The 135,807-nt window shown below is 55.9% G+C and overlaps 8 protein-coding genes and 1 pseudogene across 15 annotated transcripts in view; 4 read left to right on the top strand and 5 right to left on the bottom strand.

The window, feature by feature from the left end:
- The first annotated feature begins 30,647 nt into the window (after positions 1-30,647).
- LOC133262049 (olfactory receptor 14C36-like) lies at positions 30,648-31,758 on the top strand (annotated as a pseudogene).
- Positions 31,759-38,890: 7,132 nt separating this feature from the next.
- On the bottom strand, positions 38,891-40,924 carry PPIA (peptidylprolyl isomerase A). Its single transcript, XM_061440929.1, has 5 exons — positions 40,771-40,924; positions 39,888-39,918; positions 39,693-39,781; positions 39,320-39,492; positions 38,891-39,207 (listed from the first exon to the last, which is right to left on the bottom strand). Exons 1-5 carry the CDS (start codon positions 40,837-40,839, stop codon positions 39,072-39,074), a joined length of 498 nt encoding a protein of 165 aa, XP_061296913.1. The 5' UTR covers positions 40,840-40,924; the 3' UTR covers positions 38,891-39,071.
- Positions 40,925-41,378: 454 nt separating this feature from the next.
- On the bottom strand, positions 41,379-47,520 carry ZMIZ2 (zinc finger MIZ-type containing 2). 5 transcript variants are annotated; one of them, XM_061440918.1, is made up of 18 exons: positions 47,411-47,520; positions 46,679-46,803; positions 46,488-46,602; positions 46,176-46,378; positions 45,897-46,089; positions 45,559-45,813; positions 45,301-45,474; positions 45,145-45,210; positions 44,897-45,068; positions 44,269-44,413; positions 43,744-43,954; positions 43,558-43,663; positions 43,241-43,398; positions 43,088-43,155; positions 42,935-43,003; positions 42,577-42,821; positions 42,322-42,497; positions 41,379-42,217 (listed from the first exon to the last, which is right to left on the bottom strand). In XM_061440918.1, the coding sequence occupies exons 2-18, from the start codon at positions 46,726-46,728 to the stop codon at positions 41,774-41,776; spliced, it is 2,850 nt and encodes a 949-aa protein (XP_061296902.1). In that variant the 5' UTR covers positions 46,729-46,803; positions 47,411-47,520; the 3' UTR covers positions 41,379-41,773. The 5 variants fall into 5 exon arrangements, with proteins under 5 accessions (XP_061296902.1, XP_061296905.1, XP_061296903.1 ...); XM_061440921.1 differs by lacking the exon at positions 47,411-47,520 and having other exon boundaries at positions 41,379-41,881; positions 41,999-42,217; positions 46,679-46,923; XM_061440919.1 differs by lacking the exon at positions 47,411-47,520 and having other exon boundaries at positions 42,604-42,821; positions 46,679-46,930.
- A 695-nt stretch (positions 47,521-48,215) lies between these two features.
- On the bottom strand, positions 48,216-80,808 carry OGDH (oxoglutarate dehydrogenase). 4 transcript variants are annotated; one of them, XM_061440922.1, is made up of 24 exons: positions 80,696-80,808; positions 76,759-77,007; positions 70,064-70,252; positions 66,072-66,174; positions 61,774-61,818; positions 59,427-59,542; positions 58,080-58,234; positions 57,612-57,758; positions 57,105-57,195; positions 56,098-56,277; positions 54,916-55,044; positions 54,196-54,375; positions 53,506-53,658; positions 52,777-52,879; positions 52,432-52,560; positions 51,385-51,535; positions 51,168-51,295; positions 50,912-51,090; positions 50,668-50,739; positions 50,105-50,227; positions 49,524-49,596; positions 48,787-48,950; positions 48,556-48,710; positions 48,216-48,462 (listed from the first exon to the last, which is right to left on the bottom strand). In XM_061440922.1, exons 2-24 carry the CDS (start codon positions 76,978-76,980, stop codon positions 48,342-48,344), a joined length of 3,108 nt encoding a protein of 1,035 aa, XP_061296906.1. In that variant the 5' UTR covers positions 76,981-77,007; positions 80,696-80,808; the 3' UTR covers positions 48,216-48,341. The 4 variants fall into 4 exon arrangements, with proteins under 4 accessions (XP_061296906.1, XP_061296907.1, XP_061296908.1 ...); XM_061440923.1 differs by lacking the exon at positions 66,072-66,174 and adding an exon at positions 66,304-66,394; XM_061440924.1 differs by lacking the exon at positions 61,774-61,818.
- A 1,006-nt stretch (positions 80,809-81,814) lies between these two features.
- LOC133262048 (interleukin-1 receptor antagonist protein-like) lies at positions 81,815-84,068 on the top strand. Its single transcript, XM_061440930.1, has 6 exons — positions 81,815-82,541; positions 82,627-82,675; positions 82,756-82,933; positions 83,026-83,196; positions 83,318-83,463; positions 83,554-84,068. The coding sequence occupies exons 1-6, from the start codon at positions 82,501-82,503 to the stop codon at positions 83,764-83,766; spliced, it is 798 nt and encodes a 265-aa protein (XP_061296914.1). The 5' UTR covers positions 81,815-82,500; the 3' UTR covers positions 83,767-84,068.
- Positions 84,069-86,247: 2,179 nt separating this feature from the next.
- CKAP2L (cytoskeleton associated protein 2 like) lies at positions 86,248-92,655 on the top strand. Its single transcript, XM_061440931.1, has 9 exons — positions 86,248-86,353; positions 86,603-86,798; positions 88,631-88,697; positions 88,906-89,906; positions 90,232-90,424; positions 91,055-91,210; positions 91,671-91,734; positions 92,046-92,184; positions 92,276-92,655. Exons 1-9 carry the CDS (start codon positions 86,248-86,250, stop codon positions 92,517-92,519), a joined length of 2,166 nt encoding a protein of 721 aa, XP_061296915.1. The 3' UTR covers positions 92,520-92,655.
- Positions 92,656-93,889: 1,234 nt separating this feature from the next.
- On the bottom strand, positions 93,890-97,574 carry LOC133262046 (cytosolic purine 5'-nucleotidase-like). The gene is made up of 18 exons (XM_061440928.1): positions 97,427-97,574; positions 97,026-97,099; positions 96,825-96,942; positions 96,652-96,747; positions 96,479-96,570; positions 96,331-96,388; positions 96,118-96,211; positions 95,932-95,985; positions 95,777-95,860; positions 95,612-95,653; positions 95,427-95,534; positions 95,269-95,335; positions 95,027-95,197; positions 94,821-94,872; positions 94,671-94,731; positions 94,414-94,590; positions 94,196-94,285; positions 93,890-94,113 (listed from the first exon to the last, which is right to left on the bottom strand). Exons 1-18 carry the CDS (start codon positions 97,495-97,497, stop codon positions 94,054-94,056), a joined length of 1,569 nt encoding a protein of 522 aa, XP_061296912.1. The 5' UTR covers positions 97,498-97,574; the 3' UTR covers positions 93,890-94,053.
- An 840-nt stretch (positions 97,575-98,414) lies between these two features.
- On the bottom strand, positions 98,415-106,564 carry SLC20A1 (solute carrier family 20 member 1). The gene is made up of 11 exons (XM_061440932.1): positions 106,513-106,564; positions 105,895-106,359; positions 105,675-105,815; positions 105,506-105,591; positions 104,106-104,202; positions 102,406-102,525; positions 100,700-100,948; positions 100,067-100,616; positions 99,800-99,985; positions 99,453-99,537; positions 98,415-99,079 (listed from the first exon to the last, which is right to left on the bottom strand). The coding sequence occupies exons 2-11, from the start codon at positions 106,211-106,213 to the stop codon at positions 98,918-98,920; spliced, it is 1,995 nt and encodes a 664-aa protein (XP_061296916.1). The 5' UTR covers positions 106,214-106,359; positions 106,513-106,564; the 3' UTR covers positions 98,415-98,917.
- Positions 106,565-124,699: 18,135 nt separating this feature from the next.
- The window catches only part of NUDCD3 (NudC domain containing 3), a 25,988-nt gene continuing 14,880 nt past the window's right edge, over positions 124,700-135,807 (top strand). Inside the window, exons 1-2 of the mRNA XM_061440927.1 lie at positions 124,700-124,964; positions 126,355-126,632. Of these exons, the coding sequence (XP_061296911.1) occupies positions 124,767-124,964; positions 126,355-126,632 (476 nt within the window). The 5' untranslated portion in view covers positions 124,700-124,766. The remainder of the gene's footprint in view (positions 124,965-126,354; positions 126,633-135,807) is intronic.

Below are 135,807 nucleotides of genomic sequence, written 5' to 3' on the forward strand. Positions count from 1 at the left end.
CTCGTTCTTTCCAGATGGCACCATGCGCATGGACCACACCAAATGCATATTTAGAATCAGTCTTTCAAATCTGGTCTAATAGTTGATGGATTGAAAAAAAAACTATTAAAGAGATAACCAGTGGGCTTCTTTCTGTTCCAGGAATGCTGATACAACACAGGACACTAGTACAGTAATTTTTGTCCCAAGGTAAATATGCGGGCCTCTTCAATATTCATGACAACAGCTGCCACAGCTCTTAGGCATCCAGGCCATCCTTTGCTCACTTCATTTAGCTGTTTTGAAAAATACACCACTGTTCTCTTACAGGGTCCTAGTTTCTGAGTAAGGACCACCAAAGCTATTCTCTGTTCTTCATAGGAATATAGCCAAACGGATTTAGACACATCCAGAAGTCAGAGCTGCAGCTCTCATTAGCTCTGCTTTTAAATTTCTAAAGCCCTCCTCTGCTGAATCAGTCCATTCCAAAGAGAGAGGGGTTTCTTTTAACAGTTCATATAGGGGTCTTACCAGAACACCATAATCATGCATCCAAAGTCTGCATCATCCAGTCATTCCCAGGAACATCTGGAGCTCCTTGATGGTTGACAGTCGTGGAGTTTGACAAATGGCCTCTTTTCTAGCAGTTCCAAGTTTTCTCTGTCATCCTAGGTAGGAAACTCGGTTTTGGATTTGGCCTTTTGTCTGGTTACCCAATAACCATTCAGTCCCAGAAAATTCAATAATTCCACCATTCACTGGACACATTCTTTCTTTGTTTCTGTCGAAATAGGTCATCCACATATTGTAACAGAGTCCCTGCCTGAGTGGGTGGTTTCATGATCCTAGTTCCAGTGTTAACTGATTTCCAAAAATCGTTGGATTGTTTTAAACCCTTGAGGTAATACTGTCCAAGTTAATTGAGTTTTCCTTACTGTGTCAGGATGTTCCCATTCAAAAGCAAATAAATTCTGGTTTTCTTTGGCCAATGGTAAGCAAAAGAAAGAGTCCTTTAAATCCAAGATGGCAAATCATTTTTGATTAGATTTAGTCAATACGGATTAGCTATTACTGAATATCCTCCACAAATTTGTTGATTCCTGAGATCTTGAACCAATCTGCAACTTTTCTTTACTGGCAAGGTAGGAGTATTATATTCCAATTCGCATTCAATTAAGAATTTATATTTCAAAATTTATTAATGATTTTTTTTAATTCCCTTTCCTGCAATTTTAGGGGCTATTGTTTTATTTTAATTGGGCAGGCCCCCCTTTTTATTTCTACTTACTTTAACAGGTAAAGCATTTTTCGCTTTACCTGAAGCTTCAGATGTCTATATTCCCAGATATACCTGGATTAAGGATTTCTTCTATTTCAGGGAGGTCCTCCTGTTCACTTTTTCTGTTGAATTAAACATAAACTCAAAACTGCAATTAATTGATCCATCAATTTGATGGATGGACCACTCGGTGGATAAAGAACTGGCTGGATGGCCGCACACAAAGAGTTGTGGTCAATGGCTCAATGTCCAGCTGGAGACCAGTAACAAGTGGTGTCCCTCAGGGATCGGTGTTGGGACCGGTCTTGTTTAACATCTTTGTAGGTGACATGGACAGTGGGATTGAGTGTGCCCTCAGCAAGTTTGCTGATGACACCAAGCTGTGTGGTTCGGTTGATACACTGGAGGGAAGGCATGCCATCCAGAGGGACCTTGACACACTTGTGAGGTGGGCTGATGCCAGCCTCATGAGGTTTAACCATGCCAAGTGCAAGGTCCTACACCTGGGTCGGAGCAATCCCAGGCACAGCTACAGGTTGGACAGAGAAAAGATTCAGAGCAGCCCTGCGGAGAAGGATTTGGGGGTGCTGGTTGATGAGAAAATGAACGTGAGCCGGCAGTGTGCGCTCGCAGCCCAGAAAGCCAACCGTATCCTGGGCTGCATTAAAAGGAGCGTGACCAGCAGGTCAAAGGAGGTGATCCTGCCCCTCTACTCTGCTCTTGTGAGACCTCACCTGGAGTATTGTGTGCAGTTCTGGTGTCCTCAACATAAAAAGGACATGGAACTGTTGGAACAAGTCCAGAGAAGGGCCACGAGGATGATCAGGGGACTGAAGCACCTCCCCTATGAAGACAGGCTGAGGAAGTTGGGGCTGTTCAGCCTGGAGAAGAGAAGGCTGCATGGAGACCTCATAGCAGCCTTCCAGTATCTGAAGGGGGCCTATAGGGATGCTGGAGAAGGACTCTTCATTAGAGACTGTAGTGACAGGACAAGGGGTAACAGGTTAAAAATTAAACAGGGGAAGTTTAGGTCGCATATAAGAAGGAAATTCTTTCCTGTTAGGGTGGTGAGGCACTGGAATGGGTTGCCCAGGGAGGTTGAGAATGCTCCATCCCTGGCAGTGTTCAAGGCCAGGTTGGACGAGGCCTTGGGTGATATTATTTAGCGTTAGGTGTCCCTGCCCATGGCAGGGGGGTTGGAACTAGATGATCATAAGGACCTTTCAAACCCTAATGATTCTATGATTCTATGATACTCACTGTACTGCTGGGGAGCCGAGAGCAGGCTCTGGAGAGGTTGCATTCAAATGCACTTTTAGGTTTGAAAGCTAGGAGTGACAGCACTGATGGTTACACCAATGCAAAGCTGACTATGTGCTGAAGACTCCCAGCACCAGCTTTCCCTCCAGGCTCTTGGGGTGTGGGAGCAGAGTCCAAGCGCTCGTTCTCTACTAACTGTGCTGCTGGGCAGATGAGAGGGACCGCAAGGGAAGTTGGATTCAAATGGACTTTTAGGTATGAAACCAAGGAGAGACTTCAATGATGGTGACAACGTTGCAAAGCTGAGTGTGTTCTGAAGTTCCTCAGCACCAGCTTTCCCTCCTGGCTCTTCAGATGTGGGAGTACAGGCCAAAGGATTGTGCTCTATTCACTGTGCTGCTTGGCCCCCTAGTGCAAGCTCTGGAGAGGTACTATTCAAATGGACTTTTAGGCATGAAAGTGAGGAGCGACAGGCACGATGGTGACACCATTGCAAAGCTGACTCTGTGCTGAAGTTGCCCAGTACTAGCTTTCCCTCGTGGCTCTTCGGCTGTAGGAGCAGAGGCCAAACATTCGTGCTCTGCTCACTTTTACTGCTGGTCATTAGAGTGGAAGCTCCTGAGAGGTTTCATTCAAATGGAGTTTTAGGTATGAAACAGAGGAGAGACTGCAATGATGGTGACACTGTTGCAAAGCTGACTGTGTGCTGAAGAGGCCAAGAAGCAGCTTTCCCTCCTAGCTCTTCAGCTGTTGGAGAAGAGGCCAAAAATTCATGCTCTGCTGACTTTTACTTCTGGGCAGCAGAGGGCAAGATCCGGAGAGGTTGCATTCAAATGGACTTTTATATATGAAAGTGAGTAGCGACAGCAATGATGGAGGCACTGTTGAAAAGCTGACTGTGTCCTGAAGATTCTGAGCACGAGCTTTCCCTCCTGGGTCTTCAGCTGTGGGAGCAGATACGAAACGTTTGTATTCTACTCACTGTGCCGCTCAGCAGCAGAGAGCAAGCTCCGGAGAGGCTACATTCAAATGGATTTTTAGGTATGAAATTGAGGAATGACAGCAATGATGTAGGCACCGTTGAAAAGCTGGCTGTGTGCAGAAGTTGCCCAGCACCAGCTATCTCTGCTGGCTCTTCGGCTTTCAAAGCAGAGGACAAACATTCGTGATCTATTCACTGTGCGGCTGGGCCCCCTAGAGCAAGCTTCGGACAGGTACAATTCAAATGGACTGTTAGGCATGAAACCGTGGAGTGACAGGAATGATGGTGACACCATTGCAAAGCTGACTGTGTGCTGAAGAGCCCCAGCACCAGCTTTACCTCCTGGCTCTTAGGCTGTGGGAGCAGAGGCCAAACGTTCTTGCTCTACCACTGTGCTGCTGGGCAGAAGAGAGCAAGCTCTGGATAAGTTGCATTTAAATGGACTTTCAGGTATGAAAGTGAGGAGCGACAGGAATGCTGGAGACACCGTTGCAAAGCTGACTGTGTGCTGAAGAATCCCAGCACCAGCTTTCCCTCCTGGCTCTTCAGCTGTGGAAGCAGAGGGCAAACGTTCATACCCTCCTCGCTGTACTGCTGGGCCCCCTAGAGCAAGCACCGGAGAGGTACAATTCAAATGGATTTTACGTCTGAAAGTGAGCAGTGACAGGAATGATGGTGACATCGTTGTAAAGCTGACCGTGTGCTGAAGAATCCCAGCACCATCTTTCTTTCCTGGCTCTTCTGCTGTGGGAGCAGAGGCCAAATGTTCATGCTCTGCTCAATGTGTTGCTGGGCAGCATAGTGGAGGCTCCAGAGGGATTGCATTCAAATGCACTTTCATGTATGAAAGTGAGCAGTGAAAGCCATGATATAAGCACCGTTGCAAAGCTGACTGTGTGCTGAAGAGGCCCAGAATAAGCTTTCCCTCCTGGCTCTTCGGCTGTGGTAATAGAGGTCAAAATTTCATGTTCTGCTCACTTTTACTGCTCGGCAGCAGAGAGCGAGTTCTCAAGATGTTGCATTGAAATTGACTTTTAGGTATAAAACTGAGGCGCAACAGCAATGGTGGAGGCATTGTTATAAAGCTGGCTGTGTGCTGAAGAGGCCCAGAACAACCTTTCCCACCTGGCTCTTCAGCTGTGGGAGCAGAGGCCAAACATTCTTGCTCTACTCACTGTGCTGCTGGGCAGCAGAGAGCACACTCCGGAGAGGTTACATTCAAATGGAAGTTCAGGTATGAAACTGAGGAGAGACTACAATGATGGTGACACCATTGCAAAGCTGACTGTGTGCTGAAGAGGCCCCGCACCAGCTTTCCCTAATGGCTCTTCGGCTGTGGGAGCACAGGCCAAAAGTTCGTGCTCTACTCAGTACTTTGAATCATGTACAATTCAAAGGGACTTCTAGGCATGAAACCGAGGAGAGATAGGAATGATGGTGACACCGTTGCAAAGCTGACTGTGTGCTGAAGATTCCCAGGACCAGCTTTCGCTCCTGGCTCTTCGCATGTGGGAGCAGAGGCCAAACATTCGTTCTCTACACACTGTGCTGCTGGGCAGGCAAGAGGAAGCTTCGGAGCGATTGTATTCAAATGAAGTTTCAGGTATGAAAGCGACGAGCGACAGCAATGATGGAGGCACCGTTGAAAAGCTGTCTGTGTGCCTAAAGAGGACCACCACCAGCTTTCTTTCTGGCTCTTCTGCTGTGGGAGCAGAGGCCAAACGTTCATGCTCTACTGACATTGCTGCATGTCAGAAGACAGAGAGGTGTGGAGAGGTACGTTTGAAATGGACTTTTAGTTATGAAACCAAGGAGCGACAACCCTTATGGTGACACCGTTGCAAAGATAACTGTGTGCTGAAGATGCCCAGCACCAGCTTTCCATCCTGCCTCTTCGGCTGTGGGAGAAGAGCCCAAACGTTCATGCTCTGCTCACTTCTACTGCTTGAGAGTTGAGAGCAGGCTCCGGAGGTGTATGATTCAAATGGACTTCTAGTTATGAAACCGAGGAGCATCAGCACTGATGGTGACACCGTTGCAAAGCTGACTGTGTGCTGAAGAGGCCCAGAACCAGCTTTCCCTCCTGGCTTTTCCGCTGTGAGAGCAGAGGCCAAACGTTCGTGTTCTACACACTGTGCTGCTGGGCCCCCAAGAGCAAGCTCTGGAGAGGCTGCATTCAAATGGACTTCTAGGCATGAAACCAAGGATTGCCATCTCTAATGGTGACACTGTTGCAAAGCTGACTGTTTTCTGAAGAGGCCCGGAACAAACTTTCCCTCCTGGCTCTTCGGCTTTGGGAGCAGAGGCCAAACGTTCGTGCTCTACTCACGGTGCTGCTTGGCCCCCTGGAGCAAGTTCCAGATTAGTTGCATTCAAATGGACTTTTAGGCATGAAAACGAGGTGCGACAGCACTGATGGTGACACTGTTGCAAAGCTGACTGTGTGCTGAAGATTCCCAGCACCAGCTTTCCCTCCTGGCTCTTCGGCTGCGGGAGCAGAGGCTAAAAGTTCATGCGCTGCTCAGTTTTACTGCTCGGTAGAAGAGAGCAAGCTCTGGAGAGGTACGATTCAAATGGACTTTTAGGTATGAAACCGAGGAGTGGCAGCACTGATAGTGACACCGTTGCAAAGCTGACTGTGTGCTTAAGAGGCTCAGAACCAGCTTTGCCTCCTGGCTCTTCTCTGTGGGAGCAGAGGCCAAACGCTCGTGCTCTACTCACTGTGCTTCTGGGCAGGCAAGAATAAACTCCGGAGAGGTTGTATTCAAATGCACTTTTAGGTATGAAAGTGAGCAGTGACTGCAATGATGGAGGCACCATTGCAAAGCTGACTATGCTGGAGAGGCCCATCACCAGCTTTCCCTCCTGCCTCTTCGGCTGTGAGAGCAGAGGCCAAACGTTCGTGCTCTACACACTGTGCTGCTGGGCAGGTGAGAGCAAGCTGCGGAGAGGTTGCACTCAAATGGGCGTTTAGTTATGAAACCGAGATGCAGCAGTAATGATGGAGGCACCATTGCAAAGCCGACAATGTGCTGAATAGGCCCAGCACCAGTTTTCCGTCTTGGCTCTTCGGCTGTGGGAGCAGAGGCCAAACGTTCGTGCTCTACTCACTGTGCTGCTGGGCAGCCTAGAGCAAGTACCATAGAGGTTCCATTCAAACGAACTTTTAGGTATGAAACCGAGGAGCGACAGCAATGATGGTGACAAAAGATGCAAAGCTTTCAAGTTGTCTTTTAGGTATGTAAGTGAGGAGCAACAGCAAAGATGAAGGTACCGTTGCAAAGGTGACTCTGTGCTGAAGATGCCCAGCACCAGCTTTCCCTCCTGGCTCTTCAGCTGTGGGAGAAGAGGCCAAACGTTCATGCACTACTCACTGTGCTGCTGGACAGCCTAGAGCAAGTACCATAGAGGTTCCATTCAAACGAACTTTTAGGTATGAAACCGAGGAGCGACAGCAATGATGGTGACAAAAGATGCAAAGCTGACTGTGTGCTGAAGAGGCCCAGCACCAGCTTTCCATCCTGGTTCTTCGGCTTTGGGAGCAGAGGCCAAAAGTTCATGCTCTACCCACTGTGCTGCTGGGCCCCCAAGAGAAAGATCTGGAGAAGTACTATTCAAATGGACTTCCTGGCATGAAACTGAGGAGTGGCATCACTGATGGTGACACCATTGCAAAGCTGACTGTGTGCTGAAGATGCCCAGCACCATCTTTCCCTCCTGGCTCTTCGGCTGTAGGAGAAGTGACCAAACTTTCATGCTCTCCCACTGTGCTGCTAGGCAGCAGAGAGCAATCCCGGAGAGGTTGCATTAAAATGGACTTTAAGGTATGAAACCGAGGAGTGATAGCAAAGGTGGTGACACCGTTGCAAAGCTGACTTTGTACTGAAGATGCCCAGCACCAGCTTTCTATCCTGGCTCTTCGACTGTAGGAGCAGAGGCCAAACATTCATGCTCTTCTCACTGTGCTGCTGGGCAGCCGAGAGCGAGTACCGTAGAGGTTCCATTAAAATGAACTTTTAGGTATAAAACCGAGGATCGACAGCAATGAATGTCAAAATGTTGCAAGGCTGACTGTGTGCTGAAGATTCCCAGCACCAGCTTTCCCTCCTGGCTATTCAGCTGTGGGAGTAAAGGTGAAACGTTCATGCTCTACTCACTCTGCTGCTGGGCAGCCTAGAGCAAGCTCCGGAGAGATTGCATTCAAGTGGCATTTTATGAAAGTGAGGCGCGACAGAAATGATGGTGACACCATTGCAAAGCTGACTGTATTCTGAAGTTGCCCAGTACCAGCGTTCCCTCGTGGCTCTTCGGCTGTAGGAGCAGAGGCCAAATGTTCTTGCTCTACTCAACGTGATGTTGGTCATCCAAGAGCAAGGTCCGGAGAGGTATGATTCAAATGGACTTTTAGGTATCAAACTGAGGAGTGACACTCTGCTGCTTGGTAGCCGAGAGCGACCATGAGAGGTTGGATTCAAATGGACTTTTAGGTGGGAAAGCACGGAGCGACAGCAATGCAGGTGACACCATTGCAAAGCTCACTGTGTGCTGAAGATGCCCAGCACCATATTTCTTTCCAGGTTCTTCAGCTCTGGGAGCAGAAGCCGAACGTTTCTCCTATATCTCACTCTGCTTCTGGGCAACCGAGAGCAAGCACTGAAGGAGTTTGTATTCAAATGGACTTTTATGTTGTAGATGCCCAGCACCAGTTTTCCCTCCTGGCTCTTTGGGTGTGGGAGCATAGGCCGAATGTTCATGCTCTATTTACTCTGCTCCTGGTCAGCCAAGATTGAACATGGAAGGAGTTTGGATTCAAACAGACTTTTAGGTGGGAAAACAAGGAGGAACAGCAATGTTTGTGGCACCATTGCAAAGCTTACTCTGAGTTGAAGATACCAGGTACCAATATTCCCTCCTGACTCTTCTGCTGTGGGAGCAGAGGTCAATTGTTTGTGCTCTCCTCACTCTGCTGCTGGACAGCCGAGAGAGAACACCAAAGGTGTTTGGATTCGAATGGACTTTTAGGTGGGAAACTGAGGAGCCACAGCAATGTGGATGGCACCGTTGCAAAGCTCAGTGTGAGCTGAAGTTACCAAGCACCAGATTTTTACCCTGGTTCTTTGGCTGTGGTAGCAGAAGCCAAACATTCGTGCCCTAATCTGCTGCTGGGCAGCCGAGAGAGACCACCGGAGAGGTTGGATTCAAATGGACTTTTAGGTGGGAAAGCGAGGAGCAACAGCAATGTGGGTGGCACTGTTGCAAACCTCACTGTGTGTTGAGGATACCAGGTACCAATACTCCATCCTGGTTCTTTGGGTGTGGGAGCAGAGGCCAAACGTTCCTGCTCTACTTACTCTGCTGCTGGGCAGCCGAGAGCGAACACCAAAGGAGTTTGTATTCAAATGGACTTTTATGTAGGAGAACGAGGAGCCACAAAAATGTGGATGGCACCATTGCAAAGCTCAGTGTGTGCTGAAAATGCCAAGCACCCATTTTCCCTCCTTGGTCTTTGACTGTATGAGGAGTTGCCAAATGTTCATGCTCTACTCACTCTGCGGCTTGACAGCCAAGAGCCAAAGCTGAAAGAGTTTGCATTCAAATGAACATTTATGTGGGAAAGCGAGGAGCGACAGGAACGAGGGTGCCACAGCTGCAAAGCTCACTGTGTGTTGAAGATCCCCAGCAACAGCTTTCTTACCAGGTACTTCGGCTGTGAGAACAGAGGCCAAACATTTATGCTCTAGTCGCTCTGCTGCCAGGCAGCCTGGAGCGACCACGAGGGAGCTTGGATTCAAATGGATATTGATGTGGGAAAGCGAGGAGCGACAGCAAGGTAGGTGACACTATTGCAAAGCTCACTGTGTGTTGAAGATGCCAGTCACCAGTTTTCCATCCTGGTTCTTTTGCTGAGGGAGCAGATGTCAAACATTCGTGCTCGACTCCCTCTGCTGCTGGACAGCTGAGAGCGAGCACTGAAGAGGTTGGATTCAAATGGTCTTTTAGGTGGGAAAGAGAGGAGCGAGAACAATGCAGGTGGCACCATTGCAAAGCTTACTGTATGTTTTAGATGCCCAGAACCAGTTTTCCCTCCTGGCTCTTAGACTGTGGGAGCAGAGGCCAATCGTTCATGCTCTATTTGCTCTGCTGTTGAGCAGCTGGGAGAGAACACCAAAGTAGTTTGCATTCAAATGGACTTTTATGTGGGAAAACAAGGAGCCACAGCAATGTGGATGGCACCATTGCAAAGCTCCAGTGTGAGCTGAAGATACCAAGCACCAGATTTTCACCCTGGTTCTTTGGCTGTGGGAGAAGAAACCAAACATTCGTGCTCTAATCTGCTGCTTGTCAGATGAGAGCGACCACCGGAGAGGCTGGATTCAAATGGACTTTTAGGTGGGAAAACAAGGAGTGACAGCAATGCAAGTGGCACTGTTGCAAACCTCACTGTGTGTTGCACATACCAGGTAGCAATATTCCATCCTGGTTCTTTGGCTGTGGGAGCAGAGGCCAAACATTCATGCTCTACTCACTGTGCTGCTGGGCAGCCGAGAGCAAACACCAAAGGAGTTTGTATTCAAATGGACATTTAGGTGGGAAAATGAGGAGAAACAGCAATGCAGGTCTCACTTTGCAAAGCTCACTGTGTGCTGAAGATACCCAGCACCAGTTTTCCCTCCTCGGCCTTCAGCTGTGGGAGCAGAAGGCAAACGTTTGTGCTCTACTCTCTCTGCTGCTGGGCTGCTGAGATCGACACCAAAGGATGTTGGATTCAAATGGACTTTTAGGTGGGAAGGCAAGGAGTGACAACAATGTCGCTGACAAAGTTGGAAAGCTGACTGTGTGCTGAAGATTCCCAGCTCATGCTTTCCCTCCTGACTCTTCGGCTGTGCGAGCAGAGGCCAAACATTAGTGCTCACCTCACTGTACTGCTGTGCAGGAGAGAGCAAGCTCCAGAGAGGTAGGATTGAAATGTACTTTTAGGCATGAAACCGAGGAGCGACAGAAATGATGGTTACCCTATTACAAAGCTGACTGTGTGCTGATGTTCGTGCTCTACTCGCTCTGATGCTGGACAGCTGAGAGCGACCCACACAGAGGTTGGATTCAAATGGACTTTTAAGTGGGAAAGCATGGAGCAACAACAATGCGGGTGGCACTGTTACAAAGCTCACTGTGTGTTGAAGATGCCAGGAACCAGCTTTCCCTCTTGGTTCTTCAGATGTGGGAGCAGAGGCCAAACATTTGTGCTCTACTCACTCTCCTTCTGAGCAGCTGAGAGCGAACACCAAAGGTGTTTGGATTCAAATGGACTTTTATGTGGGAAAACAAGGAGCGATAGCAATGTGAATGGCACCGTTGCAAAGCTCAGTCTGAGCTGAAGTTACCAAACATCACCTTTCAATCCTGGTTCTTTGCTGTGGAGCAGAAGCCAAAAGTTCGTGCTCTACTCTGCTTCTGGGCAGTTGACAGCGACCACAGGAGAGGCTGGATTCAAATGGACTTCTAGGTGGGAAAGCAAGGAGTGACAGCAATGCGGGTGGCACTGTTGCAAAGCTCACTGTGTGTTGAAGATGCCAGACACCAGTTTTCAATCCTGGTTCTTTGGCTCCAGAGGGGTTGCATTCAAATAGATCTGGCCTGTTTTTCCCTTGCCTTGCCTCCCTTTGTCTTCCATTGCTTTGCCTTGCCTTGACTTGCTTTTCCTTGCCTTGCTTCGCCTTGCCTGGCCTAGCTTTGCCTTGCCTTTTCCTGGCCTGGCATTTCATTGCTTTGTCTTGCCTTGCTTGGCCTTGCCTGGCCTAGCTTTGCCTTGCCTTGCCTGGCGTGTCCTTTCCTTGCCTTGCATTGCCTTGCGTGGACTTTCTTGGCCTTGAATCAGATTCCCTTGCCTCACCTTTCCTTTCCTAGCCTTTCCTTGCCTGGCCTGGTCTGGTCTTGCCTGGCCTTGCTTTTCCTCGCCTGGCCTGGACTTGCCTTGCTTGGAGTGGCCTTGCCTTGCCTGTCCTTGCCTAGCCTGCCCTTGCCTGGAGTGGCCCAGCCTGCCCTTGCCTGGTCTGGCCTAGCCTGCCCTTGCCTGCCCTGGCCTAGCCTGGCCTTTCCTGGCCTAGCATATGCTAGCCTTGCCTGGCCTTTCCTGAGCTGGCCTGGCCTTGCCTTCCCTTGCTTTGCCTTGCCTTGCCTGACTTTGCCTGGCCTGGCCTTGCCTTGCCTTGCCTTGCCTAGTCTTGCCTTGTCTGGGCTTGCCATGCCTATCCTTGCTTTACCTTGACTCCCTTGGTCTTGACTTGCTTAACCTAGCATTTCCTGACCTTGTATTGCCTGGTCTTGCATTGCATGACCTGGTCTTGCCTTGCTTTGTGTGGCATGACCTGGCCTGGCCTTGCCTTGCCTGGCTTTTCCTTGCCTAGCCTTGCCTGGCCTGGATTGGCCTGACCTTTCCTGGCCTTCTCTGGCCTGGATTGGCCTGACCTTTCCTGGCGTTCCCTGGCCTTCCCTGACGTGGTGTTATCTGGCCCTGCCTAGCCTGCCCATGCATTGCCTGGCCTTTCCTTTACATGACCTGACCTGAAATGCCTTATCAGTCCTGGCCGTACCTTGCCTTGCCTTGCCTCGCCTTGACTGGCCTTGCCTGGCCTTGCCTGGCCTGGCCTCTCCTGGTCTTGCCTTACCTGGCCTGGCTTGGCCTGTCCTTGTCTTGCCTGGCTTTGTATTGTCTGTCCTGGCCTTGCATTGCCTTGCATTGCCTGGCCTGGACTGGCTTGACCTCTCCCAGCAGGCCCTTCCCTTACCTGACCTTGCCTAGCCTGGCCTTGCCTTGCATGGACTAGCCTGGCCTTGCCTTGCCTGGCCTAGGCTTGCCTAGCCTTGAATTTCCTGGCCTGGGCTTGCTTGGCTTTGCCTTGCCTGGCCTTGCCTGGCCTTTCCTAGCCTTGCCTGACCTGGCCTGGCCTTGCCTTGCCATGCCTTGCTTTGCTTTGCCAGGCCTGGCCTGGATTTATCTTGACCTGACGTGACCTGAACCGCCTTATCCTTCCTGGACATGCCTTGCCTTGCCTTGCTTTGCCTTGACATGCCTTGCCTTATTTTGCCTGGCCTGGCCTGGCCTGGCCTGACCTGGCCTTTCCTTGCCTGGCCTTGCCGGCCCTGGCCTTGCCTGGCCTAGCCTGGCCTGGCCTGCCCTGGCATTTCCTATCCTGGCCTTGCCGTGCTTTGCACTGCCTTGCCTTGATTGCCCTTGCCTGGCCTGGCCTTGACTTTCCTGGCCTTGCCTTGCCTAGCCTGGCCTGGCCTTGCCTGGCCTGGCCTTTCCTTGCCTGGGCTTGCCTGGCCTGGCCTGCTCTTGCATTGCCTGGCCTGGTCTTGCCTTGCCTTGCCTTGCATGGCCTTGCATGGCCTTGCCTTGCCTTGCCTTTCATTGCCTGGCCTCCCTGGCCTGGCCTTTCCTGGCCTTGCTTGGCCTGGTCTGGCTTACTTTGCATTGCCTGGACTTGCCTGGCTTTTCCTTGAACTGACTGGACCTGAACTGCCTTATCCGTCTTGGCCGTGTGTTGCCTTGTCTTGCCTTGCCTGGCATTGCCTGGCCATGCCTTGTCTTGTCATTCCTTGCCTTTCCTTGCCTTGTCTTGCGTGGCATGGCCTAGCCTTGCCCTGCATTGCCTTGCCTTCCCTTGCCTTGCCTTGCCTGGCCTGCTCTAGACTTGCCTTGCTTTGCCTTGCCTTGCCTAGCCTGTCCTTACCTCTCCTGTCCTTGCCTGGCTTGGCCTGGTTTGGCCTTGCCTTGCCTTACGTTCCCTTCCCTTGTCTTGCCTTGCATTTCCTAGCCTTTCCTGGAATGGCCTTGACTTGCCTGGAATGGCCTTGCCTTGCTTTGCATTGCCTTGCCTTGCCTGGCCTGGCCTGGATTGCCCTGGATTTGCCTTGCCTTGCCTTGTCTTGCCTTACCTTGCCTTGCTTTCCATTGCAATGCCTTGCCCTGCATGGCCTGGCCTGACCTTGCCTTTTCCAGCCTTGCATTACTTGGCCTGGCCTTCTTTCCCCTGGCCTGGACTTTCATTGCATTGCAGTGTCTTGGCTGGCCTGGCCTTGCCTTGCCTTGCCTGTCTTTTCTTTGCCTTGCCTTACCTGACCTTACCTGGCCTTGCATTGCCTGTCCTGGACAGGGCTTGCCTTGCATTGCCTTACCTGGCCTAGCATTGCCTGTCCTGGAGTGGCCTTGAATTGCCTTGCCATGCCTTGACTTGCCTTGCCTGGCTTTGCATTTCCTTGCCTGGGCTTGCATGGCCTGGCCTTGCATGGTCTGGACTTGTCTTGCCTGGCCTTCCTTGCCTGGCCTGGCCTTGCCTTGCCTGTCTTGCCTTGCCTGGCCTTGCCTGGCCTAGACTATGGATGGCCTTGATTGGCCTCCCCTTGCGTACACTTTCCTGTCCTGGGCTGGTCTGCCTTTCCTTACCTGGTATTACTTGGCCTGCACTGCCTTTCCTGGACAGGCCTTTCCTTCCCTTCCCTTGCCTTGCCTTGCCTTGCTGGCCTTCCCTGGCCTTGCCTGACCTTGCCTTAGCTGGCCTTAGCTGGCCTTACCTGGCCTTACCTGTCCTTGCATAAACTGGCAAGTCCTGGACTGGCCTTGCCTTGCCTAGCCTTACCTTGCCTTTCCTGGCCTTGCCTTGCCTTGCCTGGACTGGGCTGGCCTTTCTGGCATGGCCTGGCCAGGCCTTGCGTTCCCTTGCCTTGTCTTGCCTTGCCTTGCCTGGCCTTTCCTTGCCTTACTTTACCTTGCCTTACCTGGCTTGCCTGGCCTGTCCTGGACTGTCCTTGCCTTGCTTTGCCTTGCCTGGCCTTACCTGACCTAGCATTGCCTGTCCTGGAGTGGCCTTGCATTGCCTTGCCTTGCCATCCCTTGCCTTGACTTGCCTTGCCTTGCCTGGCCTGGCCCTGCATTGGCTGGCCTTGATTGGCCTGGCCTTGCCTGGCCTTGCCTGGCCTGGGCTCGCCTGGCCTTGCCTTACCTGGCCTTACCTGGCCTGCATTGTCTCCTGGATGGGCCACACCTTGCCTTGCCTCGCTTTTCCTTCCCTTGCTGGCCTTCCCTGGCCTTGCCTGACCTGGCCTTACCCGGCCTTACCTGGCCTTGCATGCACTGGTGAGTGCTGGAATGGCCCTGCCTTGCCTAGCCTGACCTTGCCTTTCCTTTCCTGGCCTGCCTTGCCTTGCCTTGCCTTGCATTTACTGTAATGGACTGGCCTTGCCTTGCATTGCCTTGCCTGGCCTTACCTGGCCTAGCATTCCCTGCTCTGGGCTGGCCTTGCATTGCCTTGCCTTACCTGGCCTGGCCTTCCCTTGCCTTGCATTGCCTGTCCTGCACTGGATTTGCCTTGCACTGTCTTACCTGGCTTTACCTGGCCTAGCATTGCCTGTCCTAGAGTGTCCTTGCATTGACTTGACTTGCCCTGCCTTGCCTTGCCGTACCTTGCTTTGGCTTGCCTTGCCTTGCCTGGCCTGGCATAGCCTGGCCTGGCATGGCCTATCCTGTTCTTGCCTTCCCTGGCCTGCTTGACCTGGCCTTTCCTGCCCTGGCGTGGCCTTGCATTCCCTGTCCTTTCCTGGCCTTGTATTGCCTTGATTCGCATGGCCTGGACTGTCCTGGCTTGGCCTTGTCTGGCCTGGCCTGCTGTGGCCCTCACCTGCCTGGCCTTGCCTTGCCTGACCATGCCTGGCATAGCCTGACCATGCCTCACGTGGCCTGGCATTGCCTTGCTTTGCCTTTCCTTGCCTTGCCTGGAGTTGTATGGCCTGGCCTTGCCTAGAATGGCCTTACCTTGCCTGGCCTGGCCTGGCCTGCCCTTGCATTGGCTGGCCTTGATTGGCCTGGCCTTGCCTGACCTGGGCTCGCCTGGCCTTGCCTTACCTGGCCTTACCTGGCCTGCGTTGCCTCTCCTGGATGGGCCACACCTTGCCTTGCCTTGCTTTTCCTTCCCTTGCTGGCCTTCCCTGGCCTTGCCTGACCTGGCCTTACCCAGCCTTACCTGGCCTTGCATGCACTGGTGAGCGCTGGAATGGCCCTGCCTTGCCTAGCCTTACCTTGCCTTTCCTTTCCTGGCCTGCCTTGCCTTGCCTTGCCTTGCATTTACTGTAATGGACTGGCCTTGCCTTGCATTGACTTGCCTGTCCTTACCTGGCCTAGCATTGCCTGTTCTGGGCTGGCCTTGCATTGCCTTGACTTGCCCTGCCTTTCCTTGCCTTGCCATACCTTGCTTTGACTTGCCTTGCCTTGCCTGGCCTGGCCTGGCATGGCCTATCCTGTTCTTGCCTTCCCTGGCCTTGCCTGACCTAGCCTTTCCTGCCTTGGCGTGCCCTTGCCTTCTCTGTCCTTTCCTGGCCTTGCATTGCCTTGATTGGCCTGGCCTGGCCTGGCCTAGCTTGGCCTTGCCTGGACTTGCCTTGCCTGGCCATGCCTGGCATAGCCTGACCATGCGTGATGTGGCCTGGCATTGCCTTGCCTGGATTTGTATGGCCTGGAATTGCCTAGCATGGCCTTACTGTGCCTGGCCTAGCCTGGCCTTGCCTGACCTCGCCTTGCATTACCTTGCCTTGAATTTCTAGGCCTTGCCTTGCCTGGCCTGACCTGGCTTAGCTTTGCATTACCTTGCCTTGCCTTGCCTTGCCTGGCCTATCCTGGCCTGGCCTTGCCTGGCGTGGCCTTGCCTGGCCTTTCCTTGCCTGTCTTTGCCTTGCCTTGCCTTGCCTTGCCTTGCCTTCCCTTCCCCTCCCCTCCCCTCTCTTCCCTTCCCTTCCCTTCCCTTCCCTTCCCTTCCCTTCCCTTCCCTTCCCTTCCCTTCCCTTCCCTTCCCTTCCCTTCCCTTCCCTTCCCTTCCCTGGCCTTGCCTTGCCTTGCCTTGCTTGCCTGGCCTGGTCTGGCCTGGCCTGGCCTCTCCTTGCCTGGCCTTGCATTGCCTTGCCTGGCCTGGACTTGCCTTGCATGGTCTTGCTTTGCCTTGCCTGGCCTTGCCTAGCATGCCCCTTCCTGGCCTGGCCTGGCCTATCCTATCCTAGCCCTGCCTTGCCTCTCCTTTCCTTGCCTTGCCTTTCCTTGCCTGGCCTTGCTTTGCCTTTACTCCCCTGGCCTTGACTTGCCTTGCCTTGCTTTGCAAGGAGTGACTTGGAGATGGCCGAGCCTGCTGGCTCCCCTTTAGTGCCCGCCAGCCATCCCCAAGGCCACAGATGCATCCAGCACCAGGTTACCGGGGACCTGGGGCTGTTCATTGGCTGTCCCTGCTCTGGTGCCCTGGTGCTGGGGCCAGGGCTTGGGAGGAAAGGCATCTGGGCTCTGCCAGTCTTACTTGGTCTTGGCAATGACCAGGGTGTCTGAAGAGGAGGAGGTCCCTCCTCTTCCTTGGCCACGGCCCTGGGTCACCTGCACACGTTCCCGGAGCATCCCTTTCCCTTGTTCTCCTGCCGTGCTCCTGCTCATACAGCCCACGATGCTGCTGTCCTCCCTTGCTCCCAAGGCACACGCTGCCTCCTGGCCATTTCCTGCCCACGGAGATCTTTCCCATGGGCTGCTCCCAGCCAGGCAGCCCCAGCCTGTGCCATTGCAGGGGAGTCTCCTGCAGGGACCCCTGTGTCGCCTGCTCTGCTGCCCAGGACACTCTGAGAGGTCTGCATCCCTCCCCATGCCATCCCATCTGCCCACACCAGCACAACATCCCCAGCCCCTGGGTTTCTCAAGAGCTCTTCCTGCTCTGGGCACGGAGCAGGCATCCCAGAGCTGGAGCAGCCAGAAAGCTGCTTTAATTCCCCTTCATTCTTGCCATGTGAGGACACATCACAGAGAATGAGGAAGAAGCACCTGGGGGTGTGGAAGTGCTGGTCACAGGCTGTGCTGGTGATGATGAGGCCGCTGCCCAGGAGCACAGGCAGCGAGATGCCCAGGAATAGCCATAAGTGCCAGAGCTGCAGATCCCGCGTGTCTGCGAATGGGAGGAGGAGCTGGGTGATGGAGCTGCCATTGGGCATTTTCTGCCTCTTGTTAGGGAGCAATGCTGAAGGAGGAACAGGCAGTGACAAGATACAGAAACATACTCAGCATGGCCTCAGAATCATTTTGACTGTGCTGTTTCTTTACTGGCATAACACTGCTGAGGGTTTTATTTGGGATATAAACCATTCTTTGTATGACTGAAAACCTGACCAATATTGACGCAGGGAGAAGTTCTCAGCTCTGTAGCTCGGTGCAGAGCCAGGAGAGCTGCAGTGTCCGTCACTCCTGCCCCATGTGCCCTGTGCTTGCGCTTGCGCTGCCCGTAAATTGCCTTCACGCCCAAACTAAGCTCAACCCCCGCCTCAAACGCGAGCTCCGCGCCGCCCGCCCGGACGCAGCGATAACGCAGCGCTGCCGCCGCTTCGCTGGGCTCACGAGAGCCACCCGCCCGCCTCCCTCTGGCGGGGCGGGCCCGGCGAGGAGCGCCGCTCGTGCTCGGGACCGGATGGGCGGGCGGATGCGGCACCGCCTCTCCCCTGCCGCGCCCCGCACGATCGCGGTGCGCCCGCCCTGCTTCTGGGCCAGGGTTTCGCACGGAGCGGGGCAGCTCCCTCGCTGCGCTCAGCTGAGAGCCAGCTCTCGGCACAAGCTGTTGTCGCGCTGCCGGGGGCAGAAGCGCTCCGGGCCACCCGGCCGGGCTCCGCTCCTTCCTTCCTCCGCTCGGCGAGAGGGGCGCGCTGGAGCGCTCCTGCTCTCTCCCTCCCTCCTTGCCGTTCGGCGCGGCGAGTGCTGGGTTCGTCTGATTTCCGGGGACCTGCGGGGCCTCTCGGCTCTTCCAGCACTTACACAGGGTTTTGGATTCCTGCTCCTTTATGAAAGTCCCCGCTGGCTCATCCAGAAAGGCCAGGCTCAGAGAGCATGGAGAATTCTGTCTCAAATGAGTGGCAACCAGGCAATTGAGGAGGAATATGACAGTACTAAAAACAACCTTGAAGAAATTGGAGCAAGTAGGTTAAATGCTGAATGCTTGTTGAACTCTCTGCCTGTCAATGATGACATAAAACTCAGAAGGAATGTTGAAGGCGTAGCCTGTGGGAACTTGACGTTTCGCTTTTACATGTCTGGTTTGCTGTTGTTTGAAATATTTCATATCCATGTAGCTTCAAAAATGAAAAGATGTTTCTATGATCCTGCGGTTTTAAATTAGGCTCTGATTTCCAAGTGAGGAAGAAGTTGCGTAAGAGTCTAAATTTATACCAGCTATGCTTCTGTGAGAACTGCTCTCAGGAAATACTCACCTTGAAGAGTGGAAATAATTGGAATAGAGTTTGGTTTCTTTTATTAGTGGAAAAGGCCAAACAGACACTGGGGAAGTCCGAAGGCATTTTACATGCCTGAAATACCCAGAGGCCATATCCTGGCCGACTGGATTCTAGACAAGCAGCGTTTGGAAAGATTCAGAAAACTAGGCATGCAATATAGAAATTATTTTTCAGTAAAGGCAGCTTCTGAAAGCCCTTCTGGACTTCCCCCAGGAAAATAAGGCATCTAAATCAAATCGGGGGGTAATTCTTTTTTTTTTTTTTTTTTTTTTAATTCTTATGCCATTAATTGCTGAAAACTTACGTATGTACCAGTGCGGGCACTTCTAAAGCAAGGTTACCATTCTGTCGACTTTCTCTCCTCTACATATTTTTCCTTTGCTTTGTATTCAGAGTGTTATAGTGGGAATCTATAGTGGGAATCTTAAGTAAGACTCGTCTTAATTCTTACTTCCTTAAACATTGATGGGAAAAATGCTGTAACTTCTCAGCGCTGGTGGAAAGACCAATGCAAGTTATCTGCCATCTGTGTAAACTGAGATTGAACATCTTATAGCGCCACTTCTCGTTGCCTCATTGAGTTTGGCTTTGAGTGTTCCAATAATTCAATACCTGGAAAAAGTTCTTTGACACATGCTACTTGTAATGTGTGGGGTTTGTTCATCAAGAAGTTTAAAGGGAAAGAAACTCTCTGTAACTGTCACTGTGTGGAGCCATATTCCTTTTTTTTGTTTGTTTTTTGTTTGTTTTGTAACTATTTGTGAGGGGAAGTCAGTTGTATTATTACACAAGATTATGAGAAGGAAAAGAGGGGGGTTAGGTAGTTCAAAGTTATATCTTGTTGCAACATATAAGGGATGGAGGTTGCGATAATAATGAGGCTGGTAATGGATGCTTCTCGAAACCTCTGGGAACTTCTCGAAACTTCTCGACGATGAGGCCCCAGCAACAAAGGGAAGCAATGGAGAAGAGCCACGTCAACATCTGAGCGAAAAGAAACAGCAGAATTGGCTGAAGCCTTGAACCGAGAAGTATAAAGGACAACCTCCCAGAGACCCGATGTGTGTCTTAGGTGGAGCGGAGGACTCCCTGGCGCACCCAGCGCTGTTTTTTTTTTATCTGCTATCACTTGCTCAATTTAATCAAATTTATGTTTTAAAACGAGATTGGCTCTCTCATTGGTAACACTACTGAAGGGATTTTCAAAATATTTACTGCTGTGAAGCAGGATTTTTTTTCCTCCCAATACGGTTTTGAGTCTTTCACTGCTTTTTTCCAGTTGTTGGGACGTGGGGGGCAGGGGAAATGAAGTTCGTTGAAGCTGCTTCAATAAAAAGCTGAAGCGGATATTCACTTGGGCGAGGCCGCAGAGAAAAGGGCTCAAGTGAGGAACAGGCTCCCCGCGGATGGCTCGGACGGAGCCGCCGCGGTCCCAGCGCCTCGGTTCGGCCGCGGGGATGCTGCGGCAGGCCGGGGAGCGCACGACCTCGCTTCCGGGGCTGGGCAGGGCCCGCTCCGCCGTTCCACGGGCTCCCGCGGCCGCGAGGTCCCCCCGGCGACCGCTCTTTCCGGGGGCAGCGGGCGCTCGGGGCTCAGAGGAGCACAGGCCGCAGCGGCAGCAGCAGCACCAGGCGCGGCGGAAGCTCGGGGCGGTACGGAGCCCTCCCTCCGCCACTCCCCGCGATGCTGCCCCCGCCTTCCCCCAGCCCTCGGGCCCTCCTCCCGGCCGCCCCGCCGGGGCTCGCGGGGCCGCTCGGGTCTACCGCTCCCGGCTGTGGCGGCGCTGGTGATTTACGGAACAGAACTTCACAACTCTCAGAGAGTTCTATAGCAGGTATGTTTATTGCGGCTCCCGGTGCTAGGGTGATCTCTCCTCCTAACTCAAAAAGCTGGATATTTATTATGCACATACATACTCACTAGGTTCCCGAAAGTTTGGCGGGGATATTACAGTTAGTTTAGGTACTCGTTATCATAAGTCTCCTCACTTTTGGTGCTTGCCCTCCAATGGTCGTGGGCAGGGGTCTTCAAGATGAAGTAAGCGGTCTTCCTCACGGTGCACTTTTCACCCTTAGCAATGTTTCCCCACCTGGCAACCTCAACTCTTACAGAAACTAGTTGAAACAAATTCCTGTCAGACATTCATCTTCTTGAGGGAAGGGTCTCTGATTTTAAACAATGTGTTTCGGCTACCTATTCTATTCTGGGTTATAGTTTAACTGGCAAGAACAAGAACATACCTGTTCCCTAGTCTAAGTTAAGACAATGTATAGTTTGAAGAAAACTCTTAGCTCTTTCCTTAGTCCGTTACTATTCCTCGCATCACTGGGCGAGCAGCGCCGCCGGGTCTGGAGAAGCAGCGCCGCCCCCTGGCGCTTCCCGGCGCGCACCCAGCCCCGCTCCCGCAGGGGTCGGCGGCAGCCGCCGCCACAGACGGGAACCCGGCGCTGAGCGGAGCAGCGGGTCCACGACCACTCCCTCCCCGCCCCGCAGCCGCCTGGCAGCCGAGATCCGCGGAACCGGCAAGGTGACCGTGGTGCTCCTGACCCGCATTGACCCGTCCGCCTCTCTGCGCTCCGGGACCGGCGGGGAGCGGCACGCCGCGGAGCCTCGCCCGGGAAAGGCCGGGAATGAACCGGCTCCGCTCAGCCCGAAGTAAACCGTGGGGGCCGGCGGGGGCTCCGCCCGCAGCGGTAGCGGCTGCGTCTGGCGTGCGGGGAAGGAGAAGGAGCCGCTGGAGCGGCTTTACCGAATGGGGCCGGTGCTGGGGAGCGACGGCTTCGGGTCCTTGTGCTCGGGAGTCCGCCTGTCCGACAGCGCCCCGGTAAGTGGCGGGGCCGGCGGAGGGGCGGGGAGGCGGCGGGACAGAGGCCAGCTCAGCTCAGCCCAACGCTGCCCTTGGCTTGCAGGTGGCGAGCAAGCACTAGGCTCGGGAGCGCATCTCCTCGTGGGGCGAGCGGGTGAGTGCGGGACCACCGGGACAGCGCAGGGCAGGGCGGGCGGGAGTGAGATGGTGGGGCCGGGAGGGGGGAAACCGGGACAGCGCGAGGGGAGCGGGTGTGGAGTCACCAGGGGATGTGGAGCATCGCAGGCAAGGAGGCACCGGTACTGGTGGGGCCAGGCACAGGAGTACCAGAGCATCTCCGCGGTAAGGTGGTCACCTGGTCCTCTGGGTCCAGGCAGGGGGGCACCATGCTGCTCTCCTCCAAAAGGGACCATGGAGCAGGAGGTTTGGGTGCAGCTCTGAGCACACCCAGGCCTGGGCACTGTGGACAGTGGCACAAGGTGGGCAGGACCCTCCTGCGACTGAACAGCGGTTTCCGGATTCTCCCCAGAATGCCAGCACCTCATCAGGTGGTGCTTGTCCATGAGAGCTCGCGACAGAGCATCCCTGGAGGATGTGTTCAACCACCCTTGGCTGCAAACATCCACTGCCCCTGAAGACAGCCGCCCTCCACCTGCACAGCCTGAGCCAGCAGCCGGGCAAGGAAGCAGGGGGTGATTTTTGGGTGTGTGTGGTGGTTGAGGGGTTTGGGAAGTTGGGTATTTTGGGTGGGATCTGGGCTTCTGGAAAGTTAGGATGGAATTTTGGGGGGTTGGGGGTTTTTTGGAGACTTTGAGATTTTGGGGGTTGGAAGTTTTTAAGGACTGCGGGTTTTGTGGAGAGTTGGTTTTGGGGGTTTTGGGCTTTTTGGAGTTTTGTGAGGTTGGACATTTATTGGGGGATTGGGTGTTTTGGGGGACTTTTGGGGTTTTGAGGGAGCTGCGGGGGTTGGTTTTTGGAGTCTTTGGAAGGCAATAGGTGTCACAGGGACACCTCATGAGAGTTCATTCTCCTCCCTGTAGCTGGGGCACTGTTGACATTGGGCTTTAGTCTAACACTGGTAACACACCCATGTTTTTAGATGTTGCTAAGTAGCACTTACCCTGAGCAAGGCTGAATCAGTTTCTCGTGCTCTGCAATGAGGAGGAGCACAAGAAGCTGGAGGAGCAGAGACAGGATCTGATGTCAAAGCAACACACAATGCAGCTACTCCAACGCCCACCACAAGCACTGTGGCTGCTCCAGCCATGGCAACAGGCCCTGTGGCTACTCCAACATCAGGGACTTTCACTGCAGCTCCTAGAACTCCAGTGACATGCACTGCTGGTATTCCAACCACGGCAAAAAGCACTGCGCCTACTATAACCCCAGCAACAGGCACTGCGGGTACTCCAAACACAGCAACAAGCACTGCAGCTACTCCAAACATAGCAACAAGCACTGCAGCTAATCCACCGCCCCTTTTCAGCTCTGCAGCTACTCCAGCTCTGGCAAGGAGCACTGCCACTACTCCAAGGCCTGCAATGTATACAGTGGCTACATCAACCCCAGCCACAAGCTCTGCATCTACTCCAGTGACGGCCAGAAGCCCTGCAATGCCAATGACACACACTGCTGCTACTCCAACCCCATCAACAAACAGTGAGGCTTCTCCAAACCAAGCCGTAAGAACGATGCCTACTCCAACCAGCGTGACAGGCACATCAGTAACTCCAACACAGACAGGCGCAGAGGCTACTACAACTCCAGCGACATGCACTGCAGGTATTTCAACACCAGCTACAAGCACTGTGGCTGCTCTAACCCCAGGGACAGGGACTGTGGCTACTACATGCCAACAACAGGCATAAACACAGCAGCTATTCCAAAAACTGCAACAAGCAGAGCAGCTACTTCAGTGCCACCCACAGCAATGCAGCTACTCCAGTGTCTGAGACAGAAACTGCAGCTGCTCCAACCCCAGTGACAAGGAGTGAGGCTTCTCCAAGGCGAAGACAATGAGTTTGCCTTCCAGTGCCTAAGGGGATGCTTACAAGAGAGGTGGAGGGGGTGTGTAGTGATAGGACAAGGGGGAACGGCTTTAACCTGACAGAGAGGGGAGATGAGATGAGCTCTTAGGCAGAAGCTCTTCCCTGTGAGGGTGCTGAGGCGCTGGCACAGGGAGATGCCCACATCGCTGTTGAGATGCCCATTGTGACGGGGCCCCCACGGTGAGCATGGGCTGTTTAAGGAGTGAGAGCCCTGCAGTAACCAGTGCAGAGGAGACCCCTCCCTCGGGAGGCAGCATCTCCCGTGGCTGCCCTGCGCATCCAGGTCCGTGTTCTTTGACTTTGCAATCCTGTTTTAGTGTTGGCTTGAAACACATTGTGGGTGCGTGCTGTGAAGGGAGGAGAAGCTGTCAGGAGCTGTGCTGGTGCCATCCCAGCTGTAGGAGCAGGGCATGGGTGAGGAGGAGGCACTGGGATTGTTCATGTGCTTGGAGCTCAGCTCTGCCTGCAGAGGTGCTGGGGGCGAAGCAGGAGCCTTCTGTGTGTAGGAGCTGCTGGTGTCAGAGGTGCTGAGAAGGTGTCAGTGCAGGAGCAGCCCCTGGGCAGTGCAGCTGCTGGTGCTGTCCCTGGGAGCTCAGCACAAGGGGACCTGCCTGGCTCCCACAAGGCCCGCGCAAGCCCACTGGGCATTGTTGAAGGCAGGAGGGGTGCTGGTGAGCTCTGGGAAAGGCCAGGCCAGCGCCGGGCATTGCGCAAGGCTCCAGTGCTCTGCTGGGCTCTGGCAATGCGTTCCGGAAGGTGACAAAGGCCCTGGCAGGCGCAGGCACAGCCCAGAAGCCCAGCGGGCATTGCACAAGGTGGGAAGGAGCTGGTGGGCTCTGGGCACACGTGAGCAATCCTGACTGCAGCAATGCCCGTGGGAGCCCCTGTGCTCCCCTGGCAACAGGGCCAGGACAGGAGCTGTTGCTGGGTCCTACCTTCCATTGTTAAGCACTAGAGCTGCCGCAAAATTGGCCAAGAGGCAAAAGTGGGGAGGCAAGTGTGGGGTACCCCAGAATGAGGGAAACTGGGGACACCTAAAAATGGGTGCAAGACAGAAGTGAGAGGCACACAATAACTGAGGAACACCCCAAAAATAGGAACCCCAAAACTGAGGGGCATCCCATTAATGTGGGTTTACCCTATAAATGGGGTCAGCCAGAAAGTGGGGTCACCCTCAGAGAGGTTATGCAATGCCCCCAGAATTTGGTGGAGGGGGAGAGGATGAACCCTCTTTAATGGCTGCTGGGGCAGCCCTGGTCCTCACCAAGAACCAAGCCCTGGGGTTGCCCCTCCCAACACCAAAAGACCCCTGAAAAGGGGGTCTATATAATACGCGGGTAGATTCCACAACTCATTAAAAGTTGAAAGCAGGTATGCTTTTTATTCAGCTCTGAGACGCACAGGGATAATTCCTCAAATTCATGCGTACCTCAGTGTTGTTTCCCTCTACCTTTATTCTCTAAAGTTACATGTTTTCATAAGGTTGCACAATACGCCTATACATATTCATGTCCTATCCCCGCTTCGTATTATAATGAGCTAGGAGGTCCTTTGCTCCTGCAAAGTGCCCCCTGTGGTCGTGCTCAGGGGTCTCAAGATGAAGTAAATGAGTCTTCCTCTCCTTGAACTTTTCACCTTTTAGTTTTCATGTATGGCCTTAGGGGTTTGGTCTGTGTCCCAGCCATAAACCATCTGCTTCTCCCCTTTTTCAGTAGATTCAGGCATCTGCTTTTCCTTATCAATAGCTGCTTATCAGTAGAATCAGTCTGCTTTTCCTTGTCAATAGAACCAGGTGTCTGCTTTTCCTTATCAATGGTTAGTGCCTTTGTTCTGCTTAGTAGGCATGATAGGTACAGACAATACTTTTGTTTAAGCAAGTGAATTCCTTAACCCCCTTGTACAACCCCCCTTGTACAACCCCCTTGTACATTGGTCAAACCTCTGCATCATATACACAAAGTGCTGCTGCTGTGAAGACAGGAGTCCAGGTCTACCCAGGCTGACTGCCCCAAACCCGCAGCCAAGGCAATGAGAGTCCAGGTCTACCCAGAGTGGCTGCCCCAGGGCTAAAATGGCTGGGGGAGTCACAGCTATTTCTGGGGACTGCTGAACCCCTCTTCTACCTCCCTGTCAGAGCCTGGGGGAGCACACGGGTCACCCCAGCCCCCAGGGACACCCCCACCCCAGTTTCTTCCCTCCCAGGCAGAAGGATGAGCTCATCACCAGCATCATCACAAGTAAGATTTAGGGGAGACCCCTCAGCTGCACCCCAAAACCTGGCAGGGTTCCCCCATATCTCCCCCCTCCCCAGTGATCTGTGGGGTGGTCTCTGGTGGCTGTAGCCCCTGTTTGAGGGCTCCATTGGTCCCCCAAATTACTCTGCCCCTGCAGAGCTTGGGCACATTCCCATGAACCTCCACCCCCCCCCCCCCCCTCCAGTTCCCTTCTGAACCCAAAATCCCCCCATTTACTGCCATGGGCCAACAGGGGCACTGAAGAGTCAGGGTACACTGGGACAAATGTAACACCTAGTTTTGGGACATTGGGTGTTCCCCAAATCCCTGCACCACCCTGGGGAGCTTTGGGGATCTCCCCCAATGCCCAAATCCCCTCTGAACCCCCAAACTCTTCCCCTCAACACATCTCCACTCTGGGGGAATGTTGCTCACCCAAGAGCGACTCAGGGTGCCCTGGGACCCAGGTACCCCCTGTTTTTGGCACATGGGAGATCCCCCAATATAATCTGCCTCCTACAGTGAGTTTTGGGGAAACCCGCCAGAACCCCCAAATGTTCCTTGAACCCCCAAATCCCTCCTTGAACCCCCCAGATTCCTCCTATTTGTGGCAACAGGGCTCCCTAGGGCATCCGATGAGATTTGGCTGCCCTGGGATTGATGGACCACCCGTTTTCAGGAGGCAGGGAGTCCCCCAAATAACTGAGCCACCCCGAGAAGTTTTGGGGACCAGCCTGAATCCCAAAAATCTCCCCGGGGTCCCCCAGTATCCCCCCAAACCCAAAGTCACCCCGGCTCAGCACAATGGCACAGAGCCCACTAAAAAAGGGGTGTCCTGAAAAGTGGGGTCCCCCCAGCACCGGCCCTGGGGGTCACTCAAGGTGCTCCCCCCCGAAAGCCACCAGCCCCAAAACCCTCGTTGCTACAAAACCACACCCCATGGGGCACCCCAAACCCCCCCGCAGTATCAGGGAGCCAGCCGGCAGCCCCAGAGTGATGGGGTGCTTAATTTGGGGTGTGTCCCAAAAAAAGAGCATCAACAAGGAGATCAGGTGGGGGATGAGCAGGAGCACCTGCGGCAGGGACTGGGAACACTGGGGGGGACTGGGAAGGACTGAGAGGGACTGGGAGCACCTGCAGCAGGTAGTGGGAGCACTGGGAGGGATTGGGAGTTGAGCATGGCTGCAAGTGGGAAAACCTGCAGCAGGGACTGGAGCACTGGGATATTGGAACCCCAACAGTATCTGGGGCCATAGTGGCCTATATTGGTCTGTACTGGTGCAAACTGGTCTGTACTGCTCCATACCAGGATGTGTAAATTTGTAGACAACACCAAGCCAGGTAGGAGCACTGATCTGCTGGAGGGTAGGAAACTGCAAAGGGATCTGGATCCATGGGCTGTGGCCAATGGGATGATGAGGTTCAAGAAGGCAAAGTGCCGGGTCCTGCACTTGGGCCACAACAACTCCCTGCAACGCTCCAGGCTTGGGGAAGAGCTGGAAACTGCTCACAGGAAAGGAGCTGGGGATGCTGATTGATGGAGCTGAACATGAGCAGCTTGTGCCCAGGCAGCCCCCAGCATCCTGGCCTGGATCAGCACCAGTGCGGCAGCAGGTCCAGGGCAGTGGTTGTGCCCCTGCGCTGGGCACTGGTGAGGCCGCACCTTGAATCCTGGGTTCAGCTCTGGGCCCCTCACTGGAGGAGAGACATTGAGGTGCTGGAGGGGGGCCAGAGAAGGGCAATGGAGCTGGTGCAGGGCCTGGAGCACAAGTATGATGGGGAACGGCTGAGAGACCTAGGGGGGTCAGAGGGAGAAGAGAAGGCTCAGGGGGGACCTGATTGCTCCCTACAACTGCCTGAGAGGAGGATGGAGCCAGGAGGGGCTGGGCTCTGCTCCCAAGGAACAAGGGATGGGACAAGAAGAAACGGCCTCAAGCTGCACCAGGGCAGGTTTAGATGGAGCTGAGGAGAATTCCTTCCCCAGAGGGTGCTCAGGCATTGGAACAGGCTGCCCAGGGCAGGGCTGCAGTCACCATCCCTGCAAGTGTTCACACAGAGTGGAGACAAGGCCTCAGTGCCATGGGTCAGTGGTGGACTTGACAGTCCCAAGTTAAAGGTTGGACTGGATGATTTTAAAGCTCTTTTCCAACCTAGTTGATTCTATGATTCTATGATTGTTTTTGCTGAGGCATCAGTGAACCAAGTTATCGTGGTTTAGTCCAGCTGGTAACCCAGGACCATGCATCCTCTCTCTCACTCCCTCCCTTCTTCCTCCCCCTGCTCCCAGAGGGATCAGGAGGAGAATTGGAAGAATGTAACTCCCACGGGTTGAGATAAGAGCAGTTCAGTAACTAAGGTATAACACAAACCACTACTGCTACCACCAGTAATAATGATAAGGGAAATAACAAGGGAAGAGAATACAACTACTCGCCACCCGCCGAACGATACCCAGCCTGACCCAAGCAGCGATCTGAGCCTCCTAGCTGACTGCCCCCAGTTTCTATACTGGGCATGATGTGCTGTGGTATGGAATACCTCTTTGACTAATTTGGGTCAGGTGTCCTGTCTCTGATTCCTCCCAGCTTTCCCTCCTGCCTGGCAAGCATGAGACTCAGAAAGTCCTTGGTCAGAGTAAACATTACTGAGCAACAACTAATCGGTGCTATCAGCGCTGTTCCCAGGCTGAAAGTTGAAAACACAGCACTGCATCAGCTACTAAGAAGGAGAAAAATGTCTGCTACTGCTAAACCCTGGGCACAGGTATTTTCTGTTGGAGTTTGCTCCATAAAGGGAGATGCTTCTAAACCTGGTGGGAGTTTGAAAGGTTGTTGTAACGCTGATGGCTCTGCATTTACAGGCATCTGTAGTATTTGGAAACTTTATTTTAGGCACTCCCTCAGTGCCGAGAGTGGGCACCAGAGGGACAGTACACAGATGGAGTTTTAGGTGGTAAAGGGAGGGTGGATTGCTATGTAAGTGGCACTGTTGCGGAGCTCACCCTGTGTAGGTGATGCCCAGCACCAACTTTCTGTCCTAGATCCTTGGCTGTGGAAGCAGGGGCTGGACGTTTGCACTGTGAGCTATGCTACAGGATACCTGAGAGCAGGCACCATACAGACAATACACAGATGGAGTTTTAGGCGGCAAAGCTATGACGGATTGCCGTGCTGGTGGTACCATTGCAGTGCTCACCATGAGTAGGTGATGCCCAGAACCAGCTTTCTGTTCTAGATCCTCAGCTGTGGGATCTGGGCCGAGACTTTCTCATGCTCTGGGTTGAGCTCCAGGACACCCGAGAGCAGGCACCAGAGAGAAAGTATGCAGTTGGAATTTTAGGTGGCGAAGCAAGTGCTGGTTGCCGTGTAGGTGGCACTGTTGCACTGCTCACCATGCGTAGGCGCTGTCTAGCACCGGCTTTCAGTCCTAGATCCTTGGCTGTAAGAGCAGGGGCTGGACGTTCACTCTCTGTGAGCTGAGCTTTTGGACGCCCAAGACCGGGCATCAGAGTGGAGAGGCAGTAAGCAGATTTAGGTGGCAAAGTGAGGGTGGATTGCCACGTTGGTGTCACTGTTGGGAAGCTCACTGTGTGTAGGTGATGCCCAGCAAAAGCTTTCTGTCCTGGCTCTTCTGCACTGGGACAAGGGGTGGACGTTCAAACTCTGTGAGCTGTACTCCAGGGTACCCAAGAGTGGGCACCAGAGAGACAGTACGCAGATGGAGTTTTAGGTGGCAAAGAGGATAGGTTGCAACGTTGGCTGCACCATTGAGAAGCTCACTGTAGGTGATGCCCAGCACTAGCCTTCTGTCCTGGCTCCTCGGCTGTGCTAGCAGGACATGCTCGTTCGACACTCTGAGCTGTGCTCCAGGGCGCCCAAGACAGGACACCAAAGAGAGCACGCAGATGGAGTTTTAGGTGGCAAAGCGAGGGTGAACTGCCATGTAGGTGGCACTGTTGCAGCGCTCACCCTGTGTAGGTGAGGCCCAGCACCGGCTTTCTATCTGGGCTCTTCCGCTGTGGAGCAGGGGCTGGGCATTCGCACTCTGTGAGCCATGCACCAGGACAGCCAAGTGCGGGCACCAGAGAGACAGGGCGTAGATGGGAGTTTTAGGTGGTAAAGCGAGGGTGGATTGCCAGACCGGGACAGCTCTCCCATAGGGTCCTCAGGAGTGTGGAACCTTACCTTGAGGTTTGGCACTCTGCACTCAAGAGTCCTTTGCACACATTCTTCTGCTGTTCTCCTAACTTTGCACTGAAGCAAAAACAGCAAAGCCCTTTTATCTGTCCTGAGACTCTTCACATTTCAGTGACAAAAATTAGAATCCTAAATCTGAAAAAAGAGTTTGTCAGATATGAATGTAGGGAAGGGGAAAAAAAAAAAAAAACACCACCACCAAAAAAAAGCCCAAACCCAGATAACCAGATAAAATTCTGATAAAGGCATGCAGAGCCTCTCCTCCACAGCCCATGGGTGTTCAGAGTCAGGAGTGCAGACACTGAAATTTTACTTACATGTGACATCCGCAGTGAATGTTGGAGCTTTCACAGAGCAGCTTCGTGAACCCCTGCAGCAGCGCAGAGCTGGTTCCTTGGGAACCACAGTGCTTCTGCCAGCACACTCAGCCACCAGCACCAGGAACAGGAAAATGGATTTGAACTTGGGGGGTGGCAGAAAATTGATGGATTCTGCTCTGAGAAGTCTGTTCTATCTTGTCACTGCCTGTTCCTCCTTCAGCAGTGCTCCCTAACAAGAGGCAGAAAATGCCCAATGGCAGCTCCATCACCCAGCTCCTCCTCCCATTTGCAGCCACCCGGGATCTGCAGCTCTGGCACTTCTGGCTCTTCCTGGGCATCTTGCTGCCTGTGCTCCTGGGCAACGGCCTCATCATCACCAGCACAGCCTGCAACCAGCACCTCCACACCCCCAGGTACTTCTTCCTCCTCAACCTCTCCCTGGGCTGCATCTTCCCACATCCATCGCCAATCCCCTCTGGGACAACGGAGCCATTTGCTGTCTGGGTGTGCTGTCCAGGTCTTACATTCTTCTTGTTTGGAGCAGAGTTTTCTCTCCTCACTGTCACATCCTACAACCACTACCTGGCCATCTGCGAGCCCTGTACTAAGGGACCCTCCCGGGGAGCAGAGCTTGTGTCCACATGGCAGCTGCTGCCCGGGGCACTGGGTTTCTCACTGCTGTGCTGCACACAGCCAATATATTTTCGCTACCCTCTGCCAAGGCAATGCTGTGGAGCAGTTCTTCTCTGAAATCCCCCAGATCCTCAAGCTCTCCTGCTCACATTCCTACCTCAGGGAAGTTGGGCTTCTTGTGGTCGGTGCCTGTTTATCATGTGGGTGTTTTGTGTTCATTGTGGGGTCCTGTGTGCAGGTCTTCAGGGCTGTGCTGAGGATCCCCTCTGGGCAGGGACGACACAAACCCTTTTCCATGTGCTTCCCTCACCTGGCCGTGCTCTCCCTGCTTGTCAGCATTGCAGCATTTGCCTACCTGAAGTCCCCTTCCGTCTCCTCCCCACCCCTAGATCTGTTTATGGTGGTGCTGTACTCAGTGTTGTCTCCAGCAGTGAACCCTCTCATCTACAGCCTGAGGAACCAGGAGCTCAAGGATGCTCTGAGGAAGCTGGTGCCTGGATGTGTTTCAGCAGCCATACACTGCCTGCTGTCCTCTGCAAAGGGCTCCCAGTGTAGGTCATGGCAGGCCACATATGTCTTTGCTGCTTTTGCACTTGTGATGTTTTTGTCTACAAAGACACGTCAGTTTTCATCCCCTGCTACTTCAGTATCTGCCTGTCCTGTGATCCACAAATTTTGTGTCAACTGGGGGGGGTTCCTCATTGTATTTAAGGGAAATAAATAATCCTGCAGCAACTTCTTCTCTGTGATATGTCCTCAGCGGGGTCGTGCAAGTCAAGGCGTGACAAGACAATGCAGGGTTGGGTGGGGCAAGGCAGGGCACGACAAAACCATTCACCCTTGTGCCTGCAGCCACTGGGCAACCGGCACGCAGTGAGCCTCCTTCAGCCGGGAGGCTGGACACGACCAGACAATTCCGAGAGGTCCCTTCAAAGCTCGCAGCCCCAGGCACCACAGCTCCGAGGCATGGCCAGAGGAGAGATCCCCAGCCTGACTGCAGAGCTCCTGTGCGGCATTGCAGAGAGCCTCACGTTCCTCGTCCTGCATGTGGAAAGGAGAGCAGGGGCTCAGTGTCTGCAGCCCCAGGTGCCATGGACCAGGAGCTGCTCCACACATACCCTCTGCTGCAGCAGCTCTTTGCTGACTGCCAGTTGTGCAGGGCTCTGCACAGACTCTGCTGGCTCCTGCACTGGCACCCCTTTCCCTCACCCTTTCAGGTTGCAGTCCTGAGCAATGGACTGGGTGACCCTGCTTGCACAGGGGCATTGGACCAGACCAGATGATCTCTAGAGCTCACTTTCAACCTCGGCCAGTCTGTCTCTGTGAACTCTCCACTGCACACCTACACAGAACAGCAGAAGCTCCTTGCACCTTTCTGGCTCTGCAGAACAGTGGTCAGGTGCTCCTGGAGCAGGCAGAGTGCCTGCTTCACTTCTGCCTCCATAGCAGTGTGTGAGAGGAGGAGCACCAACCCTCCTCTCTCACACTGGGGCCCTTCCACAGCACAGCAGACACAGCACAGGTCATTGGTGAGCAGTGAGGGCTCCCCAGGGCCAGGGGGAATCTGGCCCCTTGTGTTGACAACACAATTCCCCTTGGATTGTAATCAAAAGGACACATCACGGCCATGGTCCCAAGCTTATGTTAAACATACAGGAAGTGTTAGGATGCCATCTGCAAGTAAGGCCAACCTGAATCTTGCTGTTGTGGTTGTACATAAAGATGAATTATATCTCACAAATGAGTAGGAATGGAAAAAAAACCATGATGGAATGGGAATTAACATCATGCATGACAACCGTGACACTTCTGAAATATTGGCACTCCAAGCAATGCCTGGAGAAAAAATAAAAACAGAAGTCCGAGCAATCAGTGAGTCTGCTCACAGAAAGCCCACTGACATTAGAATGTGTTGTACTGACGTTACTAAAGCAAGTAACAATGAGAAATCCTGTCAGCAGGCATTCAAATTGCATTGTTGGTACAATTTTACTTTTACATGACCCATGCTTGTATTTTGATTTTACACAGGGGGTGCAGAGCTATCATTTGATTTCCTAAGTGTAAAATGCAAATTGTGGAATTTGGGTATGACGGGGTGGCCATGGATAGAAGAATATGTGTTTCCAAATGTACCTATGCCTGGCCTAAACTTGTCTGCGGTAGCACTGCACAACAACATCCTCTTTTATAGGCAAGAGTGGATCAGTTTGGGTTGGAAAGGACCTTAAGATCATCCAGTTCCAACCCCCCCTGCCATGGGCAGGGACACCTCACACTAAACCATCTCACCCAAGGCTCTGTCCAATCTGGCCTTGAACACCGTCAGGGATGGAGCATTCACAACTTCCCTGGGCAACCCATTCCAGTGCCTCACCACCCTCACAGGGAATAACTTCTTCCTTATCTCCAACCTAAACTTTCCATCACAAATGATGACAGGAATCAACACATTCCAACTCTAAAGGGAATGAAAAGAGACGTCATTTCGATAGGATGCCGAATTTGAAACAATACTGAATGCATGACAACAGTCTTACATGCTGTAGCAAGCTATGTCAAGGGAGAGGGTGTTGTAAACTATGCTGAAGGGAAAAACAACATACACACCTGCCCTTTTAAACATGAGTGCTGGCATATCTTATCCAATGCTTATAATGTCTCCTCACATCCATAACATTGGCCCCTATTTTAGTCAAAAACACAGATTCACAGCAAATGTTATTTAATTCATCATGGTGCCTCAAACGACTGGAATTGTCAATGCAATCCAATCAGCTTGTTCATCATTTTGGGGAACTTCTTATGCAGGATGGACAACACGGGTGTGTAAAAGAACCTTATTTTCTCAAAAGGGAGCAAAAAGAGTTGTGACTGGAATTCTGGGAGCAGGATTTGGAGTTTTAAATAGTACAGACTCTGAGGTATTAATTAACACACTAACCACAACAACCAATGATTTGAGCAATTTGAGACATCTGCTATGATCTTCCCCTTTGGCTCTGAGAATGAACTAATGGCTTCTTTCAGATATATTGCCTCAATGGGCAGAAAAGAATTAAAAAGACCATCAGGTGATCATAGATGCACCTAGTGTAGTACAAAACAGTGTTTCTCTAGCTCTCAGTTGTATCCAGGCTCAACTATGGATGCAATCAATGTCAGCTGCAGTCATAAGAGAAGGTGAAGAAGGTACCTTACCCACTGAGATCTGAAAGTGATCTGGGATAACACAACTGAATTTGAAAAGAAATTCCAGTCCTGGTGATATTTAGTCAGTTTTACCTATGACCCTAACAACAGCACAGCCAAGCTTTTGTTTTGACTATACTCAATGCTTTGGTATGTGCAGTATAGTCAATCATTGAGTTAGGATTAAACCGTAACAGGACTATATTCTATCCCCTGGATCAGACAGTATGAGCCTGGAAGGATAGAAATAAATGGCAAACTGTTGATGTTGATGCATGCGTTGTGCGAGAGCAAAAGGGGTTCATTTGTTATAGTAATGCCACCAAAGCTCAAGACATTTGTCTTGACTCTGACCAGAATGTCTGCTATTTCAAAATACATCCTCATGACAACTCGGAAACTGTACTCTACACTGGAAAAGGATGTGCCTGCATGAGAACTTTTTGTGACTTTAGATGTGTGGATAACCTCACTGTAGATACAAGTAACCATTCTAATACTGGTGTTTGTAATTTTGTTGAGGTTATAGGATGTGATTTTACTTATTCAGCTCCGTTGCATCTTATCAGTTGCTACAACCTAACTATGCACTGATCCAAGACCTGCAGCCTACCCCTGCTGGAATGAGTTACACCTTGATAGGAAGACTATTACAGCATGAAGACCTGAGATGATTGCTGAAGCACTTTATATTTGTTAGCAGCTACATCTTTGAATGAGGAGAGAATTTTACACCAATCAATAATAAAAGAATGTGTGACTGGAGTCACTGAAGCTGCACCTGAGAGGGAAAAACAGCATAAAAGTGAAGGGTGGGGGGAGACAGGGAAGACTCCATCCTAAATTCTGGGATCAGTCAACTGTCTGACCCTGTCTTCTCCCCCATAGGGATGCCTATTGGGTAAGAACCTGACCTTGTGTGAGCTCCATAACTAACTCATGGCAGCTGCTACTAGTGATTATAGTTGGGTTGTTTGTAGCTTCAAGCTTGTTTTTACAGACAGTCAGCAGCAATCACAAACCTTAATTTGTCAGGATTTGATTTTAATAGTGTTATTCTGTAAACCGTCAGCGTTGGTCCTTTGTGGGCACCAGCAGCCACCGGGAGCAGGTAACACATTTGAATGAAGTGGGCAGAGCAGCTGTGGGTTCCCCCTGATGCTGTTGGCACATTTCCATGACCAAGGCAGTGGAATCTTCCTCCGACCCAGCAAGACTCTTCAGTGAAGGGTCCCTATAACAAGACGCTGACAGACTGGTCGGGCACACAGGTCTTGGCTTTCCTGGGGCGCTGATGGATAGATCAAACACTAGGGACCAAAAAATATCTCCTCCTTTCACATGATACCCTCTTTGTCTCTTCTTCTTCCTGTCTCTTTCCCTGTGTGACCCCCAGCCTGGAGCTTGAGCTCCGTGATGCGGGAGATGTAGAAAGGAGGGGTCTCCTGTGATGCCACTGAGATATGGAGAAGGAGAAAACATTGAGGGGGTCGAGAACACACCCTCATCTCCCTCGCCCCTGTGCTTCAAGACTTTCTGCCACGCTGACCCAGTGCAACACCCACAGGCTTTCCCCTGCGCTGCCTCACGGCAGCGCAGAACTGGAAACAAGGTGCCAGGACAGAAAGCTGTTGCTGGACCTCGGCTTCCCCTGGCAAGCACTCTAACAGTTCAAATACTGAGGCTTTGTGCTTTCAGACTTTGAATCGTCTTTCAAACTCTGTTGCGTCTCCCAGAGCCCAGCTCCCAAAGTGAAACATCCAGCCCCTGCTCCCACAGCAAAGGTGCCAGGGCAGAAAGCTGGTGCTGGGCATCACCTTCCCTGTGGAAGCACCCTGAACTTTGCTAGAGCTTCTTGGCTGGTCACAGCAGACAAGGAGAAGGTTGAGCTACTCAATAGCTTTTTTACCTCAGTCTTAACACACCTCTCAGAACGCTGGGGTAGCAAAGTGGGGTAGCAAACTCCCCTATAAGAGAACATGGGGTTCTAGAACACGTGAGGAACCTGAACATGCCTAAGTCCATGGGACCTTACAAAACACATGCCAGGGTCCTCAGGGGATTGGCTGATGTAGTTGTAAAGTGCCTGTGTGTGCTATATGAAAAGTCCTGGCATCAGGTGAAGTCCATTGTGGCTGGAAATAGGAAACCTTGCACCCCTTTTTAAAAAGGGTTGGAATCAGGGCCCTGGGAGCAGCTCAACTGTCAGCCTCACCTCTGTGACCAGGAAGGTCATTGAACAGATCCTCCTAGAAGTTATGCTAAGGCACATGGAGGACAGGGAGGTGATCCAAGAAGCCAGCATCACCAAGGGCAGTTCTTGCCTGACCAAATTAGTGGCCTTCTATGACAGAGTGACTACATCAGAGGACAAGGGAAGAGCTATGGATATCATCTATCATCTGGACTGGCCTTTGACACAAACCAGCCTCTTCTCTAAATTGGAGAGATACAGATTTGAGGGATGGACTGTTCGGTGGGTAAGGAATTTGCTGGACAGCCATGGACTCCAGAGGGTAGTAGTCAACAGCCCAATGTCTGGATGGAAATCAATGTTGAGTGGTATCCCTCAGGGGCTCTGCACTGGGACCTGCACTGCTTAATATTTTCATCAGCCACACAGTGGAATCGCTTGCACTCTCAGGACATGTGGAGAGGACACCAAGCTGGGTGGTGTGGCTGAGGGACGGGATGGGATGACATCCAGAAGGACCCAAGCTTGCTTAGGAACCTCATGAGGTTCAACAAGGCCAAGTGCAAGGTGCTGCATCTGGGTCAGGGCACACCCCCCACACACCCCCCACACCCCCGGTGGTGCCAGGACTTAGGAGTACTGGTGGGGAATGATGCTCCAATTGACTGGATGGCCGCATGCAGAGTTACAGTCAGCAGCTCAATGTCCACCTGGAGAACGGTGACAAGCGGGGTTCCTTGGGGTTGGTGTTGGGATCAATCCTGTTCAATTTCTTTGTCGGTGACATGGACAGCTGGATTGAGCACCCTCAGCAAGTTTGTGCTGACACTGAGCTGTGTGGTGCCATGACACACTGGAGTGAAGGGATGGGATCCAGAGGGACCTGGACAGGCTGGAGAGGTGGGACCTCTCCAGGTTCAACTTAAAAGGTTCAACAAGTCCAAGGCAAGGTCCTGCCCCTGGGTCAGGGCAATCCCAGGCACAGACACAAGTTGGGTGGAGGACTGAGAGCAGCCTGAGAAGGACTTGGAGGTGTTGTGTGAGAAGCTCCCCATGACCCAGCTTCAGTGTGCGCTTGAGCCCAGAACCCCCCTAGTGCTGGGCTGCACCCCCAGAGCGTGAGCAGCAGCTCAGGGAGGGGATCCTGCCCCTCTGCTGGGCTCTGGGGAGACCCCCCCTGCAGCCCTGTGTGCAGTGCTGGGGTCCCCAACATAAGAAGGACATGGAGCTGGTGGAGCAAGTCCAGAGGAGGCCATGAGGATGCTCAGGGGCTGGAGCAGCTCCCGCATGGAGCCAGGCTGAGAACATTGGAGCGGTTCAGCCTGGAGAAGAGAAGCTGCATGGAGACCTCAGAGCAGCTTCCAGTGTGTGAAGGGGGCTACAAGGATGCAGGAGAGGGGCTCTTCATCAGGGACTGGAGTGATGGGACAAGGGGTGATGGGTTCAAACTGAAATGGGAAGTTCAGGTTAGAGATAAGTAAGAAATTCTTCCCTGTGAGGGTGCTGAGGCGCTGGCACAGGGTGCCCAAAGAAGCTGTGGCTGCCCCATCCCTGGCAGTGTTCAAGGCCAGGTTGGACACGGGGGCTTGCAGCAAGCTGCTCCAGTAAAAGGTGTTCCTGCCTGTGGCAGGGGTTTAGACCAAGCAACCTTAAAAGGTCCAACCCAAACCATTTTAAGGCTCTCTGAAGAGCTCAGGTGCACACTGCACACCCACCTCAGGCTGCTCCACAGAAGGTGCCACGACAGAAAGCTGCAGCTGTTGCTCACCCGGCCCAGCGCTCACTCAAGACACCTCACTCTCATTCAAACCAAAGCCCAGCTCCAAACAGACCCCATTATGCAATGTAACAGGGTAATGCAGGCAGCAGGGTGCAGCTCCCAACGCATGAAGGTGCAGGCAGGCTGTGGTGCAGCCCATGGCGTGCTGGAGAACACTCCCGCCCAATCACTCTCAAACTGGAAGCACTAGGATGGTCCTAGAGCTGGGCACCCTTGAAATAGGAACCACCCCAAACCAGAACCCTGAACAGAGCTGGGCACCCCCAAACTAGATCCACTAGGATCCCCCAGAGCTCCCCACTAACTGCACTGCTTAAACTGGGAGCACTTGCATCCTCCTTTACACTCCCAGCACAGCCCAGACCACCAATCCCCTATGCCTCCTACTGACACTGATCCACAGGGCACTCAGGGCAGAGGGCATCATCCCACCATGTCAGAGGGGTGTTGCTGCAGCCCCACAGCTGCAGCGCAGCCCTGGCAATCCATGGAGAAGGGTGGGAGGGTCCCTTCCCTACTTGCTCAGAAGCCCCCAAGAAACACATCTGTGCCAGGACCAGCTGCCTGCATCTGTTCACCCCAGACCCTACTGAGGACCACACTGCAAGTTGTCTTCATACCTCCCCCAGCATTTCCCCCTCCACCATCCCCACACTCCCCACCCCCGCAAGGAGGAGAGAAGGGCACCACTGTGGTTTAACTCGTTTTATTTAGACTCAGAAAGGTAACTGCAACTCAGCTGGACCATGCACACATTAGGCTGAGACCCAGTAGAAACGCAGTAAGTCAGGAGTGGGGTGGGACAGGGTGAGCTGCAGCAGGGAACAGCATCCAGGCTGCCAAAGGAATGGTCAGTCGTTAAGAGGAAGGTTTACGAGAGCTGCCCGCAGTCGGTAATGGTGATCTTCTTGCTTGTTTTGCCATCTTTGGAGCCACAGCGCTCCATGGCCTCCACCACATTCATCCCCTCCTTGACACAGCCGAAGACAACATGTTTGCCATCCAACCTGCAGAAGAACAGGTCACAACTGGCACCTGCAGTCTCCACACAGGGACCTCAGCACCAGGCCTCATATGCCATCTCCCTGCCCAGCTGGGTGCTGGGGTCCCCTGACTTACCATTCGGTCTTGGCAGTGCAGATGAAGAACTGGGACCCATTCGTGTTGGGGCCAGCATTGGCCATGGAAAGGATACCAGGGCCTGTGTGCTTCAGGATGAAGTTCTCATCAGCAAACTTCTCCCCATAGATGGATTTGCCACCAGTGCCATTGTGGCGCGTGAAGTCACCACCCTGCAAAGAGGCAACATTTCAGGTCATAGGTGCAGAAAACTCTCAAACCAGGCTGAGGCCCCCCAGAGGCTGCAGGCAGGAGGCAGAGCTGCCCTCCCACCCCAAACCTGCCAACACCAAACTCCAAAACCCACGCAAGCACCCGATCTCCTCACCCACCCACCCACCCACCTCCCTGCTGCAGTGAGAGCACCACGCACCTGGCACATGAACCCAGGAATGATTCTGTGGAAGCAGGACCCCTTGTAGCCAAATCCCTTCTCACCAGTGCTCAGGGCACGGAAGTTCTCTGCAAAGGAAGAGGAAAAGCACCATGAGCTGCTCATTTTGTCCATAACTGGGGATAACATTAGAGTTTGGTGCAGCTGCAGCATTGCCAATACCACTTCACCTACCTGCTGTCTTAGGGACCTTGTCTGCAAACAGCTGCAAAGAGAAGAGAGTGTCAAAGTCAGGTTGAGGTGAAGACCAGCCGCCTGCTCCCCAGGGGGCATCCCAAGCCGTGGGGATCCCCTGCCTCTCTGAGGCCAGGGGCTTCGTCCAGGAGATGGATCCCAACCGTGCCTGCAGCTGCAGAGCACTCCCCACCTCGTGGCTTTCATCTGGAAGCATCTGGAAACTCTGAACTAACAGACTTGGCATCCGAACGAGGTGAACTATGCCACACGTCTCTCACGAGCACGGAGGGCATCGTCCACCCTGCCCAATGGGGATGAATTAAAAGCCTTTCCGGCTCCAGGCTCCGCGGGGTGCACGCTCCCGACCCCTCCGGGAGGATCCCGAGGCGCAGCCGTGCAGGAGCGCGCACCGCAGCAGCCGCAGCGGCTCCGGAGCGCGGTGCGCCCGTGCCAGAGATGCCTCACCCAGGCTGCGGCTCCGCGGGGCGACAAATGCTTCCCTTTGGCAGCGACAGCGCCGCGGCCGCCGCCCCGGAGCATCGTCGGGGAGCGGCTTCGTTGCGCTGCGCCCCAGGGCAGCCGCCGAGCGCGGCCCCGACGCGGGGGGAACTGGCACAAAATGGCGGCGCGGGCAGCGCGGCCCCGATCCCGCAACGGGGGAAACGCCGCCGCCTTTCCCTCCCTCTTACCCCACCCGAGCCTCCCCCGGGGCGGAGCGGAGCGCAGCAGCCCCAGCGCGGGCACGGCGGTAACGGGGCTCGCACCCGCCGCCGCTCCCCAGCCGAGGCCTTTGTTCCCCTCGGGGCCGCAGCCACATGGAGGCAGCGCGGTGCCCCCCCCCCCACCCCGCGCGGGGAGCAGCGCTGCTGCCCGCCCCCACCTCGAAGGTGACGCGGCCCAAGGGCTCGCCGTTGGCGGCGATGTCGAAGAACACGACGGGGTTGGCCATGGCGGGGCTGAGAGGGGCGGCGGCGGCGGCAGCGGCGGCGGCGACTCCACACGGCGGGCGCGGCGCGGCGCAGCAGAAGGAGCGCACCTCCCCGCCGCCCCTTATATAGGGCCAGGGGAGAGCCCGCCCCTCCCTGAAGAGCAGGCCAATAGCCACTGGAGCTCTGGCGGAGCGGCGGGGCCGCTGACCAATCAGCCATCGCACGTTAAAATGAGGAGGGGGGGTAGAGGGGGCGCGGGACGCGCGGGTCCGCGGCGGGTTAGGGCGGGGCGCGCATGCGCAGTGCAGGCACGGGGTGGCGGGGAAAGCGCCGCCGCGGTGGGGCTGACGGGGGCAGGGCCGCGGTGCGGGACCGGGAGCTGCGGGCTCCATCCCAGGCGGCCTCCCGCAATGACCACTGTGTTGGGCACGGGACGCAGCCCATCCTTCCCCTCGGGATCCCCCGGCCCGGGGTAGATGTGGGGCAGCCCCACGGCGGGGTGACAGGACGGAGGAAGGAGGCCGCGCGGGGCCGCTCCCAGCCCGGCGACACGCGTGAGCCCCGCCAAAACGAAATCCTTTAATAGGCAGCGATACGGAGACGGTACAAGGATGCGCGGCGGCGGAGGGGGGGGGGGGGGGGCGCGGGGCAGCTGCGGGGGCCGAGCCCCACACACCGCACACCCCCCTCCCGCCAGGGCGTGTTACAAGGGGAAGCGGCGTATGCACATTGATAGAGGGCCCGCACGACGCGCTTGCCTTTAAATACGGGGGGGCAGTAGTGTTTCTACACTATGTACAGCCTTGTGCTTCTGGCAGGGCTGAGCCCATCCCTCCGTCCATCCCATCACATCTCTCCCAGGAAAGCCCCCTTGTTAGGGAGTGTCCCGGCTCTGCGGCAGGCAGAGGCACACCAGTACTGTCCCCCAGTCCCATACTGGGGTGTGAGGCTGGCTCAGTTGTTCTCGAAGAGGGAGAGGAGGTCATCGTTGCTGCTGCTGGGGAGGTCGGGGGGGCCCAGGTAGGAAAGCAGCTCATCAGGGTTCGTCAGCTCGGGCAGGAGCTGGGGGCGCAAGCGTGTGATGACCGGCTCCCCCGCAGCTCCTCCCCACCCGCCCCATGGCAGCCGGGGTCCCAAACCGGCAGCGGGACCCCCAGCGACCCCGCCTGGGGTACTCACGTCGAGGGCAGGCTCGGACCCATCACCCGTCCCGGCCATGCCGGGCGCGGGGGGGAAGGAGAGGTCGGTGGCATGTGCCGGGCGGGAGGGGCCCAGGGGAGGCCGTGCCGGTGCGTTCCGGTGGTGCAGCGGCTGTGCTGGCTGGCTGCCTGGAGCAGGGTTGTGCAGTCCTGGTTGCACTGGTGGGTGGGACGGCTCCATCCGTCCCGGTGGGGGCAGCTGCGGGGAGGAGAGCACAGCTGTGAGACCCTCCCTCCACAGGAACAGCCCCTGGTCCCTCTATGGGGGACTGGGGGGAGACCCCCACCTGCAGTCCAGCTGACCTGTGTGGGGAGAGGGGGTCCAGGGGGCTTCTCAGGGGCCAGGAGGCCACCAGGGATGTTGGACTGGTAGGAAATGGGGGGGGGTCCCGGTGTGAAGTCACTCAGCGTTGGTGTGCCTGGGGGGCCAGGAGGAGGGAATGGCTCTGGGAAGCCCCCAGGTCCTGGAAAACTGGAACCTACAGGAGGAAAGCAGTTGACTGAGGGTCAAACAATGTAGATAGGGTTTGTCCCTTTTCTCTATTAGCCCTGCCATACCTGGGGCACCATAGTCGGCAGCAGCACCTGCCGGCGTTGGCGGCAGTGCCGGGAAGGGTGCAGAGCTGGGTCCCAGGGCCGCAATCATCTCCATGATGCTGGGCAGCACCATGTGCGTGGGACTGAGAGTCCGGCACCGCTTCAGCACTGGCCCCTCTGGCTCCTCCTTGACATGGATGTCAGGTTTAACTGGGACGGGTTTCCAGCTGCAGGTCGGGTCGATTGTGATCTCCTCGTGCTCCGAGCTGGTGACAACAGGATGGCGGGGAGGGCTCAGACTGGGGTAGAGGGTGACCACATGGCTGCCAGGTCTGGCACCATGACACCCCATCCAGACAGATGGAGTGGCGACACTTACTTCTGGATATAGATCAGGATGCCCAGCATATACTGGTCTACCTCCAGCCCCTCCAGCAGAGCCGTTTTACTGCAGGCAGGGAGAGGCAAGGTAAGGGGAGGGAACCACCCCAGCAGGCAGGGAAACAAAGGCTCCACCAGGGCCCCCACTCACTTGCAGACAGGACACCGCCATGTCCCCCTCTCACAGTTGAGCTGCAGGTAGGACTCCAGGTCGAAGCACTGGGGGGAGAGCAACGGCTGAGTTGGCAGAGGGGGAACACAGGCTGGGGGACACCCCCCAGCCCCCTGCCACCGATACCCCTACCTGTATGTGCCGGCAGTCATGGCCCCTGGCTGGGAGCTGAATCCTCCGGAAGGTGATGGGACACTTGAGGGACACCTTGATGGCCGTCTGCTCCACACCATCCTCGCCATTTGGTCCCGGGGTCCCAGGGATTGTCCCGCTGCTGAAGTTGCGCTTGACTGTGGGGGAAGTGAGGGGCACTGAGGGTCAGAACTCGGATGCCGCGATTGGGGCAGCACTGTCGTGTGGTGCCCATCACCCCCGTCAAGCTGCAGCCCCCAACCAGGGTGTCACCCCCAGCCCACCCAGAACACCAGGGTGCTGGCTGCAGCACTCACTTTTGGTGATGCAGTGCTCAGCAGGGAGCAGGCGCTTCTTGATGAGACCCTGCAGCACTGAGCGCACCGAGGGCCGGTGCACCAGCTGCAGGACAAAGAGGTGGGACTGCAGAGAAAGAGAGGAGCTGAGCCGCGGTGCCAGCGGCCCCCACCCTGTCACAGGGACAACACCCCCCAACAACTCACACAGCAGCAGGCGGTGACGGTGATCTGGATGGTGTTCCTGCCAGGCTGGCAGACGTGCTTCAGGTAGAGCGGCTTGTGGGAGGTCTTGTTGTCACCGCGCTCAATAGTGAGCGGGGTGGCGTTGACGCTCACCTGCACAGAGGCTGGCCAGTTGGTGTTCATCTGCCGGTCCTCATGGTGGTAGCACTTGAACTGCAGCTCCAGGTCAGGCCTGGCAGGACACGCAGGAGAGTGGGCAGGGGTGTAGGCAGGGATTTGCCCACACACAAGCCACTACAGCAGGTACCACCACACCATACTGGACGACGCCAAATACCACCATGCCGTACCCCGCTGCATGCTGTGCTGCTATACAACACTGTGCCAAGCCACACCATGTACCATCTACGCATTGCCCCACCACACCACGGCGCACAGCACCATGCCATGGCGTGAGGCACTGCTCTGTGCAGCCCTGTGCCAAGCAGCACCGTGCTGCTGGGTGCCACATATCATGCCGTGCTTTGCCTGCCCCACCGCTCACACCTCATCATGAGGGTCTTGTAGACGGAGTCGCGCAGCTGGAAGACATGGTTGCTGACGGCCAGGTTGTGCTGCAGGCGGAAGGGCTCCAGCACCACGCCATCCCGCACCGGGAACGTCAGCCGCAGCTCCTCGCCGGGCGCCGGCCCTACCCGGGACACTGTCAGCGGGATCCCGCACCCGGCCACGCCCCCCACAAGCCCCGCCCACTGCCTATCGAACCACCCTGCGAGAGGCCCCGCCCAGAGACCACGCTTCCCCATGCAGGAAGCTCCTCCCACCATATGGCAGAAGCCCCGCCCACCACAGCCCCGATTAAGCCCCACCCCTCTCACAAGCCACTCCCCCTACCTATAGCCCCGCCCCTATGCAAGATGAGCACCGCCTCACTCAGCCCTCATTGGGCAGCGCCTTAGAGGCCCCGCCTGCAGCCCCTGGCAGTGGACACGCCTCCTGCGCTGAAGCCCCTCCCTTTGCCTTAGATGCCTCCCTGCAGCACCTTGCTCTTAAGGGGGCAATGCCGCTGCTGCGGCAGCGCGGCCCACACAATGGCCCTGGGGGCAGGGGGTCTCTGCAATGTGGCTATCCCACCCCAAGGCAGCGCTCCTCCCTCCCCGCCAGCGGCACCTACCAGAGGGGGACGGGTGCAGGGAGGTGACGCTGGGCTTCATGTCTGGCAGGAAGGGTGACTTGACGTCCTGACCGGGGGACACATAGGGAGGCATGCCGCTGCCCGGTGTCATGGGTGGTGTGGGGTTCCCGGCCAGCGGCGAGCTGGGGTACCCCGGCATAGACCGGCCCGGCTGTGGAGGCACCGCGCACCCTCAGCGCCCGACCGGGCCGGCACAGTCCCCCACCCCACCCGATGCCAGGACTCACCCCGTTGACGGCTGCCTGGCTGTAGGTGCCAAAGCCAGCATTCTGCCCGTTGAACTGGTCAGCTGGCTGCGGGAAGAGCAAGGTCCTGGTGGCTGGCACCAGGGGATGGCAGACACCCGGCCTCCCACCCTGCATCCACTGTGTTCCTTGTGGTACCTTGTAATAGGGTCCAGCGCTGCCCGAGGCGGAGAGGTACTGGCTCATGCCCTGCTGCAGCCTGTGGCCGGGGTAGGAGGGTGACGGAGCAGAGGGCTGGGGGGCGCTGGGCGCATACTGGGCCCCAGCTGCAGCATACTGCCCACCCTGGAGGTACTGCTGGGCCGGGTACCCCTGCGGGGCCGAGGGGTCAGTGCCAGTGGGGAGTTGTGGAGAAAGGTCCCGGCGCACCATAGCCCCACCAGTACGTATGCTCACCTCATTGGAGTACGCCCGCTTGAGGCCCTGGCGGGGGAGCTGCTGGCTCGGGGTGGGACCAGGGTAACTGTGCTGGGGGACCCGCTGCCCTCCATAAAGGACACTAGCACCAGGTGCCCGTGCAGGGCTCATGCTCACAGGGGAGATGCCAGAGGAAGCCATGACACCTGCCATGCTAGCCGGGCTCATGCCGGCAGGGCCACGGGGTCCGGCATGAGGCAGGAACTGGCTGCTGAAGGGCTGCCCAGCACCCATCTGCAGTGGTGAAAAGAGGGGGTCACAACAAGGTGGGGGGGGGCACCGCCAGCTTCCCAGCTCTGTTGCGGGTGGGCTCTTACCGCACCGTACTGGCTCAGCTCCTGGCTCTGCTTCTCCTGCAGTGCTGCCACCGTTGCTGTAGCTGTGGCTGTGGCGGTGGCAGCAGCGGCGGCCACGGCAGCAGCAGCAGCTGCCTGGGTGAAATCGGCGGGGGGCCGGCTGGCGTGCGAGGGGAGCCCCATCCCACCGGGGCCACCAGGGCTGCCAGCGTAGCTGGAGGAGAGAGAAGCAGGAAAGGGGCGTGCAGCGGCCCCACAGTGGCCATGTGCCAGGACAGGGGAGTGCAGAGATGGCCTTACCCAGCAGCGAAGCCTGGCCCGCCAGGGTAGGCGCTGCGGCTGTAGACGCCCGGCTGCACGTAGCCCTTCCCAGGTGCCCCCTCAGCAAAGGGCTGCTGAGGCAGGAATGGCGGCGAGCTCATACCTGAGCCGGTGCCGGCCATACCAGGCAGCAGCGGGGTGCTGGAGCTGCTTCCCCCAGGACCCATGGGGTTGCCGAAAACCTGGGCAGGGGACGGTGCAGTAGATGAGGCTGGGGTAGCAGGTGAGGCCATGGCAGCCATGCCCATCTCTAGGGTGTCCCCGTGTGGGCAGTGGGGATGCAGTAGGTACCTGGCTTTGGGAGGTGTTGCTGACACCCCAGACGGTGGTTACCACGGAGAGGGATCCCGCCGGCTGATTGGTGCTCGGTTGCCAAGGAACAGCCTCATATGCAAATGAACCATCACTATAAGTAAAAACAAATTAATTAAAAGCGGATGGAGGGAGGGATGGAGGGGCCAGAGCACCCGGGCCAAGCTCACCCGTGGGGCGCGGGCGGCAGGGAGGGTTTCATGGGGTTCATGGGGTTCATCGGCGGAGGTCGGGTGCAGGCTGGGTCTTCTGAGGCCGGGGCGGGAGCTGCTGGATGGTGTCACCGTCACAGGGGCTGCGGGGGTTAGAGGGAACAGTGGGTGAGGGGTGAGAAGCCCAGAGCCTGCGTAACGTCCCCCCCACTCCCCGGCACCACCGGGACCTGGCGCCCTGCCCGGGGCTGGCAGCGGGAGCCGCCGGCACGGGCCCCGCCCCGCAACTCCCCCGTCCGTCCGTCCCCCCGTGCTGGTTTCCCCCAAAAACCCCCGCGGACGCAGCCCGCCCCCTCCCCCCCCCCCCCCCCGCCGCGGGCTTCCCCGCACGCTGCAGGCGGGGGAATCGGCGGGGACTCCTGGGGCGAGCCCCGAAGGATGAGGGGGGAAGCGGCCTCCCCTGCATCGCCCCCCGCCCCCGGCCCGGAGCCTCCCGGGGTATTCCCAGCCCAGCCCGGGTCACGCCGGCGCCTTCGGTTCCTTCGCGGCCCCCCGGGAGGTGCCACCCGCGCAGAGGCCGTGACAGCCTCTCCCTCGCCCCCCCCCCGCCGCGGGCCCGGTGGTACCGGGACCTCCCACGCCGTTGCCATGGCAACCGGCGCCCCCGGGCACGGCGGACCGAGGGAGGGGGGCGCGGGGCCATTTTCGGCCGCGGCGCGGAGGGACCCGCCCGGCGCTGCCCGCACTCACCGTCGCGAGCGGCCCAAAATGGCCTTTGGCGGCGCCGGGCGCGCGCGGCTGCGCGGAAGCTGCGCGGGACTTTCAGCCCGCGCGCGAACCCGGCTCCATGGCGGCGGCGGCGGCGGCGCGGAGGGAACGGGGCGGGGCGGGGCCGGGCCGAACCGAACCGAGCCGGGCCGGGCCGGGCGCGCGCCGCCGCCGCCGCCGCGCACAATGGGGCCGCGAGCGCATCAGTATGCACGGCCCGCCCCGCGCCGCCCCGCCCCGCCAGGCGCGGGCAGCCGAGCGCCGAACGGGGGGCCCCGCGCGATGACACTGGGGGGGGGGGGGAGTCGTGCGTGAGCGGATGCGGCAGCGCGCGGGGCGGAGCGCCCGTGGCACCGTGACAGGCGGCTGCGACACCAGAGCGCGCCCGCGTGACACCCGCACGAGCGGGGCTCGCACACGCGTGTGAACCCAGCCGTGCCGTGCGCGAGTGTGCGCTGCACTGCACCCCCACACCCCCCCCCCCCCCCCCGCGCACGGCTGAAGGAGACCCCCGCGGTTACGAGGGAGGCCGAACGCGAGTCCCGTCACCTCCACGCGGGACCCCACCGGAGGCAGAGCGGCCTCAAGAGAGAGTGCTCGCGGGACGGACACACGCGGCAGCCATCTAACTCCCAGCACCGGGCCGGGGAAAACGGGAGGAGACTGGACCCACCGCGCTGGACAGCCCCGATGTGCTCTGGAGCAGCCCCTTCGCGGAGAAGGGAACCGAGGGTCCCACCCGCCACGGCTGCAATAACGGCGGCCCCAACACGAGCCAGACAAGGACTCCAGGCGCTCGCGTTGGGGTTTGACAAGGTCTGTAGTTAAGGAGCTGGGGGGAGGCGAGCGAAGGACAGACAGATGGACAGACAGTCAGACAGACAGGAGCATGCTGCGGCAGCCGGGCTGGCGCCTAGGACAGGTCCTTGAAGGCGTCGAGGTTGAAGGCCGTGTCCAGGAGCCGCTGCAGCTCCGTCAGGTGGGTTTTCTTGTTGCCGGTGGCAGGGGCAGCTGCTGGCTCCCGCCCTGCATACCTGCGGGGGACACAGTGGGGATGAGGGGGGTCTGGACCCCTCAGGCTCCCCCCCAGCATCACAGCCATACCCCCACTCCCCCCGAGCCCCTACCAGACAGGCTTGGCGCGGTTAATGGTGGTGCGGAGCCGGGGTTTGACGTAGTCATAGTAGCCCTGGTTCTTGTGCTCCTCCTGGCACCACACCAGCTCAGCAGCTGGGTACTTCTCGGCTTCCCGCTGGAGAAGATCGAAGGGGAACGGGGAGAGCTGTGGGGGACACGGAGCAACGTCACAGTGGTATCACGATGGCCACAGCATGCCCAGTCTGCAGGACTGTGCTCACCTGCTCCACCCTGGTGATGGCCACATCGGCCTCCATCTGCCGGGCCTTGCGCTCGCGCGTCAGGTCGTAGTAGACCTTGCCAGTGCAGAAGAGCACCCGCTTTACCTGCTCGGGGTTCTGCGCTGCTGGGCCGCTGTCAGGGATGACGCGGAGGAAGTGGGTGCCTGACAAGGGACAGGATGGCACCATCAGCCACAGCAGCACAGGGCAGGGTGCCGGCATCCAAATCCCGCACCAGGCCCTTTGGGACCCCAGCCTTAGCGAGCGAAGCAGAGAGGCAGGGTCAGACCAGCCAGTACTGGGTCCAGCTCCCAGTACAAACCATCACGACTCAGGGCTGCCAAATCCCAGCTGCATCGCTCCAGTAGGAAGCAGCTGTTGAAGGAAGAAGCACCATGGCAAACACTGGGAAGCTGAGCTGTGTCACCCTGGGGTGCCGGACTTGGCACCAACAAGGGGTGGCTCCAATTTGCTGGGTAGATGTCAGCAGCCAGCACACCCTGACCACGTCTGGGCGAGCACAGGAGGAAGGCAGCCTGGTGCCACACCGGCGCAGAGCTCCTGCATGGGCTGTCTGCGGTGCCCTCATGCCAGTGGCATGAGCCTCACTTGCTGCTCTTTGGCATAGAGAGGCTGCTGCCAGGCGGACTTTACCCAGGGCTGCTGGCTCCTGCCCTTCACCCTTCATCCCGTGGCACGGGGTGGGGGGGAAATGGACACCTCCGCAGTGCTTGTACCTGGCAGCATGTCATCGAAGCTGGAGCGAGCTTCGGGGTGACGCAGCAGAGACTTTGGAGTGAAGATTATCAGCTGGAGTGGGGAGAAGAGGCAGAGTGAGGTGGTCAGCCTCACCAGAAATACCAACCTGCCCATCCTCCCCACCCCTGAGCTCAAGGAGCAGCCACAAGAGATTTGCTCCTCCCTCGGCTGCTGTGCCCTCCCAGACTGGGCACCAGTTTCTGATAGCACCGGCTTTCCCAGTCTGTGTTTCCCCTGGGGAAACGGCTGAAGTGCTGCTGTGGATGTGCCAGCCCCATGGCCAGAGCCGAGGGCAAGTGGCTGGACTGGGTTATTTATTGATGTCCACTGCCCCAATGTCTCTGTCCCTGCCATGAAACACAAGAAAGGATGGCAGCCACCCAGGCTGCACGAGCTGGCTGGCTGCATGCCATGTACCAAGCCAGCCCTGAGCACTAGGAGGTCCTTGGCCCGGACAGGGGCAAACTGCCCATGTTTGCTGCACCAGGAGGTAAAAGAACAAGCCCACCCCAATCGCTACCCCCAGACTGGGCAGGGACACGGGACTGCCAGCACTGACCGGTTTGCGGAAGGGCAGGAGAATCTGGCGCCGGAGGACGTGGAAGAAGTTGGCAGGAGTAGAGCAGTTCACAACGATCCAGTTGCAGTCATAGAGCTGGCGCACGTCAAAGTCATCCAGTTTCTGCCTCGGTGAGCACAGTTCAGGGGATTTCAGGAAACACAAGGTGCATCTTGGCCTCGCAGCTCCAGCAGTGGGGAGAAAAGCAGCACCCAGCCCTCCCTCCCTCCTCACCCCCTCTGAAGAGACTTTGGAGGGGCTGCAGTTCTGTGCTTCTCATCTTGGGGCAACCCGCTCCTAGGCCTCCCTCTGGCCACCTCTGCCTTGAACTGTGCAGCAGCCCCAGGTGTGGTGGAGGTGCAGCCTGGGCACCAGGTTCAGCCCCTTTCCCCAAACCCTCCCAGCTGCAGTGCAAGCCCAGGGCACCCCACACCTCCTGCTACACCCGACCCGACCACAGCACCATGCTGAGCCCACCCAGGTGTCGTTGCCCCCCTCCCCAGCTGAAGGCAGCAGTCAGATCCAGGATGCAGGAGGCTGAGCTCAGCGCAGTTGCCACTCACGGGGAAGACATCGGGATCATCATTGCACATCTGCAAGAATCGCTCTGGCCGGGCGGAGGAGTGCTCAGGACCCTGCAGGGACCAGCAGGGGACAAGGTAAGCAGGAGGCAAGGCTGGTGCTAAACCCCGGTGCCGGGCACTGCCACGCTGCAAACAGTGCTACCTGCTACTGCTGCCCTTGGCTCTGCATCTGGTGCAGCCAGGCAGTGGCACCCTGGGGTACCCGCGAGCTGGGGGTCCTTACCATGCCCTCCATGCCGTGGGGAAGCAGCAGGACGATGCCATTCTGCCTGACCCACTTGGCTTGCCCAGGACAGATGAACTGGTCAATTATGCACTGAGCAGTGTTGTGGAAGTCCCCGAACTGGGCTTCCCAAAGCACCAGGGCATTGGGGCTGGCCATGGCGAAGCCCAGCTCGAACCCTGAGGGATGGGAGAAAAGCAAGGGGTTATCCTCCTGGAGCACCTACCCCCCATCTGCCAGTACAGACCTCACTCACCAAGGACTCCATACTCCGACAGGGAGCTGTTGCAGACGGTGTAAGGAGCCTGGTTGGGCCAGAGGTGGTTCATGGGGATACAAGTCCTCTTGTCCACATTCTGGTCATGCAGGACGTGGTGGCGATGGCTGGAAGAGGGGAAAGCATTACTCCATTGCCACCCTTCGGATCCCTTCCAGGAAGGCTGGAATTGCCTTTACCAAGAGCATGGCTTTACCTGAATGTCCCCCTCTCCACATCCTGGCCGCTCAAGCGGATGTGGATGCCATCTTTGAGCAGGGAGCCAAACGCCATGTACTCTGCCAGGGCCCAGTCCACCGTCCGGTTCTTCACCATCTCCCCACGGGTTTTCAGAATACGGCTCAAACCTGCCAGGATAGAAGCTGGTTTGTAGACAGGATGGGAGGGAGCTCCAGCAACACCGTATTTGTCCCATAACCTGCCCACGGACTGCCTGACTGCAAACACCCAGAGGCAGTGGAACAGACCCACCCCTGCCAAAGGGATGAACCAGGGATGAGAAATTGGAACTGCAGGAAAAGGATCAGCTCTGAAGAAGAGTTACTCCTCGCTTCACTTCCCATAGCCACAGGTCCCTCATGAACTAATCCTCAGACTCACAGAAAGGTTTTGGTTGGAAGGGACCTTCACAGGTCACACCTTCCACTATGGCAGCTTGCTCCAAGCCCTGGCCAACCTGGCCTTGAACACTGCCAGGGATGGGGCAGCCACAGCTTCTCTGGACACCCTGTGCCAGCGCCTCAGCACCCTCAGTATAAAATAGCTTCTTCCTTATGTCCAATCTAAGCCTACCCTCTTTCACTTTAAAACCGCTGTCCCTTCTTCTGTCACTACAGACCCCGGTAAAAAGTCTCTCTGTGCCTTTCTCATAAGCCTGCTTTATATACCAGAAGGCTACAGTAAGGTCTTCCAGAAGCCTTCTCATTTCCAGGCCAAACACCCTGAGCTCTCTCAGCCTTTCAGCACAGGAGAGGTGTTCCAGCCCTGGGATCCTTTTGGAGGCCTCCTCTGGAGCCTTTCCAACAGATCCACATCATTGTGCTGGGACCCCAGAGCTGGATGCAGTGCTCCAGGTGGAGGTCTCAGGAAAGCAGAGTAGAGGGGGAGAATCCCTTCCCTACACCTGCCAGCCACACGTACTGAAGCACTGTAACATCCCTTCCTTCCAGGCCATGTTCCAGCCCTATCCTACATCTTCTCTGGAACAAAACCCCAGTGTGGCATAGCTTCTGCAAGCTCCTACCTCCATGGATAGTGAAATCCTCCACTGGCACTGAGCTGGCCACTTGACCAATGTGTGTCAAGTCCTCTTCATTCAGACCAGTGGAAGGGCAGGTCATGCTCCGGGGCTGGCCATCCAGAGTGAAGAAACCTGCAGAGGAGGAACAGCCCAAGTGTTGTGGGAGCCATGCCCAGCTCCGTGTGAAAAGCTCAGGTCACGGACACCCTCAAGCAAGGGTGAGGGCACCAGGAGCAGAGAGCACCATCCCACCTCCCCACCAGGCTGATTTACTAGAAAAGAGCTGCCACAGCTCTAGAGAAGCCAGACTCTTCGCTAGGGACCTCCAGGATGTTGCTAGGCACTTACCAGGCCAGGGCGAGTCCAGCCAGTGCTTGATGTGCAAAATCTTTTCATCCTTGGATCTTGCATGGGCCTCCTCACAGATCTTATCGTACTTGGCAATTTCCTCCTGAAAGGCAGAACCAGGAGGTGGAAAAGCATTAGCAAGGTCCCCCCAGACAAGGGTGCTGAGCCTGGGGGCCCTGGCACAAGCTTCAAGGGTGTCAGAAGGCACAGCTGGTCCCCAAAGCAGGGGAGCCTTTGACAGCAAAACTGCACCCCAAGGGCAGCTCTGCTAACTGACAACTCTTACTCAGCCCTAAGGATGCTGCAGAGTGGCACCAGGAGAAAGAGAAGCTGGCAGAGCTGCTGCTGCACTTGCTTCCAGAGGGACCTGCACCAGTAAGCCCCAGGCCGCAGCAAGCCTGAGTGCTGCAGAGCCCAAATGTCTCATGGGTCCCTGCTGTGCCGCAGTGGCCCAGCACCACATGGCCTGTGCTGCACTGATCACGGGGGCAATCCTTGATCTAGATGTTCCTGTGCTGTTCAGAGCTGGCACAGTCCAAGGACGAGCCTTGGCTCCTAACCCTGTCACTGCCAGCTCTGCAGCACTCGCCCAAACCTAGCGCAGCTCTGCCACCTTTAGGTGACAAGTACAAGCAGAAACGGGCCCTATCACATCACTGACACGCAGGTCTGTACCAAACACATAGTGTTCCACCCGGGGTTTTCCTCCCAGGCCCCACAGGACCATACCTCATACTCTGGCTGATTTACCACCCCCTGGGAAATCAGCAGCTCTGCATATTTCTGCAGCACTGGCTTCTGCTTCCGGATTTGTTTGTACATCAGGGGCTGCGTGAACATGGGTTCGTCCATCTCATTGTGACCATTGCGCCTGTAACAAACCTGCCAGGAACAGAAAGAGCCTTTAAGAACTGCTGCTTGCGACCCAGAACTCCACAGTCACAGGTACCTGGGTTGCTGTGCTAGGAAGGGTCCTAAACAGGAGGGACCCAGTGCAGGAGTGAGGGTAGGCTCCATACAGAATGTCACCTCTCCAAGTGCACAGCCGCATTACCCCCCTTTACACCACCTCCTCCTTCCCCTTATGTCCAAAGGGTCAGACAAGCCCTGAAGAGGCTTGTCACAGAACCACTGTGAGGGTGGTGCACTGGCACTGGTTGGCCAAAGAAGCTGTGAATGCTCCACCCCTGGCAGTGTTCAAGGCCAGGCTGGACAGAGCCTTGGGCGACATGACCTAGTGGAAGGTGTCCCCGCCCATGGCAGGGGGTTGGAATTAGATGATCTTAGGGTCCTTTCCAGCTCAAACCATTCTCCAATTTATGAACAGAAATCTCACCTTTTAAAAAACATCCCAAGGGCAAGCAAGCACCCACAGCAGAGCCACAGCTTTAGCATAAAGCCTTGAGCCACGTTTCTTACCAAATCCACCACCACATCCTTATGGAAGGTGCTTCGCCACTCTGCTGCCACATTGCACACATACACAACAGCCTCTGGGTCATCCGCGTTGACGTGGAAAATGGGCGCGTTCACCACGCGGGCGACATCGGTCGGGTACGGGGAGGAACGAGCCATGCGGGGGTCTGTTGTGAAGCCGATCTGCAGTGGGTGAGAGGGAACAGGTCCAGCACAATGGTAGGGATCTGGAACACGGCTCCTTTATGGGACACCAATGGTGAAGCTGCCGTGGGGCAGCTGCATTGGATTGGCTCAGGAAAGCACCAGGAGCTGCTGTGGCTGAGCTGGGGATTCCCCCATGGCTGCACTGCTCCGTTGCAGCACAACCTGCACGCCAGGCACTGCAGCCCATCCCGGTTCCTATGCCTGGGACATCATCCCATGGGGATGGGCTGGTCACAGCAAAACGTCTCTGGTTTGCATGGGGCAGAACAGAGCAGCCCTGCCTGATCCTGCATGCCGAGCATTGGATCACACCACCTCTGCACCAGGCTGGACGCACAAGCCGCTACCGCGGAGCAGCTGGGTTTAACATGCCCCTTGCTGATCCCAGGACTATGGCTCACGCCAGGAATGTTGGCTGGGAAACAGTTACTGCTTGCTGCCAGCCACCACCCAGAGTTGAGCCTGCAGAGGCTGGCCTGCAAGGCACCCCATGGACACAGGGGATTTGCTCCTCACCTGGTTGTTCACCACAACGTGGACAGTGCCATGCGTGGTGTAGGAGGGCAGGTCACTCAGGTGGAACGTCTCGTACACGATGCCCTGCCCAGCAAATGCAGCGTCCCCATGCAGGAGGATGGACATCACCTGGGAGAGATGAAGCCACAGCAGTCAGCAGGGGCTCTGCCAGGACAGTCACCAGGAAAGGGAACACGTCTCATCCCTGTGAGCCTTCAGCATCCCAGAAAGGACACAGAACAGCTCATCAATGCATCCAACACTTTCTCAGGGGATGGGAGCAGTGCCAGCTGTGGCTGGCGCAGCTACAGGAGCAGGCTGTGGCCACCAGCTTCCCCCTGAACAAGAGCAACACACTCGGGGGACAGCAGCCGATGCACAGGGGCTGGGAGGCGCATCCCGTTCCCAAACACACACCTCAAAGCAAAGCCTTTAACTGGGGGAAAACAAAAAAATTGCCTCTTTTCACCACGCTTTATCTCCAGAAGAGCTTTGGGCAGAAGCCATTTGGGCAATGGCTTACTCCAGCTCCGGTGACATTACTTTTGCTCTGGTACCCAGAGGCTGGCTGAGGACACTGCTTGCCAGACGAGGACAGAACTTGTCTATTTATATCCAGCCCTTGGGGTGGCCCTTGGGGTGTAGGAGGAAGGGAAGCTCTTTTGATCTCACCTTTCCACTTCTTGGTGTTGAAGACAGGTCTGTGATGAATCAGACCACAAATAACCCCCCACCACCACCTTCCCTGGGTGCAGAGCTGCCTCCTGCTGCCAGCTCCAGCTTCCCCAGCCTCAGGAATGGTTATCCCTGGTCACGTTGAGATCTTTCAGCTTGAGGTTCCTACTGCAGAGTCCCCCAGGATGTGATACTCAGGTTGGCTTTTGGACGCACCCCTCATTTCCATTTTCCAACCAGGGGTTTGGGCGTTTGCCACTCCCCGCAGCAGAGCTGAGCTCAGCATTGGAGGAGGCGGCGATGGAAGCTCAGGATGGGTGAGCCCTTACCAAAGTTATCCCCAAAGACAGTGGGGAAGGATGGGGGAGCAAAGTCAGGGTGATGGCAGGGAAAGGGGCACAGCAACCAAACCCAGCTGGGTTTTTTTTCACTTTCCCTCTAGCCTGCCTCCAACCAAACCCCATCCAGCCCAGGCCACTTCACTGTGGGTGCTTCAGCACCACTCACCTTCTTGCCTTCCGTGTCCCCACAGTAAAACTGCTCTGCTTTTGTCTTGCCTTGAACAACGGGATCAGCTGCTTCCAGGTGAGAAGGATTGGCCACCAAGGAAAGGGTAATGTTCCTGTCAGTGACGCGGTTAATCCGACGGTGGTACATTCCCAGGTGGTACTTCACATCACCAGAGCCCTGATGGACAGGAGAGGAGTCACCCCCAGGAACATAAGTGGCTTTTGGGGCATGGAAGGAGACCTCAAACAGTGTAGCACTGACCCCAGGGGCTGGAAAAAGGGACCTTTCCTGGAGGTCCTGGCAGAAAGCAGCAGGCACTCACTTCAGGAGCTGACCTGGCACCCAGCAAAGCAAAAGGAGCTCATTCCAGGTGCCAGGCCACCAACAAACCTCAGACATGCATCAAGCCTATCTAGGTAAGGTCAAAGGTACAGGGCAAGAAGTGTGGTGCACTGGGGAAGACACTGGAAAACAGGTAACTCTCCCCCCAGCTCTGCCCACACTGTGGCAGTACAGCCAGCACTGGTACCACTCGCAGTATTGCTGCTGTTCCCAGTCAAGGCACCTCGACACCCCAGGCTGCTGCTTTCTCACCTCAAAACCCCACCTGAAGGGCACAGCAGGATGAAGTCAGCTCAGGCCAGTTTTCCAAAAGCCAAATTATACCAGCTTACAATGCTGGAAGCTTTGGGATATGAATGCACTGCAGTCACAGACCCTGCAGCACAAGTGATTTGAGCACTGGGGCTTTTGGAGCTGCTTTAGAGCCCAAGGGTACAAGTCAGCCTCTGCTCCTGGCCACCTTCCCCTCATCCTGTTGCACTGTTTTATGCCTATGGAGAGCTGCTGGAGACACCAGCAGCAGCCAGGGCACACGTCACACCCAGGACAGGCAAGGACAGACCAGTGCTGGCACCGACAATCCAGCTCACTCTGCAGTCATAGCCCCTGGGGACCACACAGGGCCAGGCGACAGCAAATCCCTATGGGCAGAGGAGACTCACTTCATCAGCAGCTTCCAGCTTGGAGTCAAACTGGCAGAAGATCTGCTCCAGCTCTTTCCTTATCACATTGGCAAGAACATTGAGGCGGCCCCTGCAAAAGCAAGACTGTTGTTGGCAACCAGCAGTGCCAGCCTGGTACCAAATGCTGACAGTGATCTGTCATCACATGGAGGCTGTGTCACAGTTCTAGGGTCACTGGAGGAGGGGATTCCCGAGGTGGGGACTGCAGACCCCTCAGCTCAGGGCTGGACCAGCCACCAAACACTGCATGAACACAGCACTGCTGCTCGAGCCACCGCCCCCCTCCAGAGAAGGTGATAAACAAGCTGAAGCTGAAACCACCACGATGAGCAGAGAGAAGGCAAGCCCTGAGCTCTCCAGCTGAGGGTCACCACCAGCAAGACCAGTTCAGTAATGGCAGAAACCAGTGTGCCCCCCAGTACCGAACCCTGGCAGCGGCCCCCTCTTCAGTGCCTCAAGCACAGCTGTGAAGAAAGGCAGGGTTACCTGTGGGGCATCCCCATGATAACATAATCCACTCCCTTCTCACTCGACTTATCAATAATGGTCTTTAAGGCTGGGATCAGCACTTCACAGCCCTCCAGGCCAAAACGTTTCTCTGAAGACCATTTCCGATGGAGGAACTCCTCAAACCTGGAGGCAAAGGGACAGAGGGTTCAGTGCCAGGGCTACAGGGCAGAAACCAGGGAAAGGACAGGGACTGCACCAAGGGAGCCACAGCACCAAGTGATGCTTAAGCAGGCCTGCCCATCCCCCCACCCTGTGCTGCACTTAAACCTTATTTTTAGACCTTTTCTTCCAGGGTCAGCCTGCCAGCCCCAGCAGCTCGCTGGCGTCATCCTGCTGAGCAAGCCAACCATGACAGGCGACGTCAAGACGTGACTCAGGCGGTGACCACATTGCTCCAGCTGGGAGCAAGGGAAGATAAAGAGAAGGTGAAGCCCCCCCGGGTACCTGGTGGAGCGGACCAGCCTGGCCAGCAGCGTGCGCTTCTCTTCGTTGGTGAACTGCATGATGCCCGGAGTCTCAAACTTCCGCCGGATCCACTGGCACTGCTCCAGGTCGTTGATAAACATGAACTCCACGCCAATGTGCTGGCAGTAGGCCATCTGCGCCACAGAAGGAGAAGGGCTGTGAGAGAACAGCCAGAGCTTTAGTGCCAACTCACCCCCTGCAAAAACAGGCACGTGGGGCATTGTATCAGGCCACGGGGCCACGGACTCCTTCATTCCACTCTTTAACCTTTCAGCAAGACAAAGCCTCCTGCACCAGTGGGGACATGAACCCTCTGCCTGGCATCCACAAGGAGCTGCCCCAACACCAGTGAGTGCTGCCTGGGACAGCAGCCGGGGGGGACCCTGGCACCCAGCCTGGGTATTAGCCCTGTTTGGGGAGCCTGGTTTGAGCTGTTTTCCCAGGAAGGGGGATACTGCAGGGGACATCCTGGGGTACTGTGGGGCTGCTCGGACCTTACACATGACCCAGCATCAAAATGTTTAATTCCCTTTCCCCAGGGGGCCCTGGATCAGACCCTCAAGTCCTTTACATCCACATCAGAAGCGAGATTTTTCCTTCTCAGTGGCATCAGCTATAACCAGGTCCAGAACTTCAATTCATATGGCAGAAACAGAATCAGCAAAACCTCCCCCAACAAATAAGTAGCCTGTTCTTGTAGCTTATCTAACATGTTGATGCAGCTTTTCTTCTCCCAAGGTCAACCTGTCTCAGCAGAGACCATGTGAGTAAGCCTGCAGCTTGTCTGGGAGCAGTCTGTGCTTGCAGACCTGTCAGAGCAGGCTATGGAATTTGGCAAGAAAGGGGAAACTGGCTGCAAGACCTGGAAGCCCCAGCACCAGGGTGGAGCTGCTCCTGCCCCAAGCCCCTCTAAGGGGCCACCATGGAGGGCAGCAGAACTACTGCAGCATATGGAGGGGTAGTATCCCTGCTTCCAGCCGCTTCTGTGCTCTACCAGCACCATTTGCTGTGTTCAACTGGAAAACACAGCTGGAGAGGTTGCCAAAAATGCAGTATTGAGTGTCCTGGGCTTTGCTCCACCTTGGGTAGACCAAACATGTGGCCCCAATGCAGCATGAAGCTGCAGGTGATCACAGATGAGCAGGTAACACTGGGCAGCTGCTACGAGTGGGGCAAGTGCTGAGGAACAGCTCCCAGCCTGCAAAGCTCAACATGTGCCGGTTGGCGCAGGCTGTGGGCAGCAGCAGGGCCCAGGACCTTCAAAAAGCAACTGCTCTGCCCCGGTACAAACAGGTCCCACACAGACCCCCCGCCAGGCCTCCTCACCTCCAGCCGACGGATGATTTCCCGGAGTGGAAGAGCCGATTCATTTCCCCCGATGAAAGTGGTTGTGGGCAGGTGGAATACCTTGTCGAGGTCAGATTCATCCAGCCCGTAAAAGCCTGCAGGGTTTTCCATAGGTGGGACAAGCAAAAGCAAGAGAGAGAAGGAAGGAAGGGGGATGGGGGGACACCATCACACAGGTACCAGGTGCAATTGGGAGAGGTGGGGAAGGGACAAAAAAAAAGCAGCATAAAACCAAAAATAAGCATGAAGGAGGTTTATATGGATAAAAAGCCGTAATTAAACCAAAAGACATTAAGCACAGAACCACAAAATTATTATGAAAGGTAATGCAGGAAACAAAACACAAAGCAATATATATATGCATGTAAATCAGCAATTAAAATCCAGGGTGAGAGTCAGGAAGTTTTGTAGCCCCAAGAACAGAAAAAATACACCACAAATTATAACAGAAAGGAAGAGAAAAGAAACAGGAATTGAGGAGGCACCGAACACAACGGAGGTGTCGCCACATGGTGGGAATTAAAAAGGAAGAGTCAACATGGAGAAGGAAACAGTTAAAACAGACAAACCCCAAAGAGGGAGAGAAAGAGAAGCGAGAGAAAGAACGCGGCATCAGGGTTCTGCAACGGACTCTCCTGAATAGCTCACTGGGAGCAGGGCAGCCAGCCGGCCCCGCGGGCATTCTGCTGCCCAAATACTTCTTCACCCCAATTAACAGCCTTTTAATTAGGGGTTTAACCTAGCTCTGTTCAGCAAACCCCATCCTTTTTGGGGTTGTCACCTTGTGGTTCATAGGCGGCTCCTGCTCATGGCACACGGCACTGTGGGAGACGGGCTGTGCCTGGAGCAGGACACAGAGCGCAACATCAGGGTCTGGAGCTGCAGATGAGCCCCAGCACCATCACCCACAGCTGGTCCCTGTCAGGGCCCGGCACAGCTCCATGGTCCCCCAGAGCCATTGGAGGTGCCTCAGCGCCCACCAAAACTCAGGATTGTCTCTGGGGAAACTGAGGCATGGAGGAGGAGGGACCCTGAGCTCACTGAACCAATGCAGTGAGGCAAAAGCAGAGCTGGGCAGGAGACTGGGAAGTCCCAAGACCCTCCTGCAGCAGGAGCTGGGCTGGAAGGGGGGTGGATGCGCAGAGCTGCCTCTCGGGCTCCTGTTCATCCCTCCCAAACTCTCAATGGAGCCAGGGCTCAAGGTGTTTCCTAACCCAGGGCAGGAGCCACAGAGGAGGCAGCCACCACTGCTCCTCCAGCTCCCCTAAACCAGCCCAAATGCCCCAGCTGGGGTCTCTTTATGGGAGAGTACAGGGGATACCAGCCCTTAAACACTGCAAGGCAGCAGAACCCACCTTCCTCTGGGCAAAGGGAGGCAAAACCTGGCCCCTCCAGAACTGGCCCTCCTTGAACTTAATCTTAAAAGACTCTGTCCCTTGCTCTGTCAAAAACAGAGGATGAGCTGGAGATGGAGCTGTCCATGTCCTGTCCCTGTGCAGCCTGGAGGACGGTGCTTGCTGGAGCCTGGGAACAGCCACGGCAAGCCTGGAGTGGAGGTTTCCCTGGTTGCTGCTGCCATCCATCCATCCTTCGCCCAGTATCACCCTCCTGCACGCTGCTAGTCGCAGGGGAAGGAATTAAAGCATGCCGTGGGGAGCTCAACTCTGGAGCCGTGCCTGGGAGCACTGAACTGCAGTGGCAGGAGCTGAGCGATTGGCCCCATGTCTCCAGGACTTCTCTGCAGTTCCAACCCAAACAAGTCCTGGAGAGAGGCAGCATTAGCATGGCGCATCCCAGGTAAACGGCTTGGCTGGAGGTTTCAGGGAAGCCTCAGGAATTTGCTGTGGCTCCCAGCGCCACGGCACAGGGCTTCAGCTGCCTCTGCCATGCCAGTTTGAAGACTCAGGCACGCTTTGGGGGGTATCAGATTTTACAAAGAGTTTTCAGGGTTCTGAGCATCTCTGCTTCTGCTTTACTGCAGCCTGACAGCTTTCCTGACAGCGCTCTGTATTTATAAGCAGCACTACCACCACATGAGGGGAAGGCTCGGGACACACCAAAATGTGTGCTCTAGCAAGCCAGGCATGCAAACACAGCATGGGAAAGGCCAGCGAGGGGCTCTACCAGGGTCTCTACAGGTGAAGCATCGCTAACCAAGCACCTACATCATGGCTTGTAGCGGGACAAATGAAAAATAAACACATTCCAAAACTCAAGAGTGGTGCGAGAGAGGAGGGGTCCGGTCACCGGCTTGGTTCATGCCCAGAATAACCTATTCAAAGAGAGTCCTGCACTCCAGAGGGTTAAAGGCTCATTAATTGCATACCTCCTACTGTTAACACTCTCAGCCGCTCCTTGAACACTGCGAGGTCTGGGGTGGGCAGGGAGGGGGGTGCAGAAAGGGAGAAGATAGAGAGACGCAGTCAAAGTTAGTAAAAAACCCTATAACTGTGAAAACTAGTCATGGAAAGCACAAGTCAACAAATTACAGTGTTTCAAATACAGTCAGAAACCAAGAGAGGCAAAAGGTTGGGATGAGGATGACTATGCGCTAGGCGGAAAAAGAAATCCCTGTGGAAAGTCTGGCAAGAGGAGGGAGGAGCAGGGAGGGAAAAGGGGGCATCAGACACTGGGGAGCAGTTGAGCTGCATGGTTTGAGATCTCCTCTCCCTCTGCCCATCACAGCATCTCCACCTCCTACCATCAAGACATCCTTCTGCCAAGCTGCACCCAGGGGAGCATCATCTTCTGCAGCGCATGGGCTGCTTCCCACCAGCATCTGCTCCAAGGAGGATTTCACGATCAACCCAAGGAGGCTCTGCTGCCTCCTTGGATCAGGAGGGGAGATCAGGAAGGGGATCAGGGTGTTCAGGAGAAAGACCACGGCACAGAAGGCAGGCACACACCACACTGTGTTTCCTGAGTGTGCCATCTGCAGAGCTGCATGGGTGACCCAAGTGCCCCAGTCTCACTCAAGTTACAAGAAGGGCTCTGGACACACTCCTCCTTTGGTTGGAGGGGAAAATTTCATGTTCGGGTGAGACCTTTGGTGAGCAAGGTCACAAAACTGGTCAGGGCAGATGGCAGCGCTCCCAGCAAAACTCCTGCAGGGGCTTGCCTGGGTCCTCCCGAGCTGGAGGACAATTTCCATCAATCTCCCTGGGCAAGAGGCAGGAGCAGCTGCCTTCCATGGACGGACACTCAGACACACGCCGCTTTCCAAGCACCACCTGCATTTCAGCATGGTAAGGTGTTATTTCTTTGGACAGGTCACATCAAGTTTCTGCAGTCATCTCATCCTTGTTTCGCACCACTTACCATGCCAGATCAGCTGCAGAAGACCAGGATGAGATTACTTTGGTTTTTAAACAGAAAAGACAAGAGAAAGAGCTGTTTGGTGGCTCCAGCCCCACCACTCCTCAGGCCAAGTACCCCAATCCACCTTTCTTTTCCTCTCCCTTACATTTTCTCCAAAGCTCACTGCTAAATCCAAAGAGAGCTTGAAACCAGACACAAACCAGTTACTAAACAAAAGGCAATTGAGAAGAAAGATCAATTTCTGAGATTAATCATGCAACTCCTTTGAATTACAGCACTGCCTGGCCATGGTTTAGGCTGTTGGCAGCAGAGCTCACACCACAAAAGCTGACCTTTAAGGATTTCACTGCTCAGAAACAAGATTATTTCTAAGTTTCAAAACCACTCCTGTTATTAACTGCTCTGTCAAGTGTTAAGAAATACTCTTTCAAAGGAAAAAACAGCCAGAAGGATCTGCTAGAAATCGGCTTTCTCTGCCACACGCCAGCAACACCCAATGCTAGGCTGGCTGGAGCTGTGCCCACACTCTGCACCAGCACCGCTTTCCTCCCCTCCTGCTGAGCACTGGTTGCAAGCTATGTTTGCCAAACTGTATTTTAAGACTGATCAGTTGAGGTTTTCCAAGATAAGGATACCAGGGGAAAGTCTATTCAGTATAAATCATACTTACAGCAAGATAATAAAGCCTCCTTTGATTAGACACAGCCATTTGAGTATGGGGTCTTACCATGGGACACAACCCCAACATGAGCTAGAGACTGACAGCAGCACAGCTTGTGCCCAGGGCTCATTATTTCCTATGAATTCATGGATTCCTGGCAATTAAATCAACACCAGGAGCAGCAGTGACAGGTATGTTAGTATGGAAGACACAAAGAAATGGGAATTAAACTTTATGCCTGGCTCAGACACACTGATCACAGACTGAGATTCTCTTCCAGCCGACCCTACACACAGGCCATGCCTGAACACTTCCCACCCTGGTGAGCTGGGCTGAGTCACGCTGCTGGTCTCATGACCACTCGCCCTGGGGGAGCAGGAGAAATGGAGCTCATTCCACTTCACCCAGATCCTGTTCCAGCTGCAATGATGCTTGAGCTCAGCTCTGCAGCTGGGGCTGCGCAGGAGGACCTGCACTTGGGTTCCTTTGGGCCCTGGGCTCTTCTTCCTCTGAAGCAAAGATGCTGCTGGAGCACACCCTGCTTCAGAATAACCACATGGACAAAGCAGAAGGAAAGCCCTGTCAAGTGACTTTCCCTACTGAAGCAGCCCCGTAAGTTCAACATCTAAGCGGAAACCAGTAAGGAGTAGTGTCCCTCAAGGGTCCGTAATGGGACCAATGCAGTTTAATATCTTCATCGATGGCATGGACAGTGAGACTGAGAGCACCTCAGCCAGGCCACAGGTGACACTAAGCTGAGTCATGCAGTTAATACACTAGAGGGAAGGGATGCCTTCCACAGGACCAGGAGAGGCTGGAGGAGTGGGCTCCTGTTGAAGTCCATGGCCCCTATGAGTTCCAACAAGGCCAAGTGCAAGGGTTGGGGCAATCCCCAGTCCCAGCACAGACTGGGGGGATGGATGGATGGATGGATGGATGGATGGATGGATGGATGGATGGATGGATGGATGGATATCAGCCTCGTAGAGAAGGACCTGGAGATGCTGGTGGGTGACAAATTGTACATGAGCTGGCAATGTGCACTTGCAGCTCAGAAACCCCACCATGTGCTGAGTTGCATCCCCAGAGCATGAGCAGCAGGTCAAGGGAAGGGATTCTCCCCTTCTACTGCACTCTCCTGAGACCACCCTGAGGGTCCCTTTTCTCATGAGGGAGAAGTTGCTGCAACAACTTGCAGCTGTCCAGCTCTGGGTTCATGCATACCCTCCTCTCAAAAGGAAAACATGTCTACCAGGCACAGGGCTTCAGAGCTCTCCTCTACTGCTCTGCTTCAGGACTGTAGCACCCACTGCACAGGCCAAAAGCCATGAACTAGAAAAGAGTCTCCTCACTCTTTCCTCTGACCAGCCACTGGGAACGGCTTCAAAGTCACCTACAAACATCTCCCTGCTCCCACTGCAGTGCCAGCTACAAGTACTTGTGCCCTCTCCTGCATCTGAGTTCATGGCCATCATCTCCCCCCACAATTCCAATCAAAATCTCACAGGCATAGGGCTTGCTCCAGCTCAGAGCCAGCTGGCTCCTGAGGCGCAGCCAGAGCTTGGGCCTCGGGACAAGCACGTCAGAAATCCAGACCTCAGGATGAAGCAGCTTCCCCATCATCCATCAAGCTGGGACAACCAAAACCTACTTTTTGCCTCCCACTCGCAGCACATGTAATCCTGCAGGAAGGGCCAGCAGGTCCAGGGCTGGTGTCCCTGTGCTGGCAGCTGAACAAGGAATCAAAGTGGTTTACATGCACCGTGCGCTCTGATCAGCTGTTTCAGTTGTGCGAGGTTAGTAGTCATTACTGCTGCTCTACTCTAAGTTAGAAGCATGCCTCTCGAGCGCTTGTAGTGCCAGGGTGACGACCCTTGGAAAGCACCAGCAAGGTGACAGAGCTCAGCGCCACAACCTCGCTCTAGCTAAAAGAACGGCAGCGTACTACAGAGATCAAGTGTAAAGCACGTTGAGAGGCTCTGAGTTTAAGCACTTCCAGATTAGGATTCCAAATCCTAGGCACCACACACGTTTCTGTGCAACACTCATGCATCTTTCGCTCAAAGGCATCGGGATCTCCACCTCCCTACTCGGATGGGAATGCATCCCAAAGCTTCCTTGTTATGATCACTGGCAGGGCTCAGTCTTGGAAAAAGGGGGCAATTGCAGGATTTACAGATGCTGTGGCAAGCTGGGAGCGAAGGAGGGCAAGGCATTGCCGCAGGAGCACACCAAGAGGCGCTTCTCAGCCCCATTCCCCTGGCTCTCGGGGGCCCCCAAGAGCAGCAAGGAGCTGAGGGAACAGACCTCCAGCTCTCACCAGCACAAAGCCTCTCTGTCTGGCAATTCCAGAGGATGCAATGGCTTCCACTCCTGGAGGAGTGAGTTCAATGACAGTTAATTGGCACCCACTGGAGGAGGAACCTGAGCCGAGCAATAGCGTTTTGGCACAGGAGCCGTTTGGCAGGGCGGCCGGATGGGGGCAGAACTGCTCCGCAGCAGCTGACTGACTGTAAATTTAGAGTGATCATTACTAAGGAAACTTAAGACCTTTCCCCCCTTACTGATGAAGCAATCTACCTACAAAGCTATGAAAGAGAGAGGAGCTCAAGCAATGCAGCACTAACTGCTCTCAAAGCCCTCACCCAATTTGTCTGTGGATGTGATAATATCGGCTGGAAGGGAGGAGTCCAGATCTGCATCCAAGATGCCCAGTGGGTCGAGTTGTGCTACATGATGCCCTCGAATCTATGAAATGAGCCAGGAATGGAAAGGAGAACAGGTACCAAGAGGGAGAGGGGAAAGGGAGAAAAACAAAAGAGGGGAGGGGTAAAAAAGTTAAATTACATTAGAACAAATTTGCAGAGTAATTCTCACCAACGTTTGAAGAAACAGTTACTGGCGCATCATCAAAATTTACACAACTAATGCCAAGAGGATCAAGCTTTGCAATGTGATGACCCCTGACCTGGAAGCAACAACACAGATTAGTCATTAACACATGTTAATTGCAGAAACATACCTTACAATAAAAATAAAAGGCATGCAGTTTCCCTCTACGTTTGCTGCAGAGCCACCCCAACTTCTGGCTGCAACTAAAGCCTGGAGAAGGTTGGTTTACTTTCAACGGCAGCACATAGGTGTGAGTACCACCAGCTTCAAGGACTGCTCTGCTTTGCCTGAAGCCATGGGGAAGGCAATCTCCTCCACAGCAGAGACCTTCCAGAACTGAGGTCCAAGGGTCTCCCACCACTTTTCCTGTGTCCAAGCTGAGCACCTCCTCTCTACAGATGCAGTAACTCCACACCAGCGGTTTCTTCCTGATCGTAGCAACTGCAGAGTCCATTTTCCAGATTTTGGCAGATCGAGGTGCTCTCTTGCCAACACAGCAAAGGAAACCAGTATTGCCAGCAGCAGCAGCTCCAGAAAGGCGCCTGAAGCACATGTGCCTGTCTGTGCTGCTAGAGGCCAGCAGCTCACAGCATCCTTTTGGAGAGATGACCCTACAGCAGGACCAGGAGGACTCTCCTGGGAAGTGGCAGGTGCTGAAATACCAAATTGCTCTGGCAGCAGGAGAGCCTCGATGGCTCCTGGTGGCAGCAGCCAGGCCAGGAGTCACCACCTGGGTCTGAATTCACATCGGGAGCCACAGAGGTAAGGAGGTTTGCTTTTCCTTTCACAAGAGAAAGTGCCCGCAGCTGGACCTCAGCACATCTCACCGGGCAAACTCCATTTATCTCGGCAGCAGCCCTCTTCAGTTGGCACGTCACAGCTTATTTCTTGACAGCTCCTGCTCTGGAAGCTTCAGGCTCAGCTCAGCTGGGAGCGGGCCAGGAAACACGACTGCCATGGTGCTGGTTGCGGTGCTGCCCTTAAGCTGTGGGAACGATGCTTCCAGCCATCAACCCTGTTGCCATTTAGAATAGGCACTTGCATACAAGAGGATTACTAAACCTCTAGTACAAACCACGCATACTGATCTGACTTTCCTTTACCACAGAGGCATTCCTATCCAGAGTATCCCCAGAGGAAAGGGTTTTTGCGGTTTTGCCAGCCAGAGCCTGAAACCAGCCATCAGCATTAAGGCAAACTGCTAAGAAAGCACTGATCCCCTGCCCTGCTCCCTGCAGGGCCAGATGACAACGTGCCCCTGAGCACTGCTGGCCACATGGAAAGCTCCTCTTCTAGGCCAGCTTTGTCTGAGAACTGTTTGCTTGTCTGTCTTGCAACAAAGCATGGGGCTGGCCCATCATCTCCCAGCTGGCAGGACACATGCTCAGCGCATTGTTTCCCATGGCCAGGATGCTCTCACCAGGACCAGGAGAGCACTTTATCCAGCAAAGAGCTTTGAGCTCGGGGTACCCAGTGGCTCTGAGGTCGACTCAACAGTTTGCAGGTGCGCAACAAACGCTCAGATTGGTGTGACAGCAAAGAGGTCTCTTCCCCCCTAGGAGCCATGCTGGTTGTTATTCTCCACATGCAACGCAAGCCTCTTAGCCCCCAACCCAAAACAAGCACACAGCAGATACCTGCAGGAAGCATCACGCTTGCAGGCTCTGACCCTGACTGGGGACTTCAACCACCCACACAGCTGACAGAAAAGCAATCCAGGAAACTACTGGAGAGGGCTGAGGGCAATTTCTTAGTAGAGACACTAGAGAGCCTGACCAGGGGAGAGGCAATGCTGGACTTGTTGACCTCTTCAATGAGTTCTTCTGCATTAGTGAACAAAACTAGGGGTAGCCCAGGCTGCAGCAATCCCACCCTGGTGGAACTCTCAATCTTGAGGGGTATAGGACAGGACAGAGTCAGGACCCTGAACCTTAGGAAGGCAAACTTTCGGCTGGTGCTAGTGCGTGGGATCCCTTGGGACACTGCCCTCAGAGCCAAAGGGGTGAATGAGAGTGACATAGTTCTTAGGCCGCAAGAGCTCCCAGTCCTGACATGCAAGAAGTTGGCCAGGGGAGGCAGGAGGCCAGCTAAGTGAAGTCAAGACCTCTGAGGCAAACTAAAACCCAACAGGAAGATGCACAGGCAGTGGAGGCAGCGATACACATCTTGGGGAGATTACAGGGACATGGCCTGGGAGGGCAGGGATTGGTTCAGGAAAACCAAGGAGCAGCTGGAGCTGAACTTGGCTAAGGACATGAAGAGTAACAGGAAGGGTTTCCTCAGGTACACAGACAACAAAGGAAGAAAAAGAAACTGTACCCTCCAATGACCCAAACAGGAGACCTGGCTACAGCCAGCATGGAGAGGATGCATCCAGTTCATCCAATTAAGAAGTAATTGCCTGCTGTTTTAAGTATGTTCCCCATCACAGGCAGCACTTCCTCCTGCCTTCCTACTCTTTCATACCTCCATACACTGCACTGAACTTCCCCACTGCAGCACAGGGGCTGCCACAGTGATACCAGGGTAGGAAGGGAGCTGCATTGCTCACTGAAGAAAAATACATCCAAGAGCAATCATGCCCCAGTGCTGCCACTCAAGAGACTGAGGAAGTGATGGGAAAGCAGAAATGGTTACAGGTTTTGTGTTCAAATTGCTGACTTGGAGCTGCTCCTTCCAGTTGTTTGAACTTGGCATCTGCTCGCTTGTTCCACCGCTGAGAGCTGCGTGGCCTCTAGCAGGTCACCAGGATCCACCCGAGCTGGAGCGAGCCGGCAGGGTCACCTCCCATGGAACCAGTCACAAGGATAGATGTAGGTTGTTACAAACAGGTCCCTCCCTATGGAAAAGCAGGGAGTGTCCCAGCACTGACGTCAGCTCCTCAGCTCCGGAGGCAGGCAGGGCATGGGCACCTTCAAACCAGAGAGCAGGGCCAAGCCTGGGCAGACCTCTGGACTTGCCCAGTGCTGCAGTTCTTGCCTTAACCTGTGGCCCTATGCACTGGATTTCCTCGTATCTGAGCAGGAACATGACCTGCAGCAGGTGCTCCTTTGCAGGAACAGGGCACTCCTCCACAGCACCCGGGTTTGTTCACTTCTTGTCAAAGCTCCGGTGAGAGACCCCACACTTGACAAACTGGAGTGTAACCAGAGGTGACAGGATCACACTTCTAAATGAAGAAATACATTTAAATGTTCTCTCGAGTTAAAATACTTGCTGGCCACCGCCTAGCCGGAAGATGTTTCCTTCCTGCTTGAAACTTGTGTCTCCCAGAAGGCTGACTTCAGCAGCATCAGTCTGAGTTGCAGCCCAGCAGCACCACAGCTCTCCTCCAGGTTGTAAATCACAAGGAGATGTTTCCTGAACTTTTATTTTGGGACCTCAGAAGTTCTTGCAGCAACATAGGGGAAGCAGGATGGGTGTCCCACACCACTGCTGAGCATGGCAGGGGCCCATAGCACAGGAGCATCATTCCAGAAGCCAGCAAACCACCAAGACCACCCCTTCCCTGCATCCTAGTTGCTGTTTGGGTGACAACAGCTTTAATCTTCCTATTGTCCACCAAAGCCCCAGCTAAGCTTCTGCCCAGACAAATCAGCAGCTCCTCTTAAAAGCCAGGCAGCCCAGCAGGCATCCAGCATACTCTCCATGCCAAACACATGCATCACCTGCACTAACCCAGACCACCTGTGCCACTGCATGCCCCTATATACAGGGCAGGCTCCTCCTCACACAGCCTCCTTACCTGATAAGCCCTGATGAGAGACTGTACTGCAAGATGATCCTCCACCAGTTTATCTACGTTGGGCTGTGCCTGACCCAGAAACTGGGCCTGGGTCAGCGTGGAAAGGCTGGTACTGAGTGGAGGGGGGCTTTGGTAAGCAGTGCCTGGAGCAGCTCCAGCATTGGCGTTGCGAAAGAAGATGTCCCATGACTAGGAAAAGAGAAAGAAGAGAGGAGACAGAGTCATTATCCAGGACCCAAACCCTCCTCACTCAGGGTTACAGGGGTCTCAGCTCTATTGCCAAAGCAGGAAGTAAAATCCCCCAGGGACAGAGCTGCCTCCTCCCTGCACCCCAGCTCACACAGCTGCTGCTGAAGGCAGTTGCTGCCTTCAACAAGAAAGCACCAGAGCTCTCCTGCCATTCTACTGATGCCATTATCCTTCCTCCCATCCCTCTGGGTTACCTCTTTTGGCATGAGACCATCCCCAGAGCCCTCCTCCCTCGGCAGCAGTGCTTGGGACAGGACATGGTGACACCCTTTGCCCACCTTGGCTCCTGAAACTGCTACTCAGAGCAACAAGCCCCAGCCTGGCTCCAGGCTCTCGTTTCCTGCTTTCCAGGAGACTGCCCCCTGAACACCCACAGTACTTTCTGAAATGCTTTTGCCCTGTAATCAAATACACCTCTTCCTCTTTTTCATGGTCTGAATGGCCCAAGACCCAGCATATGCCATACTGTCCAACCCTGAACCAGCAGCCTGAAGAGCCCAGAACCATCCTAGGCCAAACCCAAGCTGACCTGTCTACTGGGAGAGGCAGCAGGAGACCTGGGAAAGAGGAGACCAGCAGAGCAAAGTCCAAGCCACATCCTCCTGTCACGCTCTCACCTCTGCCACTGACTGATCCCAAAGTACAAGGGCAAGGCAAGCAGCATTCATGTCCCAGCATATACCTGAGACCGCAGCTACAGCAAACAGGTCCTGTCTGGGTCTCTCCTCCAATCTCAGCACCCTGCATGCCCCAAACCTCATGTGTAGAGAGCACCAAACCAATCTCAGTGATGGTGCTGGAGCGGGGCCAGAGAAGGGCAATGGAGCTGGAGCAGGGCCTGGAGCACAAGTGTGATGGGGAAGGGCTGAGGGACCTGGGGGGGTCAGATGGAGAAGACAAGGCTCAGGGGGGACCTGATCGCTCCCTACAACTGCCTGAGAGGAGGATGGAGCCAGGAGGGGCTGGGCTCTGCTCCCAAGGAACAAGGGACGGGACAAGAGGAAACGGCCTCAAGCTGCACCAGGGCAGGTTTAGATGGAGCTGAGGGGAATTCCTTCCCCAGAGGGTGCTCAGGCATTGGAACAGGCTGCCCAGGGCAGGGCTGCAGTCACCGTCCCTGCAAGTGTTCACACAGAGTTGAGACAAGGCCTCAGTGCCATGGGTCAGTGGTGGCCTTGGCAGTGCTGGGAATGGTTGGACTTGATGAGCTTAAAGGGCTTCTCCAACCTGGTTGATTCTGTTCTATGATGCAGCGACAGGCAAAGCACTGCCCTGTCAACCCCACCACATTTAAATCACATCAAAAAGAGCCCAAGAGCAACTCCAGTGGGGGTTTGGGGCAGAAAAAGCAGCTTTTGCACCCCTGGTATGGTGGCAGGGACTGGAAACCTGACCTTTGCCAGAGGAACATCAGCCCTCCCCCTTCCTCCATCACATGCTCCAGGAAGCTATTTCTAGCCCAGATTTACCCAGACACCCCATCACACACTTGCACAAGGTGAATATATTTAGAAACAGGTCATGCTGAAGGAACATAAATAAAATCTGGAATAATCTGGCACCGTAACTGATAAATAATAGCTCCCAAAAGGAAAGAGGGAAAAAAAACACTCAAACAGCAAAGATAGAAAACACCCGACCCTGCTCCAATTGCTGGCTGCTAAAGGAAGGTTCATTAAGAAAAGAGCTGCTTTTTACATGATCCTGACTCCTGGCAAGAGAAGCCCAAGTGCCATCCCCTTTCCAGGGTCACAGGTGCCCCCAAAGGGGCAGGCAGGAGGGGCAAACATGCCAGGATGGTCTCTGTGCCCTTGGGACAGGGAGGAAAATCTGGCTGGCTGCTTTGCCAGGGGGTTTAAGGCTGCTTTAATGTACTGGAAAATAAAAGACAGGCAAGAAAGAGCGTTTGCTGGACCAGGGAGGACACTGGCAGTGGTGCTGGGGGGGGACAGGCAGGGATTCAGGAGGCCTTTGTGACCTCCCCCCTGCTGATATTCAACATAAACCCCTTGGAGATGCAATCTGCTTCTGTTTTGAAAGAAAAAGCTCATTCTAAGCTCTCCAAACAAGGTGTGGCACCAGCTCGGTCAGTTCAGGCACTTTCACTAAATGCTTTATTGCCCAACCTAATTACAGAGTATTCCAGGCCAACCCTGTGAGGACTGTGGCCCTGATAAGCACCATGAAAACATCAGCTTTCAAGTCCCTGGTGTGGTTTTGAACTCAGGACTACTCAAGAGCCACCCGGGGGTTTCTGGTGACCAGTGCAGGTGCCTTTGGAGCTCTCGTACCCTTGGGAGAGGCTGAGCAGCCCCAGCTTTATCAAGGCCTTACTCCAGCCCTTGCTGAAGGCAGCAGCAGCAAAAAAACTCATTGGGTTATTCCCCTCCAACCCTCTCTGTGCCCACAGCAGCCCTGTGAGCACTCCTGGGCTCTTATATATATATGTGTGTATATGTATACACACACACACACACATATATATAGGGTATTGTATACGTTTTGGGTAAAGAGACCTCAAATTCCCCTCATTTTCAGACCATCCTACAGCCACACATCCCACCATGGCCACAGCACAAGGCATTTGCCAGCCCAGCGTTCCCAGCAGGATGGGAGAAAGCCGAGTTCAGGCTTTAGAAGCAACCTGAGCTCAGCTCTGAGAGCAGAGCTCACCACAGGCTTCTCCATCAAGAACAGCCCCAGAACAGCTCACCAAATGAACCCAGCATCTTTCACTGCGTTCAGTCTTGCTTCCTGGAGAAGGGTGTGGAGAAGCCGTTTCCTCAGAGCTCTGGCACGCACAGCCAGGGCAGAGGGGTGACATTTCCCATCCGCTGCTGGGTGCCTCAAACTGGGCTGGGGCTGCTCCAGGCTGGGAGGTGCACAAGGGAGACATGGCCTCTACCTCCAGCTTAGGATGGGTCCCTGGCTCCTTTCTGCTGCCATGGACTCCAGGGGACAGAGAGCACCGAGCGGACCTGCTCTGCATGGGCAGTGAATGAGGCCGCACATCCTGCTTTAGCAGCGAGAACAGGAGGAACATTCAGAGCTTTAGGCTGGGAGAAGCCTGAACCAAAGTCACAGCAAGTAGCCTGTGCTGAGGAGGGGGTCAAGCAGCTATTGATCAGCTCGCGCTCTGCACATTGCCTGGTCCGTAAACATATGGACCATAACACAACCAAGAAACTTCAATTTTCCATCGCCCTCGCTTCTGAAGACAGGTATCGAACCCAAACAGTTCAAACTCTCAAGGAGACTCCTATCAAACCCAGGCCGGGCCCATTGCAAGCACAACTGCAAAGGACACAGCAAAGGCACTACCAGGGTCTGGCCTCACCGCAGCCTGTGGGCTCTTGACATTGTGTTGTCAACGCTGGGCCACACGTGTTGTCGCCATAAACCCACTTTCAGTGTCAAAATCAAACCACTGGCATATTAAAGACTGTTTGATGCACATACCTATGGGGAAGGATGCATCCCTTCCACAGAATCAACCAGGCTGGAAAAGACCTTTAAGATCCTGAGCAGCAGCATGGGCTGTGCCACGCATCGCCAGCATCCAGGCCTGCACCAGAGCTGGCACAGCAGGGGCAGGAAGAGGGTGTTCCTGCTCCCTTGGGAAGTGGTCCCAGGAGCAAGCAGCCCTCCAGCAGTGATGCCTGCACCCTCGCCTGCTCCTCCCACAGCAGGATGCTCATACTTGCTCATCAGCCTCAGAAACCAGAGGTCAGCTGAAGGCCTGAACCCAGAAAAAAAACCTAAACCAGCTTGTTTTGGGTTTTAATCTTTCCTGCTTTAAACAAGCACCCAAGTACCCCCTGAAGTTTAAACCCCCAGTGTGTACATAGAGGAAGCGAATTCACTTTGCTCAGCCTGCCTGGCGCTCTCACAGGCTTCACGACAACAGCAAAGAAACTCCAGCCCTTCCCTGGATGAAGGTCTTGCCCTCACCAGCCAAAAGCAGCATGGGGAGTAGACGGTCCCTACCCTATGCAGGGGACAGATAAGCCACAGCCGGGTCTGACCCTCCACCTAACAGGATGGAGGCCAGTGCTTATCAAGGAAAAGGGTGTCACACTCCACTGCTGCTTCAGCGTCACGCCAGAGCCAACACAGGACCAGGGCTGGCCACAACCCTGACCCCAAAATAGCAGCTCAGCGTCCCAGTGGGGACAGAGTGAGCCATGGAGAAGTGCAGAGAGGAGAACAGGGCAAAGGCAGGAGCTGGGAAGGGATCTTGGTAAAGGTCACAGGAACGAGGAGCGATACACCCAGGTGAGATGAGTCCTGGACAACAGCTACATCAGGGAGCAACAGCAAAGTCCATGCCAGCTCAGGTAGCAACCCCAACAGAAGTTTTGGGACCGGGACCTGGATTTCATGGGATCAGAATGGTTTGAGTTGGAAGCAGTCTTCAAAGACCACCCGGTGAAATCTCCCTGGTCCAACACCTTTTCTGACAAGCAGGATGCAAGCTTGATTTTGTTTGTAAAGCAGCCCAAAGGACTCGCTTTTTATACTACTAGTGTCAGCTTCACTTCCTGGTAATGATGAGACCCCATTTCATTGTCACACTGGTTTTCCTCCTGTCACAAACCATTCCCAGCAGCACTGGGGGCAAAAATCTCATGTCAACTCCTGCACTGCTCTCTGAGCACTTACAGTCACTTTAAGGGATGAGGATTTCCAGAGGTGACTAACCCATATTTGCAGTTCTTCACCATTAACACGGGACCAGGGCCCTGGGGAGGTGGTGGGAGCTCCACCCTTGGAGGTGCTCAAAACTGCACCACACAATGGCCGGAGGGAGCTGCTTTAGCCACGAAGCTGGATGCTGCCTCCAAACCAGCTATGCCAGGGCAGAAGCTCCAGAGGTTCCTTGCAACTGAAATTCTCCTCCAGCTTCTTCAGCCAAGCATGCATGAGGAGCCCTATCCAGCACTGTCTACCTACAGACTAGCTGATGAAGCTACTTGGGCTACATTAGAGAGGTGACAAGGCCAGAAGAGCTCCCAGAGGCCTGGCCTCACAACCCAAATACGCTTCCCAGCTAGGTGCGCAGTTAGTCTTGGTATTTACCCACACATCTGCTCAGAGCAACATTCAAGACTGAGCCAGGTCCAGACATCAAAGAGCCATTATCAGACTGTGGAGCCTCGTTGCCAAAAACACAACTGTGCCTGTTGCCAGGACACGACTGGTGTAACCTTCTCTACAGCACTTCGATTCATGGCTTTTAATTCAATATCCTGCCTCTGAAAGATGGCATTGCACCACCTGCATGTGCTTGGGTAGCTTTCAAGTCACTATTTGACAAAAGGCACAACCCAAACCAACATGCTTTGTGTTTTCCAAGTTTGTATTGCTCGGCTCAGCAACCCATTTACTCCAAAGAAGCATAAAGTCAACATTTTGTGAAAATCCAGCTTTGATCCTACCTTAAGACCTTTACAGCACTCCACAGGCTGCACACTTCGGATGCATGGGATCAGTACTATCAAAAACACTCAATGCTGATGCAGGCATTGGGGCATGAGATCCCTTACTCAGCCCTGACTGCTCATTTAACCATTGTGTCCTGGTCTACAAACTTCTCATATGCTACTAAATACACAAAATCCCTGCTCTACATCAGGACATGTACGAAACTGTCTTAAAAATCCCCTGGGTAATGCTGAGACTTAGTCACCAGAGAAACATTTTCCTTGTGAAACACTGAGGATGGGGGAAAAAACAGTCAGGTTTCAGAAATCTTCCTCCCAGCTGAGCCCTCAAACGTGGACTAGAAGCCAAAGAGCCTTCACCTCACTGAAGGAGCTTCAGTAATTGAGGTCAAGACAGCCCTCTGCACATACTGCCCATGGCCAGGTTGGCTTTACAATGTTATGTTCAGGAGCAGCTGGTGAGAATCCCTCTGGCCACCAGACCAGTCCCCTCCCAAGGCTGCAGATCAGCCCTCTGGCTTCATACACAAGCTCGAAGTCAAGCTTAGCTACAGCCCATCCACCCCAACACATAACAAACATGAAACATGCCTGAAACACAAAATCAACCAGTGGAGATGTGGAGAATACACTCCCTGACTCCCCCACCCCCCCAGAATAAAGCCCGTGGTGAGCCATCAGAGCTGGAAGAAATGAAGCAGCAGCAGCTCATTAAAGGTAGATTCCCAGAAGAAGCCATTCCTTGTATCCACTTGCAATCCAGGATACTGCCTGCGTTCCACAAGCCCATGACATTCCCTCTGGAACAGAGACACTCCTCTTGGTTCTTCCTCAAGGCATCACTGATGTTTCTTCCGGGCAAAGCAAGGCAGAAGGATGATCCACAACCATCCGGCCCCTCCAGTTGAACTCAATCCTCCTTGGGACACGTGCACTTACCTGATCCCACGACACAAAGAGAGAGAGAAGCGAAGGCAAGATCCTGGCCAGGGGGCTTCTTACCTTATGTACACTTTTGGGATTTTCCAGCCAAGCATAATACATTTCCTCCACGTAGTTTGAACTAGTCCCACTCAAAAAAGGCTCAGCAGCCACCGGTGCACTGTAGCACTGGATCTGTTGAAACGTCCTGGGTGCTGCCAGCCTCTGTTGGGAAATTGTCTTTACAGTCTGTGAGGCCGTCAACGGCCTCAGCTTTGCCACACAAGTCCTTAAGTTAAGCATGTTTGCCCTGTCGCTTCACACAAGCTCCTGTTGGGAGAGAAGGGAAAAGTGGGTTAGAAATGAGGGCAGGAGAGCACAGAGCAGAGACCAACACCCCTCCTCATCACCCCTCATCAGCCCTGAGCACAGAGAACGGAGCTTAGGATCAGTCTTTAATTCAGATTGACCCATCCACCCCATTCCAGGGATGGGAAACACAGTTTCTGGCCAAGGTGCTGGGCACAGCTGTGCTGCTCCCCCATCAATGCCAGCATGGCCCTGGCACCCCCCGGCACAACAGGGAAAAGCAGATTTGCTTGGCAGAAACCCAACACCAGCCTCAAACAAGCCACTGGACATCATAACCACTTAAGCCTTTTTTGCATCAGCACCTGCATAAAGCATCCCTGATGGTGCAATGCAGACTGGATTAGCAGTGAAAGTTACCAGGTTCCCCTGGTGCTTTCCTCTTTAGTTTCTAACCAACAACAGCTACCCTTCTTCAAATGATAAATCCATAAAGTATTATCATAGAACCAGGGAAATCTTTGGGTTGAAGGGACCTTAAAGCTCCTCCAGCTCTAACCCCTGCCGCAGGCAGAGACACCTTCCACTAGAGCAGCTTGCTCCAAGCCCGTGTCCAACCTGCCCTTGAGCACTGCCAGGGATGGGGCAGCCACAGCTTCTCTGGGCACCCTGTGCCAGCGCCTCAGCACCCTCACAAGGAAGAACTTCTGCCTAAGAGCTCATCTCAGTCTTCACTCAGTCTGTTTAATCCCAGCCCCTCATTAGTCTGGATGCTCAGCTCAGATCTGTGGAGGCTACAGGACTGCATTGCACGGTGGTGTGTTTGCTCCAAAGCCTTTGGTGCAAGGAAAGGAGCATGCCAAGTCATAATCTGCTGCTTCCATCCTCAAATATTAACATAGCAGTAAGCATATCAAAAGTACCCTGCTTTTCGTTTTTGGCCTTCAAAGGAAGCATTTGGGAACAAATGCCTAACTGAAACCAGGGGAGTTCAGGTTAGATATAAAGAAGTTCTTTACTGTGAGGGTGCTGAGGTGCTGGCACAGGTTGCCCAGAGAAGTGATAAATGCTCCATCCCTGGCAGTGTTCAAGGCCAGCATGGATAGAGCCTTGGACAACATGGTCTAGTGTTAGGCGTCCTCGCCTGTGGCAGGGGGTTGGATCTGGATCATCTTAAGGTCCTTTCCGACGCAAATCACTCTGTGATTCCCCCTTGTACTATCACTACAGTCCCTGATGAAGAAATTCTTCAATTTCTTCTATTTTTTTAATTCTTCCTCTGAGAATCCTCTTTTCCTTTTTTTTTTTTTTTTTAAACAGGAAAATCCTCTCCACAATACTCAGATTCCAGCAGAGGCTGGACACTTTGGCCCCTCAAACTCCCACTTGCAGGGACGTCAGACAAGTTCAAAGATAAGCACTTGAAAGCACTGTGCTGAAAACTCTTGTCACCAGCTGGATTTTAAGGCTGAATGGCACATTTCTCTTCCCACCAAGCTGACTGGGTCTAGTGGGGTGTGCTCCTCGAGGCCAGCCCTCACCACGCAGACACAGCATGGAAGCTTCTTCCACTCTCCTCTCTCCTCAGCAGGTCTTGGCTTTGACTTTTGCCACATTCCTCACACCACAACCACTCTGCTTGGCCAAGGCTTTCTTCCCAACAGTTTGTGTTACATGCAACATGATAAAGCTGGGAAAAAACAGTCTACAGGGAAGACCCCTTGCAAAATAGAGGTACAGTGGTGCAAAGCACTTGGGCTGGGGGTCCAGGACAGAGCACTTCATCGCTTCTCCTTAAAAGCTCAGACCCAAGAAGGCCAACACAGTTAAAAGACCCATAAAGGGGCTCTCCTTGCTCAGAGAACCCAGAAAAGCAACCTGGAGTCAGCATGAAACCTCTCAAGGGTCCCCCAGCAAAGTCCACCATGCAGCTCTTGGTGTGGGTCAGCCATGCTCCTCATTACACACATCCAACCAACAGCCACAGCCCAAGGGAAACTGCTAGAGCAAAATCATCTTGGGGGAAGCACGGGCACTTGGAGTCAACTCTTCTTGGAGCTGCCCTTTCCACCCAGCTCCTCCCATAAGAGGCAGGACCTGAGCTGGAGGTGACCCAACTGGCCGGTTTTCATATCCCCAACCAGTTTAATGAGCAGCAGCCCAATGTCAATGCAGCCATCGTGCATTCACCAGATTAAAGTGAAGTTTCGCAGCAAACTGGAGAAATAAAACACACCTTCATGAGCAGTGTTCCATTAGCCAGGCTGCCAGATCTGTCTTGCAGAAGTTAATTCTGGCTACTCAGCATAGCAGCAGCTACACCTCTAGCCTCAAAACACAAGAGTTTGGTCCAAAGAGCCAGAGGAAGACCTGGCATCACTCTAATTCACCCAAAGTGCTTTATAGATTTACCCAAAGGAAAAAGGGAAGAGCACTTGTGCTTTCCACCCAGCCTGCCCGCTCCTGCCCACAGTCAAACCAGAACCATAACAGGCAGGAAACAGACGGCTGGTGCGGGACAGCAAGTGTGGCAATATAGATGTTTTCCCACCTTTCCCTCCTCAGATTAAACTGGAAACCACACGCAGGTATTTTACAGAGCCAACCAAACTGGGTGCCAGCGCACAGGCACGAAAGCTTTAAGATGAAAACGCCGGCGGTGGCTCCAGCTTTGGTGTCCAGTTTCAGTGCTGCGGCTCAGCAGTGTCCGGGTGACCTCTCTGGAAAACAGGAGGGGATAATGCCAGGGTTTGGCCCAAAATGCACAGAACCAGCCAGGCTTTGAGGGCTCTCACAGGAACTTTGGCATCCCAAGGTGCAGGAGCCCATGCCGCAAACCAGGGCAAGCTCAGAGAAGGGATATTTCTGAGGTCAATCTTGGTGCACCAAGAGCAAGGACACAGGAAACTGAGTCTGAGATAACGGAGACGGGGGTCACATGGGAGTACGAAGCCAATGCCAGGAGCTGTAGCTGAAAGGGGGTGAGGAGAGGAAGCCCGGGGCCCCAACAGCAGCAGCCGGACCACAGCCCACACTTCACCGAGAGGTCAAACAGGGACGTTCAGCACAGGTTAGCGGCTCGGATAGGCAAGAGCCATTCGAGCAGGTTAAGGCACCAAACTGGACCTCCTGCGGCCGCAACCCCCCATACCAGCCCCCAGCAGCGCCTTTATGGGGGGGGGGTTAAACCGAGACCGAATCCAGCGCTACGGGAAGCGGTAGCTCCCCTCCCGGTGCCCGCAGCCGGAGCGCCCCGAGCCCGAGCTCCGGGGGGGGGCCGCACGTGGGGGCGAGGGAAGGGGCCGCGGGACCCGCCACCGTGCGCGCATACACACGCACACGAGCGCGCGCTCGCCAGACCTGCCCCCAATCAGCGCCCACCAATCAGCGCCCGACACCGCTACCCGGGCTTCGCGTCCCTCACGCCCTATAGGAGCGGCGCGAAGGGCCGAGCCGCCTTCTCATTGGCCACCCGGGCTGCCCATCTAGCGGCAATCCCGCCCCCCCCCCCTCCCAACCACAACCCCCTCCCCCCCCCCACGCCCCACGGCGCCCGGGCGGCGGCACCAAGGACACGGGGGGGGGGGCGGCCGCGTCCCCCTCCCGCGCGCCCACCGCCTCTCTCCCCGCTCCCGTCCTGCCCCAGCCTCCGCCCCGCCCCGGTGCGCCCCGGTCCTGCCCCGCCGCCCGGCCCGGCCGCGCTCCTCACCGGCACACCCGTCCGCCCCGCCCGCGGCCCCGGCTCTGACAGCGGCCTCAACCGCCCGCTGCCGCCCCGCGCCGCCCCGCCCCGCGCTCTGCGTCACCGCGTCGCCACGCCCCACTTCGTCCTTCGCCACGCCCCCGCAGGGCCACCCGGTGGCGCATGCGCAGCCGCCTCCGCGGGCAGGGCGGGGCGGGGCCTGTGCAGCCGTTGAGGCGCCGTTGCCATAGTTACCGGCGCAGGCCTCGCGCCCCGCTCCGGCCTGTAGATCCCGGTATGGCTTGAGGACCCCGGTATGGCCTGTGGGCCCCTCTACAGCCTGGAGACCCCAGTACGGCCTGTGAGCCCTGGTCCGGCCACTAGACTCCACTATGGGCTGGGGTCTCCAGTACAGCCTGTGGGCGCTGGTCCGGCCTGTGGACCTCAGTATGGCCTGAGGAGGCCAGTGCAGCCTGGGAGCCCTGCTATGACCTGGGGACCCCAGTGCAGACCAGAAACCCTCGGTATGACCTGGGCACCTCAGGCCAGCCCAGGGACCCTCAGTTTGGCCTGGGGACCTCAAGACAGGCTGGGAACCCCCACCACAGCATGTGGGACCCCAGCATGGCCCAGGGGAGCTCTGGCCTGCTGGGGCACCCCAGCACAGTGACAGCCAGCAGGCCTCAGCAGAGAGGGGCACAGGCAGGGCGGTGCAGGAGGCACTCATCCTGAAGCCTCTGTGTGTGCCCTGGTCTGCTCGGCTTTCTGACCTGCTTCTTGTTTCTACTTCAATGTGCGAGGGAAAGCACAGGGGTTGTACTCGGTACCCACAGCGTGAGAGAGTTGGGTTGGGAGCAGGGCCTCCTGGGGAGTTCTGGCCTTGCTGGCCATTTCCTACAGGGTGCGTCACAGCAGCACCAGCCTGATCTGCCTGGAAGCTCAGGGTGCAGACAGCACGTTGGGGAAGTGAAACAGGTCCCAGGAAAACACCGAGAGCCCGCAGCCATGCAAGCCCAGCCACGCACATCCAGCGTGGCGCAATCACCAGCACCCTGCCTGGGTGTGTGGCAGAGCAGGGAGCGCTGCCAGGCGGTGGCAAGGAGTGTCCTCAAAGTCACGCTGCCCACAAAGGCCGTGGCCTCCATGTAGTACAGGTGGGCCCAAGGGCCCAAGGGGTCAGCATGGTCCTGGTATGGGGGTGGTGTGGACAGGAGGGGCGATGGGGAGAGCCCAGCTGGTGCTGTGGGCCAAGGCAGCGTAGGAGGCAGCCGTGGGGAAATGGTGGAGCTGCAGCACTTGCGCCACTGGCCCCTTCCGGGGCAGTGCAGTTCCAGCCCTGACGAGGGTGGTTGTCATCACAGTGGGATGGGGACGGGGCTGGTGCTGGGGCAGTCCCTGCTGGGTCAGCCCAGCCACTGAGGGCTGGCACACAAGCACTGGCCCCAGACGTTGACATGAAACCGTTCTCTGCCCCACATACCAGCCCCAGAGTATCAGCCCTGCTCTCTGCTCCATACCCCAACCCCAAAGCATCCCCCCATTCTTTCATGCACACAACCCCACGTTCAGCCCCACAGTGCTGCTCAGGGGCACCCCCCGAACCTCTCAGTCTCTCTGGAGGAACTGGGCAAACCCAGGCATTGCGAAAGGTGGAAAGCCCGCTCTGACGGCACTTCCTTCGGAGACTCTTGAAAACCCACCACACCAACATCAGGCTCACAGAGCACTCAAGCGACGCCACAGGCAGCACAAGCAGGAGCAGGAAGCCGGGTGCCGCAGCACTCAACAGGTACCGGCAGGTCTCTCCCCAGGTTTTGCAATCAGCCTTGGAGATGGCATTCGTCCCCGATTTGGACATACTGGAGAGAAGCAGGTAAGCATGGCCGTGCCAGAGGGGACGTGGGGCATGTGATGCCGCCGTGGTGGCCCTGACTTCACCATCTCCCTTTGCCTTTTAGCCTGAATGAGGAGACATTTTATGGCCCTGACTGCCTCTGCCTGCAGAAGGTAACACTGGTGTGGTGGAAACAGTGAGACCCCTGTGTGGAGAAGCTGGGCTCTCACCCCACATCCCCTTTCCTCCCCAGAAACCCCAACTGGACTTGGAAATGGCATCGCCTGGGGTGGGCATCCAGGTGACAGTGACCAAGGGACACCCTGCCAGGACCTTTCGCCAGGCTGCTGTCCTTGTGGCAGCTGTGACCAAACCAGCAGACAAGGAGTTTGCTGACAGTGACCTTGGGGACTTCCTGGATGATATTTTTGGTATGGGGGTGACGTCAGGGTGTCAACCCACGTGGGGGATGCTCTTGCAGTGGGGATCATCAGCATCCCCCTGACTGTCTCCCTCCCCACAGAGCCTGTCTCCTTCCAGCGGATTAATGGCAGCTATGCTGGAGCACCCATCTATCGCTACACCCGCTCCCAGTCCTTCGACATCCTTGATATTGACCAGAAGTGCTTCGTGCTGGAGTCACCCACTCAGCTGGTAGCCCTGCACCTGCAGGGACCCTCTGCTGGGCGGAAGGGTAAGGGGACACAGTCCTGACCAATGTCCCCATCCCCAAACAGACCCAATGTCTCCAGGGCCACAGAGGTGCCTTCCCACAGCTCCACAATCACCCTTTAACTCATTCCTTCTTTCTGCAGTGAAGCTCAACATCGCTCTGTACCGTCCTCAGTCATCACAGGGTGGCCCAGGGACTGGGCGGGTGCCAGTGGCACTGGGCATCAAGGGCTACCAACTCTACATGTCATGTGTGATGAGCGGTGCTGAGCCCGTGCTGCAGCTCGAGGTGAGCGGGGGGGTGGTCCTGCTGGCACCATTTTGGATGGGTCTGGGGGCTCCACCTCACCCTGAATCCCATTTCACCCCTCGGTTGTAGGAAGCTGACGTCAGGAGGGACATTGAGAGTGTGGAGCTGACCCGCTTCATCTTCTACCGCCTGGACAGCCCAACCGAGGGCACCACGCGCTTTGAGTCGGCTGCCTTCCCTGGCTGGTTCATCTGCACCTCCCTGCAGCCCCGCCAGCCCGTCAGCATCACCAACCAGCCTGACCAGGTCAACATCGCCACTTATGAGCTGAGCAGGCACTGAGGAGCCCCCGCTCCCAACCCAACCCAACTGGCAGTCGCTGGTTCTCAGGCCGTATGTACCAAGTACAAATCCCAGTGGGACCCCCCATCCTCTACATCTATTTCAGGTGAAATAGCATCTCTGGGCCCTGTTGGCCCAACCCACCCCCATTTGTACTTATTTATTGTGTATATCCAGTGGTTTTGTTCTTATTTATTGTGTAACACTTCTTGCTTTTAACTTATTGTATAGTTTATTGGAAATATTGTGGTTTTGTTCTCTGGAATTTGTTGGTAATGGAGGTGGAAATAAAAGGTTTCTCATACTGATGTCTCACAGGGGTGAAATCATGTGGGGAGTGGTGTATGGATGGAGAAACCCTGCAGTTTCAGCTGCTTTCTGGGCTCTCCAGGCCTGGGTGCAATGCCTAGGGGGTGGGCGTCACCCCACAGCATGCGGGCTTGGCTGGCACCAGCAGGATCTTCCTGCAGCCGGGGGGTGGCTGGATGGGTTTCCCACTGCAGCTGCGGCACTGCAGGACGTGGTGTGGCATGGCATGTCCTGCTTTGATATGGCCTGGCATAGCATGGTGTGATGTGGTGTGGCACTGCATGGCCTGGCATAGCATGGTGTGACATGGTGTAGCATTGCATGGCATCCTGTAGTATGCTGTGGCATAGTGTGGCCTGCCATGTTAAAGCCTCTTGTGGAAGTGATACTGAATTAAATTAGTAATTCACTGCATATAGAGGCAAGGATTCCATGACCTCCAGGGGCCACTCCTCAAATTCACAGTGCCTGTGCCATGGCCTTGTCTGCCCACATTCTCATTAACTTGAGGAATGGGAATTGGGTGGACATTTCAGGGCATTATAAGAAGTACATATATAATAAAGGTACATAAGCTGTGAACTGTCTCTTCTGGGTGTGTGAGACAGGCAGAGAAATCCTCCAGCACCCGGTGCTGCAATAAAGTCATGTTGTTTTCTACCCTGTCGTTCACTGGGGCAGAGTGGCTGGAAAGCTGCTCATAGAAAAGGACCTGGGGGTGCTGATCGATGGAGCTGATCACGAGCACCTTGTGCCCAGGCAGCCAAGAAGTCCCCAGCATCCTGGCCTGGATCAGCACCAGTGCGGCAGCAGGGCCAGGGTAGTGGTTGTGCCCCTGCACTGGGCACTGGTGAGGCTGCACCTCGAATCCTGTGTTCAGCTCTGGGACCCTCACTACGAGACATTGAGGGGCTGGAGCTGGGCCAGAGAAGGGCAATGGGGCTGGAGCAGGGCCTGGAGCACAGGGGTGATGGGGAAGGGCTGAGGGACCTGGGGGGGTCAGATGGAGAAGAGAAGGCTCAGAGGGGACCTGGTTGCTCCCTACAACTGCCTGACAGGAGGATGGAGCCAGGAGGGGCTGGGCTCTGCTCCCAAGGAACAAGGGATGGGACAAGAGGAAACGGCCTCAAGCTGCCCCAGGGCAGGTTTAGATGGAGCTGAGGAACAATTCCTGCCCCAGAGGGTGCTCAGGCATTGGAACAGGCTGCCCAGGGCAGGGCTGCAGTCACCGTCCCTGCAAGTGTTCACACACCCTCAGTGCCATGGGTCAGTGGTGGCCTTGGCAGTGCTGGGAACGGTTGGAGCTGATAATCTTGAAGGTCTTTTCCAACCCCATTGATTCTGCAGTTCTGGTTGGAGAGTTTATTTCCCGGAGTTTAATAACAATATAGTCTGGCATAACATGACATGGCGCGAGGAGGCATGGCATAGCATGATGTGGCATGACTTGGCACAAGAAGGCATGGCACAGCATGATGTGGCATGACATGGCCTAGCATGTCATTCCATGGCATGGTGTAGTGTGGAATGCTCCGGCATTCAAGGTGGGAGGTGCTGGGGCACGGTCGGGCACGGCACGGTCAGGCACGGCGTGCCATGGCAACGGCATGACGCGACCAGGACCTGCCTTCAGCACGTCCCGCCCCGCGCACCATGATTGGTGGAAACCAGGTCTAATGGACGTGGCAGCAGCCAATGAGCTTCCCTCGCTTCAGGCCCCGCCCATGGCCTTGCTCCGCCCGCTGCGTTGTCACCGCCCCCCTGCCCGCCGTTAGCCAATCACAACTCCGCTCGCCCGCCGACCCCGCCCGGAGCCGGCGGTTTCGCTCTCTCCATTGGTCGGTTTGAAGAAGGCGTTCTCCAATAAGTGCCGCGCGACGGTTGGTGGCGGCTGTTTATCATGGAGCGGGTTGGGACGGTTCCTCCGGGTGAGCGGCTCGGCGGTCGTGGTGGGGCCGGAGCGGTGGGAGGTGGCGGGTGGCGGGGGGCATGGGCTGGGGCTGGGGCTGGGCTGGTGTGAGGCGGCCTCGGGGCTCCGTGCGGTAGGGGCGGGGTGGTTCGGGCCATCGCGACTGGCCCTGGGCTGGGGCTGTCCCGAGGCTTGGGTGGCCCAGTGGGGTGCAGAGGGGTCGCTCTGTGGAAGCCTTGGGGGGCAGAGGCTCTGTCCGTCAGATGAGCGTTGCACAGCCCCAGGGTCAGGGGCAAGGCCCTGGGGATGGGCCAGTGCTGGACCTCAACCAGGCCAGGCGGTACTGCAGCCAGGCCGGAGGTGTCAGAGGTATCCCCTGTCACCCCCCCACACACACACACTGAGACCCTTTTGCTTCCCACCAGCGTGCGCTAGCAGGGGGCTTGGCCACAGCAGGTACAGGCTTATGGGATGTGCAGCTGAAGCAGGGCCACTGGTAGCATCTTCCCTTTCCTTTTGGAAGTTGCCCAAGCCTCGCACAACTGAGGTTTTAAGCATCACGCTGTGAGGGCTGGAGAGCTCTGGTCATGTCCCAGTGAGCCTTTGGGCAACACTGAGTGCTGGAAGCAGCATCGCCAGGCTCAGGTGGGGAGCAGTACAGTAATGCTGTGAGTGTAAAACACATTTATTCTGATCCAGCACTGAGGTTGTTGTGCGTGCGCTGCATTTCCTACCATCTCTTTGCAGAAGAGCAGAGGAGACGGCTCCAGGACTATGTTGCAGCCAGAGGAAAGCCAAAATGCCCGAGCGCAAAGTAAGTCAGGAGGACGTTGGGTTTGGATGAGGTGTTCTGTAAAGGTCCTTTCCAGCAGAAAGCACTTCGTGATTCTGAGGTTTAGATGTTTTTTTTTCCTGCCTTGCTAGGGTCTGCCTTCTCCCTGTAGTGATTCACTGCTGTACAAAGACCGCCTCCTGCCTGTGCCTCGCTGCCAGATCAGCGCCTGGGACGGTCCCATGGCATCCAGCAGCGCTCTGTGGAGTTACTGGCAGCAGAGGCAAAGGGATGGTTTGAGTGTTGATGGATGCTGTCATTTCCTGGTGGTGGATATTGTCCTTTCCGGGTATTTTCTGAGCCTCTGTGAAACTTTCTCATGCCAGTGCTTGGGTCTGGCAGCATCAGTCTTTGTGCCAACAGCTCAGCTTCGTAGCTGGGTCTTGAATAAAGGGTGGTTCATGTCTCTCTGCTGCTTTTTAATGACCCTTTCATTAGGAAGGGGCATTTTCAGTGCTTTTAGAAAGTCTCAAGCATGTGTTCAGGGAGTCACCTGGCTCTGCCCTGCTTGGTTCTTCTGGAACCAGCCTGTGTGAGGGCAGCGAGGCACCTTCCTGCTGAGCTTGGCAAACCTGAACACTTGAGAGACTCCCTGTTGCAGTGAGTATTCCTCATGGCATTGTAGTGCAGGGGAAGCTGTAAACCTTCTCAGTGGGGGAGAAGATAAAGGGAAGTGGGATCCGAGACCAGAAAGAGCAAAACAGTCCCTGGTACCAGGGCTCTGGAAAACACCACTAATATAACAGAAATTTGCAGAGAAGATTCATGATCTTTCATTCTGGCTTAGTATACCACTTGCATAGAGGACAATCATCTAACTCTCCGGGCTCTTTCATTACAGAAAAAAATCTGCACAGGCATTAATCTTCACTAATGGCTGAGCTGCAGGCCCCGGAGCAAGGGGTGGGAGAACCACACCACTGGCTGCATTTCAGGGAGGATGATGAGGGGAGCTGACAGCCAGCACTGCTCTCCCACCTCCCTGCTCTGCTCCCAGTGCCTGGGCAGCTGTGGGGCTGCAGCTCGCTGCAACACACTAAACTCTGGGGCGCTGCTGTGACCTGCAGTGTGTGACAGCAGCAGCGGGAGCCTCCAAACCTGCAGGCCCACTGCCTGCAGGAGCTGTTGCGCTTGCTTGTGTTGTCAGTGAAAGCCAGAAGTTTTGTGGCAACCTTGGGTGTCAGTCATAGAATCATGGAATAGTTTGGGTTGGAGGGGACCTTCAAAAGTCATCTAGTCCAACCCCTGCAATGAGCAGGCGCTTCATCTAGATCAGGTTGCCCAGAGCCACATACAGGATGGGGCATCCACCACCTCTCTGGGCAACCTGTGCCAGTGTTTTACCACCCTCACCGTACAGAATTTCTTTCTCACATCCAGTCTGAATCTTCCCTCTTTTAGTTTAAACCCATCACCCCTTGTCTGGTTACAACAGGCCCTGCTGAAAAGTCTCTTCCTATCTTTCTTATAAGCCCTCTTTTAAGAGCTGAGAGGCTGCATTAACATCTCCCTGGAGCCTTCTCCAGACTGAACAATCCCAATTTTCTCAGCCTTTCCTCACAGGAGAGATGCTCCATCCTTCTGATCGTTTTTGTGGCCCTTGTCTGGACTCTCTCCAACAGGTCCATGTCTTTCCTGTACTGAGGCCTCCAGAGGTGGATGCAGGACTGGTTTGTGCTGCTTTTTGGGTACAATATGGTACTTCCTTGATAGCTCTTTGGTTTCCAAAAGCTGCTTCTAGCTCCTGTGACTGAGACATCAGCGTTTTTGTGCCATAGTTGTTAAATGCCTGATATTTGTTTGACTTCCTACAGACCCTTTTTAAAGGACCAGACAAATCACCTGAATCCTCCCTTAGAACCAGTGTCTAAACTGCAGCATGTAAGTAGAAATCTTTTGAGTCTGGTTTTGTGTTTTGTGCTTGAAGGGAGTCTGGGCCAAACAGGGTCCCCAAATGAGGGTTGTGAGTTCCTGACCCCGAGCAGGGTCTGCAGCCTCTTGTGTTCCTGTTCTGTTGACAAGTGCTTTGTCACCCCTGGGCTGGCAGGGCTGGGGCAGGACTGACCTGAGGTTCACTTCTTGTCTCCAGGTCGACAGGAACAAGAAGGATGTTCCTGGAAACAAGGGGAAGGGTGATGGTGAAGTTGGTGCCAAACCCAAGTGGCATGCTGGCCATGCTGCACAGAAGTCTTCAAGCACGTCCCAGAGAGCAGTGGTGGCACATCCAGAGCAGCCAAGGAAGAGTGCAAAGCTTCCCGTGAGCCACCCCACACAGAACAGAGTGAGGCTCCCAGCTGCAAACTGTGGTCACCTAAATCCAGAAAGGACCAAGAAGCCTGTGCAGGAGACTGACCCCACTGCAGCACCTCTGACTGGAAGGGGCCACCCCTCTCCTGGGACAGCTTGCCCTCCAAATGAGGGTCTGGAGGACAGGCTGGTGTGCAACAAAGAAAACGACTGTGCACAGGCCTCCACACACTTGGCTCACAGGCAAAGCTCAGCCATAAAGCCAAGAGCAGTCACAGGCCCAAAGGACAGAATGAATAGCTGCCAGGTTAAGGAAGAGCCATTTGAGGATAAATTCAGGAAAACCCTGCTAGGCTCAAAGAGCATGTCTCAAAACCCAAGTACCAAAACTCGGCCGTTGCAGTCCCCTTGGCCACTCACTGCATCTACTCATTTGCTACCTAAAGGAAGGCAGCCCACAGAGAAGCCACCGCGCTGCACGTTTCCAGTGGGAAGTCTTGAGCACCAGAGTAGACCCCCTCAAATGAAAAGATCTCCCACAAAGCCTCTGGCCTCTGGCAGGCCCCAGGGCTCCACAAACCTGAACACCAGCCTGAAGCCAGGTGGCACTGTGCCGTGGCAAAGGTCCCTAGCTAAAGGGGAGGTGGATAGGAGGGGCATGAAGGTGGTGCCTCCCAGATGTGCAGCAGCATCCCAAGTGACAGTCCCCCAAAACCAGCCTTGCAGCACACAGGGCTCCAAAACTCAAGCAACTGAAGGCAATTTTAGGAGGAGAGACTTGCCAGAGGCAAGTGGCATACAGGCAAAGCGTGTTCCCAAGAACGTGTCAGCAGCAGATCGCAAGTAAGTAGCCGCTTTGGCCAGCTCTGTCCTTTCTTTAAACTCTCCTGTCCCCTGGAAGTGTTTAACTGGGTGAACCTGCACCAATCTGCTGAAAACGGGGTCTGAAGTCCCCTTACTTGTGAACTTGTGAGGCTGATGTCCCAGAAAAGAGGAGGGTGGGTTTGAGGTTCAGTGGTGCCTCGGGTTCGTCTGTGACCTGCTGAGGATAAATGTTCTCCCCAAGCTGCTGAAGTTGGCTAGAGGTAGATTCCCAGGGAAAACAGCAGCCTGGCAAGTGCTGGTGGTCTGCTGGGGTGGTGACAGTGATCCCTGGGTCCTTTGACAGGAAACAGCTGGAAGAGTGGTTGGCATCCAAAGGCAAGACGTACAAACGGCCACCTATGATGCTGCTCCAGAAAAAGGCAGTGAAGCTGCCCTGCAGAAATGTCAAGGAGAAAGAAAAGCAGGAGGAACTGGAGAAGCATTGCTTGGAGAAGATCAACGATGTATTAACTGAGTGCTTGAAGCTCATTGAGGAGGTGAGAATGGGAAAGAAGCTGCTTGGATGGGCTCCTCTTGCCCTGGAGCTTCCAGGGAGATGAGGGTAGGGCCACGTTCCCCCAACAGCACAGAGGGGGTTAGAGCAAATGTTCATGCGGGGCTGCAGTTGCCAGAGTGGTCACATCTCAAGTCCTCAAGGAGTTATGGATGGGCCAAAGGCATGCAGTGCAATGGGGAGGATACCTGGTCACGGGGGGGCATGTGTGTGTCACTGCTGGTGTCTGGCAGGGGACTCTGCAGCAGGAGCTTCTGCAGCAGCAACCCAGGCTGGCTGAGCCGGCTTGAGGCATGTCCCTGGGGGACATCACAGCCAGTGTGCAGCATCACCTCTGGGAGCACTGACCACCAGCCCTGCTCTGGGGTTTGGTGACTCTGTTAGTGCCAGCACTGAGGAACTTATCCCTCTGAAATACCAGACTAATTTTACAAAGGGTAAAATTGAGGCAGGAAAATTATTACATGTCCCCAGTCGTATTGAAGAGCTGCCCCTTCAGACCCTCCCTTCGCTAGCGAGCACTGGGAGAGTGGTTGTGCACCGGCAGCTTCCTGGTGCACACCACCGGCCCTTGCAATTGACGCTTGCCTCTGAGACCTTGCCCTTCTCACAGGGTGTTGAGACCGAGGAGGTCTTGGAGGTGCTGTCTCATGTGCCCCAGGCAGAGAAATTTGCCAACTTCTGGATCTGCAAAGCGAAACTGCTCGCCCGGAGCGGCCCCTTTGATGCGGCAGGGCTGTACAGAGCTGCGGTCTGTGCTGGCGCTGTGGTAAGTGAGGCGCATCTCTCCGGTAGCTCCCTGCAGGAGCACATTTCCTCCAGATCCCAAGGTTGGATTCTGGGATGACTTTAGCAGCACCAGACACTTGTGAGAAAAAGCCCTTTAGAGCTTCCGATCCCACTTTGGCTTCACTTAGCCCAGCCAGCAGGTCTGTGCAGGTGGGAATGGGGCCAGGAAGCATATGCACCCTGTGCTGTGTTGGAGCTGTAGCTGGAAGTGATGTGCCAGCAGCTCAGTGCTGGTCTGGGTGGCACAACTGCAGCATGTGGTGGGGTTTGTGGCTGAGCCTGTGTGCTGACAGCTCACCCTTGGAGAAGGGGAATCCTGCAGCTTTTTGCCACTGTCTCCAGCATGGATGAAGCAAAAAGCTTTTCTCCTATTTGGTTGTAACTCTGGTCTCCATTAGCAAGTCAGGCCTGCCTTGACGTACACTCTGCTTTCCCTGCAGCCGCTGCAGGAGCTCAGAGAAGTTGTCCTTAATATCCTGAAGACTGCAGACCAAATACCAGAAGGTAATGTGTGCATGTGAGGCCACTGGAGCATGGGCAGGCTGGGGTTCTCTGGTTGCTGCAGGCAGGGAAGCAGCACGGTTTGCACTCTATCCCAGCACCCTTGGCTCTGATGGAGACTGAGTGTTGTGAAAGTCCAGAGTTTCAATATGAAAAGTGGGGTGAGATTTCTCTGCCAGGGCTGGGGATGGGCCTGGCCCAGCAAAACTCTGTAGTGAGATGCCCTTGCTGTGGCCGGAGCATGTTCTGCTCCCTCCCTGTCTGCCCTGTTCTACCCTCTCTGCAACTGTGCTGCCGTTTGCCTCTCCCGTCAGGGGAAAAGTCACAGCCAGGTCCTGAGGAGCCCAAGAGCCCAAGCAAGAGGCAGCACGTGGCAGTGACTCCCTGCCTGCCAGGCAGGTCCCTGACCAGTCTGCCTGCTTCAATCAAGTTACAGGTTACCTCTGTACCCAGGTAAGGCTGAGCTGCCTGCTCCTGGCAGCAAACACCCGTGTGCCCGTGCTCACTTCAGGGTTTACCTAAAGGCCTCTTGTCTTCTGTGCAGAGTAAAGGAGCTGCTGCAAGGCCCAGAGCTGAAATTCCTGACGCCTGTGCGGCGCTCAGCGCGCATAGAGCGGGTTGGGAGCTGCTACCCGGAGCTGCTGAGGGACCATGACCCTGTGGTGTCGTCCCTCAGTGAAATCCTGGATGCTGAGGAGGAGACCCAGTTCTTCTTCCGGAAAAACAAGGCTTTGCCGGAGGTGGCGGAGCTGGAGGGGCTGAGCTTGTACCCCCCTGAGAGCTGCTGAGGGCTTCCCAGCAGGGTGCAGGCTTTTTGCTGCCCTGCACTTCACAGACTCCTCTTGTTGCCTATCAACTGTAAATATGTATGTGTTGTACATGATAAGCCTGTTTTAAATATATAAGCACTGTTCTAAATAAATTCTCTGTGTGGATTCAATGTGGGGTGGGGCAGGGGGGTGTCCCCTGGGCCTGCCTGTGGCTGCTTAGCTGTGATTTTTCCTGCAGTAGGATGTCAGTCTGGCTGTGGGGCACCTCCTGGGTTCAGAGACTGGTTTGGCATGAGGGGACCTTAAAGCTCCTCCAGCTCCAACCCCTGCCACAGGCAGGGACCCTTTCCACTGGAGCAGCTTGCTCCAAGCCCCTGTGTCCACTCCGGCCTTGAACACTGCCAGGGATGGGGCAGCCACAGCTTCTCTGGGCACCCTGTGCCAGCGCCTCAGCACCCTCACAGGGACGAGCTTCTGCCTAAGAGCTCATCTCAGTCTCTCCTCTGGCAGGTTCAAGCCATTCCCCCTGGCCTGTCCCTCCATCCCTTGTCCCAAGCCCCTCTCCAGCTTTCCTGAAGCCCCTTCAGGCACTGGAGCTGCTCTCAGGTCTCCCCTTCAGGAGCCTTCTCTTCTCCAGGCTGCCCCAGCCCAGCTCTCTCAGCCTGGCTCCAGAGCAGAGCTGCTCCAGCCCTTGCAGCAGCTCTGTGGCCTCCTCTGGCCTCGCTCCAACAACTCCAGGCCCCTCTTGTGCTGCTGCCCCAGAGCTGGATCTGGGCTGCAGGGGGGGGCCTCCCCAGAGCACAGCAGAGTCCCCTCCGTGACCTGCTGCTCACTCTCTGGGGGAGCAGCCCCATTTGCAGTGCCCCATAGCAGCCCCCAGCCACCCCCAAGGGCTGTCCCCCACCCTGACACAGGCAGCTGCTGAGGCTGGCACCATTTTCCCTGTGTTGAGGAGGTGAAAGGGAGCCCTGATGTCATCTCCTGGTCTTCAGCAAGCAGTGATCGATCCTGTCCTCAGCCCCTCCTTTTGCCTCCTCTCAACATAGCCACCATCAGCATTGGCTCATCATCTTTATTGAGAAACGTTGATGCTGGGAAAAGCCTTGGAGCAGCATCAGGGTGTCCCAGCACGGGCTTGGCTCCGGCCTGAGGCTCCCAAGGGGGTGCAGGGCACCGCTGGTGGGCAGCACTGCCCTCAAAGCTGCCACCCTCAGCCAGGGGCTTGCACTTGCCTGCGTTTTCCTTCAGAACAGCCAATTCTACATCTCCGTTGTGCAAGAGTTTGAGTATCTTATAAATAGGAAAGGGCAGAGGGAGAGGAGGGCCGGGGAAGGGGAAGGGAACCCTGGGGAGCAGCAGTCGCCTCCAGAGCCCAGTGCTGCACCACCGATGGTGCAGGGGGGTCCAGGGACACCCCCAGCGGCTCTCCCAATGCTGGGAGGAGCTGGGGCTCCCGGGAAGCCACAAGTGAGAGCAGGAGCCCCAGGCAGCCCAGGGCCACCAAAGACCTTCCTGGGGGCGGCAGCTCAGCAGCCGCTGGTGTGGGGTGGGCTCAGGCTTCTCCATCATCCTCCTCCTCCTCCCCGCTGGAGTCCTGGGGGACAGCAGCAACCTGAGGCCAACGTGAGGGGTCAGTGGGCACAGCACCAGGGTGTCAGTGCTGGGAATCCTATGGCCTCATCCCTGCGCCTCACCTGCGGGCTGGGGTGGCCATGCTGGGCCAGGGCCATGCTGGCCTCCCCCGTGTCCCCACGGCCGTGCTCCACCGTGGACTCGTGAGCCATCTGTGTGTGGAGGGGCTTTGAGAGGGGCCGGCCCCCAGCAGCCAAGGGCTTGGTGCCCACCCAATGCCTCCCCCAGGGAAACTGAGGCACGGTGGGTGAGCGGTGGGGGGGGGCTGCGAGCGGCTCACCAGGACTGGAGGGGCCCGGAAGAGGTAGCTGAAGGGGTAGTAGAGGAAGTTGATGAAGGAGGCGGCGTAGAGGTCTGCGTAGCGCATCAGCTGGCTGGCGAAGAGCGTCTGGCGCGAGCCGCAGCGGAAGAGGCTGCCCATCTTCCCGTAGCACATGTCCATCTCGTGCGTGACTTTCTGCGGGTGCAGCGGGATCAGGGCACCCAGCGCCGTGGCAGCGGTGGGTACAGGAGCGCGCTGCTGTCCCCGGGCATCACCTGGATCCGACGCTTGATGGAGCTGATGTCCGGGCGCTCGCTGCTGCCGCTGTCCAAGTGCCTGCAGTGGGACAGACCCGGCTGGAGGGTCCCCCCATGGGTGCCCACACCCCCCTTCTGCTTCCCCCAGCCTGCCCCATGCCCACTTACTGGTACAGCTCCGCGAGGAATAGATCCAGGCTCCGCAGCTCCTCAAACAGCTCTGCAAGCGCAATGGGTCCGGCTCAGCACAGGCAGCATCCCCACTGCCCGACACAACCAACACGGGCTTGTCCCACTGGGGCTGGTCTGGCCATCATGGCAGGGGGGGAAGGAGGCTCGAGCCCCCCTCCCCAGTCCTCCCAAGCTCTGCTCACCACTCTTCTCCGTCCAGACCTGCAGCTCGCGCGCCAGCTCGGGCACCACCAGGAAGGTTCGCCAGCCCTGCCGCTTCTTGGACTTGAGGATGTCCCCGAAGATGTGGTCGCCCATGTAGAGGATTTCCTTGCCCTTCACGCCCAGCAGGTCACACACCATGTCCGAGGAGCCTGCGAGAGCCAGGCATCAGGGCGTTGGCGCAGGCGCATCCCCCCCGGGCTGCCCATGGAGTCCTGCTCACCGCCAGAGTAGACGGCGCAGTGCTGGAGGGGGCCCGTGTATGTCCCGATGCGCAGCTTCCCCGTGTCCTGCGAGACAACAGCAGCCCAGGAACCGTCACTGGTGCCCGTCCTGGGGTCAATCCACCCTGCGGTGCCCCAACCTGCCCCGCGGCCCCACCGTGTTGACTTGGCGCAGGACGGTGCCCTCGGCAAAGAAGAGTGGTTTGCGGGTGTCCACCACGATCAGATCAAAATAGGATCTCCAGGGGCGCTGTGCGGTCCCAGCCTGGCAGGGGGGTGTCAGCAAGGGGCTGCGTGTGGCACCCCACAATGCCCTACACCTCCTGGGGAGGACAGACTCACCTTGTCCCCATCGCTGAAGTCGAACAGGTAGGACATAATGGCCTGCAGAGACACCCAGCATCGTGCCCCTGTCAGCCCCCAGCCTGTGCTGTACCCCCAGGGTGGGACACACAGACACACACAGACACACACACACACACACACACACAGTCCCCCCCCGCTCACATCGGTATAGTTGTAGTCGCTGTTGGTGGCCAGGAAAACCTTCCCCACCTCCTTCATGCGGCTCAGCAGCAGCGGTACACGGGGCTGGCGAGAGGCAAGTCAGCACAGGGGGACCCGGGAGGGGTCCCAGGAAGCGGGGGTCCACAGACACTCACGTCCTTCACCACATATTTCTCCAGGTTCTCCAGAGTCTTCTCCTTCAGGCAGCCCTGCAGAGGGGACGTGGATGGGGGGGGGGGGTCTGGCAAACACCATCCCAGGTGTGGGGGGGGCATCCTCAGGGCCCTCAGCACCTCCTCCACCAGTAAAGCCCCCCCCCGGACCCCTGCTGCTGCCCTCACCAAGAGGTGGACGTGGTCCATGGCCTCGCGCACGTCCTGGAACATGCTGCGGAAGGACATGAAGAGGTTCCCGTGCTTGTAGCCAGTGTCACAGCTGCAATGGTTGGGAAAATGGAGGTGGGGGGGAGAATGTGAAGGGGCTGCTCTTCCAAGTGAGAGTCCCCCCAACCCCTCCCCAGTACACCAGGTTCCGCCCCCCCATCTCCTTCTTACTTGATGTATCTGGAGCAGTTGGTGAAGAAGTCCACGAGGCAGGCATAGAGATGGGCCTCTGTGGGGGAAAGGGATGAGGAGGGGCATGGGGGCTGGGTAGCAGCACCCACCGTGGTGGGGGGGCTCATGGTGGGGGTGCCTCACTCACCTGTGAGGTTGAAGAGGGTGTTGAGGATGTGGAAGCGCTTCATGTCATCCCTCTGGATGAACTTGTTGGGGTAATAGTGCAGGATTTCGGCCCTGGGGAGGGAGCAAGGAGCTGCAGCCTGCACCAAGGGCCCCCCGGCACCCCCATCCCTGTGGGCTCCCAGCCTCACTCACCCCTTAAGGAAGCGGAAGCCATGGGCACAGACCAGCAGGTTCCCGTGGGAATCCACCTTCAGCAGGTTCCCATACAGGGCATCGAACACGAGACCCCTGCGTGCACACCCCATCAGCGGGGGGGTCCCGCCCGTGACACCCCCCCCACACTCACCCCCTCGAGCACCCCTCACCGTGTGGGGAAGGTGGGGTCGTATTTGTAGGCGAGGATCTCGGGGGGGTACCCGATGGATACGAGGTGCTGCAGCAGCAGCGCAAAGGCCAGCTCCTCGTAGTCGGGGGACTTGTACACTGTACATGGGGGCAATGGGGGGTGTGGGCAGGGGATGGGGGGGGTCACCCCACCCCACCCCCTCCAGGGTCCCCAGACCCACTGGCCAAGGTGTAATCCATGTCGAAGCCGAAGCATTTGATCTTCTCCAGCGCCAGGCTCCGGTTCACAAAGATCCTGGGGGTGATGGGAGGGTTACGGGGGGGGAGGGTAGGGCTGGAGGTGGCATGAGGAGTGGATGGGGACCGGCCCCCCTTCTCCCCCATCCCTGGACAAGGGCCCCAAAGTGAGTTACTGGAGCAGAAAAATGGGCTTTTGAGCTGGAAATGGAGCCGGAGGGGGGGCACTAAGGGGGGTGGTGTTTGCCTCCCCGACCCGGCAGTATTACATGGGGGCCCCCAGGGCCTCTGTCCCCTCCTCACCCCCTAAGGTCCTTCCCTCATCTCCTGCACCCCCTCCCAGTGCCCCCCCCTTATCCCCGTGCCCCGCGGCTCCCGGTCCCACCGGTGCAAGCAGTCCCTCCGCAGCGCCCGGGGGTCTCCCGGCCCCGGGCCGCGCTCCCCCTCGCTGCCCATTGCCGCCGCCTCGGGCCGGCGCCTGCGGCCGCCGCCGCTTTAACGAAGCCCCGGGGACCGCCCCGACCCTGCCCCCGGCCCGGCCCCCCCCCCCCCCAGCCCCCCCGGCGCAACAGTCGGGACGGGACCTGGGGCACCACGGGGTGGGGACCCCCACAGTGGAGAGGGGGGAACCCCCAGTGCCCTTCCATGGGGCAGCGCCCCCCGGGCAACCACAACAGGGGCTCCCCCTCCCCAGCCCCCCCGCGGTGCCCCCCCCCGGGGCCGGTGTTTGCCCGACGGTAGCGGGGGGCGACCGGCGGCAAATCATTAACCGGGGTCAAGGACCGGCCCCGCTGCCGCCCCGATGGGCGCCGCGGGGAGGGGCTGGCGCCGGGGACCCTGCCCGGCACCGCACACCGGAGGGACGGGACCCGCGTCCCAGTGCCCGCGGGAAATGGGCACAAGGCGGGGGGTCAGAGCCCCGCGGGGATGCTCCATCCCTTCACCGCAGGGAGCCCGGAGGTACGAAGCTGCCCCCCAAGGCCCGGGGCCAGCCGCGGTCCCGCCGCAATCACCGGCTGCTCTTGCAACACCCCGGGGTGACGCGGGTCCCAGTGCACGGCCCTGACCGGGGCTGGGATCGGAGGGTGGGAGGGAGCATCCGTAGGATGGGGACATGGAGCTGGCATGGGGCTGGCAACAGGCAGTCAGGAACAGACACCCCCCCAACACACACCCCAGGTGTGGGGCACTGATAAAACCCCCCCGGGCTGTTTAGACGCAGTCCCATCACACCATGAGAGATGTGGGGCTCTTATCAGGCAGCCAAGTCCCTGCTCCCTCCCAGGGCACAAGGCCAAGCAGAAGCCATGGGGCAGGATGTGAGTGACAGGGGCAGGACACTGGGCCATCACCCCCCAGCACAGAGGCACCGCTGGCGTACGAAGGAAACCTTTATTGAGTCCGAGGTAGCAGCGCGGGGGGGGGAAAGGGGGCAGGGGCTGCCCCCCAGGGGATGGTTGGGCAGCAGCTGGTGTCCACACCACGACAGCAATGGAGGCAAAGCTGAACACAGCACAGCCCAGGGGGGGAAGGACACCCCCAGGCCCTGCCCTGGGGGGCAAGGACCAGCCCCAGTCCTTACTGAAGGAGGAATCACTGCCAGGGGACCTTAATAACTCATTAAAATGAAGAGAAGTGGCTTCCCATAACTGCTAATCTACCGCTACAGCGCAGCAGGGGAGTCACGGTGGGGGCAGGCGCTGCCCCCAGCAACTGAGCTCCAGGACACGGCCATTAGAAAACAAACATAAAGATACTTCAGTGACAACACAGGGCAGGACTGCAGCAGCCCCAGAGGTGACGATGGCCCTGGCGGGATGAGCCCCCAGCTCCCGGGGCAGGGGCAGCAGCAGGAGCGGCGCGAGCACCCATGTCCTCACATCTTGAGCACAGCGAACTTGAACACAGCCATGATGGCAGCGCTGATGAGCCCCGAGATGGGCACGGTGACGAACCAGGCCATGAAGATGTTGCGGAAGAGGCGCCAGTCCACGGCCTTCCTGGAGCGTAACCAGCCCACCGAGACCACCGAGCCCACCTGCATGGGGACCACGCTCAGCACTGCCCCAGAGCCCAGGGACCATGAGGGGAACCCCACCAAGCCCAGTGAGGAGCTGCCACACTGAGCAGGACCAGGGCACTGTAGCACCCCCATTCCCACAGCCACTTGGCAGAGCCCAGAGCTCCATGAAAGGGGTTTTGTCCTTCCATCACTCCTCTGAGTGTCCCTGCACCCAGCGACTCCCCCCCTCCAGGCTTGGGCAGCCTCTGCCCCCCCACATTGAGATGCAAATGGCAGAGCTGGGAACTGAAGGGCAGCCAGGTCCAGGGCCTCCTGCCCAGCTCAGCCTGGTTAGTGCCAGGCTGGGGGGAGATGAGCTTGCCCCCAGCTGAAGCTGGTCCCTACCTACCTTGCAGTGGGTGGTGCTGATGGGGAGGCCAACATTGGAGGCAATCACCACTGTCAGGGCAGATGCCAGCTCGATGCTGAAGCCACTGCAAAGACACAAAGCGCATGAGAAGCAGGGCACCGGCTACACCCTTCACTGCCCAGCACCCAGCAAGCTCCTCACTTGGCTCTCCAGACCCCCACAGTGACCCCTCCAAGGGGTGCAGAGGGGGCATTACAGGGCCATGCTCACCCCAACTCCACCATCCAAGCAGTGACACCCCCAAGAGAGAAGGGGGAGGGCTTCAGGAGCAGGATGCAGCTTCAGGGCTGCCTGAAGCCTCTCCCTGCCCCACGGCAAGGCCTTACCTTGATGGTGTGATGGGTGTCAGGTCCTTCCCCATAGTCTGGATGACTCTCCTTCCCCAGACCCACAAGCCGATGCAAATCCCTGCACCCCCGTAGAGCAACAACCAGAAGGGAGTTGCCACTGTGGTAGCCACATCGTTTGTCTCATAGACCAGGTAGAGTGCGACCAGGGGCCCTATGGCATTGCTGGAAGGGAAAGGAGATCTGGTCTAGAGGGCCAGATGCTCAGGCCAAGAAAGGCACCAGCAACCTGCTGATCCAACTGACCTGACATCATTGCCACCATGAGCGAAGGAGCCGAAGCAGGCTGTGAGGATCTGCAAGAACTGGAAGAGGAGGGACACCTCAGGCTTGTCCTGGTCCTGCCATTCCTCCAGGGAGCCGCTGCTGCCCTTGCGGTCGCCGATGCCCATCTCCGCCTGGGCCGTGTTTAGGTCCACGTCCGCAGCCGGCTGGGCATCAGCCACCGCGTTGCAGTAGCTGGTGTAGCTGTCCATGCGGACCCTCTTCTTGGTGTCCGCCACGGGCCACGTCAGCTTCTCCATGTCCTCAGTGTCCCTGGCGCGGAGCGAGTCCAGAGGCATGCCGCAGATGGCCATGGTGTAGGAGGTGTAGCTGTTGTTGCGCCGCAGCGGCTTGTCCCCTGAGTCCCCCATGCAGTCCCCCATCTTGGCCAAGTGCAGTTTGTGCAGCAGCTCCTTGTAGAGGCCCGAGTCCTTGTGCACGGTGTGGTACTGGTATTGCCCGCTGGAGCTCAGCTGGTGGCCCACAGCCTGGTTGAACTGGACTAGGTTCCCATTGGGCAGCCGCACGGCTCCTGACAAGGGACATGGCCTGGGCTGAGCACCCTGGGGTGGGGGGAGACCGCCCAGCACCCCCATAGCACCCCCCAGTACTCACCACTGTCGATGCTCGTCTCCTTCAGGTCAAGGCTGGGGAGCTGCTCCTGCTCCGAGGCCTCCTCCAGGTCCCCCAGGTTGAAGGAGACCGTCCTGTCCTCCACCGGGGCTCGCTGGGGCACAGCCAGCCCTGCATCAGCCACAGGGCTCTTGGCATCGCCCAGAGGCACCTTGGGCTCCTCCTGCTCCTCCTTGGGGCTGATGTTCTTCTCCATCAAGGGGCTCTCAGAAGGACTCGACTTGATTTCTCCTGCGAAGGGAGGCAGCTGGAATCAACCCCTTTTCCATCACTGCACCCAAGGCCAGGAGCCAGCACATGGCCCTCGCCATGCATATTTATGGTGGCTAAATAAAATTTACAGCTTCGCCCCATCCTGAACTTTGGAAGCTGCTGGGCAGTCGCACCTTGGCCCAGGCACAGCAGCCAAACAGTCACAAGCCAACTCATCTCCTATTTATAGACCCCCACCACCCACACGGGGTGTGGTAAGCACCATTATGGGGCTTTTATGCCCATTTTTCCTATGGCAGAAGCTCCTCTTTGAGCCATGTTTGTCCCATCCCCAGTTCCCGGCAGCCGTGGGATGCTCTGGACCCGCTCCTGGAGTGGCTGTGACCCCTGGAGCCAATGGGAAGGTCCCCAGAGAACCTGGCCCTGCCAGCCCATCAGCTCCAGCCAGCCCGGGCTCTTCTCCAGCTCCCACTGGAGGGTGACAAACCCAAACAGGAGCTGGTCCCCACCTCCCGAGGGCAGCCTGGTTTCCTGTCCCACTGGAAAAGCCAAACTACAGCACCAAGCCCTGGAAACTGAGGCTGTTCCTCCCCCTCTACCAGGAAAAGCATGTTTTTCTCCAGGTGAAAACATGAGGTCAGCTCCTTCGTACAACAACAAAAATCACCTCCTGGTCACAAACATGACCTGTACCCAGAATGCTTGCTCACTGCAAGGGCCAGGCTGTGGCCTCCAGCCCCTCAGCCTGCCATCAAGCCCCTGCAGCGATGCTCTCCTTGCAGTTAAGGCAAAGCTCAAAACAGCTGGAAGATTGTCAAAGGCTGCCGTAAAGCTGTTAGTCACACCCCAGTTACACCAGTCTGACAAGGACACTGGTTATCCCTCATCTCCAACACCTCGGGTCCCGCAGCCTCCAAGCGACATTTATATGCAAGACCACACACGACTCCAGGATTGCTGCCGGCGCTTCCAGGAGGCAGAGCTGGGGACTGACTGCTCTTTTGGATGCCTTTCAATTGATGTTTTTGCTCCAGGGAAAGGATTTCATCAGCTTACACAGCTTTAAACTTGTGATCTGCATCTGCCAGGCCAAAGATTGATCAGCAGGTACAGGGAGGATTAAAGGTTACACCGGTTAGCAGGCAGGTTGTCTCCAGCCTTCTTCTCTCCTCTATTAAAGGGCAATCAAGCTGTTTGGTATCTGCTGCCATCCTGCATAGTTCCAGGGGAGAAGCCAGCAGCCAGGTACCAGCACAAGGGCTCCTGTGAGGGGCCTCGGGGAGCAGCAGGGCCCAGCTCCATGAGATGGGCCCCAGTGACTCAGGGTTTGCAGAGCAGCTTAAGTGATAACCGAAGCTGAGGAGCCCCTGCTAATAACAGCCCTGCAGCTAATGAGATCTCCCGCTGGGAACAGAAGTTGGTTAGTCCGAGGGTGCCCTTCCCCAAGGGATTGCAAAGACAGAGGTGTTACTTACGTTCAATTTTCTTCTTCATTCTCGGACATACAAAGAACCAGATGACGAGAGCACAGACAACAGCACTCCCCGCCGAAATTAGGAGGATACCCCACAGAGGAAGTTTGTCAAAGAACAGCACTAGGAAATAAAACAACGGATCTTTGAAAACCTCCAGGCAAAAGCCTCCTCCACATATGACTTTGCTCTTCCCAGCAAGGGGACTCCATCACCTGCATCATCCCTGAGCTAATTTACCTGCTAAGGAGAAATGCTGCTGGAATGCCAGCACTAAACCCACACAGGACACACACACTCCCCCCCCCACCCCGTTACAATCTCCCCCCCTCCACGAGCTCATCTATCACATGTGCAGACACTTTCCCTCCCTCTCCTGCAGGCAAACACAGCTGGGGGCTGGTGTGAGCCCGGAGGCTCCTCACAGCCCTTGTCTCCTCCCTTGCTGCAATGTCAAAGCACTCCTGTGGCTGCTGCAGTGCCTGCACCACATCCCTGGCCGGGGGGGGGAAGACACACATACGTGGGACAGGTAGGACCAGGGCTGCTCCCCCCCCGAGCCCCAGGACACTGCTTGCTATCGGGGGGGAAGTCTCCTGCTGCCAGGAGCTCCAGCAGAGGCAGCCAAGGTGCTGGGTGACCCACTTAGAAGAGCTCTCACAAGCGGTGTGACTTTTAGCACCACTTTTGCACTGCACAGCCCACTGCAGACCCTGGGTGAGTACCGCGTGCCTGTGACCACTGAGCTCCTGCAGGCAATAACTCACTGCTCCACCGCCAGCACATCACTGCTGCACCCACGTTCCTGGCTCTCTGCTTGCACCAGCCCCTGCACTGGAGCAGCACCGAGCTCACCCAGCCCTCCTGCAGCTGAGCCGAGGATAAACATGCACCCACCTCCTGGGTGCCAAGTGATAACGTGACCTCGGGGCAGCAGCGGTGCCCTCAGCAGCTCCCCAGGCTGGGAAGCCAAGGGAAGGGGATGCTGACATCCCTGCTTTCCAACCACTGTTTACAGACAGACCTGGCACTAACTGCCCTCACCCCACCTCCAGCGGCTCCTCCACAACAGGAAACACGGGTTCAGACCAACAACAGCTCGTGCCAAGACACCCCGGCGACGGAGGTTACGGAGCCTCCATCTCCACAAGCAAAGCCACCTTCCCCTGCCAAGCCCTCTCCTATCCCTGCCCACATCCTGTCCCCTACAAGACAACATCCAAACAAGCATTGCAATTTGGCTTTTCAAACTGCAGCACAAACTCATCTTCTCGGAACAGGTGCCAGCTCCTCTCACCAGGGATAATGAGTTTGCTCACAGGACAGGAGGATGAGGAGGCACAGCCCCCATCCCTACTCCTATAACCTTGCTACTGGCAGCCTGAGGGGTCTCTCCAGCAGCAGGCAGGTACCCGAGTTTTAGCCCAGGTAAAAGAAGGGGAAGGGTCCTGTTATCTGCCATGCCTGGGAAGTCTAAGGAGAAATGCCTGGAGGGGTTTAGTTTGAGCAGGCCTCTTTGGCTGGGCAACTATCTAGCCCAGACTCAGCGCACGCTAGCCTGCAGCCTTCCGAAACCGGCACAGGCCAGCCGCCTTCTAGGAGATTTCAGCCCTGTAAAGCAAAAAAGGGGTAAATCGTGCATTTAATGGAGGTTTTGTAACAGGTTCATAAATTCAGGTGCAAGCGTTCTGATGGGTACTTACAAGGGGCACCAGTATACATGATGGAGAAGAGGTTGATCCACACAGTACAGGCGTAGAAGACGGGCAAAGCTCGCAAGCCGTTGGGGACAGGATCAGCCTGGAAAACACAGAGCACTGCTGCAGAAAGCTGGACCTTGAGGGCTGCCCAGCAGCCAAGAAGCAGCCCCTTTCCCAAAAGGGAGCTGTTGCCTTGGGTCAGCTGCTGACAGCAGCTCCAAACACCAGGCTCCCGCTCTCAACGGCTCCTCAGGAGTCACCCATGGAGCTGCCACTGTCAGCCGTGAGGTGACCCAGGGCAGGACCAGCCGAGCATCCCAAGTCAAGGCTTTTACCTCAGTCCAGCTGACTTGGACAAAAGAAAAGCTCCCCATTACCCACAAAGCAGCTTATTTGGGCACATACCTACACAGAAAGGCCCTCACCCGAGCAGCAGGAGCACTTAATCTCTGCTGCTGCCCAGCAATCAGAGCCTAGTGCTGGTACAAACACACTGAGCCTTTCTGAAAGCCAAGCAGGAGGGAGCAACTGGACTATTCAGGTCCAGGACGAAGCATGACAGGACCAGCCTGGCTCAGAAAGGCCAGTTACACAAGGAGACTGTGACAGCAGCGATGCTGAATTGTTTTACAAGGGCTGCCAGGTAAGGGCCAGCAGCAATAAGATCTTAACATCTCCAGGGTTAGAAACAGAGCCAAGACCTCAAACAATTTCAGGTAACCTCAAGCATGCAGAACAAAACACTGGAACTCCTCTGGATGGAACTGGCTGGATGTCCCTGCTCTGCACTGGCAGCATCCTGCACTCCAGGACCATCACCATCTCAAATATGAGGTCTAAAGCTGCCACCTTCATTTCAAGCACTTTTGGGTGCCCAATTCCTCCACCTGGGCTTTCAGACACTCCCAGCAGCAGGTGCTTGTTTCCACAACCTGCACCTCACTTTACCTGGGGCACCAGGTGGGAAGAACACCCAGTTCCCACAATCTGGCTGTTCTGGCTTCACAAAAGCTGCTGCCATTGCCTTTATCTGCAGCCTGACACAAGAGAAGGTGCAGCCCTGCACCAGGACTTAGGAAAAGCCTGAGGAGCAGCTCTGACCTTCCCAGCTCCGGGTTACTTCACCACTTGGAAACCACAGGAGATGCCTGGCCCAGATGTTTTAGAGGAGGTAAAGAGACAAATCCTCACACACACACACACACACACACACACCAGACTCTGCTTTGAGGAACAGCTACAGATCTCATTCTCCCATCCCTTTGGCTCCTCTGAAGGGCTCACCCAAGTGCCAGCACACGGATGGATGGGCCTGGAGAAGTTCTGGGGCACAAAACCCAACTGGCAGAGGAGTGAGCATCTGTGAGCCCCAAGGCGACAGAAAACGGGTGAACAGCTCTTACCTTAAGGAGGATGAACCTCTGGACAAGGAAGAACAGGATAGCAGACATGATGCCTGAGAGGAGGGGGGAGATGAACCAGGACAGCACTAGGAGAGAAGAGGCAGAATCAGCATCCCACTGCCAGGAGGGGGAGCCAGGGGTGCACGTGGTGGCCACGAGCTGGACTTACCAATCTTTAGCAGCTCAGACCACTTGACACCTTCTTGCCCTTTGGCCACCAGCGAAAAGCCAATGGTTGCCCCAACAATGCAGTGGGTACCGGAGATGGGCAGCTTCAAGAATGAAGCCACAAGCTGCCACACAGCAGATCCTGGAGAAGAAGGAGAACCCGGTGAGACACCATCCCTGGGACACCCCAGTGCCCCCCACCTCAACCCCCTGCTCCTCACCAAACATGGCACTGATCGAACCCGCCATCAGCAGCTGCTGCTGTGTGGAGTTGTACATGTTCACATCGATCAGCCCCTTCCGGATGGTCTCGCTGACTTTGTCCCCCAGGAGGACAGAGCCCATAGTCTCAAAGATGCTGGCCAGGATACAGGCCTGCCGCAGGGTCACCACCCCCGAGCCCACCGCCGTGCCGAAGGAGTTGGCCACATCATTGGCGCCGACAGAGAAGGCAAGGACGAAGGCGATGATGAAGCCTAAGATCAGCATCCAGAGGAAGTCCGCGGTGGGCGCGGGGAGCACGGTGGGGGTCGGGTCCATGGCTCAGGCAGGGGCTTAATAAATTAGGTGTGAAGTTCAGTAGGGGTTCAGCGGCCGCTATAGGGCGCGAGGGGGCTCTACCGTCCTACGGCCCCGCCGGCCGCAGGAGCCCGTGCACCGCGCCATGGCCTGCGCCTCTCCTCATCCTGCGGGAGAGACCGGGATCAGCACTGCGGGGGGGGGGGAGCACCGGATAACGGCCTTTCCCGCTCGCGCCACCGCCCGCTCCCGCCGCCATGTGCCCGCCCCGCCCCAGCCCAGCCCAGAGCCGGCCCGCCCGGCCCGAGGCCGCCGCTCACCGGCAGGGCCGCGCCGCGCTCCGCTGCTCCCCGCTCCGGTCCGCCCGGGCACCCCCGCTCCGCCCCCGACTGGCGCCGCTGCCGCTGCCGCCGCCGCCGCTTTAAGCGCCTCCCTCCCGCCCCGGGTGACCACGCCGAGCCCCCTCCTCTGACGTTGCGCGCGTCCCGCGGCGTCCATTGGCCAGTTCTCCGCAGGGGAGGAGCGAGGCCGCGCCGCCATTGGGCAGCGCCGAGAGCAGGGCCCCGCCCCCGGCCCTCGCCGGCCCGGCGCGACCCCGCGCGGGCAGCGTGCCCCGGCACAACGTGCGCGTCGAGCGGCGGCCCGGGGTTGAACGGCACCGTGTGGGGCTGGCTCCGAGCACGGCCCGGACCCAGCGCAGCGCCGGTGCGGCACCGGGCCCGGTAGCACCAAGCCCCAGAGGACCGGGCCCGGCAGTACCAAGCCGCAGAGCACCGGGCCCGGCAGTACCAAGCCGCAGAGCACCGGGCCCTGCAGTACCAAGCCGCAGAGCACCGGGCCCGGCAGTACCCAGCCCCAGAGCACCGGGCCCGACAGTACCAAGCCCCAGAGCACCGGGCCCGACAGTACCAAGCCCCAGAGCACCGGGCCTTGCGCCAGTGGGTCCCGTTTGGTTCGTGGGTACCCGCAGCACGACCCGGGGCACACACGCACGCGTACCCATGCACACGCCAGTGCCTGTTCCTGCCTCGGTGGGACCGCTGCCCGGCAGGAACCGCGGCTCGTCGGGCAGAGCCACACCGGGGGATCCGGCCGCCGCACGGGTCAGCGCTCGGGGCCGCCGCTGACGTGGGTCCCCAGGGGAAAGCGGCCGGGATGCCCCGGCCCCGCTGCCCCCGCGTCACCGGCCAGAGTCCGTCCCGTGTCCCTGCGGGCCCCGTGTCCCCGGCCATGTGCGGTGCTGGGCGCAGAGTCAGCGGCGTGGGGCTGGGGGAAGCCTAGGGGGAACTGTGCCCAGGGTTCCATTGTCCCTCTAAGCCCCCAAGACGGGAACAAGGGGTAGCCTCGTGCCCTGTCCCCTCCCCACATCCCGGTCACAACGGGGTGGCCCCATCTGCTCATGGCGGTGAGGCAGACTCCCCTCGGTGAAGCTGGAAGCCCCCGGGTCCATCTCCTTGTACCCCCAAAGCTGGAGGGAAAGCGGGTGTGCCTTCAGCCCTGTGGGGCAGAGGTGGCCAGGGGCAGCTCTGAATACATGGGGTGCTGGTCTGAACATGTGGGGTGCAGCACTGAGTATGTGGCATCACTTGCATGGGGTGCACAGGATGATGCAGGCAGGGTGCTTCCTGAGCCACCTCCAGGTGACATGTGGGGCCCAGCAGCAGTCAGCAGCATTGGCTCTTGGAGGAGCTGGATCCAAGTCAGCTTTGACCGGTCCTGGTGACTGGGACAGCCTCCTGAGGACTGGAGTGAAGCAAAACACCCCTCCTATCTTCAGGGAAGACAATAATGAGGGCTTGGAAATCATTTCCATGTGCATGAAGAACAAGCAGCTGATGGGAAACAGCATGGGCTGCCAAAGTGGAAATGGCGCTTCACCAGTTCCGCAGTGAGGTGACTGGCTTGGCGGCCTAGCAGAGGGTGTTCTGTACCTGCCCCTCAGTACAACTGCCAGGCATAACATCCTCTCAGCTCAACCAGAGGAGCATGGTTAGCTGCATCACAGTGAGCTGGACCGAAACCCAGCCGAGTGTCCGGGCCGGAGCATAGGGATCGTGGCACAAAGTCCAGCTGGAGGCTGGTGGCTCGTGATCTGCTCTGGGGTGGATGCAGGGACCAGTCCTGTTCAATGTCATCAAGAAGAACCTGGGCATGGGGTGGATGCACCCCAGCAGCGCTGCAGGCGATGGAGTGGAAGGAGCTGGAGCACCAGTGGGTCCTGTTGCCATGCAGGTGGACCTTGGCACCCTGGATGTGCAGAGCCCTGCGAATGTCATACAGAGAGGGAATGGAGCAGAGGGGGCCAGACTCCTCTTAGTTGTTCTCACAGGCAGGACAAGAAGCAAGAGGTACAGATTAAAACCACCTGAATGGAAAACACCTTCCACTGGAGCAGCTTGCTCCAAGCCCCTGTGTCCAACCTGGCCTTGAACACTGCCAGAGATGGGGCAGCCACAGCTTCTCTGGGCACCCTGTGCCAGCGCCTCAGCACCCTCACAGGGAAGAGCTTCTGCCTAAGAGCTCACCTCAGTCTCCCCTCGGGCAGGTTAAAGCCATTCCCCTTGGCCTGTCCCTACAGGCCCTTGTCCCAAGCCCCTCTTCAGGTTTCCTATAGCTCCTTTAGGTATTGTGAAGTCCTGGAGCCTTGGAGCAGAGCTGCCCAAATCCTGTGGGAGGGCATGGCAGAAAGGGAACAGGGCTCCCAGAGCTGCTGAGCTGAGTTGCTCTGCACTGGTGCTCCCAGCCGCAGCTCTGGCTTTGACCTGGAGGTCCCTGAAGGTGTCCTGTGGCAAGGGGAAGAAGATGCCAGAAGCTTCCCCCATGTCCAACAGAGCCAATGCAGCCTCTCTGGGATGGACTTACCACTGGTCAAGGCTGAGCCCATCGGTGACAGTGGTGGTGCCTCTGGGACAATGTATTTAAGAAGGGATAAAAACTGCTGGGAGGGAGGAGTGAGAATGTGTGAGAGAACAGCAGTCCCAGGGGTCAGTGTAGAGGAAGACTGGAGGTGCTCTGGGTGCTGGGGCAGGGATTCCCCTGCAGCCCATGGAAGTCCATGCCATCCATCAGGGATGAAGATGAGCTTGGGAAGAAGGGAGGGGTGGGGGGACGGTGTTTTAGACTGGTTCCCGTTTCTCATTATCCTGGTCCATCATTAATTGGCAATAAATTGAAATCAGTTCTCCCAAGCCAAGTCTGTTTTGCCAGTGATGGTATTTGTGGAGTGAACCACGAGCTTTCCACCGTACACCGCATCCAGCATCCAGCCAAGGTCACCCCTTCCTGAGCACCCTCATCCACTCTCTTTTCGAGCTGTTTGCGAAGGTGTCAACCCAATGCCACTGCAGGGCCCAGGAGCCCTCTAGTGATGGTGCCGGTCACTGTCACAGCACCCAGTCCCCAGCCAAGCAAGAACTCAAGGCTCCATCCCTCACAGAAGCCAGTGGAAGATTTTGTCTCCTCTTTCCATGCTTTTTATGCTGCTGTGCTTGTAAGATGATCCCACAACCTCCCACAGCCGACTCCCAAATCCATGATCTCCTCACAGACAAAAGTTGCGAACATGTGGCTTGTGAGCACACGAGCCACAGAGCTTGAGGAGCCAGAGCCCAGCTCCAGGGCAAGCACTGCAGGCAATGGCTATGGAGTTGGACGGGGGGATTAATCCATGTCCTCCCCATGGGCGGACACATCTGTGCTTCAGCTTCTCTTGTCAGCATGGTCGCACGGGGAGGCAAGTGTGAGAGACAAGGGCAGGGGAAAGGAGGGAGTCATTTGCAGGACTGAAAGGGAGAGCCCACAGAAGTAAGCGAAGGAGCATGTCAAGGGCTCTATCAAGGCTCTGTATCCAGAGAGCTGGTTTTCTACACTTGACACCATCACTGCATCACTCTGTACCGTGTCTGCTCTCATCTGATGCTATATTCTCATTCAATGAACAGGAAGTCAAGCAAGAATGCCCAGGAGCTCCCTGAAAAGACGCACGAGCAGCAGGTCGAAGGAGGTGATTCTTCTACTCTGTTCTTGTGACCTCTCTTGCAGCACTGCGTGCAGTTCTGGTGTCCCCAACATAAGGACATAGAGCTGCTGGGGCAAGTCCAGAGGAGGCCATGAGGATGCTCAGGGGCTGAAGCAGCACCCGTATGGAGCCAGGCTGAGAACATTGGGGCTGTTCAGCCTGGAGAAGAGAAGCTGCGTGGAGACCTCAGAGCAGCTTCCAGTGTCTGAAGGGGGCTACAAGGATGCTGGAGAGGGACTCTTCATCAGGGGCTGTAGCGATGGGACAAGGGGTGATGGGTTCAGACTGAAACAGGGGGAGTTCAGGTTGGAGATAAGGAAGAAGTGATTTATGTGAGGGTGCTGAGGCGCTGGCACAGGGTGCCCAGAGAAGTGGTAAATTCTCCACCCCTGGCAGTGTTCAAGGCAGCTCAGCCCTGGGCAGCACCGGCAGCCGCGGGCAGGGCCCGAGCTGGGATCCATGTGGGAGACGATGGAATGCGCTCTGCCCATCACCGGTGCTGCGGGCTCCGCACAACGCCCGAACAGCGATGCCCGGGCGCCTCTGATGGCGCCAGCACCGCTCCCGCCGCCCCTTCCCGCAGGCCGCCTGGCACCGCCCCCGGTGCGAAAACCACGCCCCCTCCATGCAGAGGACACGCCCCCTGCGCGGGTGCAGCTGGGGTGTGGCGCCGCCTAGCGGTTCAGATCAACACATCATCGGTTAAGGGCGGCGTTGCCATCGATGGGGGAGCAAATAGCGAGCGGGGTGCTGGGGGGGGGTGGGTGGGGGAGCTTGTGGGGGCTGTGGGGCTGTAGTGCCATGGGGCTGTAGTGCGGTGGTGGTGGTGGTGTGCTGTGCTGGTGGTGATGGGCAGTGGTGGTGGTGGTGATGAGTGGTGATGGTGATGGGCAGTGGTGGTGGTGGTGTGCTGTGCTGGTGGTGATGAGCAGTGCTGGTGGTGGCGATGGGTGGTGATGGTGATGGGCGGTGATGGTGGTGATGTTCGGTGGTGGTGGTGATGTGCAGTGGTGGTGGTAATGTGCTCTGATGGTGGTGATGTGCAGTGGGGGTGATGTGCGGTGGTGGTAGTAATGTGCGGTGGTGGTGGAGGTGATGTGCTGTAATGGTGATGTGCTGTGGTGGTGATGTGCTGTGGTGGTGGTGGTGATGTGCTGTGGTGGTGGTGATATGCTGTGGTGGTGATGTGCAGTGGTGGTGATGTGCAGTGGTGGTGACGTGCGGTGGTGGTGATGGTGATGTGCAGTGGTGGTGATATGCTGGTGGTGGTGATGTGCTCTGGTGGTGGTATGCTGTGGTGGTGATGTGTGGTGGTGGTGGTGGTGGTGTGCAGTGGTGGTGATGTGCTGGTGGTGGTAATATGCTCTGGAGGTGGTATGCTATGGTGGTGATGTGTGGTGGTGGAGTGCAGTGGTGGTGGTGATGCACAGTAGTGGTGATGTGCTGGGGTGACGATGATGTGCAGTGGTGGTGATGTGCAGTGGTGGTGGTGGTGTGCAGTGGTGGTGATTTGAAGTGGTGGTGATGTGCGGTGGTGGTGATGTGTGGTGGTGGTGATGTGCTGTGGTGGTGGTGATGTGCTGTGACAGTGATGTGCTGTGGTGGGGTCGTGATGGTGATGTGAAGTGGTGGTGATGTGCTGTGTTGGTGGTGGTGATGTGCTAGTGGTGATGATGTGCTGTGGTGGTGGTGGTGATGTGCAGTGGTGGTGATGTGCAGTGGTGGTGGTGGTGACGTGCTGTGGTGGTGGTGATGTGCAATGGTGGTGATGGGCTGGTGGTGATATGCTCTGGTGGTGGTATGCTGTGGTGGTGATGTGTGGTGGTGGTGGTGGGGATGTGCTGTGGTGCTGATGTGCAGTGATAGTGATGTGCTGTGGTTGTGGTGATGTGCAGTGGTGGTGGTGATGTGCAGTGGTGGTGATATGCTGTGGTGGTGGTGATGTGCAGTGGTGGTGGTGATGTGCAGTGGTGGTGATATGCTGTGGTGGTGGTGATGTGCAGTGGTGGTGATGTGCAGTGGTGGTCATGATGTGCAGTGGTGGTGATGCGCAGTGGTGGTGGTGATGTGCTTTGGTGGTGATGATGTGCAGTGGTGGTGACGTGCTGCGGTGGTGGTGACGTGCTGTGGTGGTGATGTGCAGTGGTGGTGATGTGCTGTTCTGGTGGTGATGTGCAGTGATGGTGATGTGCTGTGGTGGTGGTGATGTGCAGTGGTGGTGATGTGGGGTGGTGGTGGTGATGTGCAGTGTGGAGGCAGTGTTCTAACAGGAGAATGGATAATTGGTACATAAACTCTGAAAATCCTGAAAGATACAGCAAGGATATGAGATGCCTGAGGAAGCCTAAACAAGCAAGATAAGAAGAAGCTGGAATTCACTGAGGTAATGAGAACTGTGGAGTGTTGGCAAGCTTTCGAGTTCAAGTTCCCACACCTGTGCTTAACCAATTATATGCTAGTTGCAAAGGGTCTTCACGACATGCATCCAATCATAATATGCCAAATCACTGTAAGTGCATGAAGAAATAGTATTTAAGGGGTTAAGGCTTTGTAATAAATGGCATATTGATCTCTGAGTCCATGTATATTCTGTGGCAACTGGCGCCCGAACAGGGACTCCCCATATTTTTCATATTGAATCTGAAGGAATGAAAGCGCGTGGCACCGAAGAAAGTGGAAAACGCGGAGCCGCAGGGACGTCGGCTGGGTTCGATCCGGCAGGACCAGGACTGGGAGGTAGACGCCTCAGAACGGAGCCTAGTGAGCCCAGAGGACACTGCGCAGTGCAAATAAGGTAACAGCCGACGGGGTCTGGAAGAGGGTTAGGATGGGGAATCAATTAAGTAAAGAAAAAATGTTCATCCTTAAGCTCTTCCAGCATATCCTCTCAGTGAGAGGGATAGAATATGACGATAATTTGTTAAAAAGATTGTTGCTCTGGAGTAAAGAAAAAGAGCTGATCAAGGGGGTTAATGAAGCTTTTGATCTCGGGACTTGGAAAAAAATTGGGGCACGCCTGTGGGATCAAGTTACTTGTGGGTTTAAAGAGGCGAAGTCTCTTGCTGCCCCCTGGTTACTGCTAAAAGGGACTCTAGCCGCAATGAAGGCTGAGAAACAGGCGGCAAAATCCGTTTTTACAGCTCAGTCTGACTCGCCTTCACAACAGCAGGGCTCGGCACCTACGTTCGACTCAGCACCCAGTGCTACAGCCATGGTAGTGTCGTCTGTTTCGGGCATAAAACATTCTGGCCACAAACCGGCGCGCAGTACGGTACGAATGTTTGAGGACCCTGCGCCTTTCCCCTGTCCTGTGTCGACAACGCCTTTACCGGCGGTACCTCCAGCTGGTACTCGGGAGCCGGTAGCGGCTACTGAGCAACCGAAACAAACTGATGTTAACCCTTTTCGTGCTGCTACGGCCCCTAAACTTAATCTCCAAGATTTTTTGCCGGGGTGGGAGTCTCCTGAGGAGGAGAGTGTAACTCCAAATAAATGCCCACCTCCGCCACATACACCACCGCTTGCATCGCTCCCACCGGAGCTGCAAAATGAGTGGAACTGGGGGCAATGGACAAAATCCTTGGATAAACAATTGCAGGACTTGCGAGACCGCCTGGACAAATTGGGGGAGGAGAGGGAGCAAGCCCCTGGAAAACCGGAAAAACCGGATAAGATCAGTCCTTGTGATGTGTCGTTACCACCGACTCCTAGATCTAACAAAGTTAATCCGAGTGCCATGAGATGGCGAGGCTGCATTCAGGATGCAATTATAGACGGTACTATTTTACCGATAGATGTTCCCACTGCATTCCCTTCTATTATAAATTCTCAGGGACAGTCTGTCTGGACTCTTATGGACTGGAAAGCTATGAAAGAAATTAAGGGAGCAATTACTCAGTATGGGTTGTCTTCCTCATAAACACAGCAAATATTATCTACTTTCTTTTCTAGTAATGTTCTAACTCCAATGATTGTCTCAGAGTGGCTGCAATTTTATTAACTCCTTCACAACTCCTGCATTTTAAAAGTGGGTTTGAGGAGCTTGCTGCAAGAGCTGCAGATGAGAATTCAGAGTGTAATCCTCATCACCCTTTGCACGGTGTTTCATCTGAAATGTTATTGGGAAAGGGACAATTTCACCCTGATGGAGTACAAGCTTGTATGAAAATTGAAGTTTTACAGAAAGCACAGCAATTGGCTTTAGCTGCTCTGAAAGCTGTGCTGGAAGCGGGAAAGCCTAATCCTTCATATACATCAGTAAAGCAGGGACCTGCTGAGCCATATATGCAATTTATTGACAGATTGACAGAGGCTATCGAAAAGAATATTGATCTGGCATCTAATGCTAAAGAATCGATGCTTATGTCTCTGGCTATGGAAAATGCTAACCCAGCTTGTAAGCGTACTTTGCAGGTTTTGCCAAAATCTGCTGGTCTTCAAGAAATGATGGATGCATGTTCTAAAGTGGGCGCAGCGGAGGAAAAGGCTGGATACATGGCTACTGCCTTCACCGCTGCTGTTAAACCGCTTCTACAACAAGGTCAGGGTGATCGTGGGGATACTAAAGGTATGAGATGTTATAATTGTGGACAGATGGGACATTTTAAAAAGCAGTGTACTGTAAAGAAAATCGGTTCAGCAACCCGCCCCCCTCAGTGTGGTGGTACTGATTTTGCAGACAAATGTATTAAATGTGACAAATTTGGCCACAAGACAATTGAATGTCGTTCAAAGTTTAAAAAAGACAGAACCCGGTTGGGAAACTTGAATGTGAGCGCGATGCCACCCTGCGCGACGACACAAAATCAGGGTGTCTGGACTGCATCCCCTCCGCCACCACAGGGAGTGCCGGAGTGGACGTGGCAACAGCAATAGATTTTACCATAACTGATACTTCTGTTCATTGTATTCCATCTAAATTAAATGGGCCTCTTGGTCATGGGTTATGTGCTTTGCTACTGGGACGATCATCAACATCAAGGAAAGGAATCTTTGTATTACCCGGTGTAATTGATGCTGACTATACTGGAAATATTGGGATCATGGTGCAAACACATGTTCCTCCGGTCAACATCCCTGAAAATTTGAAAATAGCTCAAATCTCAAATGATGATCTGACCGACCTCATGCCCCTTTTAAAGGGTGAGTCAAAGGCAGAACAAAAAAGAGTTCTATCAAAAGCTCAGTATGAGGCCTTAGATCACATCATGACAAAAATCACTAATCTTGTCCCGATTGTCGAGGCCAAGCAGTAGGTATAGGTCTTGGAGTCAACCCTCGAGGCCTCCAGCTTTGGCAAATGGATGTGACTCATGTACCCTCTTTTGGGAAATTGAAATATGTCCATGTTACTACTGACACTATTCTCTTACAGGACAAGCTATTATTGAACGAACACATCAAACTTTGAAAGAGTTGTTGGAAAAACAAGAAACAGGGGAAGAAAGACGTACACCGGTAGCAAGGATACAGAAAGCTGTATATGTTATGAATTTTGTGCAATTGACAGGAGACTTTAATGACCCCCCTTTAATGACCTAATGGTCAGGCATTAGGTTCAGGTTATATGACTGAAACTCTGGCTATTCTGGTCCAGTACAAGGATTTGGAAACTGGCATTTGGAAAGGTCCTATGAAAGTAAAACTAACTGGTCGAGGTTATATGTGTATAAATACAGATTCCAGTCTGCGGTGGGTGCCAGCTCGATGGGCGAAACCCTGGAAAGAGTCAGCACCACCCCAGGACACCCCCTTGTCAGTGATTGAATTAATTGAAATTTCAGCTTAGGACTTCCGTTTTATGGATGTTTTCAGTCCTTCTTAAAGTGAAGAGAGCAAACTTTTTTTACGTTAAAGTAAAAAAACAAACAAACACCCCCCCCAAAAAAAACAACAAAAAAACAACAAAAAAACACAAAAAACCCATCCACCACCCCCCACCCACCCCCCCGAACCTACAGCGAGACAAACACAGGATACAGGTGTATTGTGTGCGTTTTCGGTGGTGGGAAGGTCTTTTGTATGCTCTTATCAGGGGTATTGGGCATACTGTGACTCATTTCATACAGTCTCTCTGTGATACTCATGAACTAGAAGTTGGTAAAAATAAGTATGTCCAGGTTTCTATCAACCTTTGGAGACCTTTGTGGATATTGCTGGCCACTTCTTCCAGCACAGGCTGGCCACCTGTGTCGGAATGAGTGTGCATTTTGGTCAGTATAAAAGCCCAAGCCTCATACGATGTGGGGGAGGCAGAGCCTCTGCGGGGACGCCCGCTAAGGTTGAGCCTGCCGCCTCGCACTGCAATGGTGCTTCTCGGAGCTGGTTTGCTGTTACTCTCCACAGGGTCCTTGTGCCACGTTCTGTACGTGGGACTGTAGTGGGAGTAATGATTGTCTTTTTGTGTTTCAAATATTGTACTTGTGTGGAGTGTGCTTGTGGGATCCCACACGTGTGTGTGTGTGTTGAGGGCAATCGGTGTTTTATGTATTGTTGGGTTCATGTAAAAGTTTTTAAGGGGTAGCTTTTAACATTTCGGGCATGAAAGGGTTAATGTAAAAGTGCGGCTGCCGGCAGGTGTTTATGGTTGCTGCTGAAGCAGGCAGGCGGCTGTAACTGCTGCCCAGCAGGCCGGCTTTTGCAAAAAAAAAAAGAGCAATGATGCTGCAAATGTGCAGTTTAACCTGTCTGCTTCTCAAGAACAGATAACCTGGGGGAGGGGGTATATTTGTGTCCTCCTGACTGCAGGTCCAGGGTCCATGGTGACTGCCTGCAAAGTTTGTCAAGCCTTGCCATGAGCTCGACAAGACAAATGGATAAACCTGATGCCTCAGCTACAGGAGCTGACTGTGAATACCCAAAGCAGAATGAGATAGAGGAAGAGAAAGAACAAATAACTGCAAAACATCACTTGGGGGCAACTGAAAAGTAACATCCTGAATATGTGTGCTTGTAAAGTAGCTATTATTAGAGGTTGTGATTTTGTGTATAAAACCACCTGTATTTACTAGCTAGTTGCTAAGTTGCTAATAAGAAACTGCACCTTGTATTGTATAGATTTGTCGCTTGTAAAAGAGATGTTAGAGTATGGAAATTTGCAGTAGCTGCTAGAAAATGCTAAGGCAAAAGCTGGAAAGATTTTAATACAATAGTAGTGTTATAAAGCAGGGGATGGAACAAATTAAGAGAGTGGGAGAATTCCACTGGTAAGAAATTTCTTTGGCTAGTCCCTCACTGCCATCAGCATCTTCAACATGCTGCTGCACCCTGCAATAGTTACTCTGCTAATGTAAATTTGTGTGTGCCTTGCTGTAGTAGTGACTTGTTACTGGATGAAGCAGGTGAAACTCTGCATTGACAACAAGGTGCAAGGACTGAGGCTGACCAAATGCCTGCTACCACAGTCAAGGGCAAGACTGGGTTGGCCTCTGTGTTTGCCACCAAGAAGAACCTTTAGCTCCACTGTTGGCTGCAACCCAGCAGGCGTGGAGCGGTGGGGACACATGCCATGCCAGACCTTGATGTTAAGGATGGCCTCCCCTGTTACCAGAGATCCATACAGCAAAAAAAAGGGCAGGCCCAGTAGCCTGTAGTCACCATATATTGGAGATATGATCTAGGCCAAATCCCCTGCTAAAGTAGAGTCACCCAAAACATATATAAAACAAAAAGGGGGAGATGTGGAGGCAGTGTTCTCACAGGAGAATGGATAATTGGTACATAAACTCTGAATATCCTGAAAGATACAGCAAGGCTGTGAGAGGCCCGAGGAAGCCTAAACAAGTAAGATAAGAAGAAGCTGGAATTCACAGAGTTAATGAGAACTGTGGACGGTTGGCAAGCTTTCGAGGTCAAGTTCTCACACCTGTGCTTAACCAATTATATGCTGGTTGCAAAGGGTCTTCAAGACATGCATCCAATCATAATATGCCAAATCACATAAGTGCATGTAAGAAATAGTATTTAAGAGGTTAAGGCTTTGTAATAAAGGGCTTTTTGTCTGATCATATTGATCTCTGACTGAGTCCATATATATTCTACGGCAGTGCAGTGGTGATGATGTGCACCGGTGGTGGTGATGTGCAGTGGTGGTGATGGGCTGTGCAGTGGTGGTGGTGATGTGCGGAGGTAGTGATGTGCTGTGGTGGTGGGGATGTGCAGTGGTGATGATATGCAGTTGTGGTGATGTGCTGTGATGGTGATGATGTGCAGTGGTGTTGATGTGCAGTGGTGGTGATATGCAGTGGTGGTCGTGATGTGCAGTGGTGGTGATGTACAGTGGTGGTGGTGATGTGCAGTGGTGGAGATGTGCAGTGGTGGTGATGTGCGGTGGTGGTGAGGATGTGCAGTGGAAGTGATGTGCAGTGATCGTGGGGATGTACAGCGATGGTCATGTGCAGTGGTGGTGGTGATGTGCTGTGGTGGTGATGTGCAGGGGTGGTGGTGGTGATGTGCTCTGGTGGTGATGTGCTTTGGTAGTGATGTGCTCTGGTGGTGATGTGCTTTGGTGGTGATGTGCTGTGGTGGTGATTTGCAGTGGTGGTGATATACTGTGGTTGTGGTGATGTGCAGTGGTGGTGATGTGCAGTGGTGGTGATGTGCAGTGGTGATGGTGATGTGCAGTGGTGGTGATATACTGTGGTTGTGGTGATGTGCAGTGGTGGTGATGTGCAGTGGTGATGGTGATGTGCAGTGGTGGTGGCGGTGATGTGCAGTGGTGGTGATGTGCTGTGGTTGTGGTTATGTGCAGTGGTGGTGATGTGCAGTGGTAGTTGTGATGTGCAGTGGTGGTGATGTGCAATGGTCGTGATGTGCAGTGGTGGTGGTGATTTTTGGTGGTGATGTGCAGTGGTGGTGGTGATGCGCACTGGTGGTGGTGATGTGCAGTGGTGGTGATGTGCAGTGGTGGTGGTCATGTGCAGTGGTGGTCATGTGCAGTGATGGTGGTGATGTTCGGTGGTGGAGATGTGCAGTGGTGGTGATGTGCAGTGGTGGTGGTGATGGGCAGTGGTGGTGCTGGGCAGTGGTCGTTTTGATGTGCAGTGGTGGTATTCTGCAGTTGTGGTGGTGATGTGCAGGGGTGGTGATGTGCTGTAGTGGTGGTGGTGATGTGCGGTGGTGGTGGTGGTGATGTGCTGTGGTTGTGTGCAGTGATAGCAATGTGCTGTGGTTGTGGTGTTGTGCAATGGTGGTGGTAATGTGCAGTGGTGGTGAAGTGCAGTAGTGGTGGTGATGTGCAGTGGTGGTGAAGTGCAGTAGTGGTGGTGATGTGCAGTGGCGGTGATGTGCAGTGGTGGTGGTGATGTTCTGTGGTGGAGATGTGCAGTGGTGGTCATGTGCAGTGGTGTTGGTGATGTGTAGTGGTGGTGATGTGCAGTGGTGGTGATGTGCTGTGGTTGTTATGTGCTGTGGTGGTGGTGATGTTTAGTAATTGTGGGGATGTGCAGGGTGGTGATATGCTGCGGTTGTGTTGATGTGCACTGGTAGTGATGTGCAGCGGTATGATGTGCAGTGGTGGTGATGTGCTGTGGTGGTGGTGGTGATGTGCTGTGGTGGTGATGTGCTGTGGTGGTGGTGTGCAGTGGTGGTGGTGATATTCGGTGTTGGAGATGTGCAGTGGTGGTGGTGCGCCGTGGTGGTGGTCATGTGCAGTGGTGGTCATATGCAGTGGTGGTCATGTGCAGTGGTGGACATGTGCAGTGGTGGTGGTGATGTTCGGTGGTGGACATGTGCAGTGGTGGTCATGTGCAGTGGTAGTGGTGATGTGCAGTGGTGGTGATGTGCTGTGGTGGTGGTGATATGCAGTAATGGTGGGGATGTGAAAGGGTGTTGATGTGCTGTGGTGGTGTTGATGTTCAGTGGTAGTGGTGATGTGCAGTGGTGGTGGTGATGTGCAGTGGTTGTAATATGCTGTGGTTGTGGTGTTGTGCAGTGGTGCTGACGTGCTGTGGTGGTGGTGATGTGTAGTGGTAGTGGTGGGGATGTGTAGTGGTGGTGAAGTGCTGTTGTGGTGGTGATGATCAGTGGTGGTGGTGATGTGTGGTGGTGGTGATTTGCAGTACTGGTGTTGTGCTGTGCTGGTGGTGGTGTGCAGTGGTGCTGGTGATGTGCAGTGGTGGTGGTGATGTGCAGTGGTGGTGATGTGCTGTGCTGGTGGTGATGTGCAGTGGTGGTGGTGATGTGCAATGGTGGTGATGTGCAGTGGCGTGATGTGTAGTGGTGGTGATGTGCAGTGGTGATGATGTGCTTTGGTGGTGATGTGCAATGGTGGTGATGTGTAGTGGTGGTGATGTGCAGTGGTGGTGATGTGCAGTGGTGGTGATGTGCAGTGGTGGTGATATGTTGTGCTGGTGTTGATGTGCAGTGGTGATGATGTGCAGTGGTTGTGATTTGTAGTTTTCGTGATGTGCAACGGTGGTGATGTGCTGTGGAGGTATGATATGCAGTGGTACTGGTGATGTGCAGTGGTGGTGATGTGCTGTGCTGGTGTTGATGTGCAGTGGTGGTGTTGATGTGCAGTGGTGGTGATGTGCGGTTGTGGTGATGTGCTGTGGTGGTGGTGACGTGTATTGGTGATGATGTGTTGTGGTAGTAACGAAGTACATTGTTGGTGATGTGCAGTGGTGGGGATGTGCTCTGGTGATGATGTGCAGTGGTGGTGATGTGCAGTGGTGGTGGTGATGTGCAGTGGTAGTGATGTGCTGTTGTGGTGATGTGCTAAGCTTTTGATGAAGTGAAGTGGTTTTGATGTGCTGTGCTGGTGGTGGTGATGTGCATTGGTGGTGGTGGGGATGTGCTCTGGTGGTGATGTTCTCTGGTGCTAATTTGCAGTGGTGTTGATGTGCTGTGGTGGTGGTGATGTGCAGTGGTGTTGATGTGCTGTGGTGGTGTTGATGTGCTGTGGTGGTGATGTGCAGTGGGAGTGTTGTGCTGTGGTCTTGGTGTTGATGTGCAGTGATGGTGGTGGTGATGTCAGTGCTGGTGGGGATGTGCTGTGGTGGTGGGGATGTGCAGTGGTGGTGATATGCAGCGTTGATGATGTGCTCTGGTGGTGGTGATGTGCAGTGGTTGTGATGTGCATTGGTGGTGATGTTCTGTGGTGATGATGTACAGTGGTGGTGATGTGCTGTGGTGGTGGTGATGTGCAGTGGTGGCGATGTGCTGTGCTGGTGGTTGGGATGTGCTGCGGTGTTGGTGATGTACTGTGCTTTTTATGTGCTGTGCTGGTGGTGGTGATGTGCTTTGCTGGTGTGTCCTTAAGCCATGGCAGGGACCACAGCAGCTCCCCCTGCTCCTGTGCTCCTGCCTAGGGCCCTGCTGCCAACTTCTCCCCTGTCACCTCTCTCTGCTTCTCTGTTGGGACAAGGAGGCACAAAAGTTCAAAATGTAATCAGTTCTGAGTAATGTTAAGTTTGATGGCTTTGTAATGGAAATTAACTGCGGTGCTTGAAGGTAGTTCACATAGTCTCAGGCCCTCAGGACCTCAGTACAAAAGGTGTGAGAAAAGCAGAATAGGACAGGACCTGGGGATGGGGAGTATCTGGGACTAGCAGATGTGCAGGGCGGGCACAGTAAACTAACTGATAAGTAAAAGGACAGGATGATTGCTATGTTTGGGGTGTTAATAAACCCCTTAAACTGGTGTAGAATCTACTAGGGAGTATCCTGGACTAGAAGACGTCCAGGATGAGAGCAGTTAAACTAACTGATAAGTAGAAGGGCAGGATGATTGCTATGCATGTAAATGTTAATTAAGCTTATTGGGAAAAAGAAAGGACCCTTAAAACCACCACATTTTTGTGTGCATGCTGGAAACTTTTTGGAAAATGATGTAATATGCTCAGTGACCGTATAAGGATACAGCAATTCGGGGACACACGTTAGGAGGAGCTCTCCCCCGCGTCTCCCGGCGCCGCAATAAAGAATACCGGCTTGTCGGCTTGAAACTCTGCTGGCGAGTTTGCTCTGGAGTTTTCTCCTAATCACCATACAGAGTCGTTCCCTCTGTACAGAGACCTCCCTCATCGGAGGTGCCCGGCGTGAGCTTTGCTGCTCCAGCCATGCCCATGGCCACGGGGAGCCCGTGTGCCCTGGGGGCTCCTGCACATCCTGTACAAAGCCCAGAGCTGAGGCTTGGGGGTGGCAGAGTCTGCAGGCCTGTGCCAATGGGAGCTGCATTGCCCCGGGGTTGTGATGGCTTTGTTTGCACTGCGAATGCTTTGAGCACTGCCAGGGATGGGGCAGCCACAGCTTCTCTGGGCACCCTGTGCCAGCGCCTCAGCACCCTCACAGGGAAGAGCTTCTGCCTAAGAGCTCAGCTCAGTCTCCCCTCTGGCAGGTTAAAGCCATTCCCCTTGGCCTGTCCCTGCAGGCCCTTGTCCCAAGCCCCTCTCCAGCTTTCCTGCAGCCCCTTCAGGCACTGGAGCTGCTCTCAGGTCTCCCCTTCAGGAGCCTTCTCTTCTCCAGGCTGCCCCAGCCCAGCTCCCTCAGCCTGGCTCCAGAGCAGAGCTGCTCCAGCCCTCGCAGCAGCTCCGTGGCCTCCTCTGGCCTCCCTCCAGCAGCTCCACGTCCCTCTTGTGCTGCTGTCCCAGAGCTGGATCAGGGCTGCGGGGGGGGGGGGGGGGGCCTCCTCAGAGCACAGCAGGAGAGAATCCCCTCCCTCAGCTTCATAGGGGACTCCTACAGAGAGCCCTGTAGGTGTTCAGAGGAGGTTCTCATGGACGCCCAGTGAGGATGGAGGCACAGACCCAGAGGTAGAGTGCAAGCTGGATCGTTTATTGAACAGATTACACAATATTTATATGCTTCCAAGCAATTAGCCAAGCACATCTGTGTTGCCTTGTGGTTACATCAGGTGAAAGGTCTATCTGATTTTCTTATCAACATCCTCTTTCCAGTTCCCCCGTCCTTGTTCCTTGCCAGTTCCAACATCTTCCAAGTACCACTCAGGGACAGGTCACTCTTAATTGCCTACTAAAGTTCCTCCTTCCCATGGTCACTCTTAATTGCCAGCTTTGATACATTCCAACCCCCACAGACGCCCCTATGGAGAGACCCCTGAGGGTGCCCCAAGGATGTACAGAAGGATGCAGTCACCATCCTTCTGTACCTGCACAGGGAGCGGGGGCAGCGCTGCTGTCCTCTCCACCTCACGGGAGCAGGAGCCACGAGGCACAGGTCACACACTGGAGAGCCTGTGGGTGAGCAGCGCAGGGGGTGAGTGATGAACCCCTGGGTTCTTGTGTCAGACAAGGCTGTGCCGAGCTCATGGGGCCCTTGCTCACCTCTTCTTCCTGTTGGACTCATCAATTAAAGCTTAATATACAGACTCTGATACAGAGGGTTGACCACTGTACAGGGGGGTTGTACAAGGGGGTTGTACAGGGGGGGTTGTACAAGGGGGTTAGAGGAATTTGTTTAAACAAAAGGACTATCTGTTGTAAATGCCTGCTAAGCAGAACAGAGACCTCCGGTCCTGTTAATAAGCAGACACCTGAATCTACTGATAAAGGGGAGAAGCAGAGGATTTACAGCTGGGACACTGATCAAACTCTACTGATAAAGGGGAGAAGTAGAGGATTTACGGCTGGGACACTGATCAAACTCTAAGGCCACACATAAAGACTAAAAAGGTGAAAAGTGTAAGAAGAGGAAGACTCATTTACTTCATCTTGAAGACCCCTACCCAGAGGAGGAAGACTCATTTACTTCATCTTGAGACCCCTGCCCATGACCAGACGGGGCACTGCACAGGCGTAGAGGACCTTCTGGCTCATTATAATACGAAGCGGGGATAGGACATGAATATGTATAGGCGTATTGTGCAACCTTATGAATATATATAACTTTAGAGAATAAATGTACAGGGAAACAACACTGAGGTACGCATGACTTTGAGGAATTATCCCCGTGCGTCTCAGCGCTGAATAAAAGCATACCTACTTTACAACTTTAACGAGTTGTGGAGTCAATCGGCGCATCAACTCCATTGTCTTAAAACTCGAGAGGTCCAAAAGGTTGGAGCAAACCTGCCGCTGGTGGGGTGCCGCCCCCCCGACAGCCGGCTGCAGTGGGGCTGGGGACATCGCGGGGGGTGCTGCTGTGGGGCAGGGGTCCCACTGCTGCTCTTGGGGTGCTGGGGATCCCTGGGGGCTTGCAGCACAGCGCGGCGGGCACGGTGCTACCGGGGGTCCCAGGGTATTGGAGTGAGGTGGGGGTCCCATTGCACCCCACTTGGGGGGGCTGGGGTTCCCCTGGGTACCACGGCGGGGGGGGGACGGGACAGTTGGCACTTCTGAGTGTCCCACTGCCATTGAGGGCTCTGCGGGTCCCACGGATGCCACCGGAGGCGTCCCCTGAGCACCGGGGGCTGGGGGGGGGAGGGGGGGGTACAGGCGCCGTCGGTGGGCGGAGGGCTCCGTGGCAGCCAAGGCGAGGGCAGGGCCCTCGGGGAGCCCGGAACGTTTGGGCGCGGGGCGGGTTCCGGGCGGGCACGTGTGGGTGCGGAGCGGAAGCGCGGGCGGGCGCGGTTGCCGTGGCAGCGGTCCCGGAGCCGCCATGGAGGCCGCGGCCGCGCTCACCGACATGTACGACCAGGCGCTGCTGGGCATCCTGCAGCACGTCGGTAACGTGGAGGAGTTCCTGCGCGTCCTCTTCGGCTTCCTCTACCGCAAGACCGACTTCTACCGCCTGCTGCTGCGGCCCGGGGACCGCCTGGGCTTCCCGCCCGGCGCCGCGCAGGCCATGGCCCTCCAGGTACCGGCGGCGCGCCCGGGCCTGCCGCGCTCTCCCGGCGCCGCTGCTCCGCCTCAGGCCCGCGGGGCAGGAGGCAGAGGCCGCGGTGGGCGGTGCTGTCCCGGTCGCTGGGCCTCGCCAAGGGCGTTTGTCCCATCCGAGCCGGGCCGCGTCTGCCGGGAGAGGTCTGGGAGAGACCGGGAATGGGGACCTGGCAGCGCGGGAGCTCCTGCCCGAGGGGTGGAGAGGGGCGGGGGGGGGCGCCCGGCGGGGGGGCGGCAGTCACAGAATCGACCAGTTTGGAAAAGAGCTTTAAGCTCATCCAGTCCAACCGTTCCCAGCCCTGCCAAGGCCACCGCTGACCCATGGCACTGAGGCCTCGTCTCCACGGTGTGTGAACACTTGCAGGGACGGTGACTGCAGCCCTTGCCCTGGGCAGCCTGTTCCAATGCCTGAGCACCCTCTGGGGCAGGAATTGTTCCTCAGCTCCATCTAAACCTGCCCTGGTGCAGCTTGAGGCCGTTTCCTCTTGTCCCATCCCTTGTTCCTTGGGAGCAGAGCCCAGCCCCTCCTGGCTCCATCCTCCTCTCAGGCAGCTGTAGGGAGCGACCAGGTTCCCCCTGAGCCTTCTCTTCTCCATCTGACTCCCCCAGGTCCCTCAGCCGTTCCCCATCACACTTGTGCTCCAGGCCCTGCACCAGCTCCGGTGCCCTTCTCTGGCCTCACTCCAGGCCTTCAGTGTCTCTCCTGTAGAGCTGGGCCTAACTGAACCTCCAGCCTGCGCTAGCCATGCATGTCCAGAAGCAGACTGCAGAGTGGGATGACACAGAGTGGGGAGCAGCCTCACCCTGGGGCAGGGAGGGATGGCTTTTCTCTGAGCAAGTGCATGGCTTTGACCTTAATCAATCAGTTCTGGCTTGAGGTGGCTCTGCTCCTCCACCTGTGTGGCCTGAGAGCTCCAGGTGAGCTGTCCTCCAGCTTCTCCTGGGGCAGCTTGTCCTGTTTGCACCTCAGAGGTTTGCTCCGAGCTTCAGCCTGGCAGACAGCCTCTGAGTGAGCACTGGCTCCTTGGAGCCCCCTCCCCAGCTGGCAGTTGGAGCTCCTTGCTCTCCCCTTTGCAGGCAGATGTGAGTTTGGCTGCCAGGACATGATTTCAGAAGGGCTCCCAGGAGCTTGGGCTTTCTCCCGAGCTCTGTTCAACGTGGCCTTATGGCTTTTGAGCTAGTCACCAGCTGGTTTTGTTGCCGACTGAAGCAGCTCGGTGTGGGGAGTGGGGGCTGTGTGGTGTCCAGAGAGGGAGGGACAGCTCTGAGTGCCCCAAATGCGTGATGCTTCTCCTCTCCTTCTCCCTGGCTTCTCCAGCAGAGCTCGGCAGCTGGCTGACCCACTGGGTTTGCTTTTTGTCTTTCAGGCTTTTAAAGTCTTTGAGCGGATGGCCCGGCAGGATGACGAGAAGAGGCGCCGAGAGCTGGAGGCAAAGCTAAAGAAGGAGGAGGAGGAGGCTGCTGAGAGAGTGAAGCCACCTGCTGCAGCTCAGGAGGTGGAGGTAGAGACAACAGCAGAGCACATCCCAGTGCCGGATGCTGCAGGAGCTGCAGGGACACAGGAGTCGGCTGGAGCCCAGGACGCAGCCCCCAGCCTGGTGCCTGCAGAGTCCCTGGGTGCCGCTGCCCCGGCAGAGCTGCCCACGTAAGGGTCTCTCTTTGTGCTCCTGTCAGGGGGGAGGCAGAAGCATGGAAGTGGTGTTTGCTGTCCTGTGCACAACCCTTTGCTGTTCTCTGCGGCGCTCAGCCCTGCAGGAGGCTCCCGTGCAGGCTCCAGTGGCTGGAGGCAGTGTGTACTTACCCATGGGAGGGCAGGGGTTTGATTTCCTGCTGCTGGTTTGGTGTCTTCCCATCATGTAGCCCTTTTCTCATGGCAGTAAGGTGTCGGACTCCCCTTGGGTGCTATGAGATACCCGCAATGCCTGCGAGGCAGCGCAGGCAGGGCTGGCATGAGGCAGGCAGCGAGGCCAGGCACGGCATCAAATACGCACAGCAGAATTGGGTTCAGAGACCTCTGGAGGTCCCTTTGCTCAGAGCTGGGCCAACTTTGAAGCTCAGTCAGGTGCTGCAGAGAGTTCTGTCTTTAGCTGTGTTCTTTTGCCAAAATGAGCTGCTTTCAAGCCTTGTGATTTACAGAAATGTCCTTGTTCCAAAGTCTTCCTCCAGCTTGACTCTGCTGTGCAGCAGGAGGGGAGCTCCTGTGGGCTGGTGTGGCCTTTCTGAACCAGTGTCTGAGCACAGGGTCCTTCCTCAGGCATCACCTTGACTGCGGAGCAGAGGCAGAGCTGCCCAGCCCTTGCTCAGGGCCTCCCACACCACTGAGTCTCCTGTCCTACTCAGCCCAACGCAGTGCTTGCCTCATCACTGACATCACCTCTGTCCCACCCCAGTGTCACTCATGGTTGAAGCTCTGTGCACTCACTGCTGCTTTCCTGGTCCTCTATGGGGCTCGCTGCAGTCTGTCCCTGCTGTCCCACTGGTGTGTGGCAAGGAGGACAGCTTGGGCCAGTGGTCCCTGTGCTCTGGGCCAGTTGATACACAGCAGCAGTGAGAGCAGGCCACCTGGGAGAGCCCCACATCCTTTCAACGCTACAGGGGTAGAGAGGATTGAGAGCCCAGACTTCAGGGGCTGTCAGCCCTTGGCGTGTGGAAGGGATGGTCAGAGCACCAAACCCTTGGGGGCAGTGGCAGGGCTGTGGCAGTCTGAGCCTGCAGTGGCAGAGAGGAGGGCCCAAGTGTGGCAGCTGTCCGGTGGAAGGGGAAGGGAAACGGTATCAGTGGCTGCTCCTGGGCAAAGGGCCTGCCAAGTAACTTGATGCCATGGGGTGGAGGAGAAGGATTTGGGCTTAACTCCACAGGTCTGACACAAATCCCACAGGATAAAAATAAGCCAGAAGCCAAAAATGAGCTCCCCTGAAAAGCTGTGTCCTGCCGCCAGCACTGGCCTGGGGAGGGAAGGTTGTCCTCAGGACTGTCTGACACCTCTCCCAGCACAAGATGAATGAGCCAAAAAAAGCCCTGTTGGAGCAGGCAGGTCTCTGTGATTTATCCTAATTGACAGGGGGGTCTCAAGCCCCTGGGGGCAGGAGGGAGCTGGGCTGCCCTGAGTGCTTCTGCCCCTTTGCAGCCCACTTTTCTTGCCTTCTGCCATGTGAAAATGCCACTTGAGCCTTTTGTTGTGGGCAGCAGCTGCTGTAAGTGGTGTTCAGGTGCTTGAAAACAGATGTCAAGACTGGGGGAAGGGAACTGGAGGGGTTAGGAAGGAAGCCGAGGGCCGTTGCGGGAGCAGGATGTGTCTGACAGCGAGTACATTGGAACTGACAGGGACGGTTTCTGCTGCAGGTGGTAGGAGTCCTGTGAAAGCTCAACCCTTTCCTTGTCCCTGCTCTGAGTGTCTGCCCTGGTACATTTGGAGAACGCCCTGTGGCAGAGTTCAGGCACTCGGATGCTGTTCTGCACCCACAGACATTGCATCGAACACAAAGCTGGGTGGCTGCTCTCCCACCAGTCTAGCCTTTCCTTTCCTGCTGCCCCAGACGTGCTGTGGGGCGAAGCGCTCGCAGTCCTTTGCTCCTGCGCCTGTTGGGTGGGTGACACCGGCCCCACAACCCCGCTCCTGGTTTTCAGGCCCGAAGAAGGGGGCGTCTGCGGGCTCGAAGTAGGGCAGGGAAGGCACCGGGTTTGTCAAACGGCTGCAGTTGGTTTCTGTGCCTGTGGGGGGCACTGGAGCCCCCCGAGAAGCAGCAGGGACCAGGCGCGGGTGTCCTGGGCACCCTCCGACAGCTTATTAATAATTTAACCGGCTGCTTAATTCTGCACAGCCCCTTCTGAGCAGAACCCGGAGCCACCAGCCTGGCTACGAGGGGCGCATGGATAATGTGCGGCTCCGGCTGCAGGGATGCAGAGGAAAGCTTAAACTAAAGTGTTTTCCACGTCCCTCTCCCCTGCCCCCACCGCTGGGAAGCAAACCACTGCCACCCAGGTCTATATAAAAACCTGCTCATTCTGTCAACCTGACTGCTCCCTAAATGTAGGGCAGGTACCAGCCCAGATCTGCCAGCTCCCATCAGAGCCTCGCTGTGTGCCCGGGCGCTGGGGAGCTGGTGGTGAGCATCTTGCAGAGCGCAGAGGTGGTAGCAGCTTTTTCAGGGTCGATGCACAAGGGAAGAGCAGAATCAAGCCAGCCTTGTGGGTGCAGAGGGCTGCCTGGGGGCGAGGAGAGTCCTTCACCTTCCTGCCTGTGGAAGGCAGGGGATGCAGTGCTCGTCACTGTGCCAAGGAGTGAGGTGTCTTTGGGGTGACCTGAGTGCCAGAAGCTGTGCACAGGGGGACCAGAGGTCTCCTTTGTGCCGCCTCAGCCCAGCTTGCAGCTGCCCTGGGTGTCCTGGCATCCCTCCCTGGCCATCAAGGTTCTCCTGCTCTCCCTCCTCGCCGAGGGGGGGCAGAGGGGATCGTGCCCCCGTGAGCCCCCCACCACTGGGCTGTGCACCCCAGGGGTGCAGAGCTGGGGCTGGCGCTGCAGCCACACAGCTCGCACAGGCTCCGGCTCTTCCCCCATCTGCTCCCAGAAGCCATCCTTGCCTGAGCTCAGCTCCTAATTTTGAACACCTCCGCCACCCAGCACCCTCCCCTTCCCCCAGCTTGGAGTTCATCCTGCATATATTTGCCACACAGCATTTAAAATAGAGCCCGACAGCCCACGTGTGGCACTGTGCAGCCCGGCCTGGGCTCAGCTTGTGCTTTCTGACTCTGGTTCCTGGCTCCCCTCTGCTCCTTTCTTTCTTGGAGCAGAATGGGGAGCAAAGCCCTCCTCCCCATGCCCTGGGAGCCCCATTCTGGCAGGAAGTGATGACAGGGGGTTTGTAGCAGCAGCTCTGGAAGCCTGTGCATTGTGGTGCACGCTTACTCTCATGTATTTCTCCATCCAGCCTTTGTGCCTCCTCCCGGCTGCTCCAGCCGGAGCTGCTCTGGGCTGTGTCTTCGAGACCACCTTGGACTCAGTGGACCCAGGTGGGGTCTCACGGAGAAGGACCTCTGGGGTGGGCAGATGTTGAAGGGTTCCCCCAAAAGATGGTGGTTCCCTCCCAAGGGTGCTTACCTCCACAGCAGGGACCCAGGGCAGCAACTGGTCCCTCTGCTCCTCCAGGACGGGTGGAGCCTTGGAACTGGACCAGCAGGACACCAGCACTGAACCAGAGCAGAATGAGACCCCTTGGTCTCTGTGGCCTGACCACCTCCTGCTGCATGGAGAGGGAAGAGAGGGGTGTAGGAAGGAACTGCAGTGAGAAAGGGCAGTTCACAGCTGGTTGGGCCTTGAAGGAAACCATGCAGGTCTCTGGGCTGGTTCAGCCTGGAGAAGAGAAGGCTCCTGAAGGGGAGACCTGAGAGCAGCTTCAGTGCCTAAAGGGGCTGCAGGAAAGCTGGAGAGGGGCTTTGGCCAAGGGCCTGTAGGGACAGGCCAAGGGGAATGGCTTTAACCTGCCCGAGGGGAGACTGAGATGAGCTCTTAGGCAGAAAGTCTTCCCTGTGAGGGTGCTGAGGCGCTGGCACAGGGTGCCCAGAGAAGCTGTGGCTGCCCCATCCCTGGCAGTTTTCAAGGCCAGGTTTGACACAGGGGTTTGGAGCAAGCTGCTCCAGTGGAAGGGGTCCCTGCCCGTGGCAGGGGTTGGAGCTGGCTGAGCTTTAAGGTCCCTCCAGCCCAAACCGTTCTGTGATTCTTGCCATGTGTGACCTGGGGAAGAGGCTCCCCTTGCCCTGTGCGTGCAATGTGGCTGTGCTGAAGGAGGGGATGAAGAGGCAGCAGCGTTGCCTGTGCCCCAGCCTGGCCCTAGCCACGCTGCTCCCATGTCCAGCTGAGCTGTGCTGTGGGGCTGGCTCTGCCATCCCTCTTGCGGGTGGCTCAGCAGTGACCTACAAATCTCACTTCTGTGCTTCCCATCCCACTGTCCCTGGCGAGAGGCAGAGCAAACTTGAACTGGAACATGTTAATGTGGGGAGCTGACTGCTCTCGAGCTCCAGTTCTCTGGTCTCCTGAAAGCAGCCACTTCCATTCCCCGAGCCCTGGGGTTAACCCTTTGTGGGGCATGCCGGGAAGCATCCTCAAGATGACACAGCAGCACCCTGGGAAATTTCCACGAAGCTCCTGTTTGAATCTAATTCGACTTGGCACCGGCTTGGCTTTGCTGGAAGTCCAGATGGATGTTTGTCGTGTGAGGTGCTTGAAGGACGGGTTTTCTGACGTGCCTTGGGGTGCTGGACAGGGGAGTTTCACTGCTGATCAGCCTCAGCAAGGAACAGGGCTGTGGAGACAAGGGACCACTGCACACTGCTGGCTCTGAGGCTAGTTTGGTTTGACTCAGAGGCAGCATTGTCCCAGGCTTTCTCCTCTCAAGCATTTTCCAGGCGAACAGGCAGGGAATGTGCGGATGCTCCTGTTCACTTGGCTCTACCTGGGCCCATCCAGATCAGGAGCCAGTTAAACTGGTTTCCTTCCCTAGCATCCCTGTGGGTTTCGGTGGGAGCTCACCTGAGTCCACGCTGTTTTTCCAGCCTGACCCAGAAAGATGGAGCTGATGCCGATCCTTATTTAAGGCGGTGTCTGTCCTGGTTCTCGTTCCTCTTGCGTTCAGGAGCTGCGCAGAGGTGCCGCAGGGAATTCCCCCATCACAAGCAGGAGCCAGACAGACCTCGGGAGAACGGCCTGACCCGGTACCGCCGGGCTCCATCTGGCCCTGTGTCCTGTCTGCAGCAGCAGCAGATGTTTAGGGAAGAGGAGAACAGACCGAGCATGCAGTGATGTTTCCTCCCTGTTTTCCCCCTGCCGCCAGCAAAGAGCTGAGCAGCAGCTTCTGTCTCCGTGCAGGCGGAGGGGCAGGAAGCGGTTCCCTTTTCCTTCTCCACCCATGTGGGGTTTTCCTACTGTGTCCGTTTCTCCCTTTCAGCCTGTTTTTAGGCTGATGGGTGAGAAGCACGAGGATGCTTCTCACTTACACTTCTTCATGCTCCTCCTTGTAATGCATGATCCTCTGGTGTTCCTTGCTGATGCTCGGGTGGCAAGAGCCTGTGTGTTCCCCACTTCCTACCTTACTTCTTTGCTCATGAGCTGTCCTCATGGGGCCATAAAACCCTCTTCCAGAAGGGTGGGCCTCCCCCAGTCAACTGGCATCACTCAAACACTTTTCCTCCCATCCCAGCGCTCCCTAATGCTGAGCACCACCTCTTCAGGTGGGAGCTGCTGGGAACGGGAGCTTTCACGGAAGCCCCATGTTGGCCAGATCTCCCTCCACTGCATGCCCGGGGAAGAAAGGCAGCGAATCCTCAGCTCGCCTGGTGACACCAAAGCTGTTTCCCTGGAGCTGCAGCTGGACTTGTGGGGCTGTTTGATTTCTAGGAGGGATGTCTCCCGATTGTACTGGAGGAAGGGGGAAACTTTAAAGTAAGTCCTCTGTGCCAAGCAGAGTCTTTCATCTAGCATGGCAGCAGGGCCAGGGCAGTGATTGTGCCCCTGCACTGGGCACTGATGAGGCTGCACCTCGAATCCTGTGTTCAGCTCTGGGCCCCTCACTACAGGAGAGACTTGAGGGGCTGGAGTGAGGCCAGAGAAGGGCACCGGAGCTGGTGCAGGGCCTGGAGCACAAGTGTGATGGGGAAGGGCTGAGGGGCCTGGGGGGTCAGTCTGGAGAAGAGAAGGCTCAGGGGGGACCTGATTGCTCCCTACAACTGCCTGAGAGGAGGATGGAGCCAGGAGGGGCTGGGCTCTGCTCCCAAGGAACAGGGGACGGGACAAGAGGAAACGGCCTCAAGCTGCACCAGGGCAGGTTTAGATGGAGCTGAGGAGAATTCCTTCCCCAGAGGGTGCTCAGGCATTGGAGCAGGGTGCCCAGGGCAGGGCTGCAGTCGCTGTCCCTGCAGGTGTGCACAGATCGTGGAGACAGGGCCTTCAGTGCCGTGGGTTAGCGGTGGCCTTGGCAGTGCTGGGAACGGTTGGACTGGATGATTTTAAGGCTCTTTTCCACCTGAGTTGATTCTGTGGTTGTTGCAAAGAGAGAGGCCGTGACTTCCCGCTCGGAGAACTGCTTTAACACACAGACCTTCTCCCACAGCAGTGGAAACTCGGCTGCTCAGAAGCATCTTTTCAAAGGGCTGAAATGCTTGAGCTGAGGGTGGGACCCACCAGGCCCTGTGTCTGGTGCAGCCCTTGACTGTAACAAGCCTTTTGCAGCCGATGAGGATGAGTTGGGGTCCCATTTTCCCAGTGCTTTCATGGGGAGTGGGGCTCCTGTGGCGGGGTTGCTGAGCTCAGCAGTGGAGCGCTGGTTCCCATCACACACTGTGTTGCTCAGGGCTTTGGTTGCCCTACCAAGGTACTGAGCTCCCAAATTAGGTCCTGGGACCAAAAATAACTAAATTAAAACCTATAAATTTTTCTTTTAACAAGAAGAAAATCCCAGGGCTGGAGGCTTGGGACAGCATGTGCCTGATTCTGATTTAAAGTGGCATTTTCTGTTTGCTTCTTTTAACACTGCGTTGTCCACCAAAAGAAGTGGCCTAATGTGGAAAGCTACCAGTTTGGCACGGCCCCGTTGGCCGCTTGGTGTCCGCGGTGTGGGGGTCTGAGAGGCCACTTTGCCCTGTGCTTCCACAACTCAATCCCATTGGATTTCTTTGGCCTTACCCCCTTTTTTTCCAGGGGAGCTATAACTGAACTTCGTTATGTTGTATGTGGTGTGTTATTAGAGCCGGTTTGGCTGCCTGTAGGTGTCTCGGAGGACACCTCTGAAACCCATGGTTGTATCAGCTCTGTACAAACACCAAGGGTCCCAGGGGGCTCCTCTGAGCAGCGGTGTGTCCTCCGTCCTTGACCTACATATCCCAGCACCAGTGAAATCCAGCCCTCCGGTGATGACGCTTCGGAGCTCCTAGAGCTGGCAGTGGCATTTAAACTTGCCTAATGTCAGTAAGTTGGCTCTGTCGAAGGGCTCCATAAATAACTCAGAAACCAAAAGGGAAGGCTAAAAGCTTGCCTGAAGTGTGTGAGCTTGGGAAAGAGGAAGGCTCTTACCTGTCCGGGAGAGGGGCAGAGCCTCAGTCCATACACTGGGACTGATGGGATTCCGGCTGCTGCACCTTGGGTGGATTCACTCTTGGGCTGCTGGGTTCAGTAATAAAGGCATTGTCTTGTGGGGCACCTCATACAGGGCAGCCCCCAGGGTCAGCCGGGCTCAGAAGTGCAATGGGATACAGGGGAAAAGTGTCTCCATGCGCCCTGGTTTTGGTTGTTGGTCCCATCCTGGGGATGAGTCGAAGCTCTGAGGCTTCCTGAAGGTGAAAAGAACTTCCTGTAGAGCTGAGGGTGGTCACTGCAGGCTGGAGCCTGGCCAGGGGCTGCCTGAGGTTTGGGGGTCAGAAGGAGGTGTTGGCTTCCATTTGTCAGTCTGGTTTTGAGAGCAGGACCGCCAATGCTGCGCATTGCAGCCCTGGAAGTATGTGCGTGGGGGTGTAGATCCTTGGGGGACTGCTGCTGAGCTTCTGTCTGGTTTGGGGGTGAAGGAGACCTCCCACAGCTGGATTTGGGGCCTTCTCCCCCAGCAACCCATACACACCTGAGCTGGAAGAAGCCCTGAGGGTCAGGAGGGCTCCGGGACTCCCCTTGCGCCACTGCTGAACTCACTGACAGCCATAGAGCTGCCGTGTGGATCCAAGTGGATCCTGAGGCTTGTTGACTGTGGCTATGAATTGAGCTCTAAGAGGGAAGGGTTTGGTATTCAGCTGCTCACTGCTGAGCCCAAGACCTACTAAACCGGAGTGCTGCATGCAAAGGGAGCTGTTGGGTAGTGCTGAGTGCCTGCAGGACCTGATGGAGGGCCGCAGAGCCCGTAGTGGTGCTCCTCCTGCCTTGGCACTTCTGGGGCGAAAGCAGGAGAGACAAAGTGCCCCAGTGCTGCTGTTTTGATGCCACTGTGGAGGTGGGGGGAGGTTCCTTTGCGGCACGCTGGCAGGAGGAGCACAACCCTGGTATTTTCCACACACACAATCCCTGCAGCTTTGGAAATGCAGCTTTCCGAAGAGGTGGAACTTTCGGCTTCTCTACCTGTTACTCAGCTGCACCAGCACCTGCCTTGGTACCCCGAGGAACAGAGGCCATGTCTGACCCTCTTCAGTTTCTTCTTGAAAGCTGGTGTTTGCCTGTAGTCTGGCTCATGCTGGGGCTTGACAGGAACTGTTGAGGGTGCACGGCCCTTCCCATGGCTTGAGGTGGCTTTGAGCTTCCATCTGGTCAAGGTGGCAAGCAGGGGCTGGGAGCCAGAGCTCTGGAAAGCTGCATTCCAGCATTGTGTGGGTGCTGTGGGGTGAGCCTGGCCTTTCCACAGCGACACGGGGAGGGCTCTGCCATCGCTGGCCCTTGCCCTGCTCTTCACGCAGTGTTTTCCAGTTCTGTTAGTGCTGGGAAGCCTGGGTGCAGGTGTAGTTCAGGCTGCTTCCCCAGCGGGGAGAGGGGGGTCTGATAGGAGCAGGAGCCTGGGTGATGACTCTCACCAGGGCAGGAGGACAGTGGCCGCCCTGTGCTACCCGCAGCAGCAGAGCTGAGCTTACTGCAGAGGTTCTGGGGGGGACAGGCTGCAAATGGCTCCTCTCACCATCCTCTGCATCATCCTCCCTGTGTGCTGGGAAGTCCAGCAAGATGCTTTGAGCCAAGCAGTGCTGGCTGTGAGCTACAGGAAGATCTGAGTGCTGCTGCCTTGGTCAAGGCAGAGGCATTGAGGCCACAGCGAGCAGGAGGTAGGATCCTTCTCCCACCACAGCTGCCAGCACTGGCACTC

Source organism: Pezoporus flaviventris, unplaced genomic scaffold (genome assembly GCF_033815535.1).
Source record: "Pezoporus flaviventris isolate CSIRO_AGI_PZ_B2104156 unplaced genomic scaffold, CSIRO_AGI_Pfla_v1 ptg000184l, whole genome shotgun sequence".
NCBI classification, from domain to species: Eukaryota; Metazoa; Chordata; class Aves; order Psittaciformes; family Psittacidae; genus Pezoporus; species Pezoporus flaviventris.

What these genes read in the sequence shown, in the direction of transcription:
- LOC133262048 (XM_061440930.1), top strand. Translation starts at nt 82,501, where the DNA reads ATGGCATTCGTCCCCGATTTGGACATACTGGAGAGAAGCAG. An exon ending in CTTCCTGGATGATATTTTTG is followed by an intron (nt 82,934 to 83,025) that starts GTATGGGGGTGA and finishes CCCTCCCCACAG; the next exon opens with AGCCTGTCTCCTTCCAGCGG. An exon ending in ACCCTCTGCTGGGCGGAAGG is followed by an intron (nt 83,197 to 83,317) that starts GTAAGGGGACAC and finishes TTCTTTCTGCAG; the next exon opens with TGAAGCTCAACATCGCTCTG.
- ZMIZ2 (XM_061440918.1), bottom strand. Translation starts at nt 46,728, where the DNA reads ATGAACCCCATGAACCCCATGAAACCCTCCCTGCCGCCCGCGCCCCAC. An exon ending in GCGCTGGACCCTATTACAAG is followed by an intron (nt 45,211 to 45,300) that starts GTACCACAAGGA and finishes CTCTTCCCGCAG; the next exon opens with CCAGCTGACCAGTTCAACGG. An exon ending in TGCCGACTATGGTGCCCCAG is followed by an intron (nt 42,498 to 42,576) that starts GTATGGCAGGGC and finishes TTCCTCCTGTAG; the next exon opens with GTTCCAGTTTTCCAGGACCT.
- LOC133262046 (XM_061440928.1), bottom strand. Translation starts at nt 97,497, where the DNA reads ATGGGCAGCGAGGGGGAGCGCGGCCCGGGGCCGGGAGACCCCCGGGCG. An exon ending in CACCCTCTTCAACCTCACAG is followed by an intron (nt 96,389 to 96,478) that starts GTGAGTGAGGCA and finishes TTTCCCCCACAG; the next exon opens with AGGCCCATCTCTATGCCTGC. An exon ending in CCATCAAGCGTCGGATCCAG is followed by an intron (nt 94,591 to 94,670) that starts GTGATGCCCGGG and finishes CTGCACCCGCAG; the next exon opens with AAAGTCACGCACGAGATGGA.
- SLC20A1 (XM_061440932.1), bottom strand. Translation starts at nt 106,213, where the DNA reads ATGGACCCGACCCCCACCGTGCTCCCCGCGCCCACCGCGGACTTCCTC. An exon ending in CATGTATACTGGTGCCCCTT is followed by an intron (nt 102,526 to 104,105) that starts GTAAGTACCCAT and finishes TTTATTTCCTAG; the next exon opens with TGCTGTTCTTTGACAAACTT. An exon ending in GGAGACGAGCATCGACAGTG is followed by an intron (nt 100,617 to 100,699) that starts GTGAGTACTGGG and finishes GTCCCTTGTCAG; the next exon opens with GAGCCGTGCGGCTGCCCAAT.
- PPIA (XM_061440929.1), bottom strand. Translation starts at nt 40,839, where the DNA reads ATGGCCAACCCCGTCGTGTTCTTCGACATCGCCGCCAACGGCGAGCCC. An exon ending in CAAGGTCCCTAAGACAGCAG is followed by an intron (nt 39,782 to 39,887) that starts GTAGGTGAAGTG and finishes CTTCCTTTGCAG; the next exon opens with AGAACTTCCGTGCCCTGAGC. An exon ending in TGCACTGCCAAGACCGAATG is followed by an intron (nt 39,208 to 39,319) that starts GTAAGTCAGGGG and finishes GTTCTTCTGCAG; the next exon opens with GTTGGATGGCAAACATGTTG.
- OGDH (XM_061440922.1), bottom strand. Translation starts at nt 76,980, where the DNA reads ATGCTTAACTTAAGGACTTGTGTGGCAAAGCTGAGGCCGTTGACGGCC. An exon ending in AGCTGGAAGCTGCTGATGAA is followed by an intron (nt 56,278 to 57,104) that starts GTGAGTCTCCTC and finishes CCTGTCCATCAG; the next exon opens with GGCTCTGGTGATGTGAAGTA. An exon ending in TCCTGCCCTTCCGCAAACCG is followed by an intron (nt 49,597 to 50,104) that starts GTCAGTGCTGGC and finishes TCCCCACTCCAG; the next exon opens with CTGATAATCTTCACTCCAAA.
- CKAP2L (XM_061440931.1), top strand. Translation starts at nt 86,248, where the DNA reads ATGAGCGTTGCACAGCCCCAGGGTCAGGGGCAAGGCCCTGGGGATGGG. An exon ending in CCAAAATGCCCGAGCGCAAA is followed by an intron (nt 86,799 to 88,630) that starts GTAAGTCAGGAG and finishes GACTTCCTACAG; the next exon opens with ACCCTTTTTAAAGGACCAGA. An exon ending in GCTTGAAGCTCATTGAGGAG is followed by an intron (nt 90,425 to 91,054) that starts GTGAGAATGGGA and finishes CCCTTCTCACAG; the next exon opens with GGTGTTGAGACCGAGGAGGT.